The following is a 120,717-nucleotide window of genomic DNA, read 5'->3' on the forward strand; positions in this document are numbered from 1 at the left end:
TGACCTATAGCATATCATATTCACATCAATAAATTGGTCAAAACAAACTCTGAACACCATAGCACGTGACAGCATAATGGATGCAGAGGACATGACAAATAAACTCGAAATTAGTTTACTGGTTTCTCAGGAGGGAAAGGGAAAGTCCGATATGTGTAAGACTTTTGACTTAGTTGTGGAAGCTTACAATCGCCCCAAATTGGACCCTTTGGAACAGTTTAAACGACATGAAATAAAGTATTAGTGCACCAGAGAATCTGTTCTAACAAAAGAATATTGCAAAGCCTTTATTAATACAAAGACTAAAAACTGTTGTATGCATTCGTGAATTAAATTGCCGGCAGTTTATTTATTGTTTAGGCTAATTATTCAAGGCTCCCTTTGTTATTTCATTTAAAAAAAATGCTTGATGGCATTTCAAAGCATTGATGACTTGTACTGTATGCTGTGTGATGACGAATTAATTAATGATTGATTTATTGACACAGTATCCTATAGGCTACGTTTAAATATAGGCCTAAGTTACGGTATTAAGACAGTATTAAGACAACAGGACTAAAAATTACAGGAACTTTCAATAAATTCCCTGGTTTTCCAAAAATCCTGGTTGGAGGAATTCAGATTTCCTACTTATTCCATTCTGGTTCTGACACCTCCAAATGAGATTTAGGGAAAACCAGGGAATTTATTGAAAGTTCCAGTAATTAAGAGCACACAGAATCAATATTCTATTAAACAAACTCTCAAACAGGCAACAGAAGCAGGATCTGTCTTATTTCTGTAGATATATATGGATGATTTATAAACCCATGCACATTTAACAGTTAGGTTAGCTAGCTAATTAACTACAATTCCCTGGTTTTCCAAAAATCCTGGTAGGAGGATTCCGGATTTCCTGCTTATTCCATCCTGGTTCTGGCACACCTCCAACCGAGATTTAGGGAAAACCAGGGAATTTATTGAAAGTTCCAGTAATTTTGTTGCAATAGTTGCACCATTGTTCGTACATAATATAACCATATACAATTTCAGTAGCACATATTTTAGAGTGAAGGACTGTGCCATCCCTACAGCCTCCGCAATATATTAGTCCACTGAGACAGGCGCGAATCAGACTGGTGTCTCGTGTACCATGAAAAAATACATATAAACTCAGCAAAAAAAGAAACGTCCCTTTTCAGGACCCTGTCTTTCAAAGATCATTCGTAAAAATCCAAATAACTTCACAGATCTTCATTGTAAAGGGTTTAAACACTGTTTCCCATGCTTGTTCAATGAACCATAAACAATTAATGAACAGTCGTTAAGACACTAACAGCTTACAAACGGTAGGCAATTAAGGTCACAGTTATGAAAACTTAGGACACTAAAGAGGCCTTTCTACTGACTCTGAAAAATACCAACGAAAGATGCCCAGGGTCCCTGCTCATCTGCGTGAATGTACCTTAGACATGCTGCAAGGAGGCATGAGGACTGCAGATGTGGCCAGGGCAATGAATTGCAATGTCTGTACTGTGAGACGCCTAAGACAGCGCTACAATGAGACAGGACGGACAGCTGATCGTCCTCACAGTGGCAGACCACGTGTAACAACACCTGCACAGGATCGGTACATCCGAACATCACACCTGCGGGACAGGTACAGGATGGCAACAACAACTGCCCAAGTTACACCAGGAACGCATAATCCCTCCATCAGTGCTCAGGCTATCCGCAATAGGCTGAGATAAGCTGGACTGAGGGCTTGTAGGCCTGTTGTAAGGCAGGTCCTCACCAGACATCACCGGCAACAACGTCGTCTATGGGCACAAACCCACCGTCGCTGGACCAGACAGACTGACAAACTGCTCTTCACTGACGAGTCGCGGTTGTCTCACCAGGGGTGATGGTCGGATTCGCGTTTATCGTCGAAGGAATGAGCGTTACACCGAAGCCTGTACTCTGGAGCAGGATCGATTTGGAGGTGGAGGGTCTGTCATGGTCTTGGGCGGTGTGTCACAGCATCATCGGACTGAGCTTGTTGTCATTGCAGGCAATCTCAACGCTGTGCGTTACAGGGAAGACATCCTCCTCCCTCATGTGGTACCCTTCCTACAGGCTCATCCTGACATGACCCTCCAGCATGACAATGCCACCTGTAACGGCAGCCTTCCCTCTCTTCACTAGAAGAGGAGGTGTAGCAGGGATCGGACCAAGACGCAGCGTAGCTCGTGTTCAACATGATTTAATAATGACGATTAAATAGTGAACACTTACAAAATACAAAATAACAAAAATAACAAACGTGGCTTACCGATACAGCCCTATCTGGTGCAGAGAAAACACAGAGACAGGAAACAACCACCCACAATCCCCAACACAAAACAAGCCACCTATATATGATTCCCAATCAGAGACAACACAAAACATCTGCCTCTGATTGAGAACCATATTAGGCCAAACATAGAAACGGACAAACAAGACACACAACATAGAATGCCCACCCAGCTCACGTCCTGACCAACACTAAAACAAGCAAAACACACAAGAACTATGGTCAGAACGTGACACCACCAGCCATACTGCTTGTTCTGTGCGTGATTTCCTGCAAGACAGGAATGTCAGTGTACTGCCATGGCCAGCGAAGAGCCCGGATCTCAATCCCATTGAGCACGTCTGGGACCTGTTGGATCGGGGGGTGAGGGCTAGGGCCATTCCCCCAGAAATGTCCGGGAACTTGCAGGTGCCTTGGTGGAAGAGTGGGGTAACATCTCACAGCAAGAACTGGCAAATCTGGTGCAGTCCATGAGGAGGAGATGCACTGCAGTACTTAATGCAGCTGGTGGCCACACGAGATACTGACTGTTACTTTTGATTTTGACTCCCCCTTTGTTCAGGGACACATTATTCCATTTCTGTTAGTCACATGTCTGTGGAACTTGTTCAGTTTATGTCTGTTGTTGAATCTTGTTATGTTCATACAAATATTTACACATGTTAAGTTTGCTGAAAATAAACGCAGTTGACAGTGAGAGGATGTTTCTTTTTTTGCTGAGTTTATTTGCCACTGCTCAACTAAATAAATCTCAGTTGACCAAAATGGGGTCAGCCCTAGTAGGGAGGTATATATTTTCTGTTTGTCGAGATTGATGTAGTCCATTATTGTGGTGTTGAACATGCAAACCATGATATTGAAGTGCCCAAAGTCATTATGCTTGGTTAATTGATTTAATCATTGGCACAGAAACCTGTTGGTGGAAAATTCATTGCATGTTTTATATAATTATAAATATATAATTATAAATGTACATTTTATGATTTCCCCCGAGCTGATAATTGATCATAGTGTAATGATTACCGCCCCGTGGCAGTCACGTCGGTAGCCATGAAGTGCTTTGAAAGGCTGGTCATGGCTCACATCAACAGCATCCTCCCAGACACCCTAGACCCACTCTCAATTCGAATACCGCCCCAACAGATCCACAGATGACGTAATCTCAATCGCACTCCACACTGCCCTTTCTCACCTGGACAAAAGGAACACCTATGTGAGAATGCTGTTCATTGACTACAGCTCAGCGTTCAAAACCATAGCGCCCACGAAGCTCATCACTAAGCTAAGGACTCTGGGACTAAACACCTCCCTCTGCAACTGGATCCTGGACTTCCTGACGGGCCACCCCCAGGTGGTAAGAGTATGCAACAACACGTCTGCCACGCTGATCCTTAACACTGGGGCCCCTCAGGGGTGTGTACTTAGTCCCCTCCTGTATTCCCTGTTCACCCACGACTGCGTGGCCAAACACGACTCCAACACCATCATTAAGTTTGCTGACAACACAACAGTGGTAGGCCGGATCACCGACAACGATGAGACGGCCTATAGGGAGGAGATCAGACAACTGGCAGTGTGGTGCCAGGACAACAATCTCTCCCTCAATGTGAGCAAGACAAAGGAGCTGATCGTGGATTACAGGAAAAGGTGACCCGAACAGGCCCCCATTAACATCGAAGGGGCTGTAGTGGAGCGGGTCGAGAGTTTCAAGTTTCTTGGTGTCCACATCACCAACGAACTATCATGGTCCAAACATACCAACACAGTTGTGAGGAGGGCACGACAAAACCTTTTCCCCCTCAGGAGACTAAAAAGATTTGGCATGCGTCCCCAGATCCTCAAAATGTTCTACAGCTGCACCATCGAGAGCATCCTGGCCGGTTGCATCACCGCCTGGTATGGCAACTGCTCGGCATCTGACCGTATGGCGCTACAGAGGGTAGTGCGAAACGCCCAATACATCACTGGGGCCAAGCTTCCTGCCATCCAGGACCTATATAATAGGCGGTGTCAGAGGAAAGCCCATAAAATTGTCAGAGACGCCAGTCACCCAAGTTATAGACTGTTTTCTCTGCTACCGCACGGAAAGCGGTACCAGAGTGCCAAGTCTAGGACCAAAAGGCTCCTCAACAGCTTCTAGCCCCAAGCCATAAGACTGCTAAACAATTCATAAAATCGCCACCCGGACAATTTACATTGACCCCCCCTCCCTTTTGTACACTTGCTGTTTGTTTGTTACCTATGCATAGTCACTTCGCCCCCACCTACATGTACAGATTACCTCAACTAACCTGTACCCCCGCACACTGACTCGGTACCCGGTGCCCCCTGTATATAGCCTTGTTATTGTTCTTATTGTGTTACTTTTATTATTACTTTTTAATTGAGTCTACTTGGTAAATATTTTCTTCTTCTTGAACTGCACTGTTGGTTAAGGGCTTGTAAGGAAGCATTTCACGGTAAAGTCTACACTTGTATTCGGCACATGTGACAAATAAAATTAGATTTGATGAAACAGGCAGGAAGAGTGAGCTCGTCTGTGATGGTCGGCGAACCCTCAACCTTCTGACCCTTAACCCTGCGTTGGATCCACTGCGGCAGCAGAGAAGTTTTTGCATATCAGAGATTTTAGTTTAGAAGAACAGTTTTTTGGGGGAGAATTGAATCCAGCCTCCCAGGCTGACGGTCTGGAGTAGATTATGTTGGGGCCAAAGTAGTGGGAAGGTGTGTTGGGGGTAGTGGTGTATATATAGGGTTAGATGGTGGTGCAATTTCATTCCCCCCATTTCTTTTGTGAGCAAATGTGCTATGCACTTTCCAAACAGTGAAAGGCAGCAATATGCAACATAAAGTCTAGCCTGCCGCAAAGCCATATGAAGAAGTAAAGTGCAATGAGGTTATCTTGAAGCTAGTGGGAGCACGCGACCAACATCACCTGCCTAAACAGAATGTGCAACACTGGAGTTTTCCATTTGGCCACAGCTACCATTGCCACTGTGCCTCGGCTACTCGTCCACAAACCAAACAATCAGCAAAGTGTCGTGCAGTTGACATCAACCAGGGTCAGTGTACCTTTTGGCCAATGGATTTTGCAGTATAACGTGGAACCTGACACTCCAAAGCGGAGTAGCCCACTGTTAGCAAAAAGAGAAGTCTAGTTTACCCATTTTAAACAGTGGAAAACGGAATACCAGAAACCAACGCTCCACAGTTGACACTCGAGTGCGTGAGGACTACATTTATGTTTTTGGGTTGTGTTGCTTTAGCTAGCTAAACTTGCACACCACCGTGGGGACTGTTAGCTAAAGTAGCAACCCAAACGAATAGTCTACGAAGTCAAATCATACCGTACGAGGAAGAGAGCTGCAAAATCATACTTGACCCTATGAGGTAGGCTTGCTTACACTTATGTGGAGTTCATAGCTATGTCTAAATAGCTAGCTATATTCAATTGTATTTGCATTAGCTAGATAACTAACGTTGCTTCATATCCCATCGTTAGCAATTGCAACATCATCGACAGATACAAACCACGGGTAGTTAGCGTTAGCACGAAGCTAGCTAAGTTAACCGTCCCAACGTTCTTGGTTGCGCAGCTAACAAACGTTAGCTATCTATATAACGTTTCTATCGTTAGCTAGCTATGATTTGACGTTAACAAGTGACTCACTAACTAACGTTAGTTACCGTTACAGGTAACGTGAAAACCAGCTAACGAACGTTAGTTGGAAAAATGATCAACAACGCTAGCTAGGTAGCCTAACTACAGTAGCTACCTAACTTATAACGTAAGCTAACGTTAACCGACTCAGATAGTTTGCCCCACAGACCAACTAACGTTACCTTGGCTAACTATCACTTTGAAGTGGACAATGCAAGACTAATGGAGTACTGTAACGTTAGTAAAGTTGCAAAGGACAATTAAGCGTTAACGTTAGCTATTTGAGGATGTAACGCGTTAGCTAGCTATCTGTGTTATAATTTATAAAATATTTGGTTAAAGCGACTTTCTAGCCAGAAGTGAGATTGAAGTTGGTTGCTAGCTACCATAGAGATCATGTTACGTTGCTACAGTCAGCTAGCCAGACAATGTCACCAAGCTAACCAGGTTAACAATGTACTTTTTTATTCTAGTTTATTGGCCAACCTGTACATTTGTTGTGAAACTATAACGTTAGTTAAGTTGAGGGTTTCGTCATGTTTTGGTAGCTAAGTTAGTTAGCGAGGTTAGGTATCACGTGACCAACATCAGACCATGGGTTATGCATTTTTGTATCGACTTTTCTGCCTCCCTCTTCTCGTTACTATTTGCCCTTAAACCCCATACGATATAGTAGAATCAAACATTTGTTACAAAAGCGAGAGTTTGCGACGAAGTAGGCTACTTGCATGCCAATTACAGAAGATATTTGAGTGATCATTTGGGGGTAGCCTTTGATCATGACGCTCAGTTCCATTACACAAGTCATTGGACAAAGGCGTCTTCTTTAAGGGGGAGTTTTGTTAAGAGCCGCGATGCTTGGTCTGAATATTAATGTAGGGTTTCCACCACTTCCGAATTCCCCAGTCGAAGTTCCGCCCCCATGCCCAGGGGGTTTTGGGAACTGAGCGTCGCGAACCCTGCAGGCAGAGCTAAAGGCTGCAGTCCAAACATGTTATGTTCACCCCTCAGCCCTCGCAATAGCCACTTTCCCTTGGGGGAATCCCCGTCGAAACTGGATGCAGTTTGATTGCCATTTTAAGTGGGAGGTCCAATTCACTAACGTTGCATTAGTAGCTTTAGGTTGGTTGTTTCTTAGCTCAACTTCAAGCTTTCCACCAAGGACGTTGCCTCTCCGATCATCACTCTCCCTCGCTTGGTCAAGGGACATTTAGGGTCAAGGTAGCTATGTAAAACGTCATTCAAGGGCTGAGAATTTAGGGCCAAGGGCAGTCATAGTCCAAAGAGCATGTGGCTACTGCGTTAACCAATCAGCTAAGGAGCAGATGTTTGCTTGAAAATCTTCTGTATATGAAACAGTTCCGCCTGTCATTAGTTCCGGGCAAGCACAACCAAAAAATATGGAGGAAATCCAATCATCGCTGTGTCTGGTTTTCCAATTCTATATAATTTTGCTTCGCTAGAATACAGAGACAAAATCATAAGGCCATGGAGAAGGATTCCAGAGATTGTTGGAGTTGATGGTGCGTGAAGATAGATTTGCACAACAATGTTTGCATGTGCTGCTAGCTAGTTATAAACACCAAGCAACCTAAGCCTCAAAACTGTGATCAAAGCAACCATTTGTAAATGTGCTGAGTAAATTATATTGTGAAATTTGCCCACCCAAGAATAGAAATCCCAGTTACATTCATTATAACGTTGTTAATGATACACTAAACATGAATTTATCATGTAATATGCTACCAATTGGATTATGGGATTTTAACATTAGGATTTTCATATATTTAAGCAATCAGGCCTGAGGGTGTGTGGGCTGATATACGACGGCTGTCAGCCAATCAGCATTCAGGGCTTGAACAACTCAGTTTATAATAAGGCTTATGGCTCTTTCATTATACTTGACATGACATTGATGATTATAGCTCACTCTGTAAAAATACATGGGCTTACATGCACATGAATGGGTACTTTGGGTAAAGGGAGTTGTGGCTGTGCAAATCTCTTTAGCCATCAACACCAACATCTCTGCAATCCTCCTCCATGCCGTTGACCTTCTAATTTTGTCTCTATATTCTAAAACCATTTCCAGCAAATAAACGAGGTAGAATTACAATGCTCCCCATGCTACATTATTTTCCTTTTTGATATTTTGAATTAGCCTACAAATTGCCAGCTCGTTATTTTCATGTACAGTACCTAGAATACAAGGTTGGATTTGCACTAAAGAATTTCATGTCAGAAATATCATGTAGAACATCTGGCTTAGGGTTAGCCTCATACATTATCCACTGGTATGATTTTAAATTGAGAACGTATAGGTAGCTCATCAATATGCAAATGATGTGTGCGTTGAGCTATTCTCGGCTTCAGATGTACAATGACAAGGGGCAGATAGATTGCACATGCCCATTAGGCCAGTAATGCCATCATACTGTAGGCTTGTGGCTGCATTGGTGACGCATGCCATTATGATAAGCTGCAAAATGTTTTCACATGGCTGATATCCTGAGAGAGCGACAATCAAAGAAAACCGATTGGGGAGCTCTCAACTTTCTCATTTGAGAAAGCAACACAGAAACGCAGACAAATTAGAGACATCTCCTTCATACCTTTTTATTGCTGAATTGGGATTTGTGATTAATGAACATTGACACTAGTTCATCTTGAATAATTAAAATATGATTTTAAAATGTACAAATAATTTAAGATATTTATAGATGTTAGACATCTTAGTAAGTAGGCTATTATTATTAAAGCATAATTTTGGGGGAACAAACAAGTCCATCCCAGAGGTGGCCAACCTTGCTCCACTCCCAGATCTACTGAGTGAGCAGACTTCTATTCCAGCCCAGCAATAATACACATTATTATCAACTCATTAGGTTTGATAAGTTGAAATAGGTGTGTTAGTGCTGGGCTGGAACAGAAGCCTGCTCACACAGCATTAGGGCTGTCCCCGACAAAAAATAAATCTTAGTCGACCAGGAGTCGTCTGTTCTTTCGACCAATCGAATGGTCTAAATTTTCAAATGTTTAATTTTATAGATAGACACACTGTGTATTTTAATAAAATCAACTATATGTAGGCTACTGAGCTCGTCTGATGCTTTAATTAAGCACGCTGTGATTTAAATAATTAAGACACACAAATCAATTAATCAAATTTATTTATAAAGCCCTTCTTACATCAGCTGATGTCACAAAGTGCTGTACAGAAACCCAGCCTAAAACCCCAAACAGCAAGCAATGCAGGTGTAGAAGCACAGTGGCTAGGAAAAACTCCCTAGAAAGGCCAGAACCTAGGAAGAAACCTAGAGAGGAACCAGGCTATGAGGGGTGGCCAGTCCTCTTCTGGCTGTGCCGGGTGGAGATTATAACAGAACATGGCCAAGATGTTCAAATGTTCATAAATGACCAGCATGGTCAAATAATAATAATCACAGTAGTTGTCTACTGCAGCATAAATACTGGAGGCTGAGACCGGAGGGGTCAGGAGACACTGTGGCCCCATCCGATGATACCCCCGGACAGGACCAAACAGGCAGGATATAACCCCACCCACTTTGCCAAAGCACAGCCCCCACACCACTAGAGGGATATCTTCAACCACCAATTTACCATCCTGAGACAAGGCCGAGCATAGCCCACAAAGATCTCCGCCACGGCACAACCCAAGGGGGGGCGTCAACCCAGACAGGAAGATCACGTCAGTGACTCAACCCACTCAAGTGACGCACCCCTCCTAGGGATGGCATGGAAGAGCACCAGTAAGCCAGTGACTCAGCCCCTGTAATAGGGTTAGAGGCAGAGAATCCCAGTGGAGAGAGGGGAACCGGCCAGGCAGAGACAGCAAGGGCGGTTCGTTGCTCCAGAGCCTTTCCGTTCACCTTCACACTCCTGGGCCAGACTACACTCAATCATATGACCTACTGAAGAGATGAGTCTTCAGTAAAGACTTAAAGGTTGAGACCGAGTCTGCGTCTCTCACATGGGTAGGCAGACCATTCCATAAAAATGGAGCTCTATAGGAGAAGGCCCTGCCTCCAGCTGTTTGCTTAGAAATTCTAGGGACAATTAGGAGGCCTGCGTCTTGTGACCATAGTGTACGTGTAGGTATGTACGGCAGGACCAAATCGGAAAGATAGGTAGGAGCAAGCCCATGTAATGCGTTGTAGGTTAGCAGTAAAACCTTGAAATCAGCCCCGGCCTTAACGGTAAGCCAGTGTAGGGAGGCTAGCACTGGAGTAATATGATCAAATGTTTTGGTTCTAGTCAGGATTCTAGCAGACGTATTTAGCACTAACTGAAGTTTATTTAGTGCTTTATCCGGGTAGCCGGAAAGTAGAGCATTGCAGTAGTCTAACCTAGAAGTAACAAAAGCATGGGATAATGGTGTTTATACTTGCGTACTATTGTTTGTACAGATGAATGTGGCAGCTTCAGGCGTTTGGAAATTGCTCCCAAGGATGAACCAGACTTGTGGATGTCTACAATTATTTTCTGAGGTCTTAGCTGATTTCTTTTGATTTTCCCATGATGTCAAGCAAAGAGACACTGAGTTTGAAGGTAGGCCTTGAAATTCATCCACAGGTACACCTCCAATTGTCTGAAATTATGTCAATTAGCCTATCAGAAGCTTCTAAAGCCATGACATAATTTTCTGAAATGTTCCAAACTGTTTGAAGGCACAGTCAACTTAGCGTATGTAAACTTCTGACCCACTGGAATTGTGATACAGTGAAATAATCCATCTGTAAACAATTGTTGGAAAAATTACTTGTCATGCACAAAGTAGATGTCCTAAGCGACTTGCCAAAACTACAGTTTGTTAACTTCTTTGGGGTACCCCCCCTTCTTCTCAATTTCCGCCTAAAGACATACCCTAATCTAACTGCCTGTAGCTCAGGCCCAGAAACAAGGATATGCATATTCTTGGTATCATTTGAAAGGAAACACTCTGAATTTTGTGGAAATGTGAATTGAATGTAGGAGAATATAAGACAATAGATCTGGTAGAAGAAAATACAAGGAAATAAACATACGTTATCTGTTTTTTATTGTTGCTGCATCATCTTTCAAATGACCAAGAACAGCCAAACATACAGATAGGATGCTGTGGATGATTTGAATGAAGAACATAAGATGGCAACAATAGCTGAGCAAAGTTTTAGACAGATAACTTCAAAAATGAGCGAGCTACATGACATTGAGCATGAAGTCACCCAGGTGTCCCACACAAATGTACCCAAATGTACCCAAGTGGCCGAATTGGTAGTGATACATTTTGAAGGAAATAACTATATACAAAATACATAAATGCTATTCTAACACACCCCCCAAAAATAAATATATATGAAAAAATATATATAAAATAATAAACAAACAAATAACAAGGGTAACTATTTACACATTTTCTATTTACAATATTGTATATTTTATAAATAAATAAATAAATAGATAAATATTATGAAGACCTTCAGCCCTCAGTCCTGGTGCCATGGCCCATAGCAGTCTCTTTCTGCTGTAAAGCAGAGGCTTACTGAACAGGTGGTGCAGGTGATGGGGCATTTCCTGTGACAAAGGGCACAACATCGCCTCCCCACTGTGCCCTTTTTGCCCTGAGGCACATTCATGCCTGCAGAGATGAATCTGGGCAGGTGAACACCACTGGTTGACGGAGCAGAAGGTGCTGCAGTGGACTTGCTGTAGCTAGCAAGCTCCTGGATGAGCAGCTCCCTGAAGGCTAGCTGTGAGATGGGGGGCTGTCTCTATCAATTTCCTCTATAATTTGGGTTAAATCTGTATACCTAGACTTTGTTTTAGCTTTTCCTGATTTATTCGCCATAATTTAAACTTGTTGAAAATGCTATAGAATATGTACTGCTATGCGTAACACTCGTGGCTCCGTCAAGTAGGATTTGCAATGGCGAATTAACCTCTTTTACACCAGAGTTTACGACAAAGGCTGGTCTTCAAACATATAACCATTACATGTTGCCGTTTACCTCAGCTCATTGGCTATCTTCCAAGCTAGATTTCAAGATGATCAGTGGTCATTAGGCCAAAATACAGTCAATCAACGATAGACCGGTCCTACCATTGGTGCGCAATGAGGTCATTGATTGGTGTCTTCAAATCGGTTTGTTTCGGTCAATTACGTCCTGGGAAAAGAGCCATCATGTATGGTTGTGTTAGTAACAACCAGAGGATTGTAATGAAACCATGACTGGATAAACGTTTGTTTAGTGTGTGTAATTACCACAAACGCTTCGTCCAAAGTTGAATGAGACGGAAATCACGACACAACCGGTTTACAAATGTTTCGTGTTAGGCTATAAAAATAGATTTTATCAAACAAAACGAACATTCACTGTGTAGTTAGGACACTTGGCATTGCCACCAGAGGAAGATCTTCAATGGTAAGCGATTTATTTTATTGTTATTTCTGACTCTCGTGACGCTAATGCTTGGTTGGAAAATGCTAGTAATACTTGTGTGTGTGGGGCGCCGTCCTCAGAAAATCGCATGTTTGCTTTTGCAGTAAACCTTTTTGAAATCTGACACAGCGGCTGGATTAATAAGACGTTCATCTTTTAAATGATGTAAGATGCATGTATTTACAACAATGTTTAATACAACGAATGGTGTATTTAAAATGTTAGCTCTCTGCAGTTTCACCGGATGTTGGCCTGGTGGGACGTCACCTACCCTAGAGAAGTTAACAAGATATTTGTGGGGTGGTTGAAAAACAAGTTTTAACGACTCCAGCCTAAGTATATGTAAACTTCCGACTGTATATATATTTCTATAATGACAATTACAACAATACTGAATGAGCACTTTTATTTTAACTTAATTTTTATTTAACCAGTGTCATAAGTGGCTGACAGCTACCGCATGCATCCATCTCGACCTTCCCTTCTGGCCTCAAGTGCACAATCTCTCTCCACTGGCCCCGTTTCCCTGATTCAGCTTTTTGACTACAGAGTATTCCCAGAAGCCGCCTTGTTCATTTGTGGCTGTGCTGCCCAGGAAGCATTGTTTTAGCATTAAAATTGCTTTTGTAACACCATGGTTAATCACAGTGATTGGCGTATTAACCGTTATCTTGTGTCACAGCACATTTGTCCATTTTTAAGGATTACAGCAGCTTGGTGCATTTTCTTTTTCTCAAAGCTGTTTTGAGAGGAAGCAGAGCTGAGAGCGGGTGTGCTTTACAGAGAAGCATGAGGGTTTAACATGGTAGAGAGTGGGCTATGTCTATCCTTGTTTGTGTGCGACAGTGGAGCATGCATTTCTGTGTATAGAGCTGTTCTACAAATATATAAAGGAAGTCCACAAACTAGTGTGCCACCAGTTTTATGGCTATGGTGAACATGGGCTAGGCTATGGGTAAAGGTGCATTTAAAGGTCCGATGTAGGGTTAAGTAAGTATAGTTTGTAATCTCCTGGTGAATCTGGAATCGTCATTGGTCCTACCTGCTATCGCCATATGTTTATTCCCCCCTTGGGGGAACAATACTCGTACCAGTATAAATTGCTTGTGGGCTCTCGACCAACTCGGAATGCATTTTCAAGCCATGTTTGTCAAGGATATTTAATTTGGGTTAAAAAATGTATTGTCCGAGGCTGGGGGTCCAGATCAAACCACTATTTCCTGCCCCACAGGACGCTTCTTCCTCATAGCTTAACAACCATATAACGTTCTGTGCATGTTACTTTACAAAACAAAAATGTTTTTACGTAGCTGCTGCTCACCCTCCCTTCATGTGTAGCCACTTATGTGAACAAATGTTAGTCGATTGTGTGAATAAGCCTACCTGTATTTTGTTTCAATCTAAGCACATAGTGGTGCTTGCTGTTGAGTTTTGTCCGCATGAGCAATTTGACCATTCAGCACATGAGCACAAACATCCTAAAATCTCACAAGACATTTCCTGTTATCTTTAGTCTAACAGTAATGTTATACTGTGCTATTAGTTATATAACACCATTCTGAGAAATGGCAGAGCATCACTAGGCCTGTCTACACATTGCATTGGGGTAAAAACAATCTACATTTGATCATAAATAACATACAACCGTTATGTCGCTTCTCAGTAATTAGGCAACACCGCATGATTCGATGGATGGCGCATTATTGAAATTTGCCTGATACTGTTCCGTAACTGGAGTTTGACAACATGCCCGTCAATTCAAGTGATCAGTCTGCCGCTCATAAGCCACAATGTGTGTGGGCGGTAAATTCGATTTGTGTGGTTAGTTACAATCGACAGAAGTTTTTACAACATGGACAAGGACAAATATGTCTGATCATCGCCCTGGGGTGAATGAAAACAGGAAGAGAGGGGGAAGCATCAGCAGAGGGAGTATCAGCTATGCAAAAAACATTGTGCGTAAAGTAGCATGTAAGGTTGTTTAGCTATGGGGAAGGGGCTTCCTGAGAGTGGTCATGCAACCCCTCCATTTTTTATTACTGGAAACCAATTTTTTTGCTTTGATTTGCCTAAGAAAACTAAATTATAGTGTGTGTGAGCATATATCAGGTAGGCTTCAATATCAGCAAAAGTTGTTTGTAGATTAGGTTACAAAAAGTGCCCAAAGCAAACGTTTTGTTCTTGGAAATGTATCTCTTCGACATATTTCTTTCAGAACATCATTAAACTCTGCTTTATAGTCATGCATTCTGGTCTTGATGGACTTCTATGCGCTTGAGCAAATTGGAATGCATCACGTCATGGGCTTCATAGTCATCCAGATTGCTGCAGCGATCTGATACGTTCACCCTACATATTTAAAACCTGCGCCCTTTTTAGTGTCTTAGGACAAAAATAAACATGAAGTGTCCTCCCTCCCCTCTATATTAAACACCATGATCTGATTTTAGATGCTTTTAAAGTCTCATACATTCTGATAGATGTTGGAGGCATTTCTGTTATTACGCCTGCCGTATAATGTGAAAAGATGTCGGACTGGTGGGCTCATTAATGTGATTTTAAAAAATGTTTTTATAGCGTGTCCTTGGCGAACATATTGCCAGTTGGAAGGAGGTCGTATTACAACCCATAGTAATGGAAAACCTTCAATTTATCTAGCAATACAGAGACACTTGCTAGACAGTTTGTTCTCATTAAAGTGTCAAATTCCCTATCTCACTTCAGTTGTCCTCTACTGCATGTGTAGGCCTCTACTCAATGTCAACGTTTAAACCAACATGGACAAATGTTTCCGAAAAATCATATACAAGTGGTAATAGGAAACGTGGCACTACATTTTTAATGCCAAAAGGGCCATCAATCATCATGTGCCAAATAAATGGGCTAGGCCTGAACAGAAACGGTCACCTTCGAAATGTAACTGTCATTAGGTTTAGGCTGATCTGTCATTTGAGGTCCCAGCGATCATCAGGTGGCCTGCCATGTACATCCTTCCCCCCCCTTTGGCACATCACTTAACTGAATCTGCCAGGTTAATTTGTTTCCCACTCCACTGGTGTTGTACTAGACTGATAGTAGTTTCAGTCTGTTAAGACTTCTGATTGTGCTGTGTAGGAATGGCTTCTTGTGAAAATAAATTTTATTAACATCTGATTGTAGCGAAAAGGACATACAAAAGGCAACATTGACATGAGAAAATCATAACTTGTAGTTGGTCATTGTTTTACATCCTGTACAGTTGGAGTTGCTCACTTTTTTAAAGACATGTAGCCACTGCCAGTATGCTATGCCCTCATTTCCCATTTTGTTTTTGGAGGTACACTGTTTTTGAGGACACATTTCCTTCCTTGATATCCTCTCACAGGATTTGGCCTCATTAAAGATCTTTTTATGTAGGCTAATCAAAGCCAATTTCCTGCAATTCTACATATTTTGCCATGGTTTATGTAATTTGAGTTACTCTAACATTAAATCAAAATCAATGTGGGCCTCATGCCATGACAAATACTCCTGAATGCTTAATTTTTTACATTTTAGATTCTACCTGACAGTAGCTTTTATTTAGGTGATTGTGAGTTCTGAAATATGATCTTATTAAAAAAATATTTAGCAGGGCTTGACAATAACTTTGTGATATCCAATTGGTAGTTAGTCTTGTCCCATCGCTGCAACTCCCGCACGGACTTGGGAGAGGCGAAGGTCGACAGCCATGCTTCTTCCGAAACCTTAGACCGCTGCACCACTCGGGAGGCCCCTGATTTTGTTACTTGTACAAAAGCTAAAAAAAGGTCTGTAATGGGCTTAGGCGATATACTCTTTTATACCGGGCTATTTCAATACCCTATCTCGGGGGGTGCGTGCTATGCCACTGCTTATTACTGAAATCTAAGATGTATCAAATTATATCCAGCTCAGGCCTCCAGATAAGTTTCCTGTGGTGTGAATATTCGGTAATATCATATACCCCGGTATGGTACAGAAACGGTATGAATATCTGGATATTGCCCAACCTTTTTCTGTAACAGCATTTTTACATAATTGTATGATGAAAGGAACCACTTTACAAAATGTATTACTATCTTTTTTACCGTAGAGAATCAGACAAATGTAGACTATACTCTGCTTATTGGCTTTTTTGCATATTCAAGCCTGTCTCGAAATACAACACTGCCCCTTTTAAAGCTCTCCTGGAGAATGGTTGGCCACCCTTGGTAGCCTATGAAATATTGCAACATTACAATCACAGCAAAATACTTTGTCTTTTATAAAATAATTCCCTCTGGAGCTCGAATTTAAGCTTGTCCCGATACTGGGACAGTTCTGGGATGACAGATCCAAAATTCATACAACCACTGCACATTAAAACATTTTAAAAAGCAATGAGGCTGATGCAACAGATCAGACCGTTTAGCTTAAAATGTTAAGTTGTATTTTGTCATATCAGCTAAACAATGCGCACATGCCTGTAGGCTCCAAAATACAAATGGTGCGAGCGGATTCATGTGACAGATGAAAATATCCTTTATAAATTTAAAGGGAAGATCTAAAGATGTATCAACTAGCATGGGGTACTAATATGAGTAGGATTATGCCTTTGGCTGCTGGACAATAAAATAATGTCGATTTTTGAAAACCCATGGAAAAAAGTATTTTTTTTCATGACATATGAAGTGTTTATGAAAGATTTCCCTTAACATTTCCATGATCGTATTTTGGCTTACCTAAAAAGGTAAGACCTGCTGCATAAAATGACATATATAACATCCAGGTTTTAAACCATTAAGTTTATGGTTAAATAGTTTTGCAATGCTGACCGCCTCCGCTCTGATTCAAGGTGGATGATGTGCAGTGCGCAACAGGCACTGTCCGTTACTCTCCAGTGTTCGGTGGTTCGAGTAGGTATGTCGACAGAATCAAGCCTTTAGATGTTAATAATCCTTCATTACATTTTTCAAACATGACTGGTGTTTAGGCCATATTTATGTAATTAAAAGTCTCATTAAAGTTTGGCTACATTTTATGTTGCCTCCCTCATGTCAGCATCGGTTTTGACCTGAGTCTGTAGCCAATATGAATATCACCTATACTTTTAACACGTTGGCCTCTCTGATCCAGTAATTGTTTGATATTGTGATAAATGTTTTTATTTGTCCATTCGGATTACTTAAATCTATATTATTGTCCGACCTATTTTTTTTTAATTTAAAAATAAACTTGTCCTTTTGTTCGGGACAAGCGTTAATGTCAAGCTCTGTATAGGTGCGTTATATTTTATACGTACTTTGTATCTGGTTAAAGTTTACACTGAAAAAATTATAAAACAAATGTTTTATTATTTTACTGTTTGAACATAGGTGGCCCGCCCAAGACTTAAGATGCAGAAAAACCCCTGCTAACACATTATGGTGTTGCTCCTTTTCAGCTCTGTGGAGATTTCCTTCAGTGCCAATGACTAGTCTCTTATGCACTTTCTCTTTTGCTCTAACCAGGCCCCTTCCATTCTGGTTATGGAAGTCAGTTTGCCTTGAAAACAGACAATGGGGGAGGCACACGTAGGCTAAATCAGGCCATTTGTCGTCTTGTTGGGCCTCAGTAATCCTATACCAGCGGGGTCCGATTCTCTCAGTTTGACCAGCAGTGCATCTCAGTAAACAAGCCAGAGGTCACATCCTTTCTTTTCTATGTGGAACAGAAGTCCTTCTCCCTCTCAATGGAGGTGGATGTGCTTCTCTTGTGTCCTTTGTTGATTTTTTTGGGGTCTATGACCTAGTCATTAGTAGACTACTGGTCTATTTGAAAAGCAATAGTGGGTGAACTACAGATGGTATTCGTGACCAAAACCACTTATTAGTCCACTATTACCGAGTGACCACTTAGGTATTTTTCACACACAGTTCTGAGCTTTAGGCCTAGTTTGAGTCATAGCTTGGTTATTTATTAAATTGCATTACATTTATTTTGTTCCCCTTGGTTTCACATTGCCAAATGTCAAATGAGCTAAAATGCCTAAACAAAACCAAATTTTCATGAAAGTAATTTGTTTATTTTAGAGAAAGGCTCATGTTAAATCAAATATGATTATCAAGAAGCATAACTTGTCTGTCACAAGGTTCATATTACTTTCGCTTTGGTCTTCCAACAACATGCGGGAGAAACAGCGCAATAACCCCCCCTAACTGCCACGTGAATAGGTTATATTCAGTAGCCTATATCCCTGGTTTAGTCCATGTCTCCCCTAATCCGCATCAGATGCGCTCATAAATGCTCTGCTACTCACAGAATGTTTCAGAGATGTGAAGTTATGGTATTGCGTGCATTTCATTAAATGCTTGCAGTAAAACAACCAATAATACTCTGCGCCTCTGGTTCTTTTCCTGTGTTTGGTGGAATCGGACCGAGACCACCCTTTTTGAGCGAACCATGTTTTTTTTGTGCACTCCTAGTGAGGATAGTGTTCACACCAGTCCAAACGAACCAAAGGGAGAAAACAGGCCAGAGTATGGAAAAACCGCTCCAAATCAATTTGGTGTTGAAGTCCACTTAGTCCATTATTTCACTAGAACTAATAGTCGGACAAGAAGAATATACATTTAAGTTATCCGAATGGAGAAGTAGACATGCATTTACATCCTATGATTTCCTCAAAGTAGACTTCTGCAGAATTCCACTTGGGACTTGCATATGTAACGCAAGAACAGAAAACAGACTCCTTGTTTAAGTGAGAGTTTTTCTTTGGGAAAGTTGTTTGAGGGTAATCCTGATGTTGTTGTGCAGATGAAAGGAAGTTCACTGCCTATTGAGAGAATGAATTCTCTCAATAGGCCAAGTGCAAGTGCAACCAGTTTAGAAGTAAATTACTTGACGATTAGATTACCAAGCACTGACAGAGAAAATGGTGCTAATGAGGAAGCAGTTGCAACTGGCCCAAAGAGCAACACCCATCTCCTCATCTCCTGCCAGGCCAGCCAGCTATGATCCTATAATGTGCTCCCTCCAAGAGCCTCTTAAACAGCAGTTGGTCCTTCAACTGACAGCAAGGGTAAAAGTGACATAATATTTTTGTTGTCTTTTTATATTGGTAACTAATGTGTTTATGCTATTTGTTATAAATAGATAGATAGATGGATGTTTGGTAGATATATCACTGCTGAATCAAATGCATACTGGGTTTCTAAGAAGGGAATGTGTAGTGTAGCATAATATGAAGGTCTTCAACTTACAGCTGCAGGACAGGCAACTTACACTACCCCAGCACTTTGCCTGTGCATAGCAATGATTCATAAGACTTCCAAAATGTAGCACATTTTTAAATATTGGTTTCCCTGTGAAGTATTCATTCTGCTGAAGGTCCCTACAGATCCAAAAATACTTTTTGCCTGACCTCTGCCTCTTTTCAACAGAGAGAGAAATTGTAGAGGGAAACAAAAGTGGGATGTGTTTTGTTGTCCTTGGCAACATATTTTTTTCCTCCAAATGACATTCTTAACCAGAACTGGACTGGAACAGATTTTTTCCTTTGTTCTATGGCCTGGCAGCATTGTCCCACCTGGGGTTTCCAACCGCCCATTTTCCCTTACTGTCTGGTCCTCATTGTCCCTCATCCCCCTTCCCTTCCCTTCTCTAGCTGTCGCCTCCTCTCCAACCCACTAAATGAATCAATAGGCTGAAAGTGCTCTTGGCATTTGTGGCTTTATCCAGAATGCCGAGTTGCATGCAGAAAGCTCTTGTCTCATTGTGGTCTTGTCGGTTGCAAAGAATCTCTGCCTGGGCAGTTTTTGCATATTTTGTAGGACAACTCTACCACTTTTAACATTTGGGTTGTTATTATGAAGTATTTAGTGATGTCCTACACAGTTTAAGTGTAATTTTATGTCTCAACTGTTTTTAGTGATGAGCTTCTCTGATGTTTTCTAGTAGGATCCCTGAAATGACTAATACAATAAATTATGGACAGTCATTTTCAGAGCTCTATATAACCTGTCTGTAGTTTTCTGGTCATATTGAAACTGCTATATGTTGCTCTAGTTGTTTTTGTCTAATAACATGTAAATATTTTAAATAGACGCTCAGAAACCCATAGAATTATATTTATAGTCTGCAAACTCCAGTTATTCCATTCGGCAAAACCACTCCCACCATCATCGACCGAAGTTTCAACTTGTGGGCTTTCCAAATAGCCTTTATTTTCGTATTGAATTACTTGTAAACTTCCGAGTTTTTATTAGTTCCAATTAGGCTTGGGCGGTATCTACACTGAACAAAAATATAAAAGTAAAATGTTGGTCCATGTTTCATGAGCTGAAATAAAAGATCCCAGAAATGATCCATGTGCACAAAAAGCTTATTTCTCTAAAATGTTGTCCAGAAATTTGTTTACATCACTGTTAGTGAGTATTTTTCCTTTGCCAAGATAATCTATCCACCTGACAGGTGTGGCATATCAAGAAGCTGATTAAACAGCATGATCATTACACAGGTGCACTTTGTGCTGGGGATAATACAAGGCCACTCTAAAACGCCTCTAACATATTTTTGGAGAATTTGGCAGTACGTCCAACTGGCCTCACAACTGCAGACCACAGGTCTGGCGTCCTGTGGGCGAGCGGGTTGCTGATGTCAACATTGTTACCAGAGTGCCCCATGGTGGCGGTGGGGTTATGGTATAGGCAGGCATAAGCTACGGACAACAAACACAATTGCATTTTATCAATGGCAATTTGAATGCACAGAAATATCATGATGAGATCTTCAGGCTTAATTGTGACACCAATTTCTTTTAAAGTATCTGTGGCCATCATGTATCTGTGGCCATATGTATTCCCAGTCATGTGAAATCCATAGATTAGGGCCTAATGAATTTATTTCAATTCTGATTTCCTCATATGAACTATAACTCAGTAAAATATTTGAAATTGTTGCACGTTGTGTTTATATTTTTGTTCAGTATAGATTGGCATACTGTCATACTGATCTTGTGCCATACCGGGATATTCAATAATACCGGTACTGAACACAAGGGGCGCTATTTAAAAACCCCATTGAGCCTCTAATCTGAATGTTAGCAATGCTAACAAGTACATGTATCAAATCAAATGTATTTATATAGCCCTTCTTACATCAGCTGATATCTCAAAGTGCTGTACAGAAACCCAGCCTAAAACCCCAAACAGCAAGCAATGCAGGTGTAGAAGCACGGTGGCTAGGAAAAACTCCCTAGAAAGGCAGAAACCTTGAGAGGAACCAGGCTATGAGGGGTGGCCAGTCCTCTTTTGGCTGTGCCGGGTGGAGATTATAACAGAACATGGCCAAGATGTTCAAATGTTCATAAATGACCAGCATGGTCAAATAATAATAATCACAGTAGTTGTCGAGGGTGCAACAGCCCTTGCCTTAACAGGAGCTAGCACTAGAGTAATATGATCAAATTTTGGGGTTCTAGTCAGGATTCTAGCAGCCGTATTTAGCACTAACTGAAGTTTATTTAGTGCTTTATCCAGGTAGCCGGAAAGTAGAGCATTGCTGTAGTCCAACCTAGAAGTAACAAAAGCATGGATTCACTTTTCTGCATCATTTTTGGACAGAAAGTTTCGGATTTTTGCAATGTTACGTAGATGGAAAAAAAGTTGTCCTTGAAACAGTCTTGATATGTTCATCAAAAGAGAGATCAGGGTCCAGAGTAACGCCGAGGTCCTTCACAGTTTTATTTGAGACAACTGTACAACCATCAAGATTAATTGTCAGATTCAACAGAAGATCTCTTTGTTTCTTGGGACCTAGAACAAGCATCTCTGTTTTGTCCGAGTTTAAAAGTAGAACGTTTGCAGCCATCCACTTCCTTATGTCTGAAACACAGGCTTCTAGCGAGGGCAATTTTGGTGCTTCACCATGTTTCATTGAAATGTACAGCTGTGTGTCATCCGCATAGCAATGAAAGTTAACATTATGTTTTCGAATGACATCCCCAAGAGGTAAAATATATAGTGAAAACAATAGTGGTCCTAAAACAGAACCTTGAGGAACACTGAAATTTACAGTTGATTTGTCAGAGGACAAATCATTCACAGAGACAAACTGATATCTTTCCGACAGATAATATCTAAAATAGGCCAGAACTTGTCCGTGTAGACCAATTTGGGTTTCCAATCTCTCCAAAAGAATGTGGTGATCAATGGTATCAAAAGCAGCACTAAGGTCCAGGAGCACGAGGACAGCCTCGGTCTGACGCCATTAAAAGGTCATTTACCACATTCACAAGTGCAGTCTCCGTGCTATGATGGGGTCTAAAACCAGACTGAAGCATTTCGTATACATTGTTTGTCTTCAGGAAGGCAGTGAGTTGCTGCGCAACAGTTTTTACATTTTTTTTTGAGAGGAATGGAAGATCCGATATAGGCCGATAGTTTTTTATATTTTCTGGGTCAAGGTTTGGCTTTTTCAAGAGAGGCTTTAATACTGCCACTTTTAGTGAGTTTGGTACACATCCGGTGGATAGAGAGCCGTTTATTATGTTTAACATAGGAGGGCCAAGCACAGGAAGCAGCTCTTTCAGTAGTTTAGTTGGAATAGGGTCCAGTATGCAGCTTGAAGGTTTATGTAAAATCCCATAGAGACCACTAACTAAATTCTTACGAGTGTATTGCAAACAGACATCCCAGCTCAAAGTTATACAAGTAATAAAAGAATGCTACACAGTTTGCTACACGCACAAAACAAATATTAGACGGCACGGCTCTTGATCCTTGATCTTGAAGCATCTAACCACTTGACTGCAGGTATTTACTTAAAAATGAGCTACTTAGCTAGCTTGAATTGCTAACGTTAGCACCAAAGATACAGGCTGAAAACTAGGATTTCACAAGGGCTTGCTTGTAAATGTAATAATAAAGGTTCATCTAACAGGCCTACATGTTTGTACTGTTTAAGACAGTCGCTAAGATGAAACACTATGATTTTGGATGTAGCAGTCGGGCTAGCAAGCATGCTAACTAGACACAGTAACACTGTTATGGTTAGCGTAGCTAGCTAGCATCTAATTCTAATCATTATTTGGTGTATTGCAGTTGATTGGTGACAATTACAATAACATATATTTAGCATGGCATTCATGCAAGCGTTATCATGGAGTGATGAATCTGGAGTGATGAATCACGCTTCAACATCTGGCAGTCCGACGGACGAATGTGGGTTTGGCGGATAACGGGAGAATGCTACCTGCCTCACTGCATAGTGCCAACTTTACAGTTTAATGGAAGAGGAATAATGGTCTGGGGCTGTTTTTCATGGTTCGGGCTAGGCCCCTTAGTTCCAATGAAGGGAAATCTTAACGCTACAGCATACTATGACATTCTAGACGATTCTGTGCTTCCAACTTTGTGGCAACAATTTAGGGAAAGCCCTTTACTCTTTCAGCATGATAATGCCCCTGTGCACAAAGCGAGGTCCATACAAATCAAATATAATTGTATTTGTCACATGCACCGAATACAACTGGTGTAGGACCTTACAGTGAATTACTTACTTACAAGCCCTTAACCAACAATGTAGTATTAAGAAAATACAAAAAAAAAAAGTAAGATTAGAATAACAAATAATTAAAGAGCAGCAGTAAAATGACAATCATGGGGCTATATACAGGGGGTACCGGTACAGAGTCAATGTGCGGGAGCACCGGCGTCAAGGTTATTGAGGTAATATGTACAGGTAGGGAGAGTTGTTAAAGTGACTATGCATAGATAATAACAAGAGTAGCAGCAGTGTATAATAGGGGGGAGGGCAATTCAAATAGTCTGGGTAGACATTTGATTAGATGTTCAGGAGTCTTATGGCTTGGGGGTTGAAGCTGTTTAGAAGCCTCTTGGACCTAGACTTGGCGCTCCGGTACTGCTTGCCGTGCGGTAGCAGAGAGAACAGTCTATGACTAGGGTGGCTGGAGTCTTTGACAATATTTAGTGCCTTCCTCTGACACCGCCTGGTATAGAGGTTCTGGATGGCAGGAAGCTTGGCCCCGGGGATGTACTGGGCCGTACGCACTACCCTCTGTAGTGCCTTGTGGTCTGAGGCTGAGCAGTTGCCATACCAGGCAGTGATGCAACCCGACCGGATGCTCTCGATGGTGCAGCTATAAAACCTTTTGAGGATCTGAGGACCCATGCCAAATCTTTTCAGTCTCCTGAGGGGGAATACGTTTTGTTGTGCCCTCTTCACGACTGTCTTGGTGTGCTTGGACCATGTTAGTTTGTTGGTGATGTGGACGCCAAGGAACTTGAAGCTCTCAACCTGCTCCACTACAGCCCGTCGATGAAAATGTGGGTGTGCTCGATCACGTTGAGGAAGAGGTTGTTGTCCTTGCACCACACGGTCAGGTCTTTGACCTCCTCCCTATAGGCTTTCTCACCGTTGTCGGTGATCAGTTCTACCACTGTTGTGTCTTCGGCAAACTTAATGATGGTGTTGAAGTCGTGCCTGGCCGTGCAGTCATGAGTGAACAAGGAGTACAGGAGGGGACAGAGCACGCACCCCTGAGGGACCCCCGTTTTGAGCATCAGCATGGCGGATGTGTTGTTACCTACCCTTACCACCTTGGGGGTGGCCCGTCAGGAAGTCCAGGATCCAGTTGCAGAGGGAGGTGTTTAGTCCCAGGGTCCTTAGCTTATTGATGAGCCTTGAGGGCACTATGGTGTTGAATGCTGAGCTGTAGTCAATGAATAGCATTCTCACATAGGTGTTTTTTTTGTCCAGGTGGGAAAGGGCAGTGTGGAGTGCAATAGAGATTGCATCATCTGTCGATCTGTTGGGACGGTATGCAAATTGGAGTGGGTCTAGGGTTTCTGGGATAATGGTGTTGATGTGAGCCATGATCAGCCTTTCAAAGCACTTCATGGCTGCAGACGTGAGTGCTATGGGTCAGTAGTCATTTAGGCAGGTTACCTTAGTGTTCTTGGGCACAGGGACTATGCTTGAAACATGTTGATATTGCGGACTCGGACAGGGAGAGATTGAAAATGTCAGTAAAGACACTTGCCAGTTGGTCCGCGCATGCTCGGAATACACGTCCTGGTAATCCGTCTGGCCCTGCGGCCTTGTGAATGTTGACCTGTTTAAAGGTCTTACTCACATTGGCTGCAGAGAGCGTGATCACACAGTCGTCCGGAGCAGCTGATACTCTCATGCATGTTTGTGTTACTTGCCTCAACACGAGCATAGAAGTTATTTAGCTCGTCTGATAGGCTTGTCACTGGGCTGCTCTCGGCTGTGAATCCCTTTGTAGTCTGTAATAGTTTGCAAGCCCTGCCTCATCCGACGAGCGTCAGAGCCGGTGCGGTACGATTCGATCTTAGTCCGTCTTGACGCTTTGCCTGTTTGATAGTTGATCGGAAGCTCCTTGAATGTGGCAGCTCTGCCCTTTAGCTCAGTGCAAATGTTGCCTGTAATCCATGGCTTCTGGTTGGGGTGTGTATATACAGTCACTGTGGGGACGACGTGACCAATGCACTTATTGATGATGCCGGTGACTGATGTGGTGTACTCCTCAATGCCATCGACGGAATCCCGGAACATATTCCAGTCTGTGCTAGCAAAATAGTCCTGTAGTTTAGCATCTGCTTCATCTGACCACTTTTTTTTATTGACCGGGTCACTGGTGCTTCCTGCTTAAATTTTTGCTTGTAAGCAGGAATCCATAGGATAGAATTATGGTCTGATTTGCCAGATGGAGGGTGAGGGAGAGCTTTGTACGCGTCTTTGTGTGTGGAGTAAAGGTGGTCTAGAGTTTTATTTTTATTTTTTATTTTTTATTTACTCTCTGTTTGCACATTTAACATGCTGATAGAAATGAGTTAAAACTGATTTAAGTTTCCCTGCATTGAAGCCCCCGGTCCGCTAGGAGCGCCGCCTCTGGATGAGCGTTTTCCTGTTTGCTTATGGCGGTATACAGCTTATTGAGTGAGGTTTTAGTGCCAGCATCGGTCTGTGGTGCTATGTAGACAGCTACGAAAAATACAGATGAATACTCTCTAGGTAGATAGTGTGGTCTACAGGTTATCATGAGATACTCTACCTCAGGCGAGCAAAACCTCAAGACTTCCTTAGATATTGTGCACCAGCAAATATACATAGGCCGCCGCCCCGTGTCTTACCAGAGGCTGCTGTTCTATCCTGCCGATAGTGTTTAACCTCCAGTTGTATGTTATTAATGTCGTCGTTCAGCCACGACTCAGTGAAACACAAGATACTACAGTTTTTAATGTCCCGTTGGTTGGATATACGTGCTTTCAGTTCGTCCCGTTTATTTTCCAGCGATTGAACTTTGGCTAACATTATGGATGGCAAAGGCAGATTAGCCACTCGTCGCCTGATCCTTAGAAGGCACCCGATCTCTCTGTTTCTTTCTCCAGTGAATGACGGGATGAGGGCCTATTCGGGTGTTTGGAGTATATCCTTCCCGTCCGACCCAATTCGAGGTGAGTAATCGCTGTTCTGATGTCCAGAAGCTCTTTTCGGTCATAAAAGACGGTAGCAGCAACATTATATACAAAATAAGTTACAAACAATGCGAAAAAACTAACAAAATAGCACCGTTGGTTAAGAGCCAGTAAAACGGCAGCCATCCTCTCCGGCGCCATTCTTAGGATGGTGCCGGAGATCAAGATCGGTGTGGAAATACTTGACTGGCCTGCTCAGAGCCCTGACCTCAACACATCAAACACTTTTGCGATGAATTGGAACACAGACTGCGGGCCTAATTGCCCAACATCAGTGTCCGACCTCACTAATGCTCTTGTGGCTGAATGGAAGCAAGTCCCCGCAGTGATGTTCCAACATCTAGTGGAAAGCCTTCCCCGGTGGAGGCTATTATAGCAGCAAAGGGGGGACCAACTTCATATTAATGCTCATAATTTTGAATGAGATGTTTGAGCAGGTGTCCACATACTTTTGGTCATGTAGTGTTGATCAAGGGTCTCAATGCCAGAATCCTGAAGTATCCCTTTAAGAATTGAGCCTTTTGGAAACACACAACACAGAGGAAATGTTTGGAACTGATTTTCAGTGAAGATTTTAAGATGACAACATACTACCATGCTTTTGCAAAGATGTGACTCATATGCTTCTGCCTTGCACCTGCCTCAAGGGTTTTCATGGCTATAGAAGTCAATCCAGAGAGCATACCAGATGGCGAAAAGAATCCGCAAAATGTAAGGAGCTGCTTCTTAGTGCCTTCCTTTTGAATTATAGACATCAATGAGGGAACGTTTGGGTTGGCCAGGGTATTTTGAGGGATCCCCGCCCTCGCTGCTCTTGGACTAGTAGCAGTGGAACAGTTGAGAAACTAAATGCCCCTGCCCTTTTCTCACAGTTGGGGGAAGTGAATGTGCAGCAAGGAGCCCCTTTCTGGGCCAGGTTCCAAGAGAGGCTGCAGAAAGGTAAACGCCGGTGTCAGACTTCAGTGAAGTACAGGGGAGAGTGGCGCCTCTAAAACCTGGCATTACGCTCTCAAAGCAGGGAATGACTTGGCCCTTGGGCTTTAGTATACCAAAGTTTCTTTAAGTTCCAAGAGTTCTAACTGGGTTACAGATGGGTATGTGCAATCTCACTGTGCATTAGAAACAGAGGGTAGATGGAGTGAAGTGAATTGCAAGTCCCCCTCGGTGGCTTCAATATCCCCACCATAGGCCCCACTCTTTTCAGTGGCACAGTTTCTTTGCGAGAGTCAATTCTCAATACACCGTCCCATCCCCTTATGATTGTTACTTTGTTCAGCTAATTGAATTTCATGCTTTTAAAGAAGGCGAGAAACTGAGTGTCTGGGGGGTTATACTTTCACTCAGACCTCAGCTTGTTGATGGAATGCCCAGCTTTGAGGGTTGTGATTTAACTTTTCTGTTTCTGAGCGGAGGGTTATATTTAGGCATTGGCATTGATTATGCCCTGAGCTGTTTGTTTAATGATGTGGGATGAGAGGATGTCTGATTTAGTTTTTTTCCCTTCTCGCAACAGCCAATATTAGTTCCCCCTATAGAAATAAATGACGAGGAAGTCCCACAGAAGTCTGTTGCGCTTGACACTTAGCGAAGCCTCGCCACCTGCAAATAATTCAACTGAAGGAGGAATAAAGTGCCAAAACAGATTACTTTTGAGTGATGGGCCAGCACCTTACTTTGACAGGAAGCCTACAGCCATCCATTCAGTGTTTTAATATTGCATTAAGAGCAGGCAGGTCACCTGTAATACAAGTCAGTAATCGACATCCATCCATGTCTAAGAACGTCGAGAGATGACGTTAAAGTTTGGGAGGACCAAGTTTGGGAAACCCTGTGCTAGGGTGTTGTGGATGGCGGGAGGCATGTGCCTCTGGATCGAAAGATTGCATGTTCGAATCCAGCGATAGGTTGTTTTTAGATTTTTGTGTTAGGTCCCAAACCTTAACCCATCCCCTTAACTGTTCTGAGTTCATCCGTAGCCTTAAGAATTTGGAGTTAATGCCTAAACGTATCCTTGGAACGGTACAGAGAAGTACCAAAACACTTGGAAATCTGACGTTTGGAACAACAACAAAAAACGATAATTGAGAAACATGGTTGAACGCCTATTACTGACGTGAGAATATGAGCTTGTTGTTAAGAGTCATTCACACATCAGGATTTGCAGAGACTTCAAACAGCTCAGAACCCCCACTCTCTGTCCGAGCCCTTTAGGATAAAAAAAGAAGCATTCAGCGGTACCCTTAACCATCCCGTCTACACATCAGGATTTTAAACCAACATACTCACTCTGCAGCCTTAACATTTTAAGATGTCATGTTGTTGCAGAAAATCTGCAGTTTTTGACTTCAACATCATCATTAAATAGTCCAAATTGTTCCACATCATAACTGTTCAAATCTCGTCTTTAACATTCTGCTATTGTATCAGTGTGAGCTCTAGTTAATTTATCCACTTAAAGAGAGGACTTGTTTAGAGGGCTTGACTTTCTGTAATTTTCCTAACCGCATTACAGTTGGATAGGCTGTTAGCCTCTGCTACAATGCGATCCACCCCATCGGACTGCATTCATAGCTCCTCTGTCAAGAAGACTTTTCGTTCTTGTCTGTTAGTGGGTCAGTTTGGAGATAGTCAAGCTTGAGAGGTAGAAAGAGGGCTGCCCCCCTTAATTTTGCTCAATGTTACCTCCTGTTGCTTAGAAGTTACCCAAAGCTGTGGGGTCGTGGGACCAAATACCATTTTAGATGTTATATAGACCATAGCCTTCTTGACCGCAAACTGTAGGCCTAATTGTTGATTCAAGCTAATGCAGGCAGCCTACATTTTCCATGGACTATACTAGTTCTTGACGATATAAAGTCTTTATTCCTGAACAAAAACCTGATCCAAGGGACTAAATAAAAACAAATGTTTGCAACTTCCATTTGAATTGGACTAACCTCTGAAGGAAGACTTAATCCATTAGCACTCACTTTTGGTGGAAATTATCTACGTCTCACTGATTAAAATAAAATAAACCCCAGCAGCTGTTTTTACTAATGAGGCTTATTTAGTGAACAATAGTGGCTTATATTTTACAGGGCTAGCGTGTCACCCCATAGCACCAAACCTTGTTAGCCATAGCCCAACTGCAAACAGCCTCACAGGAAAATGTACAGTATGTGTGAGTAGGATTTCTGTGCTCCCCCTAAGCAATTATCAGGGGATAATACTGCCATGTAAGCAATGTATTTTACATAGCCACCATAGTATCGCTTTGAAGGCCCAGTGCAGTTAAATACGTGATTTTCCTGTTTTATACATTTCCACACTGAGATGGGAATAATATGTGAAATTGTAAAAAATTATGATAATGCCATTTTATTGAAAGAGCTGAAAAGTCAGAAGGAAAAAAAACGGCTGAAAAGTCAGCCTGTTTTGGTAGGATGGAGTTTTGGCCTGCCTGGTGACCTCCCAAGTGGCACAGCGGTCTAAGGCAATGCATCTCAGTGCTAGAGGCATCATTACAGACCCTGGTTTGATCCAGGGATGTATCACAACCGGCTGTCATCGGGAGACCCTTTGGCCCAGCGTCGTCCGGGTTAGGGGAGGTTTTGGCCGGGGTAGGCCGTCATTGTAAAATAAGAATTTGTTCTTAACTGACTTGCTTAGTTAAATAAATAAAATACAAATTGCTCTTTGCTGAGAATTTTTATTAACAACAGTAAGGTACTTCATTTTTACCCCAAATTATTTGATATTGAGATACAAACGGCTGCATTGGACCTTTTTTAAAGATTTTTAAAAATTTGAACAGAGAGGATGTTCCCTGAAATCTTTGAGTGCGTACTTGATCCTGTTGCAATACATTCACAAGTCTTCCTAGCCCGCTGATCTCTGTCTAGTTGGAAATTATTGACTTGTGCAATAGCATGCAGTGCAAATAAGAATGCTCAGTTTGCTGGGAGTTGAAGCACACAAAAACTCTGTTCACTTTTGAAGGATATTCGGAGTCGGCACTCATTTTGTGATTAATAAAAAAATATATATATATTTTTTATATATATTTGTAATAAATGACAATTACAACAATACTGAATGAACAATGCACATTTATTTTAGCTTAATATAATACATAAATAAAATCAATTTAGTCTCAAATAAATAATGAAACATTTTCAATTTGGTTTAAACAATGCAAAAACACTGTGTTGGAGAAGAAAGTAAAAGTGCAATATGCGCCATATAAAAAAGGCTAACGTTTACCTTCCTTGCTCAGAACATGAGAACATATGAAAGCTGGTGGTTCCTTTTAACATGAGTCTTCAATATTCCCAGTTAAGAAGTTTTAGGTTGTAGTTATTATAGGAATTATAGGACTATTTCTCTCTATACCATTTGTATTTCATAGACCTTTGACTATTGGATGTTCTTATAGGCACTATAGTATTGCCAGCCTAATCTCTGGAGTTGATAGGCTTGAAGTCATAAACAGCGCTGTGCTTCAAGGATTGCTAAGAGCTGCTGTTTGAATGAATACTTACGAGCCTGCTGCTGCCTACCACCGCTCAGTCCGACTGCTCTATCAAATATCAAATCATAGACTTAATTATAACATAATAAACACACAGAAATACGAGCCTTTGGTCATTAATGTAGTCAAATCCGGAAACTATCATTTCTAAAACAAAATGTTTATTCTTTCAGTGAAATATGGAACCGTTCCGTATTTTATCGAACAGGTGGCAACCCAAGTCTAAATATTACTGTTACATTGCACAACCTTCAATGTTATGTCATAATTATGTAAAGTTCTGGTAAATTAGTTACGGTCTTTGTTAGGAATAAATGGCCTTTCAACAGTTTGCAACGAGCCAGGCGGCCCAAGCTGCTGCATATACCCTGACTCTGCTTGCACTGAACGCAAGAGAAGTGACACAATTTCCCTAGTTAATATTGCCAGCTAACATTAATTTATTTTAACTACATATACTGGTTTAATTTTTTTAACTTGTGTATTGATTTTCAGAAAGGCATTGATGTTTATGGTTATGTACATTATTGCAACGATTGTGCTTTTCACGAATGCGCTTTTGTTAAATCATCACCTGTTTGGAGAAGTTGAAGTAGGCTGTGATTCGATGATAAATTAACAGGCACTGCATTGATTATATGCCATGCAGAACAAGCTAGTTAACCTAGTAATATCATCAACCATGTGTAGTTAACTACTGATTATGTGAAGATTTAGATTTTTGATTTTTTTTACAAGATAAGTTTAATGCCAATTAGCAACTTACCTTGGCTCCATGCAGCCACAAGGTCTTTTTGAAGCTGCACTCGCGTAACAGGTGGTTAGCCTGCCACGCAGTCTCCTCGTGGATTGCAATGTAATCAGCGTCCAAAAAGGCCGATTACCCATTGTTATGAAAACTTGAAATCGGCCCTAATTATCGGTCAACCTCTAATGAGAATGCATGTTTAGGTAATGAGTGTTGCGTAGTTTGCCATTGAAAAACTGTACTGAGCTCTGTCAGAGATTCAGTAACCCAACACATTGTCAAACTGTCATTTGTTAATCCCAAATTACTTGTATAAAGCTAAAATCACTAAATACTCAAATCATAGGACGAAAATACCCTTTATTTCACTATACGTATTAGTACTGTAATTATGTACATGTATTTTTTGGGACTTAAGTGTAACAAAGTTACCTAAAAAAAATAGAAATAAAAGTAATCTATGTATGGTCTTTACATTGGTGTATTAGGATGTGAATATGTGTGGTTGTAAGATGTTTTTTTTCTGGCTTGAATGGGATCATGTGGCCAAATGGCATGACATGATATGCCTATAAAGTATCTAAATATGTGAGATATGGACCAAAAACTATCTTGGGATTTCAAACAACACTATACGTAAGTCTGAAAATGGGTACACATGTCAAAATGGGGGATATCCTCATTTAAGTGGCGGGGATGCTCCTTGCTGAAACACAAACTTGAGATTGTGGCTTTAAGTAAATTTGTATTTGTATTTATTATGGATCCCCATTAGCCAAGGCATCAGCTACTCTTCCTGGGGTCCAGCAACATTAAGGCAGTTTATACAATTTTAAAAACATTACAATACATTCACAGACCGTGTGCCCTCAGGCCCCTACTCCACCACTACCACATATATACAGTACAAAATCCATGTGTACGCGTGTCTGTATAGTGCGTATGCTATCGTGTGTGTGTGTGTGTGTGTATGCATGTGTCTGTGCCTATGTTTGTGTTGCTTCACAGTCCCCACTGTTCCATAAGGTGTTTTTTTTTCTTCTCTGTTTTAAAAATAAATAAATTTCACTGGTGTTTTATAGACCCCATATTTCTTGACACACCCTACTTAATACTAGAGAAGCCTGACCTCTCCATCCGGTTCTGAGCCAATTACCAGTCATTTTGACTTCAAAATTCAAACAGTCTAATTACATTTAAAGGGCAATTCCACCATTTTTTAAAACATTTTCATTATTTCCAGCACAATACCAGTGTCTACTAATGTGAAAACAGTGCATTTCTACGCTTTGTAGAAAAAAATAAAGTTACAAAGTTCTATCCGATGATATCAGCAAAAGTTAAATTTTTTCAAATGGTGAGCTTCGCGGTGATGTGGGGAGCAAGAAAATACCCCTCCCTCTGGCCAGAAACTTGCGTCAGGCTTTGAAAATCACTTTTTTATTTGTGTCCTACACAGTGATGTGACAGAAACATTTTGTAGGACCTTATCTTTTTAAAGCTGCAATGTAACTTTTTGGGCGACCCAGCCATTTCACATAGAAATGTGAGTTATAGATCTGTCATTCTCAGGGATGGCAGGTAGCCTAGTGGTTAGAGTGTTGGACTAGTAGCTGAAAGGTTGCATGATCGAATCCCCGAGCTGACAAGGTAAAAGTCTGTTGTTCTGCCCCTGAACAAGGCATTTAACCCACTGTTCCTAGGCCGTAATTGAAAATAAGAATTTGTTCTTAACTGACTTGCATAGTTAAATTTAGGGTAAAAAAAGAATTTGAAAGTAAGTCTAAGAAGCGGTAGATCTGTTCTGTGTGCTCTATTTCTGTACTTCCCGATGAGTTTTTGTGTCTTACTTTGTTTTGTACACCAGCTTCAAACAGTTGAAAATACATGTTTGGTTATGGAAAATATATTTCACAGCGGTTTAGATGGTACAAGGATTCTCAACACGACGTGCTTGTTTTGTGAAACTGAAATAAGGCAAACTATTTGAATTTTAGCAACCAGGAAATGGCATATGTAGACGCTGGTTTGGTGCTGGAGTTAATGACTGAGGTTGAAACGTGATGGGGCATTAAAAAGGGCAATTCCAAGTATTTATTTGCACAGTGATTTGAGCTGCAACAATTAACAAATTGTCGTCACCAATCACTTATCGCAGGCATTTTGCTGATATGTCATTACGATAAGTAGCCTATACTAGAGAATGTTAAGTTTGAAATGAAATGTGTTTGCTAATATGGGTGATTGTTAACACTAGAACACTAGAACCTCCTGGCCTTGAGAATCTTGTCGGGTGTCCCATTTAGCATACGCATCAGATGCATATCAACCAGTAAGGTGCGCACATTTAAGCACCAAGACTTGATAAATAGTGCATAAACAATTGTAAATCATGAATTTTACAAAATATTAGTGGAAATATATCCATGTAAAAATATAACAATGGTTATTTGTTTAGAGTCAAGGATAGGTTTTGTATAATTCTACAAAGTCCTAATGAAAAATGTAGGCCTAAAGCCAATTTTCAACACTTCCAGCCAATGAAGCACCAACATTCTAACAATCTAATAAATACGTTTCACATATGCTATCGGAAGAATAATAATTTGGTTGTGTTTTTTATAAAGGACTTAGGTAGCATTAGAAAACTATAAAACAATTATTTCTAAGAATATAATAGCATTTCCATTAGTTTGTTAATCTAGGCTATAAGTAAAAATGAAAAATCACTAGTTCAAGTCCATTATAAAGTCCATTATAATTTATCTTGGCAGGTCTAAAGAAACATTGTGTAAATAAGAAAACATATTACAAAAAACAGAATAGCGAATTGTATGTTTATGATGTTACTAGTCTGCGTAGTAGCCAGAGCAATGTTGCCTCTACATTTGCATTGCTTGCTGTTTGGGGTTTTAGGCTGGGTTTCTGTATAGCACTTTGTGACATCGGCTGATATAAAAAGGGCTTTATAAATACATTTGACAGACAGCGCAGATATTCTTGGAAAAAGTAACATTTGGAAATAGAGCAGCACTTCTTGAATTTTGAGGTATTTGACAAAGATAAGTATCATAGAAACTGCAGAATATGCTCTTTCTGATACTATATACAAATCAAAACGCTTTACCTGCATGTGTTTCTGAAGGATGATTTGATAATGTGATGCTCCTTTTCCTGCATCTGTCAATTACAAGATGCACTCATCTCTTCATGTACAATTTGACAACTGATAATACTGTCACTCCTCAGAATTTTGTCAATTTAATCTTATTTGTGAAATTCGGTTTTTTTTACCAAATGAAACGTCAGTGGCCATGGGACACTACTACCAGTATTAGTTTAAAGGATAATCCAAAAAGCTAGTGCACATTAATGTTATGAACTTATCATTCTATTTATCGCTATCGCATCAATTCATGCAATTTATAGCGAAATTGCATCACTCTAACAGCGATTTAAATTTAAAAAAAAATGTCTCTATACTCTGGCATTTGAGATCAAATGTTTCATATGAGGTGACCGTATAGAATGTCACCTTTTTATTTTAAGGTATAACATACATATTTGAAGTTATTCATACATAGTGCATTCGGAAAGTATTCAGACCCTTCCCCTTTTCCACATTTTGTTACTTTACAGCCTTATTCTAAAATTGCAAAGATTTTTTTCAAATCCATCTACACACAATACCCCATAATTACAAAGTGAAAACAGGTTCATCATTTTTTGAAAATGTATAAAAAAAAAATAATAATTGATACCTTATTTACATAAGTATTCAGACCCGTTGCTATGAGTCTCTAAATTTAGTTCGGATGCATCCTGTACCCATTGATCATCCTTGAGATGTTTCTACAACTTGATTGGAGGTGGACAACAATCACACCTGTCTATATAAGGTCTCACAGTTGACAGTGCATGTCAGAGCAAAAACCACGCCCTGAGGTTGAAGGAAATGTCCGTAGAGCTCCTAGACAGAATTGTGTCGAGGCACAAATCTGGGAAAGGGAACCAAAAAATATCAGCAGCATTGAAGGTCTCTAAGAACACAGTGGCCTCATCATTCTTAAATGGAAGAAGTTTCGACACATCAAGACTCCTCCTAGAGCTGGCCACCCGGCCAAACGGAGCAATCGGGGGAGAAGGGCCTTGGTCAGGGAGATGACCAAGAACCTGATGGTCCCTCTGACACAGCTCTAGAGTTCCCCTGTGGAGATGGGAGAACCTTCCGGAAGGACAACCATCTCTGCAGCACTCCACCAATCAGGCCTTTATGGCAGAGTGGCCAGATGGAAGCCACTCCTCAGTAAAAGGCACTTGACAGCTCTCTTGGAGTTTGCCAAAAGGCACCTAAAGACTGTCAGACCATGAGAAACGAGATTCTCTGGTCTGATATAACCAAGATAGAACTCTGACCTGAATGCCAAGCGTCACTTTTGGAGGAAACCCTATGGTGATTGCAGCATCATGCTGTGGGGATGTTTTTCAGCAGCAGGGACTGAGACTAGTCAGACTGAAGGGAAAGATGATCGGAGCAAAGTACAGAGAGATCTTTGATGAAAACCTGCACCAGAGCGTTCAAGACCTCAGACTGGGGCGACAATTCACCTTCCAACAGGACAACGACCCTAAGCACACAGCCAAGACAACGCAGGAGTGGCTTCCAGACAAGTCTCTGAATGTTCTTGAGTGGCCCAGCCAGAGCCCGGACTTGAACCCGATCGAACATCTCTGGAGAGACCTGAAAATTGCTGTGCAGCAGCATCCAACCTGACCGAGCTGGAGTGGATCTGCATATTAGAATGGGAGAAACTCCCCAAATACAGGTGTGCCATGCTTGTAGCGTCATAACCCAAGAAGACTCGAGGCTGTAATCGCTGCCAAAGGTGCTTTAACAAAGCACTGAGTTAAAGGTCTGAATACGTATGTAAATGTGGTATTTCCGCAAAATCTTTAATAACTATTTAATCCATTTTAGAATAAGGCTGTAACTAGTGATGCACTGGTATGACATTTTTGGCCAATACTGATATCTGACATTTTCCTCGACAAAAAACCCCAATACCGATAACCGATATTTAACATTTTAGCGGCCTTTTAAGTATTCTAGTACATTTAAATAGTTAACACACACGGATGCAGTGGTCTAAGGCACGAGTGCAAGAGTTGTCACTACAGTCCCTGGTTCGAATCCAGGCTTTATCACACATAGCAAAACATCTGTTTCAGTAGCTAGCTAACTATATAGCTAGGTGTCATCATCTAAAATAACCCTAATTTATGAGACAGTTCTTATTTTATTAATGGGGGTTCGGACCCATCTATGTGAAGCTTGCCACAATAAGGATTAGCCACAATAGTGGACTTTGCGGTTAGCCTTCAAAATAAAAGTATGGCATAATTCTACTATTTGTATTAATTTGCATTACTGTCAATGGCATACTTTTATTTTGAAGGCAAACCGCAAATTCCACTATTGTGCCTAATCCTTATTGTGGCTAGCTTCACAACCCGGTCCGGTCGAGGCTCACTAGCCAGATGAAGCTAGCTGGTTGCTTATAACGTTAGCTTTGGGCAACAGGGTTAGGTAGCTGGCTAGCTATTTATTTTCATGAACTGAAGTAAAATTTCAGTAGGCGAACAACAAGTGGCAACCTAGCTAATACTTACTCACAAGGATTGCTAAATCATTGCTAAGAATAATGAAAATGACTGCAGTTTCTACTTGTCATTGTTTTCAGGCTGGTTGTATTGGTGCTAACTAGGTACCATGCTAAAGCTAGCTACCCCAGAAGTTTTGCTTTTTTACCAACACTGTATTGTAAACGCATCGTTCGTCGCCGGTGTTTGCTTGTTTTCAGACCTTTTTGTACAGCTTTGACAGTGCTACTGTATCTTTTTTGACACGGAAAGACCCAAACGGCATTCTATAGTATGTAAGTTGTGAAGCTAATAGCAGTGCTGCTATTACTGTGTAAATCCGGTAGGGCAACATCTGAAAAATAGGGCACTTGGTAGTGTGTACCGGTGCTCGACCAGTCGTCGGCGAAAGCCAACATCACCCACGACAGAACGTTTGATTGTCAAGGGCAATGAATTCAATTATCTTGGCGTTAATGGATTTCGCCTTCGAGTTGTCTCGCTGAAGTTTTCTTCATCTTTCAAATGACTGCTCGACTTGTGAACTGCTCAATCCACACAGCAGACATTGTGGGCTAGGTTAGGAATGCTGTGTTGCACGTGTAGTGCAAAACTTAACGCGGCGTCATTACGTCATGTTGCTACGTTATATAGGTATACACGTCAGCTTTGACATCGGTTTTGCACATCGGCGTTCAACTAGACATTGTCCGATACCGATGTTGGCATTCTTAGATAATATAGTTCGATTACGATATGTTCACCGATATGTCGAGCATCCCTAGCTGTAACATAGCAAAATGTGGAAAAAGTCAAGTGCTCTGAATGCTTCCCGAAAGCACTGTATCTGATTTATAAATGAAAGCACTTTATATATCTAGTCCCCCCCCATTTGACAATGTCATAAGTATTAAGACAAATTTCACTTATAGTGTATTAAAGTAGCCAAAAGTTTAGTATTTGGTTCCATATTCCTTGCACACAATCGCTACATCAAGCTTGTGACTCTACACACTTGTTGGATGCATTTACAGCTTGTTTTGGTTGTTTCAGGTTATGTTTTGGCCAATAGGAAGTGAATGGTGAACAATGTATTGTCATTTTGGAGTCACTTTTATTGTAAGTAAGAATACAATATGTTTGAACACCTACATGAATGTGAATGCTACCATGATTATGAATGAATTGTGAATGATGATGAGAGGGACATGAGAGACAAAGGAACAAAGGAACTTGTTCAGTTTATGTCTCAGTTGTTGAATCTTGTTATGTTCATATAAATATTTACACGTTAAGTTTTCTGAAAATACAATACAGTGTTGGTAAAAAAGCAAAACTTCTGGGGTAGCTAGCTTTAGCATGGTACCTAGTTAGCACCAATACAACCAGCCTGAAAACAATGACAAGTAGAAACTGCAGTCATTTTCATTATTCTTAGCAATGATTTAGCAATCCTTGTGAGTAAGTATTAGCTAGGTTGCCACTTGTTGTTCGCCTACTGAAATTTTACTTCAAATTTTATGGAATCTCCCATATTATTGGTAATGGTGAGAATTTAGCATGCTTTGTTGAAGCCTCTAACTTTCTCACTGATCATTATTCATGATTCATGATTCATTCATGATTTGTTTTGTCATGGCATTATCAGGATTTTTTGTTGTCACGTACACCGGATAGGTGCAGTGAAATGTGTTGTTTTTACTCGGTCAGCCATAGGGGTACAGTGCCCTGTGAGCAATTTCGTGTTAAGTGCAGGTTTTCAAACCAGCGACCTTTCGCTCTAACCGCTAGGCTACCTATTGAGCAAAACATAACACAACCAAAACAAACTGCAAATGCATCCAACAAGTTTGTTGAGTCACAAGTTTGATGTAGTCATTGCGTACTAGGTATATGTGACCAAATACTCAACTTTTGACTACTTTGGTAAACTATATAAGTTAAATTTGTCCAAATACATAATCAAATAGGGAGCTAAATCTATAAAGCGCTTTCTTTTCTAAATGGTAAATCAGATAAAATGATTTAGTTGTATTCACACTGCACAAACAAATCAGCAAACCGCACTAGGGCTAACCCCATTTAGTCGATTGGTTTGGTCAATCAAGATTTTTTTTTTTTGTCAAGCAATTGCAAATATACATAAACTCAGCAAAAAAAAGGACACGTCCTCTCACTGTCAACTGCATTTATTTTCAGAAAACTTAACGTGTAAATATTTATATGAACATAACAAGATTCAACAACTGAGACATAAACTGAACAAGTTCCACAGACATTTGACTAACAGAAATGGAATAATGTGTCCCTGAACACTGGAAGGGTCAAAATCAAAAGTAACAGTCAGTATCTGGTGTGGCAACCAGCTGCATTAAGTACTGCAGTGCATCTCCTCCTCATTGACTGCACCAGATTTGCCAGTTCTTGCTGTGAGATGTTACCCCACTCTTCCACCAAGGCACCTGCAAGTTCCCTGACATTTCTGGGGGGATTGGCCCTAGCCCTCACCCTCCGATCCAACAGGTCCCAGACGTGCTCAATGGGATTGAGATCCGGGCTCTTCGCTGGCCATGGCAGAACACTGACATTCCTGTCTTGCAGGAAATCACGCACAGAACGAGCAGTATGGCTGGTGGCATTGTCATTCTGGAGGGTCATGGGTTAACGCTCATTCCTTGGACGATAAACACGAATCCGACCATCACCCCTGGGTGAGACAAAACCGCAACTCGTCAGTGAAGAGCAGTTTGTCAGTCTGTCTGGTCCAGCGACGGTGGGTTTGTGCCCATAGACGACGTTGTTGCCGGTGATGTCTGGTGAGGACCTGCCTTACAACAGGCCTACAAGACCTCAGTCCAGCCTCTCCCAGCCCATTGCGGACAGTCTGAGCACTGATGGAGGGATTATGCGTTCCTGGTGTAACTCTGGCAGTTGTTGCCATCCTGTACCGATCCTGTGCAGGTGTTGTTACACGTGGTTTGCCACTGCGAGAACGATCAGCTGTCCGTCCTGTCTCCCTGTAGCACTGTCTTAGGCCTCTCACAGTACGGACATTGCAATTCATTGCCCTGGCCACATCTGCAGTTCTCATGCCTCCGTGCAGCATGTCTAACACGGAACCCAAACCGGCTGTGCGCGTGCGCTATCGTGCATACATTTATTTTGCCCCCCCACACCAAACGCGATCACAACACGCAGGTTAAAATATCAAAACAAACTCTGAACCAATGACATTCATTTGGGGACAGGTCGAAAAGCATTAAACATGTATGGCAATTTAGCTAGCTAGCTTGCACTTGCTAGCTAACGTTAATTTGTCCTATTTAGCTAGCTTGCTGTTGCTAGCTCATTTGTCCTGGTATATAAACATTGAGTTGTTATTTTACCTGAAATGCACAAGGACATCTACTCCGACAATAATCCACACATAAAACGGCCAACCGAATCGTTTCTAGTCATCTCTCCTCCTTCCAGGCCTTTTCATCTTTGAACTTATATGGTGATCGCATCTAAACTTTCATAGTATTACCACGACAACCGGCAACAAAGTTCGTCTTTCAATCACCCACGTGGGTATAACCAATGAGATGGCACGTGGTTACCTGCTTCTATAAACCAATGAGGAGATGACTTTCAGAGCGATCTGCGTCAGAAATAGGAACAACTTCTATTTTAGCCCTTGGCATCGCAGACGCTCGTTGGCTCAATAATTGAATAACATGGATTTCTACATTTATTTGGCGACGCTCGCGCACGCGACGTGTCCGGTCTGGTCAGCATGTTAGGCACGTTCATGCAGATGAGCAGGGACCCTGGGCATCTTTCTTTGGTGTTTTTCAGAGTCAGTAGACAGGCCTCTTTAGTGTCCTAAGTTTTCATAACTGTGACCTTAATTGCCTACCGTCTGTAAGCTGTTAGTGTCTTAACGACCGTTCCACAGTTGCATGTTCATTAATTGTTTGTGGTTCATTGAACAAGCATGGGAAACAGTGTTTAAACCCTTTACAATGAAGATCTGTGAAGTTATTTGGATTTTTACGAATTATCTTTGAAAGACAGGGTCCTGAAAAAGGGACGTTTCTTTTTTTGCTGAGTTTATGTACAGTGCCAGTCAAAAGTTTAGACTCAGCTACTCGTTCAAGGTTTTTTTAATGTTTTTTATTCTACAATGTAGATTAATAGTGAAGACATCAAAACTATGAAATAACACGTATGGAATTATGTAGTAACCAAAAAGTGTTATACAAATCAAAATATATCTTTGATTTGAGATTCTTCAAAGTAGCCAGCCTTTGCCTTGATGACAGCTTTGCACACTTTTGGCATTCTCTCAACCAGCTTCACATGGAATGCTTTTCTTGAAGGAGTTCCCACACTTATGCAGCGCACTTGTTTGCTGCTTTTCCTTCACTCTGCAGTCCAACTCATCCCAAACCATCTCATTTGGGTTGCGGTCAGGTGATTGTGGAGGCCAGGTCATCTGATGCAGCGCTACATCACTCTCCTTGGTCAAATAGCCCTTACACAGCCTGGAGGTGTGTTGGGTTATTGTCCTATTGATAAACAAATGATAGTGGGATAAAGCGCAAACCAGATGGGGAGGCGTTTCGCTGCAGAATGCTGCGGTAGCCATGTCGGTTAAGTGTGCCTTGATTTCTAAATACATCACTGACAGTGTCACCAGCAAAGCACCATCACACGCCCTCAATGTTTCACGGTGGGAAGCACAAATTCTGAGATCATCCGTTCACCTACTCTGCGTCTCACAAAGACTTGGCTGTTGGAACCAATAATCTCACATTTGGACTCATCAGACCAAAGGACAGATTTCCACTGGTGTAATGTCCATTGCTCGTGTTTCTTGGTCCAAGCAAGTCTTCTTCTTATTTGTGTCCTTTAGTAATGGTTTCTTTGCAGCAATTCGACCATGAAGGCCTGATTTTACACAGTCTCCTCTAAACAGTTTATGTGCCAACTTGAACTATGTGAAGCATTTATTTGGGCTGCAATCTGAGGTGCAGGTAACTCTAATGAATTTATACTCTGCAGCTGAGGTTTGTCTGGGTCTTCCTTTCCTGTGGCGGTCCTCGTGAGAGCCAGTTTCATCAAAGCGCTTGATTGTTTTTGCGACTGCACTTGAAGAAATGTTCAAAGTTCTTGACATTTTCCACATTGACTGACCTTCATGTCTTAAAGTAATGATGGACTAACATTTCTCTTTGCTTAATTGAGCTGTTCTTGCTATAATATGGACTTAGCCCAATTTGGTAAAAGACCATCTTCTGTATACCACCCCTACCTTGTCACAATACAACTGACTGTCTCAAACGCATTAAGAAGGAAAGAAATTCCTCAAATTTACTTTTAACAAGTAACACCTGTTAATTGAAATGCATTCCAGGTGACTACCTCATGAAGCTGGTTGAGAGAATGCCAGTGTGCAAAGCTGTCATCAAGGCAAAGGGTGGCTGTTTGAAGAATCTCAAATATAAAATATATTTTGATTTAACACTTTTGTTTACTACATGATTCCATATGTGTTATTATATAGTTTTGATGGCTTCAATGTTGAATATAGTAAAAATAAAGAAAACCCCTTGAATGAGTAGGTGTTCCAAAACCTTTGACTGGTAGTGTATATCAAAAATCTATTTCTTTCTGGTGCTCCCTTAAATTCTGTTTGGTGCTCAATGTTTTAAGTTTGTCTGTTTGTGAGAGAGAGATTGGTGTTTGTGTTTTATGAGAGTGAGGGAGACAGAGCGAGTGTGTGAGGAGTGGAGGGATGTCTGTGTTAACTGAGGTGTTTTCACCTTACTGACACAATGACATGCAGATAACTTTGCATGTGTACCACAGGAGGTTTGTAGCACCTTAATTGGGTAGGACAGGCTTGTGGTAATGCCTGGAGCGGAATTAGTGGATTGTAATCAAACATATGGTTTCTATGTGTATGATGGCATTCCATTTGCGCCGTTCTAGACATTATGAGCCATAATCCCTTCAGCAGCCTCCACTGATGTATATTTCTTCCTCCCATTCCTCCAGCCAAGTCACAGTTAGGCCTTTGCAAATATTAGCAAATCAGCCATTCTATTATACGCTGAACATTGTGTTAAATTCACACTTCTACTACATAGAATTTAAGTGACAGGTTTTTGGAGAATGTTTAGAAAGTGTGAACAAGCATCCGGGTGACGGGGTGAATAGGATGCTAGGCCACAGATTTTTGTTCTACTGTGGTGTCGCAATATTACTCTATCATGATACTTGGCCCGGTATCGTTTGTCAAATGTTGGTATCATAACAAGCATACGTCTTAATATTATCTTCTAGTTATAATTATAACGTCTCATCTATTAACTAAATGCAATATATTAGCTTCCAAAAGGTAAGTAGGGGTACACAACATGACAAATTATGTGGACACCTGCTCGTCAAATATCTAATTCCAAATTCATGGGCAGTTAATATGGATTTGGTACCCATCTTTGCTTCTATAACAGCCTCCACTCTTCTGGGAAGGCTTTCTACTAAATGTTGGAACGTTGCTGTGGGGATTTGCTTCCATTCAGCCACAAGCATTAGTGAGGTCGGACACTGATGTTTGGCCAGTTTTTCCACATCGATCTCGACCAACCTTTCTGTATGGACCTCGAATTGTGCACGTGGGCATTGTCATGCTGAAACAGGAAAGAGCCTTCCCCAAACTGTTGCCACAAAGTTGGAAGCACAGAATCATCTAGAATGTAATTGTAGCGTTAAGATTTCCCTTGGAACTAAGGGGCCTAGCCCGAACCATGAAAACAAGTCCCAGACCATTATTCCTCCTCCACCAAACTTTACAGTTGGCACTATGCATTGGGGCAGGTAGTGTTCTCCTGGCATCTGCCGAACCCAGATTTGTCCGTCGGACTGCCAGATATTGAAGCGTGATTTATCCCTCCACTGCGTTTCCACTGCTCCAGAGTCCAATGGCGGTTAGCTTTCCACCACTCCAGCCGACGCTTGGCATTGCGCATGGTGATCTTAGGCTTGTGTGCGGCTGCTCGGCCATGGAATCCTATTTCATGAAGCTCCCAACAAAATGTTATTGTGTTGACATTGCTTCCAGAGGCAGTTTGGAACTCGGTAGTTAACAGACGATTTTTACTCGCTTCAGCACTCGGCGGTCCCGTTCTTTGAGCTTGTGTGGCCTACCACTTCACGGCTGAGCAGTTTTTGCTCCTAGATGTTTCCACTCCACAATAACAGCACATACAGTTGACCGGGGCAGCTCTAGCAGGCCAGAAATTTGACGAACTGATTTGTTGGAAAGGTGGCATCATAAGAAGGTGCCACGTTGAGAGTCACTGAGCTCTTCAGTAAGGCCATTCTACCTACAATGTTTGTCTGTGGAGAGTGCATGGCTGTGAGCTCGATTTTATACACCTGTCAGCAATGGGTGTGGCTGAAATAGCTGAATCCAGTAATTTGAAGGGGTGTCCACATACTTTTGTATATATAGTGTATATCTAGCTGTCCATAAACATGGAATGGTTTGACCTGCGCTTTGTAAAAACCCAGAGTGCATTGAGTGAATGTTTTGAAAAATATCTTGTTTCCTTTCTAAACATGGCAATGTGAATGCGAAGAGGACTCGGACCACAAAATAGGTGAAGTGAGCTGGCAAAAGAGTTGTTTCCTCATTCAAAGGAAAGGGCAGTGTGAATACAAAGAGAACTGAGTTTGTTTGCTTTTTTTTACCCCAGAGTTCACTTTAAAGAGGACTGAGATCTGTTCTTTTGAAGGGGACTATTTATGAAAACACCCTTTAGAGCATAAACCAATGACTGTAACCACACTCTTTGTCATTGGACATGCCTTAATTTGTTTTCCGTTAATCAACAAAAAGCATGCAAGTTTGTCTCATTGCAACCCATCTTTGTTTGAGCACCATAGACAACCGCTGGGGCAGAATACATTTTATGCTGTGCTTTTCTGTGCCTCTTAACCATGCATTATTTCACCCTTCAAGAACTAGGCCAGCTGCTTAGATACCATGTGCTGCTCAGGACAATAGGCCTCTCTCTTCCTGTTATTTCACCTGGTGTAAAACGTGTGCTCATATCCCTTTTCATGTTATTTCAGTGGTTTATAAATTTGGACTGCACTTCGGGCTTACTGGACAGTTTAATTACATCACTTTGCTAAGTGCAGATGGTTTGCGAGTAAGCATTTTTCTGCAAGACAGAGGTCTTGAATCGGCTTTTTCCAACTCTTATTGGGACTATTTTTCTGTCGCATGATTTTATAGATCTGTGTGCTTGGCATGGCAGAATTCCTCCTAGTCTGCGTCACTCTTCATTTCTACCATCCCAAGTTGCCCCATCTCCATGTCTTGCTTTCATACATTGGGCATTGCGAGTGTACCCATAGGAACAAAGCAGAAAGTAAAATCTTGGTTAAAAAATACAGGTTAAGACGAGGTTTCTAATATCCCATAACTCTTTGCAAAAATGGGACCAACGTTGCTAGTTAACAACGGCGCTGGTCCCAGGAATTTGTTTATTTTCTAATGCTTTCGCATGGACTTATTACGTTATCTTAAACAAGCTTTTCCTAAATTCGGTTCTGGGGACCTCAAGGGATGCACATTTTGGTTTTTGCCTTAGCACCCCACAGCTAATTCAAAAAATCAAATCATCAAGCTTTGATTATTTGAATCAGCTGTGTAGTGCCAGGGCAAAAACATACACGTGAACTCCGTGGGGTGCCCAGGACCGAGTTTAGGAAACGCTATCTTAAACTGTCTTAATCCATCAATATGTGCTGTGATTTGTTGATTCAACTCAACTGACATTACAAAAAATAGATTCTATTGCATGAGCAACATCAGTTAACATTCTAAATTACCATGGAATTGATTGCATCATAATACCAGGAAGCCGTTGCGAGTGTAGCCTACCCATGAGTTTACCAGTTAAATTGCCAGGGTTAGAGGTTCTAAGACCATTCTACTCATCATTTTTGACAACACCTTGCTTGTTTCATAGAGCTGAGCGATTAAACGGAATTTTGGTTATTTTTCCGTATTTGACCGTCGGTTCAATTAATAATTAATTTAATTTCGTTCGTCTTAAAGTCTGACTCTAAAATGGATTCAATACCTTTCCCTCATCAATCTAAACACAATACCCAATAATGACAAAGCGAAAACAGGTTTTTACAGATTTTTACAAATGTTATTAAAAATAAAAAACGGATACCTTATTTATATGAGTATTCAGACCCTTTGCTATGAGACTCGAAATTGAGCTCAGGTGTATCCTGTTTCCATTGGTCATCCAATCAAGTTGTAGAAACATCTCATGGGGTCCACCTGCGGTATATTCAATTGATTGGACATGATTTGGAAAGGCACACACCTGTTTGTATAGGTCCAACAGTTGACAGTGAATGTCAGAGCAAAAAACAATCCCTGAGGTTGATGGAATTGTGTCGAAGCACAGATCTGGGGAAGGGTACCAAAGAAAGTCTGCAGCATTGGTCCCCAAGAACAGTGGCCTCCATCATTCTTAAATGGAAGTAGTTTGGAACCACCAAGACTCTTCCAAGAGCTGGCTGCCTGCCCGGCCAAACTGAGCAGTTGGGGGAGAAGGGCCTTAGTCAGGGAGGTGACCAAGAACCCAATGGTCACTCTGACAGAGCTCCAGTGTTCCTCTGTGGTGATGGGAGAACCTTCCAGAAGGACAACCATCTCTGCAGCACTCCACCAATCAGGCCTTTATGGTAGAGTGGCCAGACGGAAGCCACTCCTCAGTAAAAGGCACATGACAGCATGCTTGGAGTTTGCCAACGGGCACCTAAAGAACTCTGAGCATGAGAAACAAGATTCTTTGGTCTGATGAAACCAAGATTGAACTCTTGGGGCTGAATGCCAAGCGCCACGTGTGGAGGAAATCTGGCACGATCCCTACGGTAAAGCATGGTGGTGGCAGCAGCATCATGCTGTGGGCATGTTTTTCAGTGGCAGGGACTGGGAGATAAGTCAGGATCGAGGGAAAGATGAACAGAGCAAAGTACAGTGATCCTTGATGGAAACCTGCTCCAGTGCGCTCAGGACCTCAGACTAGGGCCAAGGTTCACCTTCCAACAGGACAACGACCCTAAGCACACTGCCAAGTCAACGCAGGAGTGGGACAAGTCTCAATGTTCTTGAGTAGCACAGCCCGGACTTGAACATCTCTGGACAGGCCTGAAAATAGATGTGCAGCGATGCTCCCCATCCAACCTGACAGACCTTGAGAGGATCTGCAGAGAAGAATGAAAGTCCCCAAATACTGGTGTGCCAAGCTTGTAGCGTCAAACGCATGAAGACTTGAGGCTGTAATCGCTGCCAAAGGTGCTTCATCATAGTACTGAGTAAAGGGTCTGAATATGTATGTAAATGTTGTTGCAAAAAAATCTAAAGAGTTTAGGGTTTTGTCTATGTGGTTTTGTGTGTAGATTAAGGCGGAAAAAAGGCTGTAACGTGGAAAAAGTCAGGGGGTCTGAATACTTTCCGAATGCACTGTATATCAGATCAAGCCCAAACTATGCGATGTAGTAAGAATTTGTAGTTTCCAACAAGCCAATCTACATAGTTAGTGCAGAAAACATGGTAATTACAGTTGAAGTCGGAAGTTTACATACACCTTAGCCAAATACATTTAAACTCGGTCAAACGTTTCGGGTAGCCTTTCACAAGCTTCTCACAATAAGTTGTGTGAATTTTGGCCCATTCCTCTTGACAGAGCTGGTGTAACTGAGTCAGGTTTGTAGGCCTCCTTGCTCACACACTCTTGTTTAGTTCTGCCCACAAATGTTCTATGGGATTGAGGTCAGGGCTTTGTGATGGCCACTCCAATACCTTGATTTTGTTGTCCTTAAGCCATTTTGCCACACCTTTGGAAGTATGCTTGGGGTCATTGTCCATTTGGAAGACCCATTTGTGACCAAGCTTTAACTTCCTGACTGATGTCTTGAGATGTTGCTTCAATATTTTCACATAATTTCCCTACCTCATGATGCCATCTATTTTGTGAAGTGCACCAGTCCCTCCTGCAGCAAAGCACCCCCACAACATGATGCTGCCACCCCTGTGCTTCACGGTTTGGATGGTGTTCTTCGGCATGCAAGCCTCCCCCTTTTTCCTCCAAACATAATGATGGTCATTATGGCCAAACAGTTCTATTTTTGTTTCATCAGATCAGAGGATATTTCTCCAAAAAGTACGATCTTTGTCCCCATGTGCAGAGCAGTGGCTTCTTCCTTGCTGAGCGGCCTTTCAGGTTATGTCGATATAGGACTCGTTTTACTGTGGATATAGATACTTTTGTACCGGTTTCCTCCAGCATTTTCACAAGGTCCTTTGCTGTTGTTCTGGGATTGATTTGCACTTTTTGCACCAAAGTACGTTCATCTCTAGGAGACAGAACGCGTCTCCTTCCTGATGGTATGACGGCTGAGTGGCCCCATGGTGTTTATACTTGCATACTATTGTTTGTACAGAGGAACGTGGTACCTTCTGGCGTTTGGAAATTGCTCCCAAGGATGAACCAGACTTGTGGAGGTCTATACTTGTTTTTGAGGTCATGGCTGATTTTCCTTTGAGTTTCCCATGATGTCAAGCAAAGAAGCACTGAGTTTGAAGGTAGGCCTTGAAATACATCCACAGGTACACCTCCAATTGACTCAAATCAGAAGTTTCTGACGCCATGACATCATTTTCTGGAATTTTCCAAGCTGTTTAAATGCACAGTTAACTTAGTGTATGTAAACTTCTGACCCACTGGAATTGTGATACAGTGAATTACAAGTGAAATAATCTGCCTGTAAACAATTGTTGGAAAAATTACTTGTGTCATGCACAAAGTAATGCCCTAACCGACTTGCCAAAACTCTAGTTTGTTAACAAGAAATTTGTGGAGTGGTTGAAAAAAAAAATTGTTTTAATGATTCCAACCTAAGTGTATGTAAACTTCCAACTTCAACTGTAACTACAATGACCATAATCCATTGCTCACCTACTTGGCCGGTCTGTGTGTTGCAGACATGGAGAGGGAGACAAAAGACGAGAAGAGATTGAAGAACGCGCAATCAAGAGCGGTTCCTTTGTGAGGTATCTCTATGTCCCTCAAACTCAACTCTGGACCTTGAAGCCAGTTCCACTGCTTTTTAAAAAACACTTAGACCTGAGACACCAGATGAACAAATATGTAAAAGATTTGACTTGAGTTACAGTTCATGTAGGGAAATCAGTCAATTGAAAGATATTAATTAGGTCCTAATCTAGGGATTTCACATGACTGGGAATAGAGATATACATCTGTTGGTCACAGATCCTTTTTTTATTATTATTACAATTTTTAAGGTATGGATGTGGATCAGAAAACCAGTCAGTATCTGGTGTGACCACCATTTGCCTCATGGGGCACGACACAGCTCCTTCGCGTAGAGTTGATCAAGCTGTTGATTGTGGAATGTTATCCCACTCTTTTTCAGTGGCTGTATTCGAAGTTACTGGATATTGGCAGGAACTGAAACACGTTGTCGTACACGTCAACCTAGAGCATCCCAAACATGCTCAATGGGTGACATGTCTGGTAAGCATGCAGCCCATGGAAGAACTGGGACATTTTCAGCTTCCAGGAATTGTGTACAGATCATTGTAACATGGAGCCATACATTATCATGCTGAAAAATGAGGTGATGGCGGCAGATGAATGGCATGACAATGGGTCTCAGGATCTCGTAACGGTATCTCTGTAAATTCAATTTGCCATAGATAAAATGTAATTGTGTTTGATGTCGGTAGCTTATGCCTGCCCATACCATAACACCACCGCCACCATGGGGTACTCTGTTCACAACGTTGACATCAACAAACCACTTTCCCACTCGACGCCATCTGCGCGATACAGTTGAAACCGCGATTAATCTGTAAAGAGCACACTTCTCCAACGTGCCAGTGGCCATTTGAAGGTGAGCATTTGCCTACTGAAGTCGGTTACGATGCCAAACTGCTGTCAGGTCAAGATCTTGTTGAGGACAACAAGCACACAGATGATCTTTCCTGAGATGGTTTCTGACAGTGTGAGTAGAAATTCTTTGGTTTTGCAAACCCAGTTCCATCAGCTGTCCCCTTGGCTGATCTCAAATGATCCCGCAGGTGAAGAAGCCGGACGTGGAGGTCCTGGGCTGGCGTTGTTACACATGGTCTGCGATTGTGAGGCCGGTTGAATATACTGCCAAACTCTCTAAAACGATGTTGGGAGGAGGCTTACGGTAGATAAATGATCATTAAGTTCTCTGGCAACATCTCTGTTGAATATTCATACAGTCAGCATGCCACATGCAGGCTCCCTCAAAACTTGATACATCTGTGGCATTGTGTTGTGTGACAAAATTGCACATTTTAGTGGCCTTTTACAGAACAGAAAACCAGCAGGTTCCGGACCTCGTAGGGTAAGAGTTGCGTTCCCCTGGTCTAAGTGATTGATAGTTGGTATTCAGCAGTCATAAAAGTATGCCTTATTTACTTTAAAGGCCTATTAAGATAGTGATTTCTTTCAGACTGCGTAGACAGCAGCTCTATAAAGATGAGATGATACATTGGAATGAAATTATAAAGTCATCAAATAAAACTAATGTAAACTATACACATCTGAAATATTTTATTAAAGTAATGTGAATAAATGGTTAATAAGTGATGAGCAGTAATGGGCAGTCACTACCATCATGGGACTTGTATTAATTGTTTTATTCTGTGTTACAGCTGGTTGAGAGAATGCAAAGTGTGCAAAGCTATCATCACGGCAAAGGGTGGCTACTTTGAAGAATTTCAATATAAATAATATTTGGATTTGTTTAACACTTTTTTTTGGTTACAACAGGATTCCGTATGTTTTATTTCATTGTAGAATAATATTGAAACTATGTAGAAAATAGTAAAAATATGGAAAAACCCTTGAATGATTAGGTGTGTCCAAACTTTTGACTGGTACCGTATATTAATATATACATAAAAGTTACGGTTATGATGGTTATTTTATTTTCATGATGGTCTTCATCCAGAAATCAGTTATACGGTAATTGTGCCAGCCCAAATAGTTGCTCACCATTTTTCTCCTTTGTGTGACTTTGACTCTCTTAATATGACTTGTACAATGATGGTACAGTATTATTGTCCCGTAGTACATGTCTCATAAGTCCTGATTTAAAAGCGAAGTAATTAGAAGAGTTTGTGGTAGTTCCTCACGGGTGTCGACCAACTGCTGCTTTTCACCAAAGGGAAATAAAAATCATGTCATTAAACATTCCCAAATCTTACAACAGCCGTGGCAGCCTACATGCAGTGCATGACTGGCGGTGATGTCAGTGATTAGAAACTGATAGTAGCTGATTAAGTCGGTGAATTCATTAAAGATTATGAGATGATTGAAAGTATATTTGCGTCAATTTATCCTCTCCTCCTGCACAGGCGAGTATTTAAAGTGGTTTGCTGTACCAGGATTTTACCGTGTCTCTGGCACACAGGCTGTCTTTCCAAGCCTCACAGCATCTGTTAGGTTCATGTACTAAAACACTGGCCAACCTTATCCCCTTATCAGTGATTCCCATGTCAAAGCAAGAGGTTCAATGAAAGCCGGGTCTCATCTGGGCTTGAGACTCGTAAAATGCCCTTCTCCTCATCTAGAATACACATCGTTCCCAGCTGCCAAACGGTTGAGCCGTCTCCGAGTTCATCAGCTGGAAAAATCCTGACAGCTGGAATATTGTGAAGATCAACAGTCCCGGCGAGTTTTCCAGGACGATGAACCACCCGCTCGGAACATAGGGTTCTACTCCGATCCATAAACGTAACTTTTCACTTGGCTAACAAGGGTAGCAAAGGCTAGGGGGGTCGAAATCCACAAGTTCTCTAATACAGTGATATTGGGGGAAATTATTTTTTTGACAGCAATAATGATGTTGATATTGTAACCTGGCTTAATTGGTTATTTCAAATCCATAAGGGATAGAGGAACCATGGTGTTAGTGGGGGGAAAAGTGGCAGATCAATGTATTTGTCCAACCCCTCTAGCCTAAGGTAAACCTTTTTCACCTAGCAAGGAACAACCACACTGCCTTGCTCATAAACCTTTTTATTGTGCAATTTCTCCAGCGGTAACTCATACGTTCTCTCTGGATATTGGGTCTGTTTGTCATTTAATAGAAATTGCTGAAAGCAAGCTGCCCAATTCCCAGGGTGTTGAAAAAGAAAACGAGCAAGAAAGGGAAATTAGCAGTTTGGGGAAAGGATGGATTTAGTCTGCCAGCTGGTGCATGAGTTTGAGATCCTGAAGCTGGCACCAGTCCCTGTCCACTTGATGGAGATGTAAAAGACTATTGTCCATTAAGCGTACTAAATACATTTCTCGGTTGACCCCCCCCCCCCCCCCCCATCATTAGCTAATCTTTCTTATGGATCGCAGTGTCTGATGTTTTGCCACGGGGGCGGCATATTTTTCACCGCGCTTAAACAAATTGCTTTATGGAAGGGCATCACAAGAACCTTGTCTGGCTAATTTGTCTTCCGTGACCTTGACTCCCTCATACATAATCATCCTAGTGCTTAGAAATATAGGCTAATGTAGTGAAATCCTTATTGAGTTGGCTTATTGTTCCTGGCTGAAACTCAAACTAGGGTATATTGACCTGCGATCCAAATGTACAGTGCATTCGGAAAGTATTCAGACCCCTTGACTTTTCCCACATTTTGTTACGTTATGGCCTTATTCTAAAATTTATTTAAATCCTTTTTTTTTCTTTTCTCATCAGTCTACACACAATACCCCATAATGACAAAGCAAAAACAGATTTTTAGATTTTTTTGCAGAACAAAATGGAAATATCACATTTAGATAAGTATTCAGACCCTTTACTCAGTACTTTGTTGAAGCACCTTTGGCAGCGATTACAGGCTCGAGTCTCTTCTTGAGTATGACACTACAAGCTTGGCACACATGTATTTGTGGAGTTTCTCCCATTCTTTTCTGCAGATCCTCTCAACCTCTGTCAGGTTGGATGGGGAGCGTCAAGTCCGGGCTCTGGCTGGGCTTGTCCTGAAGCCACTCCTGCGCTGTTTTGGCTGTGTGGTTAGGGTTGTTGTCCTGTTGGAAGGTGAACCTTCGCCCCAGTCTGAGGTCCTGAGCACTCTGGAGCAGGTTTTCACCTTGGATCTCTCTACTCTGCTCGGTTCATCTTTCCCTCGATCCTGTCTAGTATCCAAGTACTTGCTGTTGAAAAACATCCCCACAGCATGATGCTGCCACCACCATGCTTCGCCGTAGGGATGGTGCCAGGTTTCCTCCAGATGTGAGACTTGGTATTTAGGCCAAAGAGTTCAATCTTGGTTTCATCAGACCAGAGAATCTTGTATCTCATGGTCTCATTCCTTTAGGGGCCTTTTTGGCAAACTCCAAGCGGGCTGTCATGTGCATTTTACTGAAGAATGGCTTCATCTGGCCACTCTACCATAAAGGCCTGATTGGTGGAGTGCTGCAGAGATGGTTGTCATTCTGGAAGGTTCTCCCATCTCCACAGAGGAACTCTGTTCTTGGTTTGGCTTGGCGGCCAGGTCTAGAAAGAGTCTTGGTAGTTCCAAACTTTTTCCATTTAAGAATGATGGAGACCGCTGTGTTGTTGGGGACCTTCAATGCTGCAGACCTTATTTGTTAACCTTCCCCAGATTTGTGACTTGACACAATCCTATCGTTGAGCTCTACGGACAATTCCTTTGACCTCATGGCTTGGTTTTTGCTCTAACATGCACTGTCAACTGTGGGACAGGTGTGTGCCTTTCCAAATCATGTCCAGTCAATTTAATTTACCACAGGTGGACTCCCAAGTTCTGGAAACATTTCAAGGATGATCAATGGAAACAGGATGCACCTGAGCAAAATTTAGTCATAGCAAAGGGTCTCAATTAGAGGTCGACCGATTAATCGGAAAGGCCGATTAATTAGGGCCGATTTCACGTTTTCATAACAATCGGAAATTGGTCTTTTTGGGCGCCCATTTGCCGCTATTTTCCCCCCCAAATTTTTTAAAATGTTTTTTTTTTTTATACCTTTAGTTAATTAGGCAAGTCAGTTAATAACACATTCTTATTTTCAATGACACCCTAGGAACGGTGGGTTAACTGCCTTGTTCAGTGGCAGAACAACAGATTTTTACCATGTCAGCTCGGGGGATTCAATCTTGCAACCTTACAGTTAACTAGTCCAACGCAATAACGACCTTCCTCTCTCTCGTTGCACTCCACAAGGAGACTGCCTGTTACGCAAATGCAGTAAGCCAAGGTAAGTTGCTAGCTAGCATTAAACTTATTTTATAAAAAAACAATCAATCATAACCACTAGTTAACTACACATGGTTGATGATATTACTAGATATTATCTAGCGTGTCCTGCGTTGCATATAATCTGACTGAGCATATAAGTATCTAAGTATCTGACTGAGCGGTGGTAGGCAGAAGCAGGCGCGTAAACATTCATTCAAACAGCACTTTCGTGCATTTTGCCAGCAGCTCTTCGTTGTGCGTCAAGCATTGCACTGTTGACTTCAAGCCTATCAACTCCCGAGATGAGGCTGGTGTAACTGAAGTGAAATGGCTAGCTAGTTAGCGTGCGCTAATAGCGTTTCAAACGTCACTCGCTCTGAGCCTTCTAGTAGTTGTTCCCCTTGCTCTGCATGAGTAACGCTGCTTTGATGGTGGCTGTTGTCGTTGTGTTGCTGGTTCGAGCCCAGGGAGGAGCGAGGAGAGGGACGGAAGCTATACTGTTACACTTGCAATACTAAAGTGCCTATAAGAACATCCAATAGTCAAAGGTTCATGACATACAAATGGTATAGAGGGAAATAGTCCTATAATTCCTATAATAACTACAACCTAAAACTTCTTACCTGGGAATATTGAAGACTCATGTTAAAAGGAACCACCAGCTTTCATATGTTCTGAGCAAGGAACTGAAACGTTAGCTTTCTTACATAGCACATATTGCACTTTTACTTTCTTCTCCAACACTTTGTTTTTGCATTATTTAAACCAAATTGAACATGTTTCATTATTTACTTGAGGCTAAATAGATTTTATTGATGTATTATATTAAGTTAAAATAAGTGTGCATTCAGTATTGTTGTAATTGTCATTATTACAAATAAAAATAATAATAATCGGCCGATTTAATCGGTATCGGCTTTTTTGGTCCTCCAATAATCGGTGTCGGCGTTGAAAAATCATAATCGGTCGACCTCTAGTCTGAATACTTATGTAAATAAGGTATTTCTGTTTTGTATTTATTTTTGCAAAAATGTGTAACCTGTTTTCGTTATGGGGTATTGTGTGTAGATTGAGGGAAAAAATAAATGTAATCTATTTTCCAATCAAAATGTATTTGTCACGTGCGCCGAATACAGTGAAATGCTTACTTTTAGACTCTAACCAATAGTGCAAAAAAGGTATTAGGTGAACAATAGGTAGGTAAAGAAATAAAACAACAGTAAAAAGACAGGCTATACACAGTAGCGAGGCCATAAAAGTAGCGAGGCTACATACAGACACCGGTTAGTCAGGCTGATTTGAGGTAGTATGTACATGTAGATATGGTTAAAGTGACTATGCATATATGATGAACAGAGAGTAGCAGTAGCGTAAAAGAGGGGTTGGTCGGTGGTGGGTGGGACACAATGCAGATAGCCCGGTTAGCCAATGTGCGGGAGCACTGGTTGGTCAGCCCAATTGAGGTAGTATGTACATGTAGATATGGTTAAAGTGACTATGCATATTTGATAAACAGAGAGTAGAAGCAGCGTAAAAAGAGGGGTGGGGTGGGGGGGCACACAATGCAAATAGTCCGGGTAGCCATTTGATTACCTGTTCAGGAGTCTTATGGCTTGGGGGTAAAAACTGTTGAGAGGCCTTTTTGTTCTAGTCTTGGCACTCCGGTACCGCTTGCCAGAAAAGTCTGTAACGTAACAAAATGTGGAAAAAGTTGAGGGGTCTGAATACTTTCCGAATGGACCTTTAGAACTTTTCTTGTCCTCCTTGCCTATTCAGTTTGCCACTATTCTGTTCCTTCCCATGCTGGTCAAATGGTGTCTCATAGGATCTCTGTCCTTTGCTGTGGGATTATCATGCGGCTATTTTTATGATTGTAATGGTCTGCGTGACCGCTGTCACTCACTAACAGGGACTTTGTCCGACATCAAAGTCCCTATGAAGAGCGCATAGTGAGATTAATTGGGGAGAGTGCTTGGCTTGCACAAGGGCCTTAAAATACCAGAAGTAAGATAGATGCTTGGTTTCAGGAAGGGGCTACCGTAAACAGGATGTAGTTTATCCGCCTAACCATTTAAAACAATTGTATTTGGAGGCATCTGCCAAGTGTCTAATGGCTGGTAGGGTGCATTAATTACTCAGAGAGAACGGCTGTGAGCTTGGCCTACATCCCCTCCGAATTGGGGGAAGTGGGGCCTTTGAAAGCCATCCCTTTAGACAGCTGGCGATTTTGAAGGTCAAAAGACTGCAACATTCCGACTCCAGATGAGGAGTACTGTCATCTAAAATACCTCTATCTAAAAATGAAAAAAATTGCTTAAGCGTTATTGGCATGTTTTAATGTTCCCTGCAGTAATCAAGGGATGTCGAGCCTTGACCTTAGATGATGAGGCTAAATGGGTTCCTGGTTTGTGATGGTTTCAGCAGGCATTTAGGGGAACCACTCCCTTCTCCTGGGGGACAGACACTTCTCTCCCCTTGCAGATATGAGCTGATACCAGTGAAGTCCTGTCTCTAGGAGATGAGCCTTCGAGGGCTTGCAGTAGCAGCAGTGCATAGTCTCTAAGTTTAGCTATCAGCATGCTACATAGGCTAATGACTAGCCACGTGTGTTTTATAAAAGTATGAGTAGGGATGTGACTATTTTGGTAATTCTGCAACGTGAAATTCTCATATTTTGAATAGCCTATGTGTTGATTTAGCCAGTCCTCGTTAGATTATTAACAACCGAGGAGAATCCAGTCAACAGTGCTGCTATTGTTGCGTAGCTTGGCATGCTGTGCTTGGCTTCCTCCACAGTAACTGAAGAGGCCTTTTCTGTCGCCTTCTCATGAAAGGGGGGTTGGGGACAGTAAAAATGCCACAAAGTGGAATGGAACTGCTATCTCTCCGCATGTTTTTCACTGTTATCCTTCTGACCCCACACGTAGAGAACAAAGTCATCAAACAAGGGACCTTGAGATACTTTCCATCGTCTCGTGATAAATCAATATAATTCAGTTGTTATTACCACAGGAACGGCTGGTTTACCACCCTCCCTCTTCTTTGTTTACCTCAGGAATGTCAGAGATGTATCTGCTATTTGGTGCATGCCTTCATTAAGATGATGAGTGTCTCCGAGGACATTCAAACAAAAGTGTCTGGATACTCCTGTTTTTTTGTTTTTTCCTTTGCGACTGATTTCCATCTCCATTACCCCGCAGAAATGTTTTTGCTACGAGGCCAAAACTCCCCCGAAACATCCTGTTGTCTTGTGGCTGCGCTGACCTTTTAAAGCCTAATTAGATGTTTTTTTTGTGGTATTGTATAAGCTGAAGCTCAAATTTGTGAGGATGGTTGGGGGCGGGGTGTGTCGGTTAGAGCATTCCTTGAGCTCTCTCTGCGAAAGGGTAAGCGTGTCGGCAGAACAGCGTGAACTCTGAAATGTCAGCCCTCCTCCATCGTCCTCTAAGCTGGACGGATTCATGCACCCAGCAGTCAAGTAACCGGGCTGGGGGGACGGAACAAGACGACAAAATGGCTGCCACACTTCACCCAGGTTGAGGCTTCACATTGGTAATGGATGACACAATGTAGGCCTAAAGCACTATGAGACCTGGTCAATAGTGCCATATTGTTACTGAAGTGCCTGGACCACAAACTAGGGCAGAGAATACATTAGTACGTTTGGGCTCAGTCAGGATGTGCTGAGATCCCAGCCTCTGACTTTTAAGTTCCTTAGTCACAGTGACTGTTGGTGCTGTTTGGACCAGACAGGATGACCTTGACTGAGGAAATTGGCAACAGCCTGCTGGAAATGAAGAGGTCTATCTCACCAGGAACTCAAAAGCTGAGGAAAAGCAGTTGTTGGGTGGGCCTATTTTATTATAATAAACATTCCAGTAGAACATTGCTTTTGCTATAACAGTATCAGACAGGTGGAAAGAAAAATGCCCCATTACTGCAGAATAATATCTTTACTAATAAAATAGCAGCATTAGAACATCATTTTTTACTTATCGTCATTCAGCTACATCTATTCTGATTTATCGACATTTTGAAAGTTAGATATGCAGAGACAAAGCCTGGGAAGTTTGGTGTGTGTGTGTGGTCGACACTGAGGAGGAAACCAAACGCCACGAAACCTTTATGCTTTGATGTCCCATGAGGTGAATGTCCGATTCGTGCTGGTTTATGAGGAAACAAAGGCATGAACAGGAAGATAAATCTTTAGCCGGTTCAACTTTCTTTTTTTACCGTATCCTCTGCATTCTGTAGCCTTTCAGGGAAGAATTTAGATCAGGGTTCCCCCATGGAATTGTCATTGTTGGACATAAAATACTAAAAACATCAGGAAATCGGCTCCAAGTAATTTTAATTTAAGAAATCTGTTCCCAATTTTTTCCCACGCATAATAGAGAGACACGTGATCGTATACAAATGTAAGCAAGGTTTTAAATTGTTTTAGTCAAACATATCTGTTTGGGCTTCTTGCGGTCAATTTGCAGTCGACAAATTATTTGTAATTATACAACGGTAGGTCTAATCCTGAATGCTGATTGGTTAAAAGCGCATTCCAGCCTGTGTCTATTCCACAAGTTACCACCGGTTAAATCTATGACGTTAAAATGCCTATTTACTCTGTTCCATCTGACTACGCAGTCCACTGTCTCATCGGCCCAACAGGCAAGTTATAAACTTGGTCTCCACTATAAAAAGCATCTAGACATTATCTCACATTTCTTTTAGACTAACATTTAGTTTTCAACAGCGGAGATTTGTTTAAACCTTGCTGCCTGTTTCTCCGACACTTGCATTTTATGGATGTATACAAAGAACTATCAATAGAAAACAGGTAAAACGAAACAAAGTGCAGCTAGTTTGTCTTTCCAGCATCAGTTTGAAGTGATTGTGTTAGCTGTGTTGTTGGCTAGCTCCTCTGAACAACAGTGTCCTGATGAGAGCACGTTAGCTTATTGTTATGGATGTATCCAAATAAATGTCTAGAAAACAGCTTAAACAAATGTAAATGTTACTTTGCTGTTATTCCGGCTGCACTGTTTGACTGGACTGTAAATTAGATGTAGTAGGCTAGCTAGCCAGTATGGCAATGGGACATTTAGAACAAACAACTGTCCTTAGAATAAAAAACTGGGCCTGGCAACTGAACCAATAGAAGGAACGACCAGCTTGGGTAGCAACCTTAGATTTGTGTCTGGAAAATATCTTGTGGAAGGATGAAATAGTATGAATAATTTCATCAAAATAACTTTTTTTTAAATGAAAATATGTAAATAAATTATTTGAATATGTTGGTAACCTGTTTGCCGGCCCTCGATTTAGTCTCGGGCCTAACACCTATGCTTCAAACACCGGCTTCTCGGGCATTATCACTTAATTATTGTCCGGACCCAAGACCATCCACTCATAAATCTAGTTGATGATCCCTGATTTAGATCCTGAGAGTATTCATGTATTTGAATACCAGAGTGAAAAATGCACTCAGACATTACAATCTACTCATGTTTAGAGCCAGGCTGTATATTGTCTGTCTGAATAGACCATGGGGAGTGGTTGCGAAAGCGAACTCTCTATAATAATATGACACAGTCAAAATGAATGGCACGTCTGGTAGTTAATATTTTACAGTGCATGGGACTCTCATTAGCAACTTGTCAGTGTGATAATGTTTTCTTTGCTCATATTTGAGTTGACATCGACAGCCACGGTCCAAATACGCAGGCAGCCCTCTGACAACTGGCAATCTGGTTGTTTTTGAGCTGTTTTCTTTTTGCTTTGCTCCCCGCTCTAAGTGGGTCTCCAGCATTGGGATGTCAAGGTTGGGGTCAAATCATTTAAATGGTCAATTCTGCAAATTAGTTGGCTATTCAAGGCAAAGACCCTAACTAAGCGAGTCAGCTTAGGGATGCACCATGTTGGGTGGAGCAGTGGCCTTGGGCCCCTGGTTCTGCCTTGGCCCGAAGCCCCTGGAGCCGCTCGGCGGGAGAGGCACTGTAGGGTGGATCAGACAACCCGCAGCTGGCTTGGTGCAGCTTGGCTCTGTCCCCTCTCATTAGTCTCACATAATCCAGCCTGCCACGGCCTTCAGGAAGCAGCCACAGACCAGGGTGCCTCGTCGCCCCCCCTTCCCTTCTTTCTGCCAATCCTGAGAAGTTGCGGAGGGCCTGGAAACAGAGGGCTCTTTATCCTTACTGATTTTTGTTGAATGGACATTGCTTTTGCTCAGTGGTCTGGTAAAGTGTTGTCCCCTGAACACTTAACTTTCACTCCCACGTTGCTGGCTCTTGAAAGTAAGAAAGAAAGAAAAACTCTCACGCTGCTGCTAAGCAAGCTTTCATTGTGCATGATTTGTAATTTGCCTATTGGTGGAAAGCAACACACGTTGAGAATGTGTGCTTGTTAGGGTATGAGTGGGATAAAAGAGCAAGTACTCTTCTGAGTGGTAAAACACTCCTTTGACAGTCTTGCGCACTGTTCTCCCTCCTATCAATTGCCTTGTTTACTGTCACTCGAGACAGCAAACTTCCTCCTCTTTATATCTTAATGTCATTGTGTGATTTGCTCCTGTGCTATGTGTTGGGGAACATCTCGTATGTTTGCTCAGGCATACAGTGGTCCCACTGCGTTAGTGGAGCTGACCTCCGGGCCAGATTAAATCGGATGTCCGGACACACCCACAGAGCCGGGCACACCCAGTGAGCGCTGATGGCAGATCCTCTCTCTGTGTTGAATGCAGTCAGGGAAAAGTTCACAAGCCTGAATGGCCTCCATCTTCAGAGATTGCGACTGTAGCCAACTGACTTAAAAAGGCAAACAGTACATCGTGGAGCTGGGATTCTGAGATGAATTTGAGGTAACCCTTTATTTTACCAGAGTGGCTGCGGATCCGACTTTTTCGGAATCATTAGACTCTAAACCTGTTTTTGCATTGTCAAAACACTAAAAGATCCGTAGATTTCCGATGCTTCTGCACATGTGCAGATCTCATTCTGCTAATGTGTTTATTCTCTACTTTAAGCACAGATAACAGGCTACTCAGGCGAATGGTCATGGTTTCTTATTTAATAAAGTTAGATGAAAGCTGGATGATATAACGATCACAGTATTCTACATAACAGAACAAAATGTTGTCATATGTTCTGAAAACAACAGGTGTAGGTAGACCTTACTGTGAAATGCTTAGTTACGAGCCCTTAACAATGTTTTTTTTTAAAGAAGTAAGGGAGAAAACAGCAGAATAGACTAAAGGAAAAATAGTAACCCAAAATAATGAGGCTATACAGTGCATTCGGAAAGTATTCAGACCACTTCACTTTTTCTACATTTTGTTACGTTACAGCCTTATTCTAAAATGGATTAAATAAAAACAATTCATCATCAATCTGCACACAATACCCCCATAATGACAAAGAATTACCTTATTTACATAAGTATTCAGACCCTTTGCTATGAGACTCAACCTGGCACCATCCCTACGGTGAAGCATGGTGTTGGCAGCATCATGCTGTGGGGATATTTTTCAGGGACTGGGAGACTAGTCAGGATCTAGGCAAAGATGAACGGAGCAAAGTACTGAGATCCTTGAGGAAAACCTGCTCCAGAGCGCACAGTACCTCAGACTGGAGTGAAAGTTCACCTTCCAACAGGACAATGACCGTAAGCACACAGCCAAGACAACGCAGAGTGGCTTCAGTACAAGTCTCTGAATGTCCTTGAGTGGCCCAGCCAGAGCCTGGACTTGAACCTGATCTAACATCTCTGGAGAGACCTGAAAATAGCTGTGCAGCGACGCCTGACCGAGCTTGAGAGGATCTGAAGAGAAGAATGGCAGAAACTCCCCAAATGCAGGTGTGCCATGCTTGTAGCGTCATACTCAAGAAGACTCTAAACCTGTTTTTGCTTTGTCATTATGCAGTTTTGTGTGTAGATTTTTGAGGGGGGAAAAACAACTTAATCCATTTTAGAATAAGGCTGTAATGTAACAATGTGGAGGAAGTCAAGGGGTCTGATTACTTTCCGAATGCACTGTTTACAAGGAGTACGGGTTAGTCGAGGTAATTTAGGTAATATATACATGTAGGTAGGGGTGAAGTGACTATGCATAGATAATAAAGAGTAGCAGCAGTGTATGTGAGTGAATGTATGTGTGTGGCATCAATATGCGTGTGTGTGGTTAGAGTCCAGTGAGTGTATATCAAGCCTATGCAAGAGTCAGTGCAAGTAGTCTGGATAGCCATTTGATTAACTGTTGAGCAGTCTTATTGCTTGGGGGTAGAAGCTGTGGTGGCTGGAGTCTTTGGCAATGTTCAGGGCCTTCCTCCGACGCCACCTGATGTAGAGGTTTTGGATAGCAGGAAGCTCGGCCAAGTGACGTACTGAGCTGTACGCACTACCCTCTGTAGCGTCTTGCGGTCGGATTCCGAGCAGTTTCCATACCAATCAGGATGCTTTCGATGGTGCAGTTGTGAAAAAAATGTAGGATCTGAGGACCCATGCCTAGGGTTGCACATTTTGGGGAATATTCAGAGGTGGAAATTTTCCTTGGAATTAACGGGAATATATGTGAATTAACGGAAATATATGCCAATTAATATTAATACACTTTAAATGTAATGTTTTTTGCATTGGATATATTTACCATATCATATGGAGACAGAAACATAAACCTTTTACCTTATCATAAGTAGACATCATTGCAAATGATTAAATCCTTCCAATATAAATAAAAAAACTATTTAGTTACGAATTTAACTTTAATAAATGAGTTTACTCTTCACATGGGATGATTTCACTGAACAACAAAAGAAAGGGAATATTGAATGATCCATCGCATCTCCCAAAAACATTTTCAACATACATTCTTAAAATGATAGTCTAGAAACTAAAGCTTTGGTTGTCTTGCTCTAGGGCTTCCATGTCTTCTCCCTGGACCCCCTCAATTTCCACCTCTTGAACATCAGACTCTGAGGCCTCATCTTCACTGTCACTTGTCAACCTTGTTGAGGATGGCTCGTTGTCAGGCTCAAAAAGCTTAAAATTTGCCCGGATGGCCACCAATTTTTCAACCCTTGTATTGGTCAGCCTGTTGCGTGCTTTGGTGTGTGTGTTCCCAAACAAGGACCAGTTTCGCTCTGAGGCGGCTGATGTTGGTGGGATTTGGAGGATGATGGAGGCAACAGGGGAAAGAGCCTCAGATCCACAAAGTCCCTTCCACCAGGTGGCTGATGAGATATGTTGGCATGACTGCCATATTGCATCTCCATACCAAAGCCCTTGCTTGGAAGTGTACTTCGCCAGACTGCCAAGAACCTTGCCCTCATCCAGGCCAAGGTGGCGAGACACGGTAGTGATGAAACCATAGTCCTTGTTGAGCTCTGCACCAGACAGGATGCTCTTGCCAGCATACTTGGGGTCCAACATGTATGCTGCGGCATGTATGGGCTTCAGGCAGAAGTCTTCATGCTTTTTGATGTATTTCAGAACTGCAGTTTCCTCTGCTTGGCGCAACAGTGAAGTGGGCAGGGCAGTACGGATTTCTTCTCTTACATCTGCAAGCAGAGTCTGAACATCAGACAGGATGGCATTGTCTCCCTCAATCCGTGCAATGGCTACTGCTATAGGTTTCAGGAGTTTCAGGCTGATGTATTTTGGGAGAGAGTGGTAAGCACACCACTCTCTCCCAAAATACATCATCCATGAGGATCCTCTTGATGGGGGTGGCCGCAATTGACCCAGCATCGTCCGGGTTGGGCTGGGGTAGGCCGTCTTTGTAAATAAGAATTTGTTCTTAACTGACTTGCCTAGTTAAATATAGGTAAAAAAAAAAAATATATATATATAATAAATATCGGCAGTCTGTGATATGACAATTTCTTGGAGAGACTCTTTCCCCTCCAGAAGACTGTCGAACATGATGACAACACCACTCCAACGGGTGTTGCTGGGCATTTTCAATGGGGTGCTCTTATTCTTCTCACTTTGCTTGGTGAGGTAGATTTTCTGATTGCAATACAGTCTGCTTTCTCTATGATTTGCTTGACCTTCACTTGAACTCTGTTGAACTCTGCATCCAGAAAATGACCAGATAAAGCATGTTTTGTTGGAGGGGTGTATGCTGGGCGAAGAACATTCAGAAATCTCTTCCAATACACATTGCCTGTGAGCATCAGATGTGAACCAGTTGCATACACAGCTCGAGCAAGACATTCATCAGCATTTCTCTGACTACGTTCCTCCATTGAGTAAAAAAAACCTTCTGATTGCAGGAGGACCATGAACTGTTGCTATTGATAAGGTGTCTGATTCATGATTTTCACCTCGAATAGAAGGACTTTTGTCAGTGGTTGCTTGTTGTGAGCGCTGAGGGAACTTTATGCGCTTGGCCAGATGATTCTGTATCTTTGTTGCATTTTTCACATATGATTTGGCATAGTATTTGCAAATGTACACAGCTTTTCCTTCTACATTAGCTGCAGTGAAATGTCTCCACACATCAGATAGAGAATGTGGCATTTTCCTGTAAAGATGAGATTTTTTTTTGTAAAAAACAAAACAAATACAATTCCATGTACGGATAAATAGTTAAGCAGTTAGATTAAATGTTTTAAAATGAAACATGTATGGAAACAGGTGAATTAACACTTCTCAGTTTGCAGGCTCACGCAAGCTAAAACCCACATGGTAGCAAAAACTATCTAGCAGAAATTGTTAACAAGTTATAAATTATTTCAACACACTTTGCTGTAGGCTACTATTTACTAGTTAGCAAAAAATCATCTATGTCACATAAATATATTCACCCCCACCCAGTATTGTAATCAAAACTTCCCAGAAAGCATGTACTCCTTGGCTCAGACAGTGTAGTAGTGTGGGCTCAATAGCATCTCATTAGTGTGCAAGATCTTGAGAATGGAAGAATGCACTGTACATGCAGAGGGCTGCAATTCCATTGAATTAGGAATAGTTTAACCAAAATATGCCACAAGACCTAGATTTGCCTTGCGTATCCCACAAAAAAGGTTCACTGTTATAAGCTAACTTTTTAAAATTAATTTAAGCAAAAGTCCCCAAATTCCCGGGCTTATCTTCCCATAAGTTTCCGATTTTTTTGAAAAGATTTGGCATGGGTAGGGTTGCAATCTCCTAAGTGGTAATAGGCATGGTTGTGCCCTCTTCACAACAGTCTTGGTGTGTTTGGACCATGATAGTTTCTTAGTGATGTGGACGCCAAGGAACTTGACGCTTTCAACCTGCTCGGTTACAGCCCAGTTGATGTGGATGGGGGCGTGCTCGGCCCTCCGTTTCCAGTAGCCCACGATCAGCTCCTTTGTCTTCTTCACGTTGAGGGAAAGGTTGTTGTCCTGGCACTACACTCCCAGGTCTCTGACCTCCTCTTTGTAGGCTATTTTAATCGTCGTGGGTGAACAGGGAGTACAGCAGGGGACTAAGTGCGCACCCCTAAAGGGGCCCCTATGTTCAGGGTCAGCGTGGGAGATGTGTTATTGCCTTCCCTTACCACCTGGGGGCGGCCCTTTGCAGCATAGTATAACATTACTGTGGCCAAAACTCAACAGTGCGCCCCACTAAGCAAAATACACAAGTATGGTATGCTACAGTTTAACGTCATCTGCTCTAACACGGAACCCAAACCGGCTACGCGCGCGCTACCGTGCATAAATGTATTTTGTCCCCCCACACCAAACGCGATCACGACACGCAGGTTAAAATATCAAAACAAACTCTGAACCAATTATATTAATTTGGGGACAGGTTGAAAAGAATTAAACAATTATGGCACTTTAGCTAGTTAGCTTGCTGTTGCTAGATAATTTGTCCTGGGATATAAACATTGAGTTGTTATTTTACCTGAAACTTGAAGAATTATCATGCACTATTGAATGGGTTGGTGTTGTTTTACGGTAACGTTATACAATGCTATTATATACGGCTCTTATGTAGAATACTGTGATCATTATGTGATTTTGCAGACACTGATTCATCTTTGATCTAACTTAATTAAATGAGCACCATTCGTAGCCTGCTCTCTGCGTGTAAAGTATACACATGAATATACACATGCTCAGAATGTGATCCACACATGAGCAAAAGCTTCGGGAAGCTCCTGATATTTGAGTGCGGTGTGTACTAAATATCCAGAAAAAAGTCAGATTGTCTGCCTTATTTTATAGCCCGGTATTTACTAGACTTCACTAGACTCTTTGCTCTGAGTCAAACCATGGATGGTGTCCCCAACATTGAGGACCATAGGGGATGGAGAAGATCTCTTTATGTTGGAGCGCTAATAGGTAACGGGGAACTTGACTGTCATACCTTCAACATGCTGTCGCGTAAAAGATTTTTCGCTTGCTTCTTAATTAAAATACATGTACACACATTGGAAAGGTTTATCAACCTAGTACAATCCTCTGGCCGTGGGTTCAGTCCTTGCCTCGAGAGATTTAATCAAAGTTGTGCCTATTTTTTAAATAAATGTATGTTCTTCACCCATGAAGAAGTGAGGAGAAAATGTTCCTGTTTTTCGTCCTTAGCAAAGAGTAAGGAAAATGAGGCTGCTCTCTGTGACTGGGTAAAACTGGCAGCCCTGCAAATTGTTTGTTGAACCAGTAATTTGGACGATTCTATGTTCATAATTGTGAGAGTGAGGGATGGGGAAAAAAGAGGTTGGGAGAAAGAAAAGGACTGTGACTATGGGGCTGTTTTCCCAGTCAAATTAGGCAATAAGTTATTCATATCAAATTCCCTCAAATGCACCCTGAAAGAAATGCAATGCCACAGTGTTCTTGGATGGGTAAGATCTGGTGCCACGTACCCGGATGTCCCCGCAGTTTAAAATGCCTGTTGTAGGACAAAGAACTTGAAGTAGAAGTTTTCTAAGACTAGAGGTCATCACGGATCCACCTGGACCTGAGACCTGATCCAGGACCCGAGCCGATCCAGAATTCTAAATGGTCTGGGTCGGATCTGATTTGTCAAGGGTCTCGGGTATATGTAGGGTATATGTAATTTTAGCTGAAGGACAGGCTACTACAACCAAGAGCCAACAGGTAGGCAAGCTGCTACTTAATATTCTGAATTTAGTTATTATTTGTAACTGTAGCATGAGTAAGCACATGCACTGCAGCCTCAGTTAGCCTAGCTATCGTTAGCTAGCTTAACTAGCTTCTCCCGGTTTGATGAAGTCCAAGACTGGTACTATGTAATCATATATGATGATAAATAACCTAGCTATGGCAGCTATAAGTCTACTAAGGCGCAAGTCGACTTGTTTGGTTGCTGTCCCTCACGCCCTCCTCCCTGCTTCCCATGCCACTTGCTCAATGTATGGCCCTTCCCCCACCTGTTAGAGCGGCACCACTCTTCCGCACGTGCTTTATCAGCTCCGCTTAGTAAAGTAGCCTAAATGACTTTTATGCTGCTTCCCTCACTCGGATTGGACCATGTCTGGATCCGACCAGGTCTATACGGAACGGGTCTAGTTGTCCTTGGGTCTGTTCGGAATGGGTCTCTATTTTAAAAATAAATGATGCATATCGGGTCCGGGTGGGAAAGCCCCAGGTCCATTTTGCAACTGGTCCAAATCCAGAGATCGTTTTTGTGATTTAACTTGTTTTTGAGAAACTTACAGCAAATCACTTCCTCATCCTTGTTTTGTAGTATGGGGGCCCTGAAAAAACATGAACAAAGGCTCCAAAAACACGCAAATATGTCCTTTTAGAAACAACACAGCTCTCAGTATAGTGATGCAGGTCTTTAAATGTTGTACATTATCTGTGTAGCCTGCTTTTACAGGTAACTGCCAAAATAATGGAAACACCAACATATGAAGTGTCTTATAGGGCGCTGAGCCGCCAGAACAGTTTCAATGCGCCTGTCCATAGTTTCTACAAGTGTCTGGAACTTCCTGTGTGGAAGCACCCCGTGCTTTCAATATTCTTTGTATCCCTCATTTACTCAAGAGTTTCCTTTATTTTGGCAGTTACTTGTATAATTGTGGTATTGCGGATAAAGTTCAGAATACACAATTTCAAAACCTCTGCTTGACAATTATTTTGAAAAAAAAAAAAACTTATGGATTTGCCCCTGCGAAATTGGTCTTCTCCCTTAGCCATAGAGGGCAAAGCAGTATGTCAGCCACTCAGCGAACAATGTAAACATTCTCAGCATCAATATGGTGAGGCGTTGAGTCAAGCGGGACAGTCACAGAGGTAAAATGAGGGAAGCATCAAGAAAGCACTGGACTGAGAATAGCGCTATCTTTGTAGCTACCCTTCTAGTTTCCTCATTCCTGCTGTGACCCCTCAACTACAGCCACTTTGCTCCCCTCTTTCCTCATTTTCTGAATCACAGTTGTCTTGTTTGAGGAAACATTTTCTATTGTGTCCCTTTTGCCAGTCAATATGGTCATCCCAATGGCAGGGCAAGGGCTCTTGATGCTTATAGCCAATGGAATGTTCTGCCTCCCACCCTCATTGCATCACTTACATAACCTGTCAGCTTCTGTTTTGGCGCACCACACCAGTCAGAGAACTAGCCTATTAATTTATTCCTTCTCTACTTATGTCACTCAAATTGATAGTCCTTGTCCCAGACAGAATTTCTCTCAGCAATTTGTGCAGTCTATGCCTTTCGCATGCAGTCATTATTTTATATTCTTGTGAAAGTTTTAAAGTAATAGCAACTTGCTTCAAAACCACACTGTCAAATTCGGAGAGTTCATTGTCTAGAAAGTTGCCTACTTATGTAAAATCCAACCCAATGACTTAATGACAAGGGTTCTCTCAGAATATTTCCACTGTTAGTCAGAAAAGAGAATGAATTAACGAACGACCATCAGCAGCTGGAATGTTTTTATTTTTTTCCTTTACTGAAATACATGAACATAGTATAGAAAAAATACTGCCTCTATTTAATTTGATACCTAGTCTATTTGTAATGCATAATATTGAATAGGTATTTCTAAAAGGGCATTCAAACTCTCAGCAGTTAGGCTATTAGATGAATGTGGAAGAAAAGTGGATGACATAGGGTATGTGACTGAAATCCCTTTACTTTAGGAATCGATTTGTGAAAAAGTAGCCTTAGTCAGGCTAATTCCTAAAGCATTATACTATCACATGGCATTTTACCTACCTTGTAGAGAGGCTAGTTCTGACTGTCAACAGTAGTGTTTTGAAAACCATGCCTTAGGCTTAAACATTTTTTTAATGAAAAATGCAGTCCAGACACAAGCCACATATCAGTCAAAACATACATGAAGGGTACCCTCGCATTTTGTCTGAGCCATGAAATTGTGTTCTCCATCTGCTTCCATTCCTGCTCGGTGATGACAAAGTGCGGCGCTAACCCAAGTGGTGGTAACCCAAGAACTCCATCTATGTCTCCCCTCCAGGGGATTTCACAAATAAAAACAATTCACTTCGGGGTGAAGGAGATGGAGAAGCCTATGCCAGCATTTTGCAGAGTGGTCCACCCGCCATATGCTTAGAAGTTTTATCTCGTTGAAATTTCCAGAGAGAAATGCCTCGCCTGTTAACGTAGCAAGAGGGAAGTTTAGCCCTGATGTCTCCCAAAGCTGCTGAAGCCAGGTTACCCCCTGGGCAGTTTCTGGCAGTGCTAGATTGGACTGTAAAATTAAACATAAATATCAGGATGTAGCTATAGCCTCTTTGGGGAAAAAGAGCTTACAAATGGTTTTATATTGCAATATTTACCCCCCCCCCCCCCTGAAAGGCTTTAACTCTTAGGCTACTTGCCAAGCAAACAGCAGCAGAAAAGTTTTGGTTTGGATTTCTGGGGACTGACAAGCTCTAGTCACTCTAGTGAGGGTTTTCCAGTATTTCCATAAAAATTTAATATTTTGAGGTTGAAAATGTATCTGAGCAAATTAGTGAGTACAGCTCCTGTGTTGATTTTATATTTTTGGACAATGTGATAGCCCTAACTAACAAACTGTTCCTCTTTACCATGTCTCTCAGGGATGGCTGGTAAAGCTAGACTCCATGAAGTCCTGGCTCTGAGTCTGTCCAGGCTCTGAGTGGAGGCACTTTCGCTCGGGCAGAATGAGACTGCAAGGGTGGCCCCAGCGGTCCATGTGAAGGGGAAGTGGAAGAAGGAGAGGATGGGTGTCAATGCTTCCAGCTATCCCCATTCGTGCTCACCCCGATTTGGTAGCAACTCACAGAGCCAGCAGACGTTTATAGGTGAGTGCTTCTATTATATGTATCCCTTATACCCTCATGCTGGAGACAAGGAATCCAATGCAACACACTTCTAAACTAAATGTGAAAATGGAGCCTATTGGCTTTATAACAACTAAGGTCACTCAGAATATTCACTGCAGAACAAAAATGGTGCTTCACAATAGGTGACTGAATGGGGGTACTAATGTATTGTTGCCTACTTTTATAAAAAATAAATAGTTGCGTAGTAGCTTATGTTTTCTAGTTTGTTTGGTAAAACAATCAAAGATCAACAGTCTTTTGGTTGAGAGAAGTCTACTAAAAGGCAAAGCCAAGGCATTAATCTCGTTTTTCAAAGAGCTCTTAACCCCCTAGAGTCAAAATCCCCATCAAAATCCATCTATAAGCTAGAGATCTTTTTATTTATTGGATGCGTCTCAATCCACCGCATCCGCCGATATCGCCCTTCCGCATCTGCGGTGGCAGAGCTACAGTGGTTTTTGTCAGACCATGAGATATCCCAAAAATCTGTCTACTCACGAAATCGTCTGTAGCGCCCGAACGGTTTGGCCTATAAAATATTATGTCAGAAAGATGACTCGATAGAAAGATGAGACTCTCACGAACACGATGGTGTTCTCCGTTTTGCGCTACTACCCCTAACAAGCGTCACAGGACTTGTCTGAAGTCGGTACTGCAGATCTGCCCATTTCTGTCTGTAGCGTCCGAACAGTTTGGGTTACACATTAAAGGCTTCCGCATGCTTCCTAGCCAAAACAGTTTGGGAGAGTTCGTGCATATATTATGAAGACATTTTGTGACGTTTTGGACTTCGATATTTTTTTTTTTTTTGCTGTTCAGGCACTTTTTTTTTTCTTGATGCAAGCTGAAGTCTGTATCCGAAGTCTACGCCGCTTCGTCGGTGATTGGTCAACAATAGAGATTCTTCAATAAAGCCTGTTGTCATTCAACGAGAGACGACTCATTTTCATGCACATTTTTTAATTGAGAAATACTGCATCAAACATATTAGTTAGATGTAAAATTATGTGACTTAGATCTCCTCTGCAGAAACATCAAAATTAATTAGTTATCTTACATTAATTCTAACTATTTTGAAGAAGTGTATACTGCTATGGTGTCTCAAAATGGACAAACGGTACTATTGCCACTTTCTCGTTTCTCAAGCGAAGGTCTTTTAACTTCTTATGGCTGCATCCCGCTACCGGGATCAATATGACAACAGCCAGTGAAAGTGCAGGGCGCCAAATTCAAACAACAGAAATCTCATAATTAAAATTCCTCAAACATACATGTGTCTTATATCATTTTAAAGGTAATCTTGTTGTTAATCCCACGAAAGTGTCCGATTTCAAATATGCTTTTCAGCGAAGGCACTACAAACGATTATGTTAGGTCACCACCAAACCACAATAAGCACAGCCATTTTTCCAGCGAAAGATAGCAGTCAGAAAAAGCAGAAATAGAGATCAAATTCATCACTAACCTTTGATTATCTTCATCAGATGACACTCATAGGACTTCATGTTACACAATACATGCATGTTTTGTTTGATAAAGTTCATATTTATAACAAAAAATCTGAGTTTACATTTGCGTGTTACATTCACTAGTTCCAAAAACATCAAGTGATTTTGCATAGCCACATCGTTTCAACAGAAATACTCATCATAAATGTAGATGATAATACAAGTTATACACATGGAATTATAGATATACCTCTCCTTAATGCAACCACAGTGTCAGATTTCAAAAAAACTTTACGGAAAAAGCAAATCATGCAATAATCTGAGACGGAGCTCAGAACAATAGCCAAATTAGCCGCCATGTTGGGGTCAACAGAAACCAGAAAATACATGATAAATGTTTCCTTACCTTTGATGAACTTCATCAAAATGCAGTCCTAGGAATCCCAGGTCCACAATAAATGCTTGATTTGTTCGATAATGTCCGTTATTTATGTCCAATTAGCTACTTTGGTTAGCGCGTTTGGTAAACAATTCCAAAGTCACAAAGCGCGTCCACTATAACGTAATGAAATGTCCAAAAGTTCCGTAACAGTCAGTAGAAACATGTCAAACGATGTACTGAATCAATCTTTAGAATGTTGTTAACATACATCTTGAATAACGTTCCAACCGGAGAATTAGATTGACTTCAGAAGAGCGGTGGAACGGAGGTCCTCCTCATGTGAACGCGCATGTGAAAGCATGGTCAGCTCGTGGCAGACCTGACTAATTCCTGTCTTCTTTCGGCCCCCTTCACATTAGAGTCATCAGACAAAGTTCTATTGACTGTTGACATCTAGTGGAAGCGGTAGGAAGTGAAAACTCTTCATAAAATATTCTGTAATTGCCATTCGGCGGTGAGTATACATTTACACCAGCTGGGGAGGCAGGGCTCGAGAGAGTAACTTATTTTCCTCACCATCCCAGAATCGTCCTGAAGTGGAATTTCCACCGTCACAAATTGAAGATGAACCATCCCAAATTAAAATACAAAATACAATATAAGAGTACTACTGGAGGGCTGCCGATTTTGTTTATTATCTGAAATAAAAAATTGACCGCTATCGACAGGGGGAAGGGGGGTTACGAATACACAATAGACCAGAATACATGCTACCAGATAGGCATATCCCAGGTTGTTTCTGGGGCCATGTATGTCACGCAAGGCTATACAGTTCTTAAAAGCATGAAATGTTGTCATGCAAATGGCTTGCCAACAGATCAGACATGGATGATTATGAAAAAAAGCGAGTAGACCCGATCCTAAGTAATTAAAATGCACCAACATCTTTCATTTTTATTCAGTCTATTCTACAATGTAAGGTGACAATTACTGTCCATCTCCTCAACATATGCTAACTGGTAGAGCGTCTAGGCTACAACACAATAAGATCAACTCAAACTGCAATGATTAGACTACTTACCTCCGCAAACTCGCTTTGCTCTTTCTCAAAAGCGCCTCTGTATTTTGGCACCTCACCAGTTCCAGTCCATGGGAATATTTACTTAAAGCCAAATCTACACTGGAGTTGCTTACTAAGAAGACAGTGGATGTTCCTGAGTGGCCAAAAGTTACAGTTTGGACTTAAATCTACTTGAAAATCTATTGCAAGACCTGAAAATAGTCTAGCAATGATCAACAACCAATTTGACCAGGATTGAATAATCGCAAATGTTGCACAATCCAGGTGTGGAAAGCTCTTAGAGACTCACCTAGAAAGACTCACAGCTGTAATTGCTGCCGAAGGTGCTTCCACAATGTATTGACTCGGGTGTGAACACAATTTATTTTATTTTTTTAATTTGCAAAAAATACGTTATTTCATTTTGTCATTATTGTGTGTTGATGGGTGAGGAAAAACAATCAATTTAATACATTTTTGAATTTAGGCTCTTTCATAGTCATCGATGAAGTGCTTACTACACACACATAGATTGGCAAAATTGTCTGTAGGAGTGTTTCATCATATTTCCTTCTGCATCTGTCTGTCTTTCAATGGAAAACAGTGACATTTTGTGCCTTCCCTAGATATCTTATATAAAGTGCAGCCAGGTACCCCCTACTATAAAACTCACATCTGTGACGTCAAGTTCCAAGTAAGGCCATATACGTCTGAGTTGCCCCATGAGAGCACACATGCAGAGTTGTTACCCATCTCCACTGTTGCAGTCAGCCACATGAAATAGTGATATAAACTAATTGCAATCATTTAGGTGGAAAAGTACACATTTCCTGGCTCAAAACCAATAGTACTTTTGATAAAAATTCAAATTGAATTCATCCACAATTCGCAGATTTCTTAATCGCTCTTTGACTGACAATGGAGCAAAGCTACCAGTGCACAAAGAGTTACGTGACCCGTTTTTGTAGCTTTCCAGTTTTAGAATGCAGGGAGAGAGGGGGGAGAAGGCAAACTCCACCTAATTATACTGGGCAAAAATATAAACGGAACATGCAACAAATTCAAATTCAAAGAGTTACCCTTCATGGAAGGAAATCAGTCAATTGAAATAAATAAATTAGGCTCTAATTTATGGATTTCACATGATTGGGCAGAGGCGCAGCCATGGGTGGGCCTTGGAGGGCATAGGCCCACCCCCTGGGGAGCCAGGCCCAGCCAATCAGAATGAGTTTTCCCCACAAAAGGGCTTTATTACCGACATAAGAACTCCTCAGCTGGCGTGGTTGTGAGGCCGGTTGGACATATTGCCAAATTCTTTAAAACAACGTGGAGGCGGTTTATGGTATAGAAATGAATATTAAATTGTCTGGCAACAGCTCTGTAGGATATTCCTGCAGTCAGCATGCCAATTGCACGCTCGGTCAAAATTTGAGACATCTGTGGCATTGTTGTAAAAAAAAAACAGCACATTTTAGTGGCCTTTTTATTGTCCCCAGCACAAGGTGCACCTATGGCAAAGGATAAATGCTCACTAACATGGATGGAAACAAATTTGTCCACAATTTCAGCTAAATATGCTTTTTATGTAAATGAAACATTTCTGGGTTCTTTTATTTCAGCTCATGAAACATGGGACCTTTGCATGTTACGTTTTTAATATTTCTTCAGTACAGTTTCAAAACATGGAATCACTTGGGACATTTTGGTTTTTAGGTCAACTTCCTCTTTAATTGTTACCCAAAAATTATTTCAAAAATGGTTAATTGGATCTTTTAAATAAGATTGTTTTATAAGATAATCACCAAATTAAAATTCAGCAGTTTTTTTTTGTCATGGCATGGGGCCCCCATTGATTTTGTTATAATGTTTGAGTCACTCAGATGGAACACGACATAAACCATGGCAAAATGTGTAGAATAGCAGGAAATTGGCTTTAAAGGGGCAAAATTTGTCTCTGCGGCCAAGAGGGCGCCTCCATTTTTCGGGTTGGAAACATTTATTTATTTATTTTTAATCCTGAAAAAACCCTGAGTTAAAAAGTTGATATCTTATCTCAGTCAGGGAGTTGCCCTAAAACCAGCTATATATAACATGAATTCTAAGTTGGCTCATCATTATTTATTTATTATTATTAAATCTCATTCGTAAACCACTACTCTATTGGTCACCCACCGATTCTGTATGTTACTGTCTCCTTTCAGGGACATCCTCTTATGGCTCCCAGGGCTATGGAGGAGAGGGGAAGCTCTACAGCCTGGAGTCCGGCCCCGAGAAGCCCCAGGACAAGAAGAAGAAGAGCTCGGGCCTAGCCACGCTCAGGAGGAGATTCATCAAGCGCCGCAAGTCCAGCCGCTCGGCCGACCACGTGCGACAGATGCGCGAGCTCCTCTCAGGTTGGGATGTGCGTGACGCAAACGCACTGGTTGAGGAGTACGAGGGCACAGCAGCTCTCAAGGAGCTGAACCTGCAGGCGGGACTGGCGCGGGCTGATGCCCGGAGCCTGCAGCGCGACCTGGCCGCCCTCTACCAGCACAAGTACTGCACGGACGTGGACCTCATCTTCCAGGATGCCTGCTTTCCTGCGCACCGCGCTGTGCTGGCTGCCCGCTGCCCCTTCTTCAAGACGCTGCTGTCGTCGTCGCCAGGCTACGGTGCTGAGGTGCTCCTGGACGTGGGCACAGCGGGCATGGACGCGGCCATGTTCTCGGCACTGCTGCACTACTTGTACACGGGCGAGCTGGGCCCAGAGGTGGATGCGCGGCTGCGGAACATGGACGTGTTGGTGCGCCTGAGCGAAGAGTTTGGCACACCCAGCTCGCTGGAGGAGGACATGCATGGCCTTTGCGAGCACATGTGCTTCTACGACTCACTGCTCAGCTTCTCATCTGACTCAGAGCTGGTGGAGGTCTTCAGTGCCGGGCCAGCTGTTGGGGTAGCAGCTGGGGGAGGAGGTGTAGGAGGAGGACCGGTCATCCAAGGACCCGCGGACGAAGAGCTGCGCGCCCACAAGGCGGTCCTCTCGGCCCGCTCTCCTTTCTTCCGGAACCTCCTGCAGCGGCGCATCCGCACCGGCGAGGAGATTACAGAGCGCGCTCTGCAGACACCCACGCGCATCATCCTGGATGAGTCCATCATCCCCAAGAAATATGCCCGTGTCATCTTGCACTGCATGTACACGGACGCTGTGGAGCTAGCACTGGTGCTGAGGGGAAGCCCCTCAGCGGGGAGTCTGGGGGAGGTGCAGGCCCTGGTGGCCGGAGGCAGGGGGGTTGCCAGTCGTGCTGAGGAGGCAATGGAGCTCTACCACATTGCCCTCTTCTTGGAGTTCAGCATGTTGGCCCAAGGTGAGTCTCGGAGCCCTGATTTGCTCCCTTATGTATCCTGTTCGCTCACCTCACCTCACCTTTTTGTTTACCTAATGAATTCACAAGCTTTTTTTAGAGGGAGGATTGGGGGGCTGGGAACTGGGGAAGGAGCGGCTGTTGTAGCACTCCATGCAGTGATTAATGTAGTAAAGGAATTCCCTGTAGCTCTTAAGTCAGATGTTAGCACTTTCCTTCCATTGTGGCTCTTTTTGGTACCAGTAGACATCCAACTCTTCTTTAGGGAGGAGGGAGTACAGAGTTTCAACATGTCTCGACGTTGCAATCTCAGTGGACGTTGTTGTTGCCTATGTTTTTTTTAATGGCCTCAATGGTCCGACAAATTGTACAGGCTTGATGGACATCTCCTTAAGAGTTTGGGTTTCAATCAATCGTGATGTAGCTTTGTGTTTACGACCCTCTTGGAAATAAATCTAGGTAAAGACTGACACACACATACACCTTTTGGGCATTGGAAGTAAACACTTAGGCCTTATTCAGAAATCACAATGCTTAGCCTATCTCCTCTTATTCAAAAAGCTGGTTGAGAATTGATTAGTCAGAGAGGAGGATTTTTAGTTATGTGACCCTCCTCCCTGGGGCGGCAGGGTAGCCTAGTGGTTAGTGTTGGACTAGTAACCGAAAGGTTGCAAGATTGAATCCCCAAGCTGACAAGGTAAAAATCTGTCGTTCGTAGGCCGTCATTGAAAATAAGAATTTGTTCTTAACTGACTTGCCTAGTTAAATAAAGGTAAAATATATCTATTTTTTTACCTTGCCAACATGAATGATACTTAATCCAGTGCAGGTTTGATTTAACTCGTTTCACTTTATCGATGGATTTTATTTTTGCTGTTTATTTAGGGAATCCACCAAGACCAGCACAGCCATGCTGTCCCTGACATTTTGAGGTAGACAATGAAACGTTTCCCTAGAAAGCAAAAAAAAATAAGTGTTGCTTTCAGGTCACAGTACAATCACTGCCGATCTCCATGTAAGGATTCAGTTTGCCTGTGTCCACCAACCTTTCAAGCCTCCCCGTCAGCATCGATAGGTAATGGATATCGATCTGACGGTGCCCTGTAAGCTTTTCTATTATTTTCTCCTCTAGCTTTTGGTTTTCAATTCGAAACATCCCATTCTGCTAGTGACAGCAAGGCTAGGCAAAGCAATCATTTGTCATTACATGAATTTAAGGATTACTTCAGATTTTCACTTTCTCAATGGAAAGTTTTAATGTGTCATAGTAGACATAGTTGTGTTTAAGGAAGGTGGATGACAGGGCAGAGTTATGGGTGCAAAACAAGACGTCAAGAGGATTGTGGTATTTGGAGTTTGTCCCTCCACAAAAGAGTTAATTACATTTACATTTGAGTAATTTAGTAGATGCTATTATCCAGAGCGACTTCGTTGGTGCATTCACCTTAAAGCTAGAATCCTTAGTTGCTACATCCATTTTTGGACCTATAAATTAATGCTATATAGGCTACCCATTGATTATTGAAGGATATCATTGAAATGCCTCATGAGTTGTACCCAATCACAACCCAAAATATGTTTGTTATACTCCAATGTTTGTAAACAAAGTAAACATAAACAAAAAGTGTAGCTATAGCCTCAAAACATGGTTAATACTATAATGTTGATATCATTGATGGTCAGTCCTTGCGTACATAGCTCTCACTTTGAATTTGAGTGGTTACATTTCTCTAGGCCCATCCTCAGCATTTTACCAAAACACAGGTGGGGTGACCGCTTTATTGTTAAATCAGGGATTCCAGCTTTAAGATAACGAGGTGATACAATCCACAAAGTTGTAGTACATTTTCCTCAATAAAGACGTTATCAGAAAAGTCTGCTAGTATAGAAAAAGACTTGCAGTTATTTTTTTGGGGGGGACGGGACTGAGATGTCTTATTTAAGATACTCTTTGAAGAGGTAGGGTTTCAAACGTTTTCAAATGTTAGGGATGTGACAAACTGACAATTTTTCAGCTGCATTGTGAATTCACAACGTTGCTGCCAGCAACGGTTTGTGTCTGTCCTTCCCTTTCAGATGGTTAAGAATTGTACCTGGACTACCATTACTGTACCTCAATTTCACCTCCCAAAGTTAGCATTTCATTCTTAACTTCTCAAAGTTTTGCCATACAGGACTTGGCTGGTGTCCTTGCCTTTTTCTGCCATTTTTACAACTGTTGACGACAATGACATAGTGGTAGAGAGTCGACTTCAAAATAATTAATTCCTTGCACGTCGTCTCCTACTATTTCCCCATTCAGAATTTTTGGAACGGAGACTTAGTTGCCATACTTCCAAGAACACAAACACTTGCAACTAAGCTATCAAAGGACAGAGAGAGGGGGAAGGGGCACAGTATAGGCAGATCGACCAGCAGGCACGCAGTCAGAACTGTGCACTAGGCCTATCTATTGACTTGCAGTGTCTCACAACTTCAGTAAAGCAGGGCCTATCATTTTTTATTTAACCTTTTATTTAACTAAGCAAGTTAGTTAAGAACAAGTTGTTATTTACAATGACAGCCAATGACAGATGCAGTGCCTTAGACCGCTGCGCCACTCTGGAGCCCTATTCAATGAATAGGCTAGGATATTCTACACGCAACAGACCGAAGACTGAACACACACTTGCATCATTAGCGAAGAGAAAGAGCAGGTGAGCCAGCGTAAGAGGGAGAGGTGGGAGCAGGCAGAAAGAGCTGTGCGCCTATGTCTTGGTAATCTGTATCTCGCAATGTCTTGTCTTGCATGCCTCGCAGCTAGGGTGTTATCAAACAGGCCTTCTAGTTGAGTCTAGAACAAACGGTCGGATAGACTCATGCTATGATCAATTAAGGCTGGGTGGTACACCATATTTTACGATATACCGGTATTAATGCACGGACTGGTTTGGGTTTTTACTTAAGCAATAAGGCCCGAGGGGGTGTGGTATATGGCAAATATACCATGGCTAAGGGCTGTTCTTATTGCCGACGCAACGCGGAGTGCCTGGATACTGCCCTTAGCCGTGGTATATTAGCCATATACCACAAACCCCTGAGGTGCCTTATTGCTATTATAAACTGGTTACCAATGTAATTAGAGCAGTAAAAATAACTTTTGTCATACCTTTTTACAGTTTACTTTGCTACTAAGGTGATTTCTCTCTCTCTCGCTCTCGCTCTCGCTCTCGCTCTCGCTCTCTCTCTCTCTCTCTCTCTCTCTCTCTCTCTCTCTCTCTCTCTCTCTCTCTCTCTCTCTCTCTCTCTCTCTCTCTCTCTCTCTCTCTCTCTCTCTCTCTCTCTCTCTCTCGCTCTCGCTCTCGCTCTCGCGCTCGCTCATATATATCGCTAGCTAATAAATGTGATGAGTCAGAGCAAATGTAACTAGCTATACAGCCTGATTAATACCAGTGATGGCGTAGACCTAAATCAGCATGTTTGTGCAACAGTGTCTTCTAAATCAAAGAGGAATACGCAAAGCATGAATATGTTAGCTACATGAAGTAGCTAAGCGAGCATTCAATGTAGCCAAAGGTTGACGCTCTGGATAAGAGCGTCAGCTGAATTACTAAAATGTAAATGTGTAGGGTCCCCTAGGAAACACTTATCAACTTTGGTTCGTACCCTGTCACAATAACCCCTCCCTGTCATTTTAATTAATTGTCATTTCAAACCACACTATGCAAAGTGCTCACTATTATATTCTAACTATAGAATTAGAATAATCATTATTTTTCAGTTCACCTAAGTGTTTTGCTCTAAATCGCAAGTCAAATTACAATTGCAACATTTGGTTAAAGATGAGGCCTAGAATGTGTGCCCATATCGTGCAGCCCTACGTGGCAGTGTGGAAAGGATCTCAAGAGTCCAGGAAATGCAGAAATAGCTGATAATAGTTTTTGGTTGTATTGAACAGTATACAACATTCAGAATGGAGAAAGACCCATTGGTATCACTTAGTTTTGGTCATGTAGTTTACATTCTATGTGGACACCACATTATTATCTCATAAAATCATGGGCATTAATATGATGGAGGTGCACCCCCCCCCCCCCCCCCTTTTGCTGCTCTGTGCAGGCCAGTCAAGTTATTCCACACTGATCTCGACAAACCATTTCTGTATGGATCTCTCTTTGTGCACAGGGGCATTGTCATGTTGAAACAGGAAAGGGCCTTCCCCAAACTGTTGCCATAAAGTTGGAAGCACAGAATCGTCTACTATGTCAATCTTAACGCTGTAGTGTTAAGATTTCCCTTCACTGGAACTAAGGGGCCTAGCCTGAACCATGAAAAACAGCCCCAGGCCATTATTCCTCCTCCACCTAACTTTACAGTTGGCACTATGCATTGGGGCAGGTAGCGTTCTCCTGACATCCGACAAACCCAGATTTGTCTGTCGAACTGCCAGATGGTGAAGTATGAGTCATCACTCCAGAGACTGCGTTTCCACTGCTCCGGAGTCCAATAACAACGAGCTTTACACCACTTCAGCTGACGCTTGGGATTGCACATGGTAGTCTTAGGCTTGTGTGTGGCTGCTCCGACATGGAAACCCATTTCATGATGCTCCCGATGAACAGTTCTTGTGCTGATTTTGCTTGCTGCAGTTTGGAACTCTGTAGTGAGTGTTGCAATCGAGGATAGATGCTTTTTACGCGCTTCAGCACTCGCCGGTCCCGTTCTGTGAGCTTGTGTGGCCTACCACTTTGCGGCTGAGCCGTTGTTGCTCCAAGACGTTTCCACTTCACAATAACAGCACTTACATTTGACCGGGGCAGCTCTAGTAGGGCCAAAATTTGGTGAACTGACTTCCGAAGGTGGCATCATGTGACGGTGCCATGTTGAAGGTCACTGAGCTCTTCAGTAAGGCCATTCTACTGCCAATGTTTTTCTATGGCGATTTCATGGCTGTGTGCTCGATTTTATACACCTGTCAGAAACAGGTGTAGCTAAAATAGCCAGATCCACTCATTTGAAGGGGTGTCCATATACTTTTGTGTATATAGTGTATGTGTTGCTACCCTAGGGTCATGCACTACCCATAAAGCATATCTTTAACTTTTATTATTCAAAAACATAAAATACAGTCAAAAATGTAAATATTGTGATATGATATTTTGGCTACATCACCCAGCCCTATGATCAATTCTGTTCTGATTGGAACGTCTGTTTCAAACTCTGTCTTTATACTTATCACCCTTGAAATCCTCACATATTCACATCTCCATCACACACAGTCACAAATGAGTGTGTGTGTGATCTAGATGTGAATATTAAGACCTCTCTTAATCTTTGCTGTTGGATATGTCTCCTCAGGTAACAGGTTATTAGGTTTTTGCTGGGACCAAAGCAGCCCACCCTCGGCTATAGATGAAGTGCTTTCAGCCCAGCCTGCTGCCACAGCCAGCTGCTTTGTCTCAGCCACTCACCCATCACACTGTCTCAATAGTGTGCTAATTCAGTGTCTTTCTATTCCAATTTTGTCTCTGACTCCAGGTGTCTCATTTTGTTGCGCCTTTCACTCATCGTCTCATTGGCGTCTCACAGAGGTAGAATCTGGGCAATTAGACACTGAGTGAGAAAGGGACTCAGACAGAAATAACCCGCGGAGCCACCGTCTCACTCAGCCGCTGTCAAACTGGGTCTCATTGCTGCCTCATTGAGTACCTCACTGTCTGTCTCATTGTTTTGCGCTCTGCATGCTGTCGGCTACATCTCAATGCTGTTTTGCAGCATTTCATTCAGTTTCATCCTTTCACTAGAATCTGGAGTCTCTATAGAGAGATGTCTCACTGGACAGTTCTCCCTAAACCAAAACCTCTATATGCGGTTATTTGTGACTTATGTACAAAGGAATAGTCACCATGAATGGCTTTTCTCTGATGTTAGTTTATAGTAGCTGACTGCACACTACCATTTCACTTCAAAACCGTTATCAAGCTCTTACAGTAACTTCAAATTACATTTAATCTCCCATTCAGCACAAGTGTTTGCTCTCCAGGGTCAGCCTTAGTTGTCATAAAGAGCTTTCGATTTAGTGGTGGCTCATTCAAATGACAAAGTTTTTGCACAGCAAAACCCTGGTGTAGCTTCATGAGGAACATTAGGCAGCTCCCAACTGCACTTTCATATCACCTGGGTAAATGTGCTGCACATGGTTACAAAGAAATGCACAAAAACAAATTGCTCATGATGTAGGCTAATCGTCATAGTCAAAGATGTAAGGTAAGCAAACCTACAGTATTAAGCCCTCCCCCAAAAATCTGTGTGACATTTCAAATGCACCTAATTCCCATGACTTGTTAATAGCAGTTTGCATGTTAACCATGACCATCTGATTTCCAACATAACCAAATGTGTTACATGTGTTAATGACTACACCACCTGTGAGAATGCTATGAAAGACAATAGGTACTAAGGTATAAATTAATTGATGCTTTGAGTATAACACAACTCATGTAAAACTAGTAGTTCACTACTATATCTAAACTGCTTCATTGGTTTCCCAGCTGGCCTGGAAAGCACTGCATGGAGGAGGTCTGGTCAGTCCACGATTTCTCAATGTTGACACCGCTAGACTTCTAAATGTTAATTGGGCACTGGCCATGGGAAGCCAACAAAGTATGACAAAATCACCTTACGCAACATCAAAGTTATTTTTCATGGCTATCACCCAGAAAGCTGTCCATATGGATAAGATCGGATGGTGACACTACTGAAACTGTTGCTTCAAAAAATATAGAATACAGTACCGATGAAGCGAAAGGAACAAAGCAACACAGATGGGCAACAGCGGTGAACTATCTCCATAAGACTGTTAGAGCAAAGGCCCAATCGTATCTGGGAAACACTTCACAGGTTAATCTCTAAAGGGAGCAGAACTTTTTTGAACGAAGCACACCAGTACGCCGACTCCTCTTAGCAGATGGATAATCACCCCCCCCCCACCCCTGGCCATCCATGTTGGAATGAGTCAAGGTGGGGACATTTTAATTCCCAAGTTTGTTGTAGATTATTAGGAACACTGTCCATGCTGAAGCCAGAGCAGACTGTGACATGAAAGACTGGAAGTCAAACTTGAGGAAGTATCAGCTAAAATAAAGGTATCCCATGTTTTTCTTTTACTACTGGATGGACTTCGGTGTTCAATTATAATCGTCTTTGTGTAAGAACTTCCATCTCTGTCTCACTGCCTACACAATCCAGTTGTGGTTACACACATGCGCGCACACACAGACCCATGCAACAAACAAAAAAATAATGCAAACACACACTAAGAAGAATGATTTAGCACCTGCATGCCAAAAGCCTCCCGGACAAAATGGAAGTTGTGACCTCTGAAAAATGGAACCACTGCGTAAGTTTAACACCCGTGTGGCGCCTTGCACGCCTAACAGTTAGATGGGCAGGGATAATTAATGTGTCTGCAGAGCCCAAGCCCAGTTTTTACAAACCGGGGGTAGTCGGCCTCCAATTCACTCAGCACAACGAGGGGAATCATTATTACACTTGTTCAATACACGACGGCGCCAATGTCAGCCTCCTCATCAGAACCTGATGTTCTGGCAAGGAGAGACCTTGTTGTAAAACGGGGGCAAGTCTGTCCCAGTAGGGAGGTTTCTCTCGTACGTCTATCACATCAAACACAAACCACTAATCTTCTATTCCTTTATTGAAGAAAGTGGGAGATTTGGGTTGCTTTAAATGTTTCCTCTTCTCTTGTCTCATCTTAGTTGGAAAGCCCTGATTTTGTTATAACAATGCTGATCGATATCTTATAGTTGTGTAGGCACATTATTTCACCATCAAACGTTCACTTGTTTTCACACATGCTCACTGTAAAGAAGGAGCAATATAAAGAGACTAGAAGTTTGGTTTGTTTGGAGGACATTAGCAGTGCTGAAAATGGATATCCTATCTGCCTGTAATAAATATGCCATTGCATATTTTGCACACATAGTTTAGTGGAAGCCATTTTTAATAGATTCCCCCTTTCACAATTCTGGGCCTCGGTCTGGATGTTGTCCTTCCTGTCTAATCAGGAGACTTATCAGACATGGGACATCAGGGGTCTCATTTATAAATAACTGTTGTATAAATTCCACACCAAATATCTGGGGTGCCATTTCTGAAAATATAGGTTCTTGTAAAAATATTGAGCTTTATTAACTTGGCATACACAATACATATGCATGTTTCCCATTATAAATCCAACCTGCCCAAAAAACGGTATGTGCGTGAACAAGCATTATAACTCCTGGAAAACGCCCTCCGTTCACCTTTTATGGTGACCATAACGCCCTTTTATTTGCCGTATAATTTAGAACTTTTGGAATTTAGTCCACGGCAGTTTCTATAATGACAATTGTATGTTTTTGGAGATGTTTAATTTACCTGTGCTGTATTTGACAAAGGACTGTGACTTTCTGAAAGAAAAAACAATGGCTAATTGTTGTGGACCTGCCAGCAGAATATTTGAATTCTTATTTGAACAATGTTTTACATTTACTTTTCCCCCAACAATAATGCTGGACTGCCTGCAGATTCTGTAGCATTTTATTTATTACAGTAGGCTACTTGCAGTAGTACAAATTCTAATTTACAATGACGGCCTACCATTGCCAAACCATAACCCGGACCATAACCTGCGCCACTCAGGAGCCCCTCGGCAATCTTTTCTGTTCACCTGTTAAATTTGACTGCATGGTACCGTACTGTAGTCCTGTACCGTGCTGTAGAATTGAGTACAACAGGGGTCGCGTTTAGAGTTCAGAAATCTGCATTTTCAAGCCGCAGACCTTCAAAAATCTGTGTTTTTAAACCATTTCACCTGTTTTATATTGAAGGTAAACATTATTTTTATTTTTTTTGCTTCGGTAGAGGGATCAGGGGCATGCAACTATAGTTTTCCTTCACATTAGTGCAACACATTTGGCAGAAAATAGCTTAATTTTCATCAGATGACAACAGAATTGCAATACTATTTGGAGTAAATGAGCTTACAATGAAAAAGCAAGGTATTTTTGCAAAAACAATGCATGGCTATCATATTTCTAATATTTATCACAGAAAGAATGTAGCCAGCTACATTTCCTTATGTTTTGCTTTAAGTTAATCTTGCATTTTATCAGAGAAAAGTTGTCTACACCAAGAAAAGTACAGGATAAAAGTAGCTACACATCAGTGTGCTATTTGCTGTTAGAATGCCTGTTTATGAATTCTTATCCAAGTGGAGAAGTGCAACTGAGGCACAAAATTAGTCTGATGCCGAGCAGAAATTATTTGTTTTATAATATTTTTGTTTTCCCCACTCCAGATACAAACTTATGCATACCAACAACTTAGATGCACACAAACATATACTACCCAGACCCGCATGCTCACACCCCATCCCTAGTGCCTGCATTATTGTTTGCCACGTGGCCTTAAATTGTACCAATTTTAGTTTTTCTCGTTGCCCACGCTATTTCAAGAAGAAATCATTTGATTTTTCCATTGTTATTGATGGCTGATTTGATATATTTCCAAGTTTTTGCATACGTTTTTTTCAAGATGAGTGATAAGGGAAACGTCCAGGTAAACAAATTGCACCAGAGAGAAAAGAAAACAAATACCCTTTGAGGCTCTGAGCAGACTTCCTCTACAGTAGATGCTTATGTTGGTCTCTCTTCATTTCCGTGCTACTGTTTTGGACGAAGCATATTTTCCATTGGCCTACAAACAAAAATGGTGGAAACCCCGGACTGTTCAAAGGTGTCGTCTTCGAAAAATCTACACAACAAGGCCATGCCTCGAATGCAGAAGAACGGGAACAAACTGCACTGTACAAAGAGAGAGTAGGGGGAATTGTCAATTGGAAAACAGGGGAGAATGAATAAATAAACAAGTGGTCTCCTCGGTTGCTGTCTCTTGCCTGAGTTGAGCTCGTGAGGATAACGTTAAGTGGCACCCTTCAGCCGGCCGAGCTGGTGGGTTCAGTAGTGCAAATGAGAAGCAGCGCCGGCGGGCCCAGACGCTGTCACATCGCCACGGAGACACAAAGCAGATACATTTTTTTTTTGCCACACTACCTCCTCGCCGCCTGGGTCCTCGGCACCTTAAAAATGCATTACTTCTCGAGGGAGAGGGGCAGGGAGGGAATCGCCTACTTCCGAGGTTTCCGTTTTTGAATGCATCTTGGCACTCAAAAACATAAAGGCTTGATGCTTTTTAGTGCATGTTAGAATAGTAGAAATGTGATTGTGCATCAGCAGTTTTTCTCTCGTTATGTCAGTCACTGATCACTCAATTAACCCATGTCAGCTAAAATGTTTTAGATTGGTAAGTTAGTCTAGTGGCTAGCTATCTAAACTTAGTAATCATGGTCGAATTACCAGTCGGGGCACGCCTCTGATTCTGTTAGTCTCCCTCAGATATCATATTAAAACCTGCAAACATGTCTCTCCACCCTATGGAAAAATGTGTAGAATGTCAGGAAATTAGCTTTAAAACAGCAAATTTTCCACTCCGCCCCATGGCAAAATTTATAGAATTGCCGCAAACTTGCTTTAAAATGGCAACATGGGGGAAGATGCACAAGTGGGTAGGCAGCCCCGCGTGCAATTGCAGCCTCTCATTAGTTCAGATTGCTTTAGAACAAATGTTTGTTTTGGCATAGGGCCCCAAAATGAGTAAGTGTGAGAACTTGAATAATCCATGAACCCCACCAAACCAGAGTGCTCTCTGGCTTCTCTTAGGGGTTGGGTTGGTGGTGCTGTCAGCAAGAAAAGATTACCAAGATTCAGAACTTGGATTTTACAAGCCTCATCCTTTCCTTCTGGGCAATTTTTACCTTACAAGAAATTTGGATGGAGGTTCATACAGTTTTGTACCCACATTGTAAAGAATGTTAATAATGATGGAGAAGAATCTTTACATTGAAAGGTACACTTCATTTTTCAGGACTCTCCAAAGCTTCAATAATCAAACCATGCATCAGACCTCCTGTGATGATATACCATTGAAAAGAGATGACAGTAGGTGGCCATCCATACTATCATGGTATTGATTACATATCACAACTCTAGCTTCCTTAAGTTACACCCAGCCTCTTATTTCAGTGTTTGTGTGGTTTAAGCTCTGGTTTCCTGAGGGGCGCTATCAGCTAAACTGAGTGCAATGAGACCTTTGTCTCTGATATCCAGATTTGACCTCTGTGTCCTCTCTCCCTCAGGACTATGCTATCTCTCTCGCCCTCCCACCTTTTCCCTTTACCTTAGTTATTCCTCATGTTATCATATCTCCATCTCTTGCCCTTTCCCCCTCTCAAATTAATTTCTCATTCCTGACTTATCTACCTACAGTACACACCCTTATCATTTGTCTACATCAACCTTCTTTTTTTACCTCTCCTCCCTCTGCCCTTGTTTTCTCCTTCTCTGCTCACTTCTCCCCATTACATTTTCCTTTTCCCTGTTCTCTAAAGGTGTTTCCATCAAACCCCCCATCCCTACCTCCCTCTTTTCCCTTGCCTGCCTACAGTATCTCTGGCTCCAGGGTGCAAGTTAGTTAATTAGAGAGCTTCACTTGTTCATGGCCTGATGGATGTATCCATGATTGGGCTTCAACACCTGCTACCTCCACACTTCCAGCCCTCCCCGCACCCTTTCCTCATATTTTCTATGCCCACTTTGCTTTTCCATATGTTTACCAATGTGTAAAATGAGCCCGGTACATCTGTCCTGCTGTATTTTACATGGGATGACCTTGCTGCAGGTCTTCCTTTGTAGAGAATTTCATATTGGTGTCAAGGGGAGGGATTGAACAAGTGCCTCATTGTGAACCAGGACAGTGTTGCTGTAGGTAGGAGACATTAGTTATCACTTAGATGAACAGATATTTTTTATTTTCATTGAAACTATTTACATACTCTCATAAGGTGAGAGTATATTTGACCCCATGGTTTTTGAATAATATTTTGGTTTTCAAATTCTATCTACCAGTGACCAGTCATTTTTGATGAAAGGGGGAAACAAGAAGATAACCCCCCCCCCCCCCCCCCTACTGTGTTGAACTAATGTGAGCAGGGACTGTTGCCCTATTCTCACTACGAGAGAGTGCCTGAAACAATACCCTCGGCTAGACCTTATACTGTAATCTAAACTTGCGAACTGGTCACGTCTCGAACGCTACCTCCGGAGGTCGCGGCGAGCCTTCCTCGAGTCACCAATCTCCCAGCCGTCAGATGTAAACAGAATTATCTTGTGTAGCCAAATGCTCCTACAGTAAAGATCTTAATAGCAGTGCAATGTTTTTGTCACTCTGAATTAAGCTAACGTCTTAAGGCGCCTTTTGCTTAACTACAGTGGGGAGAACAAGTATTTGATACACTGCCGATTTTGCAGGTTTTCCTACTTACAAAGCATGTAGAGGTCTGTAATTTTTATCATAGGTACACTTCAACTGTGAGAGACGGAATCTAAAACAAAAATCTAGAAAATCACATTGTATGATTTTTAAGTAATTAATTTGCATTTTATTGCAAGACATAAGTATTTGATCACCTTCCAACCAGTAAGAATTCCGGCTCTCACAGACCTGTTAGTTTTTTTTTAATAAGCCCTCCTGTTCTCCACTCATTACCTGTATTAACTGCACCTGTTTGAACTCGTTACCTGTATAAAAGACACCTGTCCACACACTCAATCAAACAGACTCCAACCTCTCCACAATGGCCAAGACCAGAGAGCTGTGTAAGGACATCAGGGATAAAATTGTAGACCTGCACAAGGCTGGGATGGGCTACAGGACAATAAGCAAGCAGCTTGGTGAGAAGGCAACAACTGTTGGCGCAATTATTAGAAAATGGAAGAAGTTCAAGATGACGGTCAATCATCCTCGGTCTGGGGCTCCATGCAAGATCTCACCTCGTGGGGCATCAATGATCATGAGGAAGGTGAGGGATCAGCCCAGAACTACACGGCAGGACCTGGTCAATGACCTGAAGAGAGCTGGGACCACAGTCTCAAAGAAAACCATTAGTAACACACTATGCCGTCATGGATTAAAATACTGCAGCGCACGCAAGGTCCCCCTGCTCAAGCCAGGGCATGTCCAGGCCCGTCTGAAGTTTGCCAATGACCATCTGAATGATCCAGAGGAAGAATGGGAGAAGGTCATGTGGTCTGATGAGACAAAAATTGAGCTTTTTGGTCTAAACTCCACTCGACGTGTTTGGAGGAAGAAGAAGGATGAGTACAACCCCAAGAACACCATCCCAACCGTGAAGCATGGAGGTGGAAACATCATTCTTTGGGGATGCTTTTCTGCAAAGGGGACAGGACGACTGCACCGTATTGAGGGGAGGATGGATGGGGCCATGTATCGCGAGATCTTGGCCAACAACCTCCTTCCCTCAGTAAGAGCATTGAAGATGGGTCGTGGCTGGGTCTTCCAGCATGACAACGACCCGAAACACACAGCCAGGGAAACTAAGGAGTGGCTCCGTAAGAAGCATCTCAAGGTCCTGGAGTGGCCTAGCCAGTCTCCAGACCTGAACCCAATAGAAAATCTTTGGAGTGCGCTGAAAGTCCGTATTGCCCAGCGACAGCCCCGAAACCTGAAGGATCTGGAGAAGGTCTGTATGGAGGAGTGGGACAAAATCCCTGCTGCAGTGTGTGCAAACCTGGTAAAGAACTCCAGGAAACGTATGATCTCTGTAATTGCAAACAAAGGTTTCTGTACCAAATATTAAGTTCTGCTTTTCTGATGTATCAAATACTTATGTCATGCAATAAAATGCAAATTAAATACTTAAAAATCATACAATGTGATTTTCTGGATTTTCGTTTTAGATTCCGTCTCTCACAGTTGAAGTGTACCTATGATAAATATTACAGACCTCTACATGCTTTGTAAGTAGGAAAACCTGCAAAATCGGCAGTGTATCAAATACTTGTTCTCCCCACTGTATATCCCTTGTAATGATTTGCGTTATAGGATAAAACAAGGCCTGGTTTGTTTTGCAATAATTCGCTTAAATTGTAATATAATCCAGATGGCTGGTTTAGCTAACGTTAGCTGGCAATGTTAATTATGTGACGCATAGCCTACATTATTTGTTTAGCTTGCAACCTGGCTCTGTATAATGCAGATTATACTGTATAACGTTTATGCACTTCTGTATTTGAGAACTGTAGCTAATAGTTTTTGATAGCTAGGCTTGGTGGTAGGGGTAGGGCTGTTACGGTGACCATATTACCGCCATACCGGCAATCAAGAGTCATGACCGCAGTCAAATTCCAGGCTTTTGGGCTTCTCCAAAACTGCACTGTTATGCCACTAATGGTCATTAGTAGCCTACCAAACTTGCTAACCGCCAGTCGCTAATGGCCCGCTACTCTGTGTTATATTGTCCCTCTAATCACTTTGACATCAATGCAAATGATGTCAGAGTGTTCTGACAGGTGCATGATAATGGCCCATTCTAAATCAAAACAAATGTCACACATATGGTGCATTCAGAAAGTATTCAGACCCCATGACTTTTTCCACATTTTGTTACATTACAGCCTTATTCTAAAATTGATTTAATATATATATATATATTTGTTGAAAAACTCGTTTTTCAACAATGCCAAAACTATAGTTTGTTAACAATAAATTTGTGTAAAGTCGGTTAGGGAATTTACTTTGTGCTTGACACAAGTCATTTTTCAAAAAATAGTTTACAGACAGATTATTTTACTTATAATTAACTGTATCACAATTCCAGTGGGTCAGAAGTTTACATACACTAAGTTGACTGTGCCTTTAAATAGCTTAGAAAATTCCAGAAAATGATGTCATGGCGTCAGAAACTTCTGATAGGCTAATTGACATAATTTGAGTCAATTGGAGGTGTACCTGTGGATGTATTTCAATGCCTACCTTCAAACGCAGTGCCTCTGCTTGACATGGGAAAATCTAAAGAAATCAGCCAAGACCTCAGAAAACAAATTGTAGACCTCCACAAGTCTGTTTCATCCTTGGGAGCAATTTCCAAACGCCTGAAGGTACCACGTTCATCTGTACAAACAATAGTATGCAAGTATAAACACCATGGGACCACACAGCCGTCATACCGCTCAGGAAGGAGACGCGTTCTGTCTCCTAGAGATGAACGTACTTTGGTGTGAAAAGTGCAAATCAATCCCAGCACAACAGCAAAGGACCTTGTGAAGATGCTGGAGGAAACAGGTACAAAAGTATCTATATCCACAGTAAAATGAGTCCGATATCGACATAACCTGAAAGGCCGCTCAGCAAGGAAGAAGCCACTGCTCCAAACCGCCATAAAAAAGCCAGACTATGGTTTGCAACTGCACATGGGAACAAAGATCATACTTTTTGGAGAAATGTCCTCTGGTCTGATGAAACAAAAATAGAACTGTTTGGCCATAATGACCATTTGTTATGTTTGGATGAAAAAGGGGGAGGCTTGCAAGCCGAAGAACACTATACCAACCGCGAAGCACGGGGTGGCAGCATCATGTTGTGGGGGTGCTTTGCTGCAGGAGGGACTGGTGCACTTCACAAAATAGATGGCATCATGAGGTAGAAACTTTTGTGGATGTATTGAAGCAACATCTCAAGACATCAGTCAGGAAGTTAAAGCTTGATCGCAAATGCATCTTCCAAATGGACAATGACCCCAAGCATACTTCCAAAGTTAAGGACAACAAAGTCAAGGTATTGGAGTGGCCATCGCAAAGCCCTGACCTCAATCCTATAGAACATTTGTGGGCAGAACTGAAAAAGCGTGTGTGAGCAAGGAAGCCTACAAACCTGACTCAGTTACACCAGCTCTGTCAGGAGGAATGGGGCAAAATTCACCCAACTTGTTGTGGGAAGCTTGCTACTATATACTAATTGAGTGTATGTAAACTTCTGACCCACTGGGAATATGATGAAAGAAATAAAAGCTGAAATGAATCATTCTCTACTATTATTCTGACATTTCATATTCTTAAAATAAAGTGGTGATCCTAACTGACCGAAGACAGGGAATTTTTACTAGGATTAAATGTCAGTAATTGTGAAAAACTGAGTTTAAATGTATTTGGCTGAGGTGTATGTAACTTCCGACTTCAACTGTATATCAATCTACACACAATACCCCACAATGACTGAGCAAAAACAGTTTTTTAGACATTTTTGCAAATGTATTAAAATAAAATAAATATATAACATTTGCTTAAGTATTCATACCCTTTACTCTAACTCAGATCCTCTCAAGCTCTGTCAGATTGGTTGGGGAGCATCGCTGCACATCTTTTTTCAGGACTCTCCAGAGATGTTGGATTGGGTTCAAGTCCAGGCTCTGGCTGGGCCACTCAAGGACATTGAGACTGGTCCCTAAGCCACTCCTGTGTTGTCTTGGCTGTGTGCTTAGGGTCGTTGACATGTTGGGAGGGGAACCTTCACCCTAGTCTGAGGTCCTGAGTGTTCTGGAGCAGGTTTTCATCAAGGTTATTTCTGTACTTTGCTCCATTCATCTTTCCCTCAATCCTGACTAGTCTCCCTGCTGCGGAAAAGCATCCACACAGCATGATGCTGCCACCATGCTCCAACGTAGGGATGGTGCCAGGTTTCCACCAGACGTGACGCTTGCCATTCAAGCCAAATAATTCAATCTTGGTTTCATCAGACCAGAGAATCTTGTTTCTCATGCTCTGAGTGTCCTTTAGGTGCCTTTAGACAAGCTCCTAGCGTGCTGTCATCTGCCTCTTAATGAGGAGTGGCTTCCGTCTGGCCAATCTACCATAAAGGCCTGATTGGTGGGGTGCTGCAGAGATGGTTGTCCTTCAGGAAGGTTCTCCCATCTCCACAGAGGAACTCTAGAGCTCTGTCAGCGTGTCTATTGGTTTCTTGGTCACCTCCCTGACCAAGGCCCTTCTCCCACGATTGCTCTGTTTGGCCGGGCGGCCAGCTCTAGGAAGAGTCTTGTTGGTTCCAAACTTCTTCCATTTAAGAATGATGGATGCCACTGTGTTCTAGGGAACCTTAATTGCTGCAGACATTGTTACCCTTCCCCAGATCTGTGCCTCGACACAATCCTGTCTCGGAGCTGTACGGACAATTCCTTTGACCTCATGGCTTGTTTTTTGCTTTGACATGCACTCTCAACTGTGGGACCTTATATACAGTGGTTGCTCCACTAAAAGTTTTGTGATTATGCTGCAGGACTTAGAGGTAATTTGTGGTTTAGTACGGTACCCTGCATCACCACTTCATTGCTCCACACCAGCGTAAGGGGGAGTTAGAGCACTGATTATGCTTTTTGGTCCTACTGTGTCTCTCACTGACAATGAATGGGCGACATAAACCTAAATAGAAACTAATATTTGTGCACAACTTCAGTATTTCTTACTAAAACTGTTGTTACACTAAGGTTTTTTTTGTTAGGTTTGTTTTGCTCTTACTGTAATACTGTAGGTCACTCCCGACCGGTCACGTTATGCAGCACCTGAGTGGCACCTGCAGCACACTGCATAGCAGTACAAGCTGTGTTGCTACAGATGCTGGTTCAATACCTGTGCCGCCCTCGACTGGGAGACCCATGAGATGATTGTAGGTTTTTGGTTTCTCTCCCTCCTAAAAATTGAAATAAATAATTCTAAATAACAAACTGGCTTTATTGACAAATTAGTAACAATTTAAAGGATGGCCTTTTTCTCGCTCATTTTACTTTATTTGAAAACAAAATCACCAAAATATTGTTATTTTTTTAAACAAAGTGATTAGTATTTATTTAGAATTATATAAAAGCCTGTTGGATATTCTCACAGATATATTATTAACCCTGTTATTAGCAGGACAACATATATTGGTCATGGCTCCCGAGTGGCGCACAATGGGATTGCTTTGCAGTTATCCAGCTGTATCCAAAGAAAGAGCGCAAGGTTCAAGGCACAAGAGCAGGGGGCACGGTATGGGCCGCAGAGCCACGCACAGAAGACCGACCTAGCCCATGGGGAAGGGAGGAGGAGGAAGGGGAAGAGGGGAGGACCCCACCCAGCCACACTGGTAACACTTTAAAGGTCATTGCACTAATAATGGCGCTGACTAGGGAAACGTTCCCGCTGTTCTTTGTGCCAGTCTGTACGTTCAAACTAAAACAATGTAACTAATAATGGCATTTTATGCTTTCGTTAATAAAATAATGATAAAAATACTCTTTCAAAATGCCAATGTTTATTTAGTTAAGGATCCATAACGAATTACTATGGGAATAAATATCACTGAATTACAGAAATATCCTCTATGTAATTATTGGCGGAGAATCACGTCATATTTTCCGATATACTGTAGGCCTACCGTAGGCGACATGAGTCTCACTAGTGAGTAATGCGGTGTAGGTCTTCATTTATTGAAAGAGCATATTGAAGTTAGAAGCAATAGCATTTGAAGCAAAAGCCTACAACTATTTTAGCACTATTTCACGCTGCTCTGAGACAAGCATGTGGACTCTTTATAAATCAATTTTATAAAGAGATTTTTATTTTCACTGAATCTCCGTTTGGGTATTGGTTAGATTACAATTATGGTGTAGAAATGTTATGCTCTTAGTGTAACCTTTATTTAACTAGACAAGTCAGTTAAGAAGAAATTCTTATTTACAAGGACAGCCTACTCCTTCCTCATCATCAGGGAATTGAACCCCGGTCTCCCACGTGCCCGTACGACACGGGGATTCTTTAGCTAAATAGCCCAATACTGTACTCCCGAGCGTCACGTTGTACAGCGCCATATTTTCCATTCCATCCTAACGGAAACCGAGGGTTTTTCATTTTTTCTTGGAATAGAAACACCATAATATTAATCAAATTAATTAAGCAAGTACCAGTCAAGTTTGGACATACCTACTCATATCAGGGTTTTTCTTTATTTTTTTCTATTTTTTTTTTTTTTTACATTGTACAATAATAGTGAAGACATCCCAACTATGAAATAACAGACATGGAATCAGTTAAGAACAAATTCTTATTTACCTACTCCTTCCTCCCCGTCAGGGAATTGAACCCCGGTCTCCCGCGTGCCTACATTCTCTAGTACAGCCACTATTGGAGGCTATCAAATGCTTCTCAAAGATGCCCTCTGGTGGTCAAAACTAGCTCTAACTAGCATTAATGGTACCAGTGGTTCACACTTAGCGTTCCATAGAATTCTAGCGTGCCATAGAATTCTGCGGCACCATGCAAGCTGTGCCGCAGTACGCTGCAACTTTTAAAGGACGAACCACTGTAGACAGGTGTGTGCCTTTCCAAATCTTGTCCAATCAATTTAATTTACCACAGGTGGACTCGAGTCAAGTTCTAGAAACTTCTGAAGGATGATCAGTGGAAACAGGATGCACCTGAGCTCAATTTTGAGTCTCATAGCAAAGGGTCTGAATACTTATGTAAATAAGGTATTTTTGTTTATTTTTAATACATTTGCACAAAAAAATAAAATGTTTTGCTTTGTCACTATGGGGTATTGTGTGTAGATTGATGAGGAAATCAATTGAATCCATTCTAGAATAAGTTAATAACAAAATGTGGAAACTCAAGGGGTCTGAATACTTTCAAATGCACTGTACACTACATGACCAAAAGTATGTGGACACCTGTTCGTTGAATACCTCATTCCAATGTCATGGGCATTAATATGGAGTTGGTCTCCCCTTTGCTGCTGTGACAGCTTCCACACTTCTGGGAAAGCTTTTCACTAGATGTTGGAACACTGCTGTGGGGCCTTTCTTCAATTCAGCCACAAGCATTAGAGAGGTCGGGTACTGATATTGGGCGATTAGGCCTGGCTCCCAGTCGGTGTTCCAATTCATCCCAAAGGTTGTCGATGGGGTTAAGGTCAGGGCTCTATGTAGGCCAGTCAAGTTATTACACACCGTTCTCGACAAACCATTTCTGTATTTGTCCTCGCTTTGTGAACGGGGGCATTGTCATGCTTAAACAGGAAAACTGTTGCCACAAAGTTGGAAGTGCAGAATCATCTAGAATGTCATTGTATGCTGTAGCGTTAAGATTTCCCTCCACTGGAACTAAGGGGCCTAGCCCAAACCATGGGAAACAGCCCCAGACCATTATTCCTCCTTCACCAAACTTTATAGTTGGCACTATGCATTCGGGCAGGTAGCGTTGGTCTGGCATCTGCCAAACCCATATTTGTCCATCGGACTGCCAGATGGTTTCCACTGCTCCAGATTCCAATGGCGGCGAGCTTTACAACAGTCCAGCTGACGCTTGGCATTGAGCATGGTGATCTTAGGCTTGTGCTGCTGCTCGGCAATGGAAACCCATTTCATGAAGCTCCCGACCAAGAGTTATTCTGCTGACGTTGCTACCAGGGGTAGTTTGGAACTAGATAGTGAGTGTTGAAACTTAGGATGGTCCCGTTCTGTGATCTTGTGTGGCTTACCCCTTCACAGCTGAGCCGTTGTTGCTCCTAGATGTTTCCACTTCAAAATAACAGTACTTACTGTTGACTGGGGCAGCTTTAGCAGGTCTATATTAGTAGGCTATATGTATAGACCAGGTTAAGTTGAGAATAGTCTGATGGGTGAGAATGTTATCAAGCGCTTGTCAAATTGTGAATGAGAGACTGAAGTGTGTGCAGCCTGCACAAGAATCTCAGCAGAGCATGCCATTCATGCAGGTTTTTCTAATTATCGTTAGTCACATCATGCAGCCTTAGTCTATATGTTTTGAGTTCTAATACATTCTAAGGTTTGTATCACAACGAAAGTTGCATAAATAACTCAAAATTAAGGATATAGGAGGACCTGTTTCAAATTATCATTTTGTTTACCACTCAACACAGAATAGCCGCAGTTGTCATTTTGTGAAAAATTTTGTGAAAAAATGAAAACCTTCTTGCCTTGTGATTGAAAAAAGTTTTCCCGGGAAGTTATGAATGTTTCAACACATGTCAGTGTTGACGCTTTGAGCTTGGATAATAAGGGTAGGATACACCGTTTTGGCTCTATCAACAGCTGTTATAAATCTGGAATACACAGCTTGAAGTGAGACCAGTTCATTTGCTCCGTCATGCTGATGAAAACGAAGGAGTGAACATAATGGTATTAACAGCATATGTGTTCTACACGCCTGTGAGGTGTGTGTGTGTGTCTGTCTAAGAGACAGGGAGACTTCTTGTGCGAGTCACTATCAGACCCCATCGCGTATCTTTCCTTCTAATCTCTACCTTGAAATCAGGCTGTAGTCACAGTTCAGTTGGTTGATGCCCGCAATAATCTTTTGGTACATCTTCAATTCCTATCATAAACACTGCAGGGGCCAGGGGTGTTGCTGCTGCTTCACATTTCAGGCCTCAGTTTCTGGTGAGCAAAAGGTGTTTTCAAGGCCATGGAGCCATTTTCAAATGGAGAAAACAAAACCGGTAACTATCACTGAAATTTCTTGTCGATGGTGAAGAAATATTTTTTTTCCAAATGTGAATAGTTGGTGTATACAGTACATGTAGTATTTTTGTGAAGTCCTGGCTGCACAATGATTTTCCATACTGGGACAATTAAGATATGGAATTGAAGACTTCTCAGGTCCAATTGTTCCAGGTCATCTGAAATCATCTATAATCAAACAATACACAGGCTCTTCACTGCTGAAATACTCCGTTTGAAGTTGGATGGACTGGACAACAAGCTACTGTATTAGAAACCCAAGCTAGCGCTCCTCATCCACAGCCCTCCTCAGGAGAGCAGAGAAGCGTAAGCCAGGTTTCTGTGGTGCGCTCCACAACCCCATCACTAAAGTGACATTTTCATTTAGTTCTCTGATATCAGCAATATGGCTTAGCGTTTTACTGCCTCAACGCCACATTCTCTCGTTGCTCCCCCGTCCCTTTATAAACAAAGAAAGAGCTAAATAAAAACTCTCCAACATCATTTATTTGTTTTACAGTTGTGTGATTTTTTTTCTTCTGGCCTGCAGTGATATATGACAAGAGTAAAGTTTAAGTATTGATCCAGCAGCCATGATAGTAGTGGGCGTCTGTTTTGGAGAGGAGTGGGAGAAAAATACTGATTTACGTTTTTAAGAATAGAGCCACAAGCTTGTTTAGGAATGATTTTCAGTGTAAAAAACTGGTAATGTACAGTTGCTCTTTAGTTAAGGAATGATATAGAAAATCGGTGACATTTCTTAGGGTAACATTTAAGGAGTTGCAAAGTACTGATACTTTAATTAACCTTATAGGAACTTTGTGTAACTTAAGAGGGCTAATAATGCAATGTATCAGGCAGCAGTGGACCTGCACTGGATCATTCCATTAATATCTCAGTAATTTTGCTGTGGGTCCTTTACCACAGACGCCTAACAAGAAGTAGGGCGTTCACTCACTGCTCTAGAATGTAGTGAAATACCGGTAAATTCAAGAGGGTGCTACTAAATTGTCTAAACATAGCCTAAAGAAACTGTCATTATTATTCACACAATTTATTATTAGATTGTTCTCTACAATATTATAACCTTAATATGCTTGTACTTAACAGTATTACATAAGAACGTTAGTTTGTTGTGACCGTTGTTCATTTTTACTGCACAGCTTGGTTGTATCTCTTCCATGTTTCTGCGTTGGGAGGTGGTAACATTTGGAGACGTTTTTGTGCTTTGGACCAATCAAAATAAACTTGATACCATCTCCATATCCGTGGCTTTCTATTCCTCCAAGCCCGGTCAATCAACATTGACAAGGGCTGTTTCTATGGTGATTTAAGGGGGGGTTCTTGTTTTTTCTCATCTTATTCAACTGTTACTATGCACCCGCAAAAAAAGATAGCTCAGATGTGCGAATGCCTTTTTGAATGTTGATTTAAAGGGAAAAACTCAGAAATACACCATCTCTATTGAATTAACATATTTTCATAAACATTTAATGAAATCTATTTATGGGTGAACACCCTACAATAAGTGCTAGGAGCACACTAGAAACTCTAGAGCAAGTTTGTGGAACGGCAAAGAGCGCTGACCTTGCATGACTTATGTCATACCCAGCCTCGGGGCCAGCTCGCTGAGCTGACATTTAAGAACAGTGCGGTCCCACCACATCAGCAACACCAGAGTGCACAGCCACGAGCGTGTCAGCAGCCGAACAGGTTGTGTCCAAGTCTACAGACTAAGCTAATAAGACCAGCACGTTTGCATGATCAACTAGCATTTGCGCTGACGCACCGCAGGACCTAGTCACCAAGGAGACATGCTAGTTTGCTAATCTCCACCACAGATCTCAGTAGGACTGTCATACATATTTTTAGCAACAGTGAACATTAGACTAATGGTTCAATTTGCTTAAATAGCATACAGCTCTGAGCAACCTCCTAGATCACCAAGAAGTCAGTTGATGTGTGACTGATTTGTTGTGTCCTATGCATGCCACAGAGCTTTATGAGCTCTGTCAGTCTCTGAAATGATGTGTGACGCATGGCTCAATGTGTGTAACACCTTAGATGTTGACAGAAAATGGTCTGGGTTGTGTTCATTTGGCACCTGATGGAACAAAACAAACTGGAACAGGGAGGGACTATCTTGACTTGTCCAATAAGAAACACACACTTTCACTTTCCATTGCAAATCGTTTTAAAATGTTTTCTGTAGCGTGTCATTGTCTGTTTTTATTTTATTTACGGTGTTAGATGAACTGCAAAAATTACTTGTATACACACCCGTACGTACACTTTGACACAAAGGTTACTAAACAAAGTCAGGGTGGAAAGAGAGATGAGGGATGGTGTTGGAGAGGAAAAAATAAGACTTTCGTGAGCTAACACCCTTCCTAGCTCTGACTTTGTTGAAAGCGGTTGGTTGAAAGGTGGTTGTCCCACCTAGCTATCTTAAGATGAATGCACTAACTGCTAATAAGAGCTTCTGCTAAATCACTAAAATGTAAACATTGATTTTTGAGAACTAGTAACTTTCAGATTATATTCTGAGATTGATTGATTGCTTTGTGTGTGGAACACTACTACCCTACAGCAGTGTGTGCAATCGAGTGAATTATTAATTGATCCCCACTGTACTATTTAATTCTTCTCAGATATACATTCCTATCAATATTTATAATGTCGTTAGTATGCGTATGTATTTTTGGTCCCACTGTAACTCAATTCCTCTTTCTTTCTCTCACTCTCGTGCTAACATTTGCAGTACTCAAGGTCTATGTTATATATGACAGTTGCATCCTTGGCTTTAGACTTTGCATTACATTCAATTCAGTTACCAGATGATTTTATTCAGTTCAGGGACAGTGAAGTGTAGTACTAAGATATTGCAGTCATGGAAAGCAAAACCTTAAAAATGTTAACATTTTTGCTCTTTTATGTCCTCATAAACCCACCTGTCCTTTTGTCTCCAGGTTGCGAGGACATTGTGGTGGAGAGCATCTCTCTGGACACGGTGGTAACCATCCTGAAGTGGAGCTCGCAGCCCTACGGCTCAAAGTGGGTCCACCGGCAGGCCATGCACTTCCTGTGTGAGGAGTTCAGCCAGGTCATGACCTCTGACGTGCTCTACGAACTGGGCAAGGAACACCTGGTGGCTGCCATCCAGTCAGACTATTTGCAGGTGAGAGGCAGGCAGATGCATGCACACACGCATGCATACGTGTGCACTCACTCGCTTTGTCTAGCGTTAGTAGGCCAGTTTAGGATGCATCATGCATGTCATATATATATTGGCACACTTGTTACAAACCAAGCGGAACTAACTAGACCTTGAATTTGGTTTACAACATCCCTCTGGTGGCCAAGTTTACCTATTTTAAGAAATTCTATTGGTTGGTGGCTAGGCCTATACCGCCTAGAGTCTTTAATTGGCTGGTGCGGAATTTGTTTCAGGAAATAATCATGCTGGTCGTGTTAGCATAGTGGCTAAGTGTGCCACGTTATCTCATGGGAAAGCTAGAAAATAGCATTTTCGAGAAAGAGTTTAAACAAGTGTTCATAAGTATAGACCCGGAATTTTGAGAAGAACAGGAAAATAAGCAATAACCCAAATCCTGGTAAGAATGCACTTTTATTTTTACCATTGTTGGTTGAATCCGATGCTCTTGCAGGAGATACTGTTGTCCCTGTTCCAGACTGTTGCCACCAAATGTTCCAAACAACATTGGTGCCTAGTAACAAAACATTCTAACATTTTAAATTCTACTAAAGCTGCTCTTTTTCATTGTGATATCATATTCAAATGTAATTGTATTCTTGCAAATAGAATTACAATGGCAAATAAATAGAATGGGGTTCAAATTCACACTGGCTCTTGTCGACCAAACATTTAACATTTTAAACATACCATGACAATTAAAGACAATGAATGGATGTACTGTGCATCATATAATGTAATTTTTTACATTGAACCCACTAACAGTGGCTAAGTTTAAATTCACTTTAACACAGAAATGCACCAATCACCCAGATATGTTGTGATATGCAAATAGCCACTCTATGCTTTATTAAAGAGTTTGGAAAAACTGCACCAGACACAAGTGCACACCCGCACACACTCACTTATACAGTCATCAGTAAAACATGGCTGTCGTGAACGAATCCATTTCAGTTCGTCAGTCAGTGAAAGAAATTGAAAAACTTGAATTCATGAATTGAAGATAACTCATTGAAGAAAAGTTTGGGCTTTCAGTTGCCTAAAGTACTTGCCCATTAGAACTGATGAAATGCTTGATTCGCCGATATTGGATCGACATGAGGGTATCGATAGCCAATCCAGTGCAGCCTGGAAGCTATATAGCGCCTTGATTGGTCAATTGTGTTGTGATATCGCTGAGCAGTTGCATAATATTGAGCTTTTCTCAATTTAAGGCCGGCCCTGTTCATGTTCTGTTTGCCGAGCTCCTCTCTCTCGGCTTACTACGTCCTTAGTGGAAATTCGGTCTTAGAAAAATGCACAGAAGCATTGCTAGGATTGCAAAATTCCAATACATTTTCTAAAATTACCAGGTTTTCCAGAAATCCCGGGTTGTAGAATTACTGGATTTCCTGCTTATTACCTCCTGATTCTGGAAATCTCCCAACTGGGATTTTTTGAAAACCTGGGAATCTTGGGAAAGTTAGGGGAATTTGCAACACTAAGCATTGCTCTGTGATTCTAAATGTCCCTGTTTGTTGTTACCAGAAGAATTTGCACATGTCCACCATTTGCACAGACCACTGACTCTAGCCATTCCAAATGTAAAGGGTATAACTTAACAGGCTAACAGAAATAAATGACATCACTGATAACTAAGGAACTCAGGATATATTCAGCCAACAAAGGAATTCTACTAAGGGAAAATGGTAGCGTCATATATGAAATCCATTTGGCAATAAATACAAAGGCTAGGAAATTAGCATTATACAATCTTCAAACACATGAAAAGGCACTTTAACTCAGGCATGCACAACACAATGAAAAAGAAACGAAATGGGCTGCCCTATGCCACCACAAACCCTGAACAACACTGGATAGGGTGTCCACCCACTGCCCAGAGTGGGTGAAAACATGCTTTCGGGATGAAATTTCACTTCCTTATGTTATAAAATACATTTTACCAAGACAAATGATTCATGTTCTGAATCGTTCAGTGGAGTCTTTCTCAAACATACTGTATTAACATTATATCTGAAAAGTTGGATTTCGTAACCTAATACGTCCGATAATAAAACAGCTAAATTAACATGACACGAGCTGATTTAAACGTAAAAGGCTTAGAAAATAAAAAGCTTGTGGTACGCTCAGGGCTCGGTTGGCATTTCAGCGATACACTTGTTTTTCTGAAGTCTTCGGAAATATAACAGGAATTTCGCATTAATAATAAAAGCATATACTTTAAATATGAAAATACTACATATGTCTCAAAATCAATATCCATCTTACCTCTATATTGTATTATGTCCTCTGGATTCGAAAAGAACGATGACGAGTTCAACGGTGAGCCTTAATTCTAGCACAGCATCCAGCCTAGCTGACTCATCATTTCTGGGGTTCCTTTTTGTACCACTTTTTTCCTCTGGCCTCCATTGATTTAGTTACCCTAATCTTGGCCATCCTACAAGGGTAAAAAGTCCTGTAGCTTTTTAACGGAATATGATAAAGATATGAGGTTTAGACCATTGGTTTTCTTAGAGGAGTATCTACACAATTGACGATTAACATTTTACTCCTTGGTCAAAAGATGCGTTTTTGATTGGACACCCTACCTAGACTGGAGTGAGAAACTGATGCTAATATAGAGACATTTTTTGTTTACAAGCTAACGCCATGTTCGAGGATTCTGTATCCACTCCCATGTAAACGAATCTTTTTTCTGATTCAAACTTTTAATGACACAGCCGGGAAATGGGTCTATAGTTGAAGGGGGCGGAAAGGTCATTATCAGAGAGGAGACGGGTATGGTGAGTTGGCAGGAGAGGGGGTGTGCCCAGAGGGTAATTGGGGAGTTGGTGGAATTGGCATGGTCCTTCAGAACACTCACTTCCTTCCTTCCACCTCCCCCTTTCTCTCGCTCGCTCTTCTCCCTCTTATCTCTTACTAGTGCCAGTGTATCATGATTGAGCTCGTGTCTGTGGTGACCATTACACTCTGTATTATACTGTAGGTGTTTAGGGCTTAATGAGTATCTGACGGGCTTCTGCTTCATTGCTGGGAAATATATATGCTTTTGAGCTCTTTGGAAATAGACTGGATATGAGGGGGGATTTGCTTGTAGAAGTTGATGATGATAGATGATATTAGGACTGGTTAGTGGTCGTGTGCAGTTAGACAAGGCTGTTTTATGAGGGCTCTTTGTGGCATAGAAATAGGCTAACTGTTTGAAGACCAGACCAGTTTATGAGGACCTTGGGTGGCATTTCAGTCTTCTGAACGCACACAAGCAGAGTGCCAAGTAACCGCAATGCAACACATTTCCACATTCCCACATTCACAGACGAGACGTTTTGAGATGTAGGCTAGCCTACAGACAGCTCTGCAGGTAGTGCCGTGTTTTTTGTGTGCGCTGTGAGCCTGGGTGCTTTTAGAGGATAATGTCATGTCACCCATGGAAGACTAGGCTGTTTGTGTGAAGAAGATTAAGCTGGGGTGTATTTATTAGTGCACACCTGACCGTAGCAAACCTTCACCAAGCACTTTTCAAGAAAAATGTGAGTTTCTATTGGACAAATTAGGGTAGGTACCGCCCCGTTTCGTCCCGTTTGCTTCCGCTTGGTTCCTAGGGAATACACCCCAGGCTGTGTAGGGACCTGCCAGGCCTCGGAGCAGCATCCTTGACTGGTGCTGGGAGAGCTTCCGGCATCTAACATTGTCAAATCCCCAGCCCAAATGGTCTATGATGAGCAGATTAGTGTCCGCCACAGGGGTTCCTGGCTCAGTGTTACATTCAGAAACATGCAGGAGAAGAATCTCAAGCATACATGAAGACACACACACACAGAGGAATGCATACGCGGAGAGACGCACACGGGCAAGTATACATAATAAGGCATTACACATTTTCTGAGACATGCACACACACAGGCTAGTTTATACTTGAATTCTCTCACTTTCACACATGACAAAAAAATACATGCATAATCTCATAGTACATAAATACACATGGTGCATGCCAACGCACAGCAATGGTTTGGACAATTATCAAGTCATGGCATCAAAGACAAACCCTTTGCCCTCTTTCACCCACATCAAAGCTGAAACGCTTCACTCAAAGCAGCAGACACGGGAGGACTGGACCTGGCATTCTGTGCTTGTTTTTTAGTCCAGAACAAATGTATTTAATTCCCAAAGAGGATTTAGAACAAACACAGGGAGCTCACATCCTGGTAACTTTCCTGGTCCACAACGAGAGGCAGCTTGACTCTCATTCATTTTTCTACAGATCCAAAACACATGACATTACAGGTAGAGTTCAAGCGGACAAGACTTAGTGGGTCATCTTCCTTAACTTTGCCAATAAGAAACGTTTGTTTTCGTTGCCAAACGTTATGGTACGATGTGAATAAACGCCTCATCTCCCATGGCTTCTAATTATTGTCTCGGTATACAGGCCAGCGAGCAGGACATCCTCAAGTACCTCATCAAGTGGGGAGAGCACCAGCTTATCAAGAGGATGGCCGACCGAGGTGAGAGACCCCTCCCTCTTTCTCCCTCCCCCTCTTCTTCCCTCCCTCTCCCTTTGGCCCTTCTCTCTCTTCTCCCCTCTCTTCCTTTGGAGTAGGTGGAAGATACCCACAACCACAGATACAGGCTCAGATATTGTTTCATCCCCCAAGCCCTAATGGTTACAGTTAGGTTTGAAAGTAAGGGTTTATTCTGATCCTAAGTCTGTAGTTACGGGGCAACTTCTGCAATCAAGCTCTTTCCTTCTCTCCTTATTTCTCTACCCCTCTTTCTGTCTCACTCGCTCATTCTATACCTCACACACACACACACACACACACACACACACACACACACACACACACACACACACACACACACACACACACACACACACCTCCCCTGACAAACTGCTCTGGGCCAGTGATTTATGCCCTCATCCAGTTTAAGTGCAGTAATAACTAAGCCCAGGGAGACTTGGCTGAGTAGGGCTGGACGGGACTTAGGTTGGCATGACTCGGTCTAACCAGCCATAGGCAGTCCAAATGGCACCCTATTCCCTACGTAGTGCACTACTTTTGACTAGAGCCTTATTGGCCCTGGTCAAAACTAGTGTACTACATAGGGAATCGGGTGCCATTTGGGACACAACCATAGGCAGATGAGCGTTTGGCCCAACCAGAGAACAGGGATGTCATGCTTACTCCTTCTCTACACTTTCATTTGTCGTTCAAGATGAGCAGTCTATTTTGGGTGCAGCTAGGTATTTTGTTGGGAAGATTCTTCATTGGAAATTGGAAAACCATAGCTCTCTCCCAAAGGGGTTCTTCCTTGGCGCGTGAAACCAGTTAATCCAGATACACAAAAAATACAGCAGGACCAAACTCAAAAAGTAGTTTGAAGCAGCTTATGTCAGTTTCCAGTGCCTTAAATTACTTTGTTTGCACGGAGGGATGGATCATACACATATGTTTTGGCTTTTTGTGAAGAAAAATGTGTGTGTGTAAATATATACCTTACTGCAGGAGTAAGCAACTCAATTTAGCCGAGGTCCGGAACACAATTATTAATAATTTTTACACAGCAAATTGACCACAAGTAAGGCCATATAGATTAGGCAGCATTTTCCTGTGTCAAAAACGGCTACGCTGTGAACTAATGCACCGCAAAGTTCTAAATAGTGGGAGCTTGGATACTGTACATCCCGATTGCATTGCGTGTGTGTCTTACTGTGTGTGTGTGTGTATCCTCCCTCAGAGCCCAACCTCCTAAGTGGCACGGCCCACAGCGTGAACAAGCGGGGGGTGAAGAGGAGAGACCTGGACCTGGAGGAGCTCAAGGAGATCCTGTCCCCTCTGTTGCCCTACGTCCGCACCGAACACATACTGCCCCCCCACAGCGAGGTCCTCTCTGACACAGTGAGTGTGTGTGAAAGAGTGTGTGTGTGTCCGCACCGAACACATACGGCCCCCCCAAACAGCGAGGTCCTCTCCGACTCGGTGCAATGTCCTGATTCTCTGTGGTCATTCCACGGTACTTATCGCAAGAGTTGAACGTGTCCTGGTTAAATTCCTAATCTAACCCCTCATACACTCATGGCCACCTAATCATCCCCAGCTTTCAGTTGGTTCATTCATTTCCTTAATTCTCCCTACAACTCTTCCCCAGCTCTGGTCACTATATAGGGAAGAGGGTGCCATTTTGGACACAGCCAATGTGTTCTCAGTCAATGTACCTGGTCAAATAAGGATTAATAAATAAATAAAGGTGTGTTTTCCTAGGCTAAAACAGTCATACAGGGGCAGACAGAATCTGTGGGGATTTTTATTATAATTTTATATAACGTTTTCGTTGTAGTCCTTTTCGTTGTAGATAATGTTATGCACTATATACTGTGTCTTGTTGCAGTGTTTGGTTTAAGTTGAGGTAGCCTAATGCAGCTAGTATTTTTGTTGCCAAACTTTTTTCGGTCTATGAAGCCAGCAGGATCAGTCTGGCTGTAGTGTATGTTGCATTCCTCCATTTAACTTGACTGCCCCTCTCCTTCCTCCCAGATGAAGAGGGGTCTGATCAGCACCCCTCCCTCAGACATGCTGCCCACGGCGGAGGGTGGAAAGGCCAACTCTTGGCTGAGGCAAAAGAGTGCCGGCATCTACGTGCGACCTCGCCTCTTCTCGCCCTACGTGGAGGAGGCCAAGGTTGGGACAACACCACACAATAGAACCACTACGTGCGCACACACACTGTTTGTACATCACAACATGAACAATGGTGGGCATCGTCACATCTAAGATACAAGGGGTGGATTGAAATGACCCATGCTATTGTCCATTATTGTCTATGAAGATTAATTACAATTCGCCTTCAGGATTGACTGAATTGAAACCTGAATTGACCCCAACCCTGTGTCTCACACACACACACACACACACACACACACACATTCTAACCCCCCTGTTGTTGTGCTGTCTGTCAGTCTGTGCTGGATGAGATAATGGTGGAGCAGACAGACCTGGTGCGCCTGCGCATGGTCCGCATGTCCAACGTGCCCGACACCCTTTACATGGTCAACAATGCTGTGCCCCAGTGCTGTCACATCATCAACCACCAGCAAATCGGTGGCAGCCAGACGACCCCACCCTCAGTGGTGGCCAATGAGATACCAGGTGGGTGGAGCTGCAAAGCTAGCTTTCTTCCCGCTTCTGAAAATGATCAAAACGTGGCTGTAGATATTTTGTAGCTCTTATCCACAGCGTCTAAGTCAGTTCTTCCTGAAAAGATGCTAATGCAATTGTAACAAGGAAGAAATGTTGTTGAGCAAGGTGCTATGACAAACATGGATAGCTAGACTGAATAAATCCCGCCTCTACCAATTTGCAGTCTTCCTACAAACTCCAATGGTCGACATGAAACATGTAGGAGATCTCATGAAAATGTGGTGCACGTCAAAGTTGGCCCTTAAGTACCGATCTAAAGTCTGTTTGTGAGTTTTATTCCGTAACGTTTCAGTGTAGGTTTGGGAATAATGAACAGAAGCCGAACCTGTGCTTAAGGTGTCACTTCTACCCGTAAGTTAGGACTTTGTTATGGCTATTTCTCTTTGATACAAGATAAGAGAGAGACTTCCCCTCCTCCATCTATCCTCATCCCTCCAACAAGTGATGAACCTCTTTGTTTTCTTATCTCATTGCCGATCCACTCAGTGCCCAGTGAAGAGGCGGTTATGCGTTGCATATATTGTTAATCTCCACCACGCTGCCCTTGACAGGGCTTCAAGTTCTCAGTTAGCTCTTGATTTCCTGGGTTTGGAAAGGCATACCTTTGCTCTTGGCTGCGGGCACCCTACTCCCTTTATAGTGCACAACTTTTGACCAGAGTCAATAGAGCATTTTATTAGGACTGTGTGGGTATATTCTTCTATGATCTCAGACGAGCAGTAGTTATTGGCATTATTGACAGAGATGGGACGACCTGCGAGATGACCCTTTCACCCTTCATCTCTGTCTCCCACTCTCTCATCATCCCGCCCTCTCTTTTTCTCCTACAGTTTTCTCCCTCACCATAGAGAGATGACACACTCTTTCCCGCCTCCATGCCTTTATCTTTCTGCTTTTCTTTTGTCTGCCCTGCCTTTCTTTTCCCCTTGGCCTCCACCATTGGCCTTGCTTTCACCTGTCCTACTCTCTCCTTCTCTTTTCTCTCTCTCCCATTTCTCTCGCTCCTTCTGTCCTAGTGTTTCTCTCTCTCACCCCCATCTAATTAAATAACAACGTTACTAATTCCTCCTCAGGGACTTAGTTCAGGAATGGCTAACCCTACAAATAGCAATGTTGGTAGATTTGGAAAGCCATAATCAATCAACAATATAATACTCCTGGTCAAAATATTCATCTTGAACTTACAATCTGTAGATACTATGCGATAAGAAAGGTTCAGAGTTTATGTGAAACATCACAGTACATTTGAAAAAAATCTGGCACATGGAAATCATAAGGGGGTGGTTTACGGAGATAGGTGGGATGGCCTGAGAGTAGCTGAGGGGTGGGTTTACGGAGATAGGTGGGATGGCCTGAGAGTAGCTGAGGGGTTGGATTAAAAGCTCATGATCTATAATAGTTAAGACTGAAAACACTATATAATATATACTGGATATGTTTAAGTACTATCTATCAGGATGTAGTGTATATCAAATAACTATCTTTGCTATGTACAGTAACTACTGTGTAAAATTAGAATGTAACTTGTCCTCCGAAGACTTGATGGGCCAATAAAGAAGAAAATAAATTCCCTCCGGGACCATTGAAACGGCTAAATATTTCCATATCCTCCAACACAATACATGCAATATTTACCATTATGTCATGATTTTATGTTTGAGTGGTCCCCAGCATGTAAAAGACCTTATCTAATTTTGTTATCCAATTATGTTTTTATTTATATACAAATTTGAACCTATGGCAACACCGTAGACGTGTGCCAGAGGCTGCGGGCATTACAGCTAGACCAGCCAGGTCACTCAAGTTATGTTTTTGTAATGAACTCTCTCTCAGTTCCCAGGCTGGCCGTGGTGAAGGAGATGATCCGGAGGCTGCAGGACCTGCGTCACACGGACCAGGTACAGCGTGCGTACGCCCTAAACTGCGGCGAAGGTGCCACGGTTAGCTATGAGCTGCAGATCCGCGTGCTTCGCGAGTTCGGCCTGCCGGATGCCGCCGCAGAACTGCTGCAGGTGAGATGCCAATCAATCTTTTTTTAATATAGATTTGTTACGTTTTATTGAACTTAGTAAAGCTGTAGGTTGGCACAAAGAGCACAGATAAGTGCATACAAACGATCATCTTCAGCACAATTAAATGTTTTACTTTTCTTCAAAGATATTATTTCACCCGAATTTTGTAAACTGCATGATGCAGGTGATGCACGCGATCAGTCGCCAGTTGCCGTGTTTGGAGCTCGCACAGGATAATGTGCCTACTGCCGTCTATTTGAAATGTTATGGTAATTTGATCAATGCTCGCTGCCATTTCCTCGTGCAACCTTTCGCCCATAGTGTGAAAATTATATGATAGCGAATGGATTCTCAACTACTTCATCCGTCTACAGAAGTGCCTGTGGCCATCCACAAAAAGAGATGCTTTGTACCCGTCTCCCTTTTGGGTATATTCTAAGCATATTACCGATGCTTTGTAGTCCCCCATTTTGCCCTCAGAACAGCCTCAATTCATAGGGGCGCATGGACTCTACAAGGTGTCGAAAGGCTTTCACAGGGAGGCTGGCCCATGTTTACGCCAAAGCTCCCACAGTTGTGTCATGTTGGCTGGATGTCCTTTGGGTGGAGGACCATTCTTGATACACATGGGAAACTGTAGAGAGTGAAAAACCCAGCAGCGTTGCAGTTCTTGACACACTCAAACCGGTGCGCCTAACAACTACCACCATACCCCATTCAAAGGCACTTTAATGTTTTGTCTTCACCCTCTGAATGGCACACATTCCATGTCTCAATTGTCTCAAGGCTTAACAATTATTCTTTAAGCTGTCTCCTCCCCTTCATCTACACTGATTGAAGTGGAATTAACAAGTGACATCAATAAGAGATCATAGCTTTCACCTGGTCAGTCTATGTCATGGCAAGAGCAGGTGTTCTTAATGTTTTGTACAATATGTCAAATAATAGGTAAAAAATTGGCTATATATCAATATCTAATGTCTAGGCAGTAATGGATTGGTCAACAACCTAAAGGATATGGTGAAGAGATGTTGTTTTCATGCCGGTTCCTTTTTGTTTGGCTGTGTTTTCATTTAATGCGCTGAAGGCCTCTGTCACCAGCGTGCCACTTTAATGACAAACGTCTCAGGAATTCTGGCTGGAGCACATCAGGCATTTTGTCCCCCTTCATTACATTTTATTTAGTTTTCCATTGAATGGTGACTGGGCCAAAGTTAACTCAAACGTTGAACTGAGAGCAGAGGAAATAATGAACGATTTTTTGACTTCCCCCCGGTTAGAATGACTTTTTTTTTTACATAGCCATAATGTAGCAGACTGCCTTTAAGACGAAGTACGTCCAGTTTCTTGAGTAGCTTTGGCAAGCCGTTCCTCCGCAATTTTGGACTAATTTGTTGTGTGCTGTGCTCCACCCCTCATAGAACCCTCACAAGTTCTTCCCGGAGGAGCGCTTTGGCGACGAGAGCCCCGTCCTAGCACTTCGCCAGCCGTCGGGTGGCAGCCGTAGTGGAGGGCGTTGCCGGGTCAACAGCAGCCCAGTTGTGGAGAGCATGTTCACCGATCTGGAGGCCATGGCGGGCTTCCACCCGCCACTGCCACCTCCCCCGCCGCCTTACCACCCACCGGCCACGCCCACTCACAATGCCCAGCTCAAAGCCAGTGGATGGAGGCCTGGCCGTGCCCCCAGCCAGCCCCCGTCACGCTCTTTCTCCTACCCCTGCAACCACAGCCTGCTCCACCACACAGCGAGCTCCTCCTCCAAGCATGGCAGCCCCGCCTACCCACCGGCGGCCAAGCCCCTGCCGCCAGACTGCACCAATCGCCAGGGCGGGGGGGTACGCACCCCGCATCAGGATAAACAAGGGGTGAGTAGAGGTCTACAGGAATTCAGAGCTGTAGTGTTCCCCTGAGATAGTGGTAATGACAGGGCCTACGGGGAGAGCAGGAATGCAGAGCTGGAATTGGGTGGGAATGTGGGGACGCCATTTTGATCGAGGGGAGTGTCCTGAGCTATGTTGAAATGTAGGTGGCAACAATGTGTAATTGAAGAGAGGAAAGTGGGGCCCTATTCTCAAATGTACTTCCGATAGACAATGAGAGCTTAAATGCCCTCATCTTGACATCCCCAATATATCGTATCAGGTTGCTATTGTCTTAAGGTTTTTTTGTTCCTGCAGAACGTGGCGCCGGTCATCAACGAGTTCATGCCGGACATTGCCATGGGCGTGTCGGCCCTGACCCTGAAGGAGCGTCGCCTGCCCGAGGTCACCATGGAGGTGGAGCCTCACGACCCACACCCTCACCCCTCCACGGCCCCTCCTGCTGTGCCCTACTGCCACCTGGGCCTGAACCGCCACGGTCCGTATGCCTCCCGCAAGAGGCATGCTGCCGAGCCCAAGCCCGAGGCCCAGGCGTCGGAGTATCCTGACTTGTACGAGTTTCCCGGGCGCCACGTGAGCTCCTTCGCCGGGCCGGACCTCTACAGTCACAGTCGAGTTCCTTCGGGAGCTGGCCTGGTCCCTCCACAGTACTCCCCTGACGAACAGCAGCCAAACCCCTGCCGCGGCCCAGTCGGCACCCCACTCCGCCTGGATGTTCTGGAGCAACCCCCCCAGAGACTAGATCTGGCTCTGGCCATGCAGAGCGGAGGAGTTCAAGCAGCCGGGGCATCACACAACCCGAGAGGACGCGCCCGAACTGAAACAGACCTCACTTGCGGACTGGGACAGGCGCGGCCCGCAGAACCTTACTCCGAGGAGGTGGTGGGGGCCAGGGACCGCAGGTCGCCCAACAAACCTGAGTACCCTTACAGGAAGTCTGCACTCTGACCCTCCGCAACTAAGACTCAGAGGCCTCGGGAAAAGGCAAGAGCGCTAAAGGACGGTTTGCTCTAGGGGGATTTGGGGTTGACGGCTTAGCATCAGTGGTTGGCAGTGTCTCCGGTGACAGAGTGGTCATACTCGCGCTCAGTTCAGGGCAAAGGCACTAAGCACACATAGTAGTCCCCCCCTCCCCCGGTGAGCCCCAGGTGCTGCACCAACTAACGAGGTGTGGCGGTCACAGTGCCTTCAGCACAGAGCCATGGTGGGGGATGAGGAGGAAAGGCTCGGTTTGGTTGAGAATTATTTGTCCAAATAGATTAGTCTCATGAATTAACATAATGGGTCCTAGCCCTTCCCATCTCCCAGATTGGATCCACGCTCAACTGCTCATCCTCCAATCACCTTTATTCTTCTCAAAATTAAAGTCTTGACTGGTCATCGAACTTGAATAAATCCTTCCCTTTCCGCCCAGTGTTTTGGATTTTGACAACGCACAGTCATCGTTTCATTTCCATTACACTCATTTCCTGCATCAGGATGAGGGTACTGTAAAGTTATATATTTATATTTTTGTCCCGGTATGCTTTCCTTAGAAATAAATTGAAAAATGCCCAGGCAATGAGTTGCAAACTCATTTCAGCAACCTGCCCATTACAAATAGCTCCTCCTTTTGAAAAAGGTGGAATTGCAGTAATAGCAGTTGTAATCCTTTATGACCCACGGGCTGTATGTCAGTACGGGCAATTTAAGATTTGAGCAAGAGCACAAAGAGGAGAAGAGAAAAACAAATTAAATCTTCCTACTACTACCAATGTGGCTACAAGGCAGGAATAATAATTGCATAGCTGCTTTTATTAGAAGTGACTATAGAAGTCATCCACTTTGCATACCCATAGTTAATGTGAGTGGTAGCCACTGCTCAGCGCTATCTCTTGGTCCTCTCCCACACTTACACTTTGCAGATGTCCTTTTTACCTTAACATCACTGTAATATTTAATAGCCTGAGTGCTGGGCACTGTAAGTCGTTTGAACCCTGGCTAGTATTCCAAACCACATTTCCCACTTTATTGATCTATTACTGTCGATTGGCCAGAATGTGCATATACACCTGGTTTCCGGGGTCTAAATTCAACCTCAATAATTAAAAAGGGATAGCACAATAGCAACAGCAAATCAAGAACTGAAGTAGAATATCCCTGCCTTAACCCTACAGCAATTTGTGGAGATTTATCAAGATGCAGGCCCCATGACTGTGCCCCTCTGCCTTTTCCATAGCTCAGCATGGCCGGCGGCCATCTTGGATAAACTTCAACCAAACCAAAGCCCAGTTCCTCAATCCAATGACTCCCTGTCTCCCTCCATGGCGATCTGAACAAGACTGCTTCGGTCACCATCCTTACTTTGATGTACTGTACCCAACAACCAACAATTGTGATGATGTCAATGGAGGTTTGTGGAAGGAGAATTAAAGCGGGGGGAAACAGTTAAATGGTTCCTCTTGAGGATTTTTTTAATGTCTTGTCCACTGGGCGAAAAGACTTACTCACAAAACCAGCGTTGCTTCAATTAAAACATGCTCACTCACGGGTCCTCCCTTTCGATTCAGAATCTCAACACATTTTCCATCCCATTCTTCACTAGCCCCTGTTGCGCCGCATTGTCAAAAAATTACATTGACTTGGGTTCATTGTAATTATCTTCCTTCTGTTACCATCTCCTCGCTCACAGAGAAATGAAATTGCTGTATTGTGCCCCTGCTATACTACCATTCACACATTCTCTAATATTTTATAACGTTTTCCGTTGCGTGCCCTAATGAACATGACCTGGCTCTCTGTATAATGCTGATGCCTCATGTTTGTCTGCGAGGCAGAGACTCACCTCTGATGGTTAGCAAATGATGTTTCTCTCACAGAAAACCTCACATGAATACCTTTATCTCAGCAGTTGAAATTACTAATTTCTGTATGCCCTTTCAGCGTGCGATGATTCTCAAGGCAGAAGGTACTGGAGAAGCATAGAAATCCCTACTTGTTGGTGATTTTTCTTATTGTTCTTTTGAACCTGGTTGGTCAACTGCAGGGAGACAGACTATAGTTATTGTTTAAGGCGTTTACCTAGTCAGTTTCGGAAGTTGGATGAAGTCCTCCAGTTGGTTTTGATGCATTCATGCATGTATGAATGGTGGGACATGGAATACTCTTTCTATCAATTCATGAATGAGGTCTGATTGTGAAGTAGGTTGGGTTAAGGTTGGCTAAGTATGTTTGCAGGCTTTTTGATATGGCTTTTTGTCTCCCCTCGCTTTCGATGGTGGCGACTTGAAGACTAATGTATATCACCAAGACATAGGAGATGAGTATCAATTTGAATTTATTTTGATTGTCACTGGCATGCTCAGAACCTTAGTTTGGGTGTCGGCTCTTGTGTCAAGAGGGTCAAAAGTAGCATCCGTCATCTGATATTAGTTATCCCTCTAACGGCTCTGTTGTTTACTTTTCCATTGCTCTCTCCTCCACCCCCCTTTTGGGCTCATTGGCATTTGATGGTGCAATTCCTCAATCCAAACTTGGGTCCCTTTCTGTTCTTTGTCTCAGCCTGGTCCCAGATCTGTTTGTGCTCTTGCCTACTCCATTGTCAAGCTAAATGTTTGGCATGACAATTCCATAAGGACCTGGTAAAAGAGCAGAAACAGACTTGCAACCAGACTATGTCTTGTCTCTACCCAGAGTTCTTCACTTGCTATAGACAGTCCACAGTACTTTAACCTCAATCGCTCTCATTTTACGCCAAGCACTCCCTCATTTGAACCTCTGGAACTCATACTGGAATGCAAATTATTAGAACTGTACAGTAGTGCTAATATCGTTGAGATCTATCTTGATGTCTCTGTGGCTGTTTTGCTAAGATCATAACCTGCAGAAGATTGTTTTCCTTGGCTTTTCTGCTAATCGTTTCGACCTCCCGCGGGTGAGTGCTCACTGCTGCTGCTGCTCGAGGCTAGAAGGAGTGGTGTGTGTGTGTGTGTGTGTGTGTTGTTGATGCTCTGTTCTCCGCCTTAGGGGATGAGCTCAACAACAACTAAACCAGTGTCCATAGTGGGCTCTCTCTTACTAATGACCGTGGACAGTACTGTAGCTATTATGGTTGTGAAAGAGAGGTGCAGTTGTCATTGGAAGAGGAAGGATGTCTCGAGTGGGAGGTTGCCAGTCTTGGGTAGTTTGAATCATTTCTATTTTTGGGTGCTGGGTTGGAGTTTTAGTATGGATAAGTTTTTTTTAATTACATTTTTCAAAGACCTGACTACTCTGCAATATGAGACTGTCAGTCTATAAGGAGGGGAGAGAAAAAAGTGAGCGTGTCAGCGCAGCCCTTTGCAAACAATGGGCCTGTCACTGTGACTGCTGCAGCAGTGAGCTTAGAAGAGAGTTCGCCCTCTCAGCAACCTCCTCCAGACACCTCTGTACCTTAGCCTTATCCTCTCACTTAATGCCCAGAGTACTCCCACGTAGACACTTTGCCGCACCGTACTGCAGCCCCCGAGGCCAGAGCCTCCCCTTCCTCCCTGCAGACCGCCAGGGTCATCCAGACCTGACCTACAGAAGATGGAGGGAGAGGCAGAGATGGATGGGACAGCCATGGGAGTGGGACAAAAATATGAAAGATATGAGAGAACCATGAGATGTTATCTCCCGCTTTTCCCATTAGCGAAGGGCTCCCCCGGCAGTAACGTAGAGATAGGAGCTTCAGATCTAATGAACACGTTGCCCCCCTCCAAGCAGCAGGAAGGGAATGCCAGGCCGTGCTCTATTGGCCCACTTTTCTCCTGGGTTTGTTTTAACCTTAAAGGGAAGGTCTTCAACCCCGAGACCCTGTGTGATAAAGTGATAACCAACCAGGCACGTTGGAATCTGATTCTGCAGCCCCTGAGGACTGCAGCCGGAGGTCTCTTGAATCGAATAACAGTCAAATAAAATCTACTGATGCAGCTTTCCGCAAACTGGCAAATCCAGGTTTGAGCTACAGTGGGGAGAACAAGTATTTGATACACTGACAATTTTGCAGGTTTTCCTACTTACAAAGCATGTAGAGGTCTGTAATTTTTATCATAGGTACACTTCAACTGTGAGAGAAGGAATCTAAAACAAAAATCCAGAAAATCACATTGTATGATTTTTAAGTAATTAATTTGCATTTTATTGCATGACATAAGTATTTGATACATCAGAAAAGCAGAACTTAATATTTGGTACAGAAACCTTTGTTTGCAATTACAGAGATCATACGTTTCCTGTAGTTCTTGACCAGGTTTGCACACACTGCAGCAGGGATTTTGGCCCACTCCTCCATACAGACCTTCTCCAGATCCTTCAGGTTTCGGGGCTGTCGCTGGGCAATACGGACTTTCGGCTCCCTCCAAAGATTTTCTATTGGGTTCAGGTCTGGAGACTGGCTAGGCCACTCCAGGACCTTGAGATGCTTCTTACGGAGCCACTCCTTAGTTGCCCTGGCTGTGTGTTTCGGGTCGTTGTCATGCTGGAAGACCCAGCCACGACCCATCTTCAATGCTCTTACTGAGGGAAGGAGGTTGTTGGTCAAGATCTCGCGATACATGGCCCCATCCATCCTCCCCTCAATACGGTGCAGTCGTCCTGTCCCCTTTGCAGAAAAGCATCCCCAAAGAATGATGTTTCCACCTCCATGCTTCACGGTTGGGATGGTGTTCTTGGGGTTGTACTCATCCTTCTATTCCTCCAAACACGGCGAGTGGAGTTTAGAGCAAAAAGCTCTATTTTTGTCTCATCAGACCACATGACCTTCTCCCATTCCTCCTCTGGATCATCCAGATGGTCATTGGCAAACTTCAGACGGGCCTGGACATGCGCTGGCTTGAGCAGGGGGACCTTGCGTGCGCTGCAGGATTTTAATCCATGACGGCGTAGTGTGTTACTAATGGTTTTCTTTGAGACTGTGGTCCCAGCTCTCTTCAGGTCATTGACCAGGTCCTGCCGTGTAGTTCTGGGCTGATCCCTCACATTCCTCATGATCATTGATGCCCCACGAGGTGAGATCTTGCATGGAGCCCCAGACCGAGGGTGATTGACCGTCATCTTGAACTTCTTCCATTTTCTAATAATTGTGCCAACAGTTGTTGCCTTCTCACCAAGCTGCTTGGCTATTGTCCTGTAGCCCATCCCAGCCTTGTACAGGTCTACAATTTATCCCTGATGTCCTTACACAGCTCTCTGGTCTTGGCCATTGTGGAGAGGTTGGAGTCTGTTTGATTGAGTGTGTGGACAGGTGTCTTTTATACAGGTAACGAGTTCAAACAGGTGCAGTTAATGAGTGGAGAACAGGAGGGCTTCTTAAAGAAAAACTAACAGGTCTGTGAGAGCCGGAATTCTTACTGGTTGGTAGGTGATCAAATACTTATGTCATGCAATAAAATGCAAATTAATTACTTAAAAACCATACAATGTGATTTTCTGGATTTTTGTTTTAGATTCCGTCTCTCACAGTTGAAGTGTACCTATGATAAAAATGACAGACCTCTACATGCTTTGTAAGTAGGAAAACCTGCAAAATCGGCAGTGTATCAAATACTTGTTCTCCCCACTGTATATTCGTTATGTATTTGGACTCATTAACTAATTTCCCTAGCCAAAATAGTTACCCGTTTACTTTACTAAAACTGCACATGTATGAGATAATTGCTATGCTAATATAGTTATGAGTTTATGGCAGTTTGGCAAATACAGGTGGTATGATCTGTTTTCTCTCCCAATACTAGTGTGAGCACATTCTCACTGACACAGGTATGAATTGATTTTGTTGGTCATTCAGGTATGAGCTCATCTATTTTAATGGAAAATGCAGAGGTCTCTTTGAAGTGTAGAGATGATCCCCTGGTCTGCCCTGAAGTGTATCATCTGTGCTGAGGATGAGGGCTTGACTCCTGGCTTTGGACAGAGTGAGTAGACGAGCATTACCAATCCTGCAGTTTGTACGTTTTTTTTGTTGCCTTTCATGGGTTAGGCTAGATGACTAATTCCATTGTAATGTAATATTGTGTGTTTTACCACAAAGGTTGGACAAACATAACTGTTGCAATAAAGATGAAAGCTGGTAACCCGCGGACTGTTAACCCTTTAGAGAACCAATATGATGATGCATACCCACTAATTTGATTCAGAATGATAGACATTGACAGTAACTTGTACAGAAAACCTCACTATTGTACTAAAATTATAATCTCATAACAGTATTGTATGTTTGTTTTCACTGATGAGTAGCACTCCTGTAGGTAGAATGGAGATGTTCAGTTGATTGTCCTCTTGGGTAGTTTGAGTTTGGTGAGTGACACATTTCCCTTCACTAACCACGTTTCTGAGTAGTCATACAGTATTTAAAAAAAAAAATC

General features: G+C 42.4%; 1 protein-coding gene across 2 annotated transcripts; it reads left to right on the forward strand.

Annotated features, from left to right (window-relative positions):
• The first annotated feature begins 5,188 nt into the window (after positions 1–5,188).
• On the forward strand, positions 5,189–114,758 carry btbd7 (BTB (POZ) domain containing 7). 2 transcript variants are annotated; one of them, XM_071370439.1, is made up of 11 exons: positions 5,189–5,704; positions 71,130–71,354; positions 76,467–77,609; positions 102,015–102,223; positions 106,692–106,767; positions 108,002–108,162; positions 108,799–108,942; positions 109,221–109,410; positions 111,295–111,473; positions 112,895–113,338; positions 113,651–114,758. In XM_071370439.1, the coding sequence occupies exons 2-11, from the start codon at positions 71,273–71,275 to the stop codon at positions 114,299–114,301; spliced, it is 3,279 nt and encodes a 1,092-aa protein (XP_071226540.1). In that variant the 5' UTR covers positions 5,189–5,704; positions 71,130–71,272; the 3' UTR covers positions 114,302–114,758. The 2 variants fall into 2 exon arrangements, with proteins under 2 accessions (XP_071226540.1, XP_071226541.1); XM_071370440.1 differs by lacking the exon at positions 5,189–5,704 and adding an exon at positions 61,713–61,987.
• Positions 114,759–120,717: the final 5,959 nt, after the last annotated feature.

Source organism: Salvelinus alpinus, chromosome 27 (assembly GCF_045679555.1).
Source record: "Salvelinus alpinus chromosome 27, SLU_Salpinus.1, whole genome shotgun sequence".
NCBI classification, from domain to species: domain Eukaryota; kingdom Metazoa; phylum Chordata; class Actinopteri; order Salmoniformes; family Salmonidae; genus Salvelinus; species Salvelinus alpinus.

Coding starts and splice junctions, on each gene's coding strand:
- btbd7 (XM_071370439.1), top strand. CDS start 71,273: ATGGGTGTCAATGCTTCCAGCTATCCCCATTCGTGCTCACCCCGATTT. Junction 77,610..102,014: donor GTTCAGCATGTTGGCCCAAG/GTGAGTCTCGGA, acceptor TTTTGTCTCCAG/GTTGCGAGGACATTGTGGTG. Junction 108,943..109,220: donor CCTACGTGGAGGAGGCCAAG/GTTGGGACAACA, acceptor GCTGTCTGTCAG/TCTGTGCTGGATGAGATAAT.